Source organism: Leptopilina boulardi, unplaced genomic scaffold, assembly GCF_019393585.1.
Source record: "Leptopilina boulardi isolate dan_hultmark-lab unplaced genomic scaffold, ZJU_Lbou_2.1 LbouV2_396, whole genome shotgun sequence".
Classification (NCBI taxonomy): Eukaryota; Metazoa; Arthropoda; class Insecta; order Hymenoptera; family Figitidae; genus Leptopilina; species Leptopilina boulardi.
The window spans coordinates 539,943-684,121 of NW_026137969.1; the positions used below are offsets into that span (position 1 = coordinate 539,943).

The 144,179-nt window shown below is 25.2% G+C and overlaps 10 protein-coding genes and 4 non-coding genes across 24 annotated transcripts; 8 read left to right on the forward strand and 6 right to left on the reverse strand.

Annotated features, from left to right (window-relative positions):
• Positions 1 to 5,732: 5,732 nt before the first annotated feature.
• Positions 5,733 to 20,020, forward strand: LOC127288808 (thyrotropin-releasing hormone receptor-like). Of its 2 annotated transcripts, none has more exons than XM_051316469.1 (4): positions 5,733 to 7,005; positions 16,311 to 16,512; positions 16,798 to 16,903; positions 19,731 to 20,020. In XM_051316469.1, the coding sequence occupies exons 1-4, from the start codon at positions 6,160 to 6,162 to the stop codon at positions 19,960 to 19,962; spliced, it is 1,386 nt and encodes a 461-aa protein (XP_051172426.1). In that variant the 5' UTR covers positions 5,733 to 6,159; the 3' UTR covers positions 19,963 to 20,020. The 2 variants fall into 2 exon arrangements, with proteins under 2 accessions (XP_051172426.1, XP_051172427.1); XM_051316470.1 differs by having other exon boundaries at positions 16,311 to 16,504.
• LOC127288810 (uncharacterized) lies at positions 13,222 to 15,786 on the reverse strand. The gene is made up of 4 exons (XM_051316472.1): positions 15,517 to 15,786; positions 14,521 to 14,651; positions 14,209 to 14,414; positions 13,222 to 14,044 (listed from the first exon to the last, which is right to left on the reverse strand). The coding sequence occupies exons 2-4, from the start codon at positions 14,642 to 14,644 to the stop codon at positions 13,994 to 13,996; spliced, it is 381 nt and encodes a 126-aa protein (XP_051172429.1). The 5' UTR covers positions 14,645 to 14,651; positions 15,517 to 15,786; the 3' UTR covers positions 13,222 to 13,993.
• Positions 20,016 to 23,273, reverse strand: LOC127288809 (uncharacterized). The gene is made up of 4 exons (XM_051316471.1): positions 22,727 to 23,273; positions 21,993 to 22,433; positions 21,752 to 21,873; positions 20,016 to 20,349 (listed from the first exon to the last, which is right to left on the reverse strand). Exons 1-4 carry the CDS (start codon positions 22,817 to 22,819, stop codon positions 20,106 to 20,108), a joined length of 900 nt encoding a protein of 299 aa, XP_051172428.1. The 5' UTR covers positions 22,820 to 23,273; the 3' UTR covers positions 20,016 to 20,105.
• A 1,299-nt stretch (positions 23,274 to 24,572) lies between these two features.
• Positions 24,573 to 65,858, forward strand: LOC127288781 (MOB kinase activator-like 2). Of its 6 annotated transcripts, none has more exons than XM_051316422.1 (6): positions 24,573 to 25,286; positions 50,758 to 51,133; positions 56,150 to 56,404; positions 59,543 to 59,667; positions 60,237 to 60,464; positions 65,158 to 65,858. In XM_051316422.1, exons 2-6 carry the CDS (start codon positions 50,952 to 50,954, stop codon positions 65,226 to 65,228), a joined length of 861 nt encoding a protein of 286 aa, XP_051172379.1. In that variant the 5' UTR covers positions 24,573 to 25,286; positions 50,758 to 50,951; the 3' UTR covers positions 65,229 to 65,858. The 6 variants fall into 6 exon arrangements, with proteins under 6 accessions (XP_051172379.1, XP_051172380.1, XP_051172381.1 ...); XM_051316423.1 differs by lacking the exon at positions 24,573 to 25,286 and adding an exon at positions 34,860 to 34,981; XM_051316421.1 differs by lacking the exon at positions 24,573 to 25,286 and adding an exon at positions 41,010 to 41,362.
• Positions 59,144 to 59,215, forward strand: Trnae-cuc (transfer RNA glutamic acid (anticodon CUC)). Its single transcript has one exon. It is a non-coding gene; the product is annotated as a tRNA-Glu (tRNA).
• On the reverse strand, positions 61,358 to 61,578 carry LOC127288880 (small nucleolar RNA U3). The gene has a single exon (XR_007844100.1). It is a non-coding gene; the product is annotated as a small nucleolar RNA U3 (small nucleolar RNA).
• LOC127288881 (small nucleolar RNA U3) lies at positions 63,929 to 64,149 on the forward strand. The gene has a single exon (XR_007844101.1). It is a non-coding gene; the product is annotated as a small nucleolar RNA U3 (small nucleolar RNA).
• Positions 64,525 to 64,596, forward strand: Trnae-uuc (transfer RNA glutamic acid (anticodon UUC)). The gene has a single exon. It is a non-coding gene; the product is annotated as a tRNA-Glu (tRNA).
• A 1,233-nt stretch (positions 65,859 to 67,091) lies between the features above and the next one.
• LOC127288794 (uncharacterized) lies at positions 67,092 to 69,289 on the reverse strand. Its single transcript, XM_051316449.1, has 6 exons — positions 69,086 to 69,289; positions 68,845 to 68,959; positions 68,727 to 68,761; positions 68,157 to 68,275; positions 67,906 to 68,051; positions 67,092 to 67,780 (listed from the first exon to the last, which is right to left on the reverse strand). Exons 1-6 carry the CDS (start codon positions 69,207 to 69,209, stop codon positions 67,339 to 67,341), a joined length of 981 nt encoding a protein of 326 aa, XP_051172406.1. The 5' UTR covers positions 69,210 to 69,289; the 3' UTR covers positions 67,092 to 67,338.
• Positions 69,290 to 73,668: 4,379 nt separating this feature from the next.
• LOC127288812 (palmitoyltransferase Hip14) lies at positions 73,669 to 85,491 on the reverse strand. 2 transcript variants are annotated; one of them, XM_051316475.1, is made up of 11 exons: positions 85,218 to 85,491; positions 84,996 to 85,049; positions 80,729 to 80,873; positions 79,905 to 80,104; positions 79,366 to 79,575; positions 78,933 to 79,221; positions 78,288 to 78,488; positions 77,687 to 77,848; positions 77,079 to 77,235; positions 75,986 to 76,230; positions 73,669 to 75,603 (listed from the first exon to the last, which is right to left on the reverse strand). In XM_051316475.1, exons 3-11 carry the CDS (start codon positions 80,870 to 80,872, stop codon positions 75,370 to 75,372), a joined length of 1,842 nt encoding a protein of 613 aa, XP_051172432.1. In that variant the 5' UTR covers position 80,873; positions 84,996 to 85,049; positions 85,218 to 85,491; the 3' UTR covers positions 73,669 to 75,369. The 2 variants fall into 2 exon arrangements, with proteins under 2 accessions (XP_051172432.1, XP_051172433.1); XM_051316476.1 differs by having other exon boundaries at positions 78,933 to 79,212; positions 85,218 to 85,490.
• A 195-nt stretch (positions 85,492 to 85,686) lies between these two features.
• LOC127288824 (ataxin-7-like protein 3) lies at positions 85,687 to 89,542 on the forward strand. The gene is made up of 2 exons (XM_051316487.1): positions 85,687 to 86,072; positions 88,312 to 89,542. Exons 1-2 carry the CDS (start codon positions 85,856 to 85,858, stop codon positions 89,079 to 89,081), a joined length of 987 nt encoding a protein of 328 aa, XP_051172444.1. The 5' UTR covers positions 85,687 to 85,855; the 3' UTR covers positions 89,082 to 89,542.
• A 9,232-nt stretch (positions 89,543 to 98,774) lies between these two features.
• Positions 98,775 to 101,676, forward strand: LOC127288830 (uncharacterized; the record flags this gene model as incomplete). The annotated part of the gene is made up of 4 exons (XM_051316492.1): positions 98,775 to 98,992; positions 99,124 to 99,313; positions 100,563 to 101,117; positions 101,369 to 101,676. Coding segments are annotated over 4 exons (1,140 nt in total), but the record flags the coding sequence as incomplete, so codon positions are not given.
• Positions 101,677 to 106,724: 5,048 nt separating this feature from the next.
• LOC127288806 (zinc finger protein 846-like) lies at positions 106,725 to 114,013 on the reverse strand. 4 transcript variants are annotated; one of them, XM_051316466.1, is made up of 4 exons: positions 113,779 to 114,013; positions 112,739 to 112,872; positions 110,757 to 110,990; positions 106,725 to 108,824 (listed from the first exon to the last, which is right to left on the reverse strand). In XM_051316466.1, the coding sequence occupies exons 3-4, from the start codon at positions 110,988 to 110,990 to the stop codon at positions 108,039 to 108,041; spliced, it is 1,020 nt and encodes a 339-aa protein (XP_051172423.1). In that variant the 5' UTR covers positions 112,739 to 112,872; positions 113,779 to 114,013; the 3' UTR covers positions 106,725 to 108,038. The 4 variants fall into 4 exon arrangements, with proteins under 4 accessions (XP_051172423.1, XP_051172421.1, XP_051172420.1 ...); XM_051316464.1 differs by having other exon boundaries at positions 106,725 to 108,827; positions 113,784 to 114,008; XM_051316463.1 differs by having other exon boundaries at positions 106,725 to 108,827; positions 113,779 to 114,008.
• Positions 114,014 to 114,779: 766 nt separating this feature from the next.
• On the forward strand, positions 114,780 to 119,447 carry LOC127288823 (40S ribosomal protein S18). Its single transcript, XM_051316486.1, has 4 exons — positions 114,780 to 114,938; positions 115,728 to 115,913; positions 116,468 to 116,569; positions 119,227 to 119,447. Exons 1-4 carry the CDS (start codon positions 114,936 to 114,938, stop codon positions 119,392 to 119,394), a joined length of 459 nt encoding a protein of 152 aa, XP_051172443.1. The 5' UTR covers positions 114,780 to 114,935; the 3' UTR covers positions 119,395 to 119,447.
• The last annotated feature ends 24,732 nt before the right edge of the window (positions 119,448 to 144,179 follow it).

The following is a 144,179-nucleotide window of genomic DNA, read 5'->3' on the forward strand; positions in this document are numbered from 1 at the left end:
TTCGTAAAATTTCCTCATGTAGAAATTAAATTACAAAAATCCATTTGGAAATAAAAAAAAAATCTCAAATGTATATCGGTAATATGTTGATACAAAATTTTATTATAATAAGTGGAGACAACCTACTCTCGAAATATTTTTAAATTGATTTTATATAAAGATATTTGCTTTGAATATTATATAATTTGATGCGAAAGACATATGCATAGATGGAGATAATCGTTTACATAAAATGTAATTTCTCTTAAAGCCTTCTACGCATATATATTTTTTACTTGAATATGTACATATTTATATTGAAATTTCTTTAACCTCGCTACATTAAGAACATTAAATCTAAATAGAAAATTTTTAAATCAATTAAAATAAAAGTTCGTTTTTTCTTCAGTACATATAAAAAATATATAAAAAAAAAATTAGAAAAAAATTATATAAAATATAATGAACTTATAATCTAAGCCTGACGATTCAGAATAAATTTTATATTTATTTGTACAGAGGTTAGGTTACCGAAATTCACGTAATATTATTTACCAACTTTAATTTAAAGTTATTATTTTATTTATTTTAAAAAATAAATACTTGAGACAATAACTAGATAATCTTTCACAAACTGTTTAAACAAAATTATTATATAATCATAATTTAATAATAAGTATATTATTAAAATTAAGTGACAGTAGCCGCAACACAAGCATTATACCGCCACTAAGCAGGGTTGAGTCGCATATGACATAAAATAATAAACTTGACCAATCAGAAGATTTCTTTAGGTTGATTCCACAATAGGCAAAATCGTACCGTCCTGAAGACGATTTTCAAAACAAAAAGATTGGTGTCAATAGAAAAAACATACATCGTTTTGGCATATGAAAATCGTCTTCAAGACGATACAATTTTGCCTATTGTGGTACCAACCTTAACTTGTGCTAAGAAACTGCAATTCAAAATTCAAAATGTCGGATCCAATATGGCGGACGAAAAATTAAAAAAAAATCTCATCGATTTCACTTGAAACTTGTTACTCATGGGTTTTTGGGGTCTCTGATCACGAATTTAATGTTAGTTTTTCAAAATTCAAAATGGCGGATCCAACATGGCGCTCAAAATTTAAAAAATTGGTTAAATTTAATTAAAACTCGTTACTAGTGGTTTTTGGGTAAATTTAGAAATTATTTCTTACTATCAAAAAAAGAAAACAATTTTTAACTAAAATTCGTAGATTTTTTGTTTTTTTATAAATTTTTAATGCAATGAATTTTAATAATTTTCACTTCCGTATAAGAAAATAATAATTGTTTAAATATATTTAAACGATTATATTTCAAATTTCATTATAAATAATATAGAATTTTTTTTTGTACGTTAAATTTTTTTTTTGTGGAGTTACGATAAAGAAGCAAACTTTTCTATATACTCCTGCGCAATAAAAGGGGCGTTAAAGATAAATTAACAATTTCAAATATAGATCTCATAAGAGTGTCGAATTTCACGTGTTTAAAAAATAATGATAAAACAAATGACAATTATTTAACTATTTTTTTCAACAGTTAAAATATCATCTCATTTAAATTAAATTTAAGTGCGTTTACGGTTAGATTATATATAATATAGAGGGTACTTAAATTCTTTATATATTTCTCCACCATATATAGAATTTTTAAAAAAATTTCAAAAAAAAATTATCTAACCATTTAAATTTATCATTTTTTTATTATATCGCACTAATTACTTTTTATGTTTATTATTATGTTTATTCTATTTAATTTATAAAAGCATTTTAAATATCGAATCTAAAAATATTTAAAAATACTTAAAAATATTTAAAAATATTTAAAAATATTTAATTAAGTATTAAAATATTAATATTACCAAATTATTTTACTAAACCCTTTTTTTTGACGTCCAAAAAAATAAGGGGCGTCGCACAGACAAGATAAAATATTTGTTACCTATTTCATATTCAGATTATTTTATCTTGCATTTTTTTTTTTTTTTTATTTCATTTTCTTATATAAAAAAGAAAGCTTTAATCGTATTTCCAATTTCTAAAAATAAATTCTTCAATTATATGAGTCTTCATGTCAATATGATATTTCACGCTTTTTCATATTCTTTTTTGTATTGTACGTATATAACAAAAATGACTGAAAATAAATATTAATCAATTTTATTTTGAAGTTAATGACCAATTATTTTCTTAAAATAGATATAAAAGGATTGGCATCTAAAAAATATTATAACATTTTTAAAATTTTCTTAATCATATTATTTTATAAAAGAAAAAAGAAAAATTTAAATAATTATGTTAAATTTAAAAATATTTTTACATATATACATTATTGTAATGTATAAATTTAATATGATGGAAAATTATTATTTCTCATGAAAAGAAATCGATTAACCTATAAAAAGTCTATAAATGAATGTAATTATCATATTCTTTATTATTAGATAATTAAATTTGATAACATATATATAATAATCTTTGAGGACAATTTTCCTTCTCTAATTAGTTTTAATGTTACTTTTATACAAGAAATAAAATGAATATTCATATTTAGGATGAGTCATTATTACCCACACGTAACTATTGAATTTTTGATCCAAATTTTCATAATTAATACAATTTCTATTTGACAAAAATTTTATTATATTTATTATCCCATATGTATAATATAATTAGCTATAATTACTATAATTAGTAAAAAAATTATCATTAAAAACGATTTTAGTTTAATAAAATTTGTTATATTACAAAAAAATTATAGATATAAAAAAAACTCTTTCATTAAAAACAATTTTTGTTCGAACAAATTTTTTATTTAACGAAATTTCTAATTATTGGAATTTCTAAATGGAAAAAATTACCAATTCATCGAAATTGTGCGCATTGACCGAATTTTTATTTACTTAAACTTTGTAAGTTGACACGAATAATTAAATTATCGAACCTTTTTTTTTGTCCGAAATTGTAAATGTCCGAATAAATACTCGCTATTAGCATTTAAGCGCAAATTTCAAATTAAGCCAATCGCAATTTTTTAAAAATAATTTTTCATTGATTAAATTTAAAATTCCGGTAAACATAAAATTATTATTAGAAAAAAAATTACAGAAAAATTGTGATTGACTAAGTTTAAAATAGTTTAAATATACAACTATGCTTTCTAATAAATATAGGAAGAAATATATATAACTTTTCTCTGAAATTAAACTCTAATTACCATTTGTTTTAGTTTAGTCTAACTTTTGTATAATATAATCATTTCTCATCGCTTTCGCAAAAGTTTCTATAACAAACCAAATTAATTATCTTTGGTTGATGATATAAAACTTTTATTTTGAAAACTAATTAAATAACTTTCTTGTTTCTGCTGTATTTAAATTTATTAAATTAAAAAATTAGAAATTTAAATAATAAAAAAGAATTTAAATAAGTTACACTGTAAAAAAAATTTTGTGTCGATTTACACGCCGAATGTAAAATAATTTATTCAACAATGTTAATTTATTATGCTTTGTAAATTTATAACCTTAAACATTTTAATTTTACACTGCTGAACGTTGTGAATTCACACGGTTGTGTAATTTTACAATGTTGGACATTGGAAAGTATGGCCATACATATGTGGCCATACTTTCCAATGTCCAACATTGTAAAATTACACAACCGTGTGAATTCACAACGTTCAGCAGTGTAAAATTAAAATGTTTAAGGTTATAAATTTACAAAGCATAATAAATTAACATTGTTGAATAAGTTATTTTACATTCGGCGTGTAAATCGACACAAAATTTTTTTTACAGTGTAGGTTAGGTATATTTTTTTTAGGTTTGTTGGTATTTTAACCTCAAACCTAGTGGCCTCTTGACTTAGAAATGGATCTAATTTTGAGGTTATGTTACCCTATTATACTTATCGCCTAGTTATATCAATTTGAGGTTATGTTTTCAGGTTTGTTCGTATTTTGGCCCTGAAAAATTGACGGAGCTCATAAGTCAAGAGACCACTATAGGTTTGAAGTTAAAACATAACCTTAATATTAGGTCAATTTTTGGTTTAAAAGGGCGATAATAACAAAACTTAATCAAAAATTTAAGGTAGAATATTATAAGTTCTTAAATCAAGAGGACGCTGCGTAAACATAATCTCAAAATTAGGTTAAAATTCAAGACTTCTACTCTGAGTTTTAATCTAATTTTGAGGTTTTGTTATCTAATTTTAAAACCCAGCGTGTCCTCTTGACCTATATATCCTTAACATTTGACATTGAATTTTGAGGTTATGTTACCATTTTATACTTATCGTCTAGTTGTCAATTTGATATTATGTTATTTCAGGTTTGTTTATATATATTTTGGTTCTGAAAAATTGACAGTAGGTCAAGAGACCACTATAAGTAAGAGGTTAAAACATAACCTCAAAATTAGGCCAATTTTGGGTTTAAGAAAGCGATAATAAAAGAAAATTAACATTTTATAAGTTCTTAAATCATGAAGTAGGATAAGGAGAGGTAACGCCTGTAGCCAATCGCTAGAAAACTTGACACCATATAGGGGGGACCACAGTAGTACGACTTTCTATTTTCCTACTGTTGACAGCGCTTGCGGTGGGAAATATTTGAATTATATTTTATCACGTGACCTACCGCGAAAAGAGAAACATAACCTGAATGTTTCACATGGTGTTTTTGTTGTTAAAATTCAGTCGTTTGTTTTACACATGAAGTATTTCAGTAATGTGTTAGTGTTTTGAAAAATGAAGAGTTGTTTTATAAAGCATTGCGATTCGGGTTCGAAAACCCAAATAAAAAGAGATGGTTGTGTTCGAAGTTTTTTTAAACCTTCCATGGTAAGTAGAATGACATTGTTTATTATTTTTTTATTACTCATGATATTATTATGTAAATAATAAATAATGTTAATTATATTTCTTATTTCGATAGAAAATGTTAGCAACATGGTCAGAGGCTATTCGAAGATTTGACAAAACTATGAATGTAACTCATAAGCTGAATAATAAATTCCAGTGTCAATATTAAACTATTATTTGATTTTTAAAATATTTCTGACATTTTACAGTTAATGTATTTGCATAATACCTTCATATTTATTAACTTAACCTAACGTTGTAAACAGCTGACTTGCAGCCATGTTGCAGACGATAAATTTTAATTCTTCGCTTTCCCCAAAGGAGCGCTCGCGACATTAGGAAAAAAGAAAGCCTACTACTGTGGTCCGTCTATCTGAGGGCCAATGAATATACGCCGTTACCTCTCCTTATCCTACTTCATGTCTTAAATCAAGAGGACGCTGAGTTTTAGGTTAAAATCAGTAAACATAACCTCAAAAATTTAAGATTTCTGCTCTAAGTTTTAACCCAATTTTGAGGTTATGTTAAATTATAGTAATTATTGTAGCACGAAATATTACCTTTAATATATTAAAGTAATATTATACTTTAATATATATTATTATATTAAACTACGAATCTTACATATAATATTACGTCCTACATGGGTATATATATATACATACACATATATCTATATATTTATTTTAGTAACATAATATTATTAGAGATAATTGAGATTTAAAAGCATCCAGACCTATATGTTATCATTTAAGTAGAAATAGAGGGCTGATTATTAAATAGAGGAGGACACTATATTCAGGGCGCATGCGGAAATATTTTCCGGCAATCAGACCTGCAAAGATCTAACTCCTCTTGTTCAGTTTATTTTGTGCCGGTTCACTTTAAACAACTATAGTCAACTTTAAAAAAATAAAAAACAAAAACAAATGTTGACAACAACAAAAATTAATATATACAAATTAAAAATTTAATTTGTATCAAGAATTTTTAAATTCTCTCTATTTTTCTTGAAAAAGAAAAACATTGTCACTACTATTGAAAAATTTTTGTATATTTCAAAATTTTTCAAAATTATAAGGAATCAATTATGAAGATTTATTGCCAAAGCTAAAAAGCTTTTTAACACTTTTTTTCTACATTTTATAAAAGAAAAAGAAAAATCATGCTTTTTTGGAGGGAAAATATTTTATCAAATCTCTGTAAAAAATATCTAGAAAAAAAATTGACATAATAAAATTTTTATATGTATACAATTTACGAGAAAAAAAGAATCTCCAAAAATGGATTATTTATTTAACATATCATTAAAATATGAAAAATGTAAAGAATCAATAAATTTTGAACGACAACGAAGATCAGCAACATGGACAAATGCAAGTTATATACCGTGGAATGAAACTTATGATGCATTTGATTATGATGAGGAACCAGCGGAAATTTGTAATTTTCTTTATTTTATTTTAGATTTTGCACATCTTTATTATATACCATTTATTATTTTATTGGGTCTTATTGGTAATTTATTATCGTGTGCTGTATTTTTAAATACACATTTAAAAATGCGAAGTTCAAGTTATTATTTAGCAGCATTGGCAACAACTGATTTTATGTATTTAGTAACATTATTATTGGTGTGGTTAAATAGTACTGTTGGATGGCGAGTGTTTAATAAAGAGGGATGGTGCGAAAGTGCTGTTTATATTAGTTCAGTTTGTAGTTCATTAAGTGTTTGGTTAATAGTTGCATTTACAGTTGAAAGATTTATTGCCGTACAATATCCATTGCATAGACCACATATGTGTACAATTGCAAGGGCAAAGGCAATTGTATTTATTTTAGTTGTATTGGCATTGGCAAGTCATTCATATACATTAATAACGGCCGGTGTTGTTAAAGAACAAGATGGAACTGAAGTTTGTGAAATGAAAATTGAATATTTAAAAACAATGAGAATTGTTAGTATTATTGATAGTATTGCAAGTTTAATTGTACCATTGGTGATGATTATTATTATGAATACAATGATAACAAGGAATTTATTGAGATTTAGTAGAAAATTTAAACGTGATCCTGCAGCGAGTTGCAATAAATATCCAACATCGGAGATAAATTTAAATAATATTCAGGTAAGTTGAATTTAGAACGAAAATTTTCTTATTTTTTTTTTTATCATATTCTCATTTATTTTTATTTATTTATTTTTAAAAAAATAAGTCTGAAATAAGGGTATCAAGTACTACCTCCTAAAAAGTGAAGTGAAAAATATTTCTTTTGAAATTTATTTTTGTATCCTCTATTATAAAAAGAGATAATAGGTATTTTATTCTAAAATATACGTATACTTTCTATTCACTTCATGTGCTATAACTATTTCTTCTTTTATCTTTATCGTTTTTAATATATATATAGGATTTATAGATTACTTTTTCCTTCATCCCTCCTGCTATAATAGATTTTATTCTCTTTTTATTTCCTCATTGTTGCGAAGTATATATATATAACTTATTTCTATCTATTATTTCTCATTCCAAAATCTATCTCCCTTCTAATTATATAAAAATATTTATCTTTTGTACTTTTTCTTGTACTTCTTTCTATTTACTTATTTACTATATTCCACTTAAATATTCTACTTTCATTTTCATTTAACACTTTTTATTTCTTTATATATCTCTATTTCTAGTTTTATAAGTTTTTCTTTGTTTTTACATATCTATTTATATCTTCTTGTATCATTTTTAAAAAGTTTTTTTTTTAACTCTTTTCTTTCCTTTTTATCCCTATGTTATTCTTTTTATTCCTTTCTAACCCTTTTTGAATCTTTCCTAGCGGCCACACAAATTTATCTGGAGGGCTGAAATTTAGTACACATGTGTATTTTTGCGTGTAGATTACAGGAAAAATATAGCGAACTTGATTGGAATTGATTAACATAGCGTTGTCAAGGAAAAACCATGAATTTTTAAGATAAATGCCTAAAAATGACTATGTACTCCCCCTCCCCTAGCAGCCACATCTTTTGACATAGAGAGCTCAAATTTGGTACACTTATATACACAGAAAATGAAAAGGCATTAAAATAAGCTGCAACGCTTATTATTTTAATCCAATTTTGCTTATTTTAATACCAAAATAAATTAAAATAAGCAAAATTGAATTAAAATAATAAGCGTTGCAGCTTATTTTAATGCCTTTTAATTTTCTGTGGAAAAATAAAAAATGTCGAAAAAAAACGGTTTTATACCTCTAGCGCACACAATATTCAACCCGCAGACAGTTCATATTTGGTGTATAAAAGAATTTTTACGTGAAAAATATAGGGAAAAAAACCGGTCACGATTGGAGTTAATGATTAACTTTTTTTCAAATTTTTTCAAGAAAAAATGACAATTTTAGGGAAAAAATGTATTTTTTCACCAAAAACGAAGAAAATTTTATATATAAAGGAATTCAAACTTATATATTTTTACGTATAGATTACAAAAAAAAAAAAATATAGTGAGGATGATTGGAGTTGAATTTTCAGATGCTGTCAAGAAAAAACTTATAATTTTAGAAAAAATCATGAATTTTCTCCCAATAACGAAAAAAATTTTATCTAAAGGTCTTCAAATTTATTATTTTCACGTATATTTTTATGTGTAGATTATAGGAATAATTTAATAAACATGATACGAAGTGGAAAAAGGGGACTTTTTTCTTGAGTTTATTTCTTCAGTCGTTACAACTCTAAAATAAACCCACTTGGAAAGATTCCCCGGAAAGTGCCCCCTGGAGGTTCTATCAGAATTCCGCCGGAACTTCCAACGTAATTCCTTCGGAATTTCATCGAAGTTCCAATGAATTTCCGATGGGATTCCGACGGAATTCCGATTAATTTTTTCAAAATTTTTAGAGTTCTAATTCCGTTGGAATTCCGTCAGAATTCCGACGGAATTACGTTGGAAGTTCCGGCGGAATTCTGATAGAACCTCCAGGGGGCACTTTCCGGGGAATTTTTCCAAGTGGGAAAAAATCGGACAAGTGCGATTTACACTTGCACTGAAATTGAGGCTTCCGTACTCGAAGCGAACTTATTTGGTATAAAAACAAATGTTTAAAAAATATGTGTTGTATGTCAAATAAAATAAGTGATACAAAAAGGAACAATTTTGTAAAATTCAAGAAAATTGCTCCTTTTTGTATCACTTATTTTATTTGACATACACCGTACAATATAAAAATTAGGGTCCACCTTAAAAATTTAATAAAGATAATATTAATTCAGAACTACAATAGAATGAAAAGAAATAAGTAATTGTATCAACAATATTTTTAACTAAAACATAAAAAATATTGATAAAATGGTGCTATACATATATTACATCTTTTACTATAATATATATTTACTCTATTAAGTCGCAAATACTACGTAACATCTATTAACTGCTCAATTCACTGATAATAAATATATCATAAGCTACAATTTTTATAGTATATAAAATTGTTTATTCTTTTTTATTATTATTTATTTATTATTTACATTTAAATAAATACTTTATTATTTTCCAATGTTCGACGTTATATAATTCAAAAACAAAGGGAATTCCTTTACAGTTTTATATTCAACTCTTGTCTATGTACAAGAAAAAGATTACAATAGTATTAAAATATATTTTCCAAAAAATATATTAAATTTCTCGATTATAAAAAATTTACTAAAACACAAAAAAAATGTCTATTCAAAGCACAAGTATTTTTGTCATATTTTTCATCATTTTCTTGACAAAAATAATAAGCAGCGACAAATGTTCATATAATTTAAATCGTCACATAGAAAAAAATTTAAAACCGTATCAAGTGGTATTGTTAACAAATTCCAATTTTGATTCATTTGAAAAACATCTAATTGTCACAGTATTACGAAATTTACCCTATATTCAAATCGATATTGAAAAATTATCATCGCAAGATCTTATAAAATCAATGAAATCACCAACATTTGGTAATCCAAGGGAAACATCATTGTTCCTAATTATTAAATCTTTCAACAATGTTGATAATATTACAACATCCTTGAATTCAACTCTCAAATATTTAATCCAACTTTCACCCTCAAAAGTTCGTCCAAAAACATTACTAATTTCCCTCACTAATCATAAATCATCATTTGATGAATTTCTTCGTAAAATGTGGTTAAATAAATTTCTCGATTTTACAATTTTAGAAATAATAATAAAAAAAGATATTCTAAAAATGGAAAAAAATTTTCAAAAAATTCATTACTACAATCCTTTTACAAGCAGCTATTATCGAAAGAAATGTTCATTGACGACAAATTGGTTTCCAAATAAACTATTGAATCTTCATGGTTATTTAATAAAAAGTGGTTTACATTTAAAACCACCATTTAGTTTAGCGAAATATGATAAAATTGATGGTCACTTACTCAGTTGTAGTGGTGCAGATGTGGAAATGTTTTATACATTATCGAAGGCTATGAATTTTACCATAAATATTGATTCTAACGTAAATTCTGTAATTGGAATATTTGTGGGAAACAATTCAACTGGAATGTTAAAAAAATTGATAAATAACAATATTAATATTCTTATAACAACAAATATTAATTTTCGACCCGCTGCTGATGGTACATTGTATGAATATTCACGTGCCATTGAAATGGAATCAATTGTTGCCCTATTACCAATTATACAAGAAGATATTGAAAATGAATTTCTAAACCTGGAAGCATTGTACTATATATTTTTATTCACCATTTTTGTTATTACAATGTGGATGTTGATTGACAGTAAAAATAATCAATTTTGGAAACAAGAATACCTTGCAGCACTTCTATTGGGAGTGACAATTAGTCAACAACCCATTAAAATGGGACATCGATTATTTTTTCTCTATCTAATTGCAATTGGTTTCTTTTTCTCCAGTAGATTTTTAGCTGGTTTAACGGCAAATAAAGTTGAAAAATCACATGAGAAGAATATCACTACACTAATGGATTTAGCGCAATCTAATTTATCAACGATACTTAGTCCTAATTATTACAGATTACTTAATGATGATTCAAATGATGTACAATTGTTAAAAAAGAAAATGATTCCATCGGAATTTGCCGATACAAATTGTATTATTATGCTTGTTAAATATAAAAATGTTTCTTGTGTAATACTAAATGCATACGCAAGACAATTGGTGAAATTATTGAGAAATTCTGATGGACAGCCAATTAGTAAAATTCTTAAGCAAAATTTATTTAATGCAAGAAGAATAATTGTTTTGGAAAGAAGTACACCATATAAGCCAAGAATTGATGAATTTATTTATCGTTTCATTGAATCTGGTATTAGAATTAAATGGGAATTGAATATTTCAAATCATGAATCGATTATTAATTTTATTAAATATGATAAAAAACAAATGATACAAGTTGAAGATTTTGGTGCTGTGGCAAAATTAAAGACAATCTTTTTCTTTGTATTATTTCTTGGATATTTGGTATCGTTACTGTGTTTTGTTGGTGAATTATTAGTAAATAAAATTTTTTCTATATGGGTATAAATCCACGAAACTTTTAACTTTCAAGAAAAAAAAATTTCTTCTTTTAATTTGCAGGCACATTGATGTCACTTTGTATACACGTTTAAGTACATTTTAGCATTACAAATTCATATGCGTGATTCATTTTTAGCTCATGCCGTCAATGTTTAACTCTTTAAATTCTTTAACGTTAATAAATTACATATAAAATTGAAAAATTCAACTTTTTTTATTATTGATATCGGAGTGGTTTCCAAAGTATTTTCGTCCTCTGAACACGATTCTGGCAACCAAATTTGCTTAGCACATCAGGATTTTGAGAAAAGAGGGGGTAAAGACTCCAAAAATGTGTTTTCAGCATATTCTTAACTTAATAAAATTTATTTCACTCAAAATCCTTAAGCGGCGTTTTTGTTTTCAAATATATGTATGAAAATGTTTCGATCACGCCATAGATTGACCTGTTTAAAGCAAAAATGCAGTTGTGCCTTTCAAAAATGTATAAATTTAAATGAAATCACGATTTTTATTATCATCTTTATATTGTTGCCACAGGAATACAATTAGAGGCACATTATTGAAAAAGATCTTAAAATATTTGTATTTTCATCACCTTTTAAGAAATGCATTGAACTTTTATTTTTATCTAACGCCGTAATAGATATATTTTCATAAGAAGACGTTCAATTGAATTTTTTTAAAAAGTGCTATAACTCAATCAAACCTTCGTATTTTTAGTTTTAGTGGTGGCACACTAATGGGATAGTGAAAATTTTTTGACAAAATATGTCTGGTAGATATTTCCATATAGTAGCTGAAGTGATATTTTACACGCCGTAACAATAAAAACGTTAAGAATATAAACTTTTTCAAGAAATTCAAATGAAATTTAAGCATTTTTTCACTTTTTAACTTATAAAACTAATTGTCAAATAAATATTTTGTTCTAATACTGTACATAAATGTTCCTTTGTAATATAATTTAGCAAAAAAAAAAAAAAATGATACCCAAAGTTTTAATTAAAAATAATTCAGATTTTTAAGTGTTCGATTTGAGAATCACAAAAGTTAAAAGTTTCGTGGATTTGCTCATATATTATTCTACTTGTCTGTCAAATTTACTAAAATAAATATAATAGGGAGAATAATAAAAAGTTTTTTTGAGAAATCTTAGGAAAATATTTTCAAACTTTTTGTGTCTATTTAATATAGTGGTACAAGGATGGAATAAATTAAAGTATAAGTTTAATTAACTTATTCTTTCTGTGTCAAAGTCAATGAAATGTTGGTTTGGCATAGAACCTCTCATATATATATATATATATCTATATATATATTATATAATTTAAGATTTTAGAAAATAAAAAAAATGTTAATTGTATACTTTTAGATGTTTGTAACTTTTAGTAACATTTTTTTCCTATATAAATATAAAAGTAAATAATAATAAATATATATGTAAAATAAATACCTTACAAGAGACAAAAAATAAAAGTAGAATTTTGAAATATTTTTGAAAAGTATATACAGTAGAGAAATTTTATTAAATTATTATATATATATATTTACCAACAAAATACAATATAAAAATGAAAATACATAGTATATGTTTTTCAAAGAAATAGAATATTCTTGTTTATATAAAAATTGTAAGCAAACTTTTTTTCAAAATTGTTTTTTCTTTATTTCTGAATAATTTAATTTCTAGTTCAATTTATTAGAAATATTTTTTTTACATTTTATATATATTTTAAAATTAATTTTTATTCATTTATTTTATTTACACTTATTTTCAGATAAATCAAAATCATTTGTATAATATGCCTTCAGAAAATTTTACATATTTTACCGTTTTAACATTTTTTTGGAATTTTAACCCTAAAAAAGGGTTATTTTGCAATTTTAAGCAATTTTTTAAAATTTTTTGGATATAAAAAAATTACTCTTCTTTTGAAAAGTTACTCAAAAACAATTTTTTTTCAATTTTTTACCAATTTTTTAATGTTTTTTTTTTTTTGCTATTTATTGTTGTTTTGCAAATTTTTGGTTAGGAACCTATTGTACCTAATTTTAAATGTCATTTAATTGAATTCTTTTTAACATAAAAATTTTATCATTATTTCAAACCTAAACATCTTCTATACCCAGATAGGACATAAGCTTGCAGCAACCTTGCGTCAAGCTTGCCGCGCAATATTGCCAACCTTGCATGGCAAGTTTGTCGCAAGCTTCAAATGTCCCACCTAACCCAAACTTGCACGGTAAGCTTGCCGAAAGATTGCAGTGTAAGGTTACTGCAAGATTGCACAGTAATTTACTGCGCAGCCGTCAGTGCTTATGATTGCAAGTGCGCACAGTGCTCCTTTTCAATGCAAACTTCTCTGCTGATGGGGCAAGGTTATTTGTCAACCTTGCACCAACTTTGCGACAAGCTTACCGTGCAAGCTTACTGTGCAATCTTGCAGTAACCTTATACTGCAATCTTTCGGCAAGCTTACCATGCAAGCTTACGTGCTGTCTGGTTATATTATATTAAGTTAACAAATTTCCAATATAGCGACACCGACACCGAAACATTTATTTACACTTATTTTCATTTGTAATGGCTGTTTGCTCCGCAAGAGGCCACTAATGAAGAAGAAGAAAAAGTATTTTCAAATTAGTCGAATAACTTACTTACTTACTTAAGTAAAGCTTCCAATTTCTAAAGCGATCAGATAATAACTATCCAATTCAGTAAACTGACATTTCTCTACAATTTTTCGCTTTAGAATCTTATCGAAATGCCTTACCTTGCTAAAATATTTTTGCACAATTTTCAAAATTTTACATTTATTTTTTCCTGTATCAGAGAAAAAAGATAAATCAAATCTAGTATTTTGTGAATTTAACAGTGTAGGAGTGGTTTTCCGTGTTTGTTTGGCTGATTTAGTGATGTTGAATTTTGTATTCACTGTGTGACAATTGTGGATATTTCTAGATTTGTACTGTTTATTATCTAAAATAATTAAATAATAATAATAATAATAATAATAATAATAATAATAATAATAATAATTTAATTATTAAATTAAAATAATTTTTTAAATGTTTATTATCCCTACTCTCATTATTATTATTATTGGCAGCAACAGCAGATGCAAGTGTACGCTCTCCAATAATAGTAAGTGCATTCTCTGACAATGATTTATTGCAAATAATGCAATTGCCTCGCTGACACGCATCCATTTCTGATCTGTAAATAATGTCAGAATATTGTTAAAATTCAAACGAGAAATTCACAGAATTTTTTTTTTTTTGTTCTTGTTTAATCGACTAATTTTCTTAATTCAAAAATATTTACTTAAAATTCTCTTGGAAACTATAGCAGGCATGACATCTCTTAATATTTCCTTTTTATAATAAGTTATTTATTTCCATTAACTTTTTTTTTTGAATAATAATGAAATATCGCTTAAATCACATATGTGACAAATTGATTTATTTATTTATTTGAAAAATATACGGGCAAAGCCCATATTCGTACATATAGTACCAGTAATACACTCAGAGAAATGGTATATTTGTCTCCGAGCCTACTAACTCATTTATTTGTTGCAAATACATATATTTTATTTCATTGAAATAAAAAATTTATTTCTAACAAATAAAATTTTTATTTACGCCAAATAAATATTAGGCTCTGAGACAAATATACGTTTATTTAACTTAAATATATTTTATTTGGTTCAAATAAATCATTTCTCTGGGTAGTGTATACATTACATAATATTGTGTACATTAAATGGCTGCATTGTTATTATTGTCGTTGAAAATTAAGTCTCGCAATTCTTTAATGAAAGTTGTAAGTGAATTACCAAAAAAAAATCAATGTTATTCTTGAACTGATCTGCCTCACTACTCAGTTTGTAGGTCACTGATATTTTTTTAAACATTTTCAATAATTTCACAAACTGAATAAGTAGATAAAGTATAGAATGAGAAGGAATATAAAAAAATGGAAAATTTAATATATTTATATTTAAATTATTTTCCTTTTGGAATAGTCCATCTATTAAACAAAATTTAACAAAGCATATAAATGTAAAATATGTACTTACCAAATTAGATACTAGTAAATTTTTAACTACAAATGACAAGATCTTATAAGGAAATGTTAAAAGATGTATAATCTTATATACAAAGTTATGAATTAACGTCTGCCACACCGACAAATGCCACTGTAATTAAAATTATTATTTAATTACAGTGGCATTCCTAACGACTCTATCTATAATGACAATTTCTGTACAGTTTTATTTCCAGTCACTAAAAACTTTATATTTATATTCAATTTTTAATATTTCATTCTCAACGTAGGTTGTTTTAACTAAAAATGTTATCTTTTTTTTAATATTTGTCTTGTTTTCGGTAATCTCTATCTATTTATATAGCTGTATTCAGTAATATTAATGTATATTGTAACCTCTAAGTCTATTTCTTTGATACGGATTTTTATATTCTTATTCTAATCAAGTTTTTATTTATTCTCTTTCTATTTTCTATCTTTCTATAGCTCATTAAATTCCTTATTTCAAATTTCAATATCTTTCTATCCATTTATTTTTAAATTTCCCAAGTAGAAATGTGCCACTGGCATAGTACTGATCCAACACTGCCAGTCAGTATAACAGTACTGACTGCCGTACTGGGCCAGTAGTGGACCAACCCTGGCTGGTAACGCTGTCCAGTACTGATTTTATCTCGCTCACCAGTACTAACGTAGTGCTAGAATAATACATGATAATGAATAATAAAGAATTATTGATTTTTTTTATCGATTATGAATTTCCATTGAAAAAATTAACTTTGGTATGTTAAATAAAAAATGAAAAATAATAATCTGTTGTTTCAGACTGCCAGCAGTAGTCACGATGAAGCAAATGGTATTCCATTAAATACAGGTATTAGTGGAAGAAGACAACCCTCTCAACAATCATTCCACTCCTCAAAAAGCAGCCATTCACAACATTCCCGACATCAACCCTCAATTGTCGCCATTCCTTCAACGCCAAGAAGTCCATATCAAGTTTCTGAAGTTCTTGCAAGGTGTATTAGTAGGTTTTCTAATTTCATTCTCTCTCTCTACTATTTATTTTCTTAATAATATATATGATAATTTTTGATTGGTAGATTTTAAAATATTTAAAATATATATAACATATTTAAGACCAAATGAACCGAAAGAAATATGTATTAATTGACCCAGTCACTGGCACCTTAAGGCTAAATTTTGATTTCAAGAATTAAGGAGGAATGGTAGACGTTAATAAAAAAAACCTAAGAAGGGTGTCAATAACTGGGTCAATTACAATATAGATTAATATTCTTAACTTTTTCAGATGGAAACTCATCATCTCGAAATCCTGTATCGACAAGAAATCAACAAAGCATTACAAAAATGCTTCTACTTATAAGCACTGTTTTTATCTTATTAAACTTGCCAAGGTACTTTAAATATTTAGTAAATTTTACATACATTATAATATAATATATAGTTGTTAAAATTTTTTTTAAAAAATTGTTAAGAAACAAAAAATTTCAGAAGATTTATATTAAAACTATTTAATGCAAATTGTGATATAATTTAATAAGAACAATTTAGTTTAAGGACGTTTATCTACGGAAATGCAGATCTCTAAAAAAACCAAAAAACCTCCAAAAACTTCTACTAATTAACATTTAAATAATTAAAATAGGGGTCAGCCGGGGTAAATCCGAACGCTTTTAGTAAGTTTCAACAATAACATAAGTCGAGGGGGAATTTACTCAGGTAGTCAAGTGTACACTCTTCCTGTAATACTTGTGTAATAACGTGTAATACCGAGTAATAATGCGTTATTACGGTGCTGTAATAACGCAAAAAAATCTGTAATATCTCTGTAATAATGTGTAATACTCTGTAATAACGTGTAATAACTTAGTAATAAGAGTAATATGAGGTGTAATACCGGTAGTCAAGTGTACACGTTTTTAACTAGTAAATTCCCCCTCGACATAAGTTTTTTCTTTTAAAAGACAATACTTCCGGTATTCTGGTGCATGAAGTTGTTACTTTACTTCCATAGAACAATTTTATGGGGTAGCAAAAATTTCTGATAAATTACAATCGCAGGAAACTTAGCGTTCGTATTTACCTCGAAACTTTGCAACTTTCCTAAAATACCGGGGTAAATACGAACGCCAGTGTATTTTAGAAAAATCTTAGGGAAAATAAATTTAAAGTATTGCAATTGTTAAACTTATATAAAAACCCAGATAGCACAACTTTTTGCAGCAATTTTGCAGCAAATTTGCAATGCCAAATTATAAGTTTACAATGTAAATTTACTGCAAAACTGTGGCAAATAGCTATATGTCCTCGCTTTGCGAAGTTCGCATTACAAGTTTGCAGAAAAATTTCTTAGAAAAATTGCAGGAAAATTTTATGACAAATTTTAAGAAAACTTGTGGACATTTTTCGCCAAAAATTAAAAAATGTCATTGTTGTAAATATGATGATATTTTGTTACTGCAAACCTTTCCTAAAGGAAAGGCGACTAAAATCTATTGCGCAGCCCTAAGTGCCATAGAAAACTACTGCGCATGACATGAATTTGAGAAAATTATCAGCAAATTTTCTTCAAGTTTGCCATAAAAATTTTCTGCAAATTGTATGTAAAATTTTTCTGCAAACTTACAATGCAAACTTCGCAAAGCGTGGACATATAGCTATTTGCCACAGTTTTGCAGCAAATTTACATTGCAAACTAACAAATTTGGCATTGTAAACTTGCTGAAGAATTGCTGCAAATTGTTGTGCTATCTGAGAACTCAAAAAAAATACGACAATAAACCTATTATGTAATAATGCATCATATATATAAATACGAAAATCAAACAGGTTAAAAATTAAAATACATTACACAATTAAAACCTTTAATAACTTTATCAAATCATAACGGATTTTTGCAAAACTTGCTACAGAAAGTATTTTGGAGTGATTGAATGCAAATACAAAAATAAAAGTCAAATTTTTTAAATTCAAAATAGCGGACTTTCCTAAAACTTATTTTTAAAAATGATCAAAAATTCGTAATCAGCGACCCTGAAACCCCCCGAGTAACAATTTTCGAGCGAATCCAATGAATTTTTTAATCCTCGTCCGCCATATTGGATCGGCCATTTTGAATTTTGAAAAACTGACTTGAAATTGGTAATCAGCGACCCCAAAAACCTTAGAATACCAAATTTTATTAAGATCCTGAAAAACAAAAAAAGTGGAACACTCCTTCGAGAGAACAGAGAGTAAGTTTCTGCTTATTAATTACTAACGAGTATACATATAGAAAGAAAAACTTTTTTCTATGTACTTTTATAATGTTAAAATAGTAGTGTAATCATATAAAAACAATTTTTGAAAATACCGTTCGGATTTACCCCGGTTTTCCAATTTTCCGGGGTAAATACGAACGGTCTGATATTATTAATAAAATTTTACAGAAGGCAAAAATGAAAAATAGTTTCTGTTCTAGTATTCATAACAAACAATTATAAATAATAAAATGAATTTTTAGCTTCTTTTTCTTGAAATACGAGACAAAATACTGAAAGAGTGTCATCTTTGATTTTCAATCTTTTTTGCAATACTCGTTATCTTTGTTTATGCTCTTGCTAATTAACAAACGAAAAATGGGATAATACTTATAGAATCTCTTGAAGAGGATCTGAGGTAAAAATTCTCATATCGAACTTATTTTTAAAAATTTTAATTAAGCTGAAATAATTAGCGTTCGGATTTACCCCGGCTGACCCTAATATTATTAATTATACTATCTGAAAGAGGAAATATCAATTTTCAAGAAAAAAATTTTTAAATCTAAAAAATTGATTTATTTAAATACAGTGAAACCCACGTATATCGGACCCGCATAATTCGGATTCCCGCTTACATCGGATTTTTTTCCTGTCCCTTGAAATTCGATATACGTGGGTTTCACTGTACAGTTAAACTTTTTTTTTAAAAAAACTTTGATAAATTTCACTAATATTCTGAATGTCACTTTTAAAATTTATAGAATTTTTATTTTTTTTTAATATTAATCATTTCTAGTAGACGTCTTTTATTTTAATTTTTTTCAATATTTATTAAATTTTTAATTCTACTGAAGTCAAAATTATGTTTATTATTTTTTGCATGTAAAGATAAAGCTTTCCCTCAAGACAAAATCATTTAAATATATAATACCTTACTTTATAGTATATAATATAAAAATTGTAATTTTACTGTTTTCAGTTACGTCGTCCGTTTCTGCGTTTATTTTTTCGCCTTGGCAAGAAAGGATACACCAACATTGCTGTGGTGTTTGCAACAATTTTTCATGCTTTTGTACTACACTAATTTTAGTATAAATTTTTTACTCTACGCAATGTGTGGTATTACATTTCGACGTTGTCTTGAACAATTATTACGTAAAGTACTTAAAACTATTACAATAAATCATTGTAATGTACAACGTTACAGTTAACTATTATGTAATTATTACAATTTTTATGTAAGGGATAAAGTAAACAAAAAAAATATTATATCAGAATATTTATTATTTCAGTTCTTTTTTTAAAATAACTCGTAAAAATTATACTGTACAGTTTTTTTTATATTAAAATAATACTAAAATTCTTTTGATGTAGAAACAAGAAATTTTTTTTTTAAATTATTATTGCATCGTTGAATTTTTTTTATCTTTTCCCTAATTTTCTTCTTTAAAAGTGCTCTTTTTGTTTTTTCCATCATTTCCCTCTTTTTTTGTTTCAATTGTATTTTCTTAAATTTTTTACACTCCAAGCAAAATTTACTTTGAGGACCAAAAGTACCTTTCAATTTTGAAGAAACGTAACCAATACAATTTTTCGACCTACAAAAAAAAAATTTACAATTTTTTCAAATGTTAATAAATTTTTTTTTAAATAATTGAATTACAGAAGATTTTAAATTGAAATTAAAAGAGCGCATGATTATGTTCTAAAAATCATTAATTATAATTTTCATTTTATGGAATTTTATTTGTCATCATAATTTTTGAGCCGAATTTTTATTTTTTCGAATTAGTATATTTTGCAGAATTTTCATCAAACCGATTTTCTATATTACAGAATTTTTATATAACCGAAAATTCATTTCACAGAATTTTTATTTGTTCGAATTTTTATTTGCTCGAATTTTCATTCAACACATAAGGTGTTTTAAAGAGTTTTTATTGGATAGAATTTCATTGCATAGAATTTTAATTTTATTCCTTCAGATGAGTTTTCATTTGTTTGAATTTTTATTTGATATAATTTCCATAAAAACCGATTTTTCTGCAGAATTTTTACTTATCCGGAAAATTGTTTAACAGAATTTCTAATTGATAGAATTTTCATTTGTCCAAAATTTGCAAGTGGCCGAACAAACAATCGATTTTGGCGCAATTTTTAAAATCAACAAATCAAAAATTATCCATAAAATTTGTGATTGGTTGATTTTAAAAATCGCGCCAAAATCGATTGTTTGTTCGGTCATTTGCAATATCGGACAAATGAAAATTCTATCAATTAGAAATTCTGTTAAATGATTTTTCAGTTAAGTAAAAAAAGTTATATGGAAATTATATCACAGAATATTTCGAACAAATGAAAATTCATCTGAAAGAATAAAATGAAAATTCTATGCAATGAAATTCTAACCAATAAAAATTCTTTAAAATATGCCTATTATGTTAAATGAAAATTCGAACAAATAAAAATTCTGTGAAGTAAATTTTCGGTTATATAAAAATTCCGTAATACAGAAAATCGTTTTGATGAAAATTCTCGAAAAATTCTAATTCGAAAAAATAAAAATTCAGCTCAAAAATAATTATGACAAATGAAATTCCATAAAATGAAAATTTTAACTAATGATTTTTATAACATTTGAATTTTATTAAAAAATTTGTTGTGTAATTACATTTTAGAAAAAGCTAAATTTAATATTACACTGAAAAAAAATTTATTTGATTCAAATACTCGATTACTTGAGTATTATCAAATAAATATTTATTTAAACTAAATAAATTGTATTTGAACCAATAATTTTTGTATTTGAAACAAATACCATTTGATTGACTCAAATAATAATTATTTGATACAAATAAATATATTTATTTGATAATAGTCAGGAAATCGTGTATTTGAATCAAATAATTTTTTTTTCAGTGTAAAAAAATCGTATTTTATTTTGAAATTTTTTTTAAAAAATTCAAAAAATTTAGCTTCTTTGAAAATTTTTTTTTTTACCTTTCTGTGCTTTCAGTGTAACAAGGTAATAATGTCGACGTTAATTTAATCAATTTTGGAATTTCGTCAATGGTAGAAATTACTTGAGGCAAAATTTTTATCTCTATTTCGCCAATTGTTATCTAAAAAAACGATTTTATAAAATATCAATCGAGTGATTTTTAGTCATTATTTTTAAAAATCATGATTTTTAGTTAAATCTTCGTAACTTTAAAAAATACAAAAAAAAAGAACCCCTTACTTTTATTCTCAGATCCGGTAGTAACATTACTCGTTTCATACTGTATTTTTTATCATTACAAATTTCAATCCAAGCAATAAAATTTTCTGTACAATTATTAAATACAGACCATAATTTTGATGGTAAAGGAATAATGTCGAGATGATTTTTAATTATATCGTAGATATTGTTTTCACTATCATTAAATTTTAATAAAAAATCTTCCCAATCATTTTTAATTGGTTCACTTTTAATAATTGGAAAAATCACAGGCACAGCATCTTTTTTTAAAGCTGGTCTACCTCGTGGTATTTTATGAATTGTGCCATCTTTTAATTTTGTAACAAAATCCTTTTCAACATCCTCGGCGCGAAAATGTAATTCGCATATTTTTCTATTTTTTGTATATAATTTTGTTGTATGTGGTGCAATTGCATCGGACCAAATACGAAATATTTCGTCCTTTAAAAAAAAGATATATATATATATTTTTTATTAATTGTTCTTCGGAACTTAAATTTAAATTTTCAAATTTTGGTTTAAAATTATAATCAATTAATAATTTGGAAGGTTTTCTTAAGTTTCAGTTATTATTTTTTGAGGTTATAATAAACAGACTGAGATTATAACGGACGAGATTCAAAATTTGGACTATAAATGGTACGAAACATATCGTTTACATTTCTTTTTGGGACCCATTCTTCCAATAGGGTAAGTAAAAATACTTTTGTATCACAAAAAAAATGACAACATACCGTATTTGCTGAAAATAAACTTGGACAGATTTTTGATTTTATTTTCGTACGACGGCCAGAATCACAACCATTTATGCAACAAACTGCAGGCATTATTTTTTAATATAATAACACACTATTATATATTTAAAAAAACATGTATAGTATATAGTAAACAATATTTGAAAATAAATTGTCAACTGTTATCGCTATCTGACAATAATATACATCGTTCTATTAAACCACGTGCGTTCTAAAATTCTAGGTAAAATACAAATTGGAGACGGTAAGAAAGAAAATTGAGCTAAACTACCGAGTTCAGACTATTACGATTCGCGGGGATTTTTTTTTTTTTGCTTAGGAACTTTTGGGAAATCTGTATACAGATATCTTGGCTTCCGCATGTCAAGGTTATGTGAGGTTGGTAAAAAAAAGGAGAGGAAACAAAATAAGCTGTCGAAGTGCTACCAGACCACACCCACTAAAACCCGTCAACCCTTCTTGGGAGCCATTTATCTACCCTCGGAACTGTCGTGAAGACTTTTGCCTTCGTGACAATTCGCAGGGATTTATAACCACGTCTGTTTGTGACCAGCAATGTTTCTGTCCATCCTTCTCTAACTCATTTCTCAGGTTGGGTTGGCGATTAAGGCCAACGCACAATAGGTACGCGAACGTGAAATTCGTTCGCGAACGCCGTTCCGGAACGAATCGAACATAACCTCAATTAATGGAAAAATGCATTAAATAAGGTTATGTTCGATTCGTTCGCGAACGGCATTCGCGAACGAATTTCACGTTCGCGAAGCAGTTGTGCTTAAGCCTTTTTAATGACATGTTTCCATTTTCCTCGGGCCTGAACATAATATGTCATAAACTAATAAAATTATTATAGAAGTTTCACGACTTTTCAAAATACCGTCAAATCCCGTTATCAAAAGGACAGCATTTGGTTGGTTTCCATCATAATTCTCGCCAACTACCGCACTCTGCTCTAGTAAAAAAGTGACTTTATTGTTAAAATTAAAAGTTACTATAAAGTTACTAAATTTCCACTAGAGCAGAGTGCGGTAGTTGATGATAATTATGACAAATATGAAAAAAGGAATTTTTAGAATTTAAATTATAAATGAGAATAAGAGAGAAAGAAAATTTAAAAAATGGAGACGCTTGCTTTTGAACGAACGGTCAATACGTCGAACAGACAAAATGTCGAAAAGCCAATACGTTGAACAGGCAAAATGTCGAAAAGCAAATACGTCGAACTGATAAAATGTCGAAAATCCAATACATCGAACGGACAAAATATCGAAAAATTTTATTGAAGTAACTATAATTATACTTATTAAGTCAATAAAAATTTTCGACATTTTGTCAGTTCGACGTATTGGCTGTTCGAGGTTATGGCTTTTCGACATTTTGTCCATTCGACATATTGGCTTTTCGATATTTTGTCCGTTCGACGTCTTGGTTTTTGACATTTTGTCAGTTCAATGTATTGTCTTTTCGATGTTATGGGTTTTCGATATTTTGTCCACTCGACGTATTAAGAGTTCGGTGAAAAGCAAGCGTCTCAAAAAATGTTATTAACATAACCAATTCAATTTTCCCGCACTTTCGGTGATGTTAGCGCCACATGTTAATGAATTTTACTACTACAATTCTCTGCAACTTCTGCAGTGTATTACCAACCTAACCGACTGTCGATAAATTAGAATTCAAATCGCTACACTGACTAGTGTCACCCTCTGTAGTTAAATTGCAAATTCATTTATACAAAATATTAAATCTCCCTTATATAAGTATGTGTGTATGTATACATATACGTATGACATGATTCGTTTTGGAGTTTACATTTTCACTCGTCGTGTAACTGTAGTCGTATTGGACAAATTGGGAACTGGGAAAATTTCTAACCTAAGCTAACAGCTAAGTCAGCTGTTGTGTGTGCAAGAGACAGAGTGGAGCAGTGTCGTGACGACGAGGTTGCTCTTGTGCCTATGTCGTCGTCAGTCGTGTATTCGTTTTATGAAAATTACTCATTATTATTATCATTAATAATAAAAAGTGATAATAGAATATCGCGGATCGTTCGAGATCACGCGCGAGGTTTCACCTCCTGAGAAACCGTGCGCGCGACTTCAACGTTCCTCCGGGAGTCCAGTGGCAAGGACTCCCAACGGATACGAACGGCGAAGGTGCGCGACAAAGTCGATTCTTTTTTGTCGTCATCGTTGTCGTTGACGAATTATTATCACCAATAAAAAGGAATAGGTGACAAAATAGTATGTCGCGCCATGTTAAAAAATTTTCAATAATTGTCGAAAGTGAATATAAATAAAAACATTGTCGATTAATTAGTGTCGTGTGTGTGTTTGTGTGTGTGTGAATTTAATTTGCCTCGCAACAAAATTAGTATTAGGAATAAAATAAATAAATTAGAAAAAAAAATTTTTATTATTAAAAACCAGTGATATAAACGCGTCCTGTAACTCTAACCTGGCAAGTGATCTTTTTAAAAATCATCCAAGCTGGATAAACTACCCGAGTATCTCCGCGATACCGTGGACTGGTTTATGGGGTAAGTGTTTTTTTTCCTATTTTCTATTGTTCGCTCAAGTTTTAAAGTGTATTTTCAAATTTTGAAATAATTTTTTTTTTTTTGTTCTCGATCGTATATATGAAATTTTCGCGCGTTTTACGCGCGCGCTCCTTGCTCTTGTTTGCTGACTGCTTTTTAATAAATATACCATAAAGGAAGGGGGGATATTGCCAGTCACGGCGTAAATTAGGGCGCTTTATAAAATATTCAAAAAATTTATTTTTCACTTTTTAGTTATTATTGCTATTTTATTTATTGACTTTATTTTAAAAATTAATCTCAATTAATTATTTTAACGTATTCTTTTTAACTTTAAAAAAAATGATTTTCTTTTTTGTAATTTCTCCTAGTTTTTTATTTTCTTTTCTTACTAAATAGCAAAAAAAAATTTTGTCATTCTTACATCATCGTTTTTCATCTATTGTAAGTATTGGTATGAAACAAATTTTTTTTTCCTCTTGTAAATTGTTACGTAAGAAAGGTAAAATTTAATAAAAGACATAATCTTTCTCTTTAGAGGTTATATCATTTTTATTACTTTCTTTTTTCATTTTCATATAAACATTTATAATAGTGAAAAATAAATTTAAATCTGTCAAAAAAAAAAAAAAAATCTTTTCTAAAATCAATAATTTTTGTAATGAAACAATTTTATCCTTTACATTATTTTTTATAGATATGTTAATTTCGGAAGTTTTTATCATTCTATTTTTTTTTCTTTTTTTTTTTTTAATGGAGGATTTAAATTCAAAATGGAGGATTATTTAAAATGACGTAATTGAAGTTTAAAAATTTTAATTAGTAGTAGATGTAATTTGTAATTTTTCTCTTTGCAAAATTATTTAAAGTGCTTATAAATTTTTGAAAAAAAAAATCAAAATAAGATTTTGAATTTTACCGAATTTTGATATTCATATTAAATTATATATAGGTCAAGGGATGTTTTTTAAAAAAATTAAATAAAAAATGACCTTTTTATATTTATACCTATTATTTAAATTGCTTTAAAAAAAATATTTTTTATAAATTCAATTATTTTTAAATTAATTAGATATCTATACCTGTGCCTTTTTTATCAATTAAAAATTTTTTTAATCAATTATTTTATTATTTTTATGGCTTGTAAAAAAAAATTGAAAAAAAAATTCCAATATCGCAAATTTGACCGAGAAAACCACGAAAATGTTTTATATTCATTTTTTTCACTTTAACCGCAAAAAAAAAAATAATAAAATTTACAAATCATGGAATTTAACAGAAAAAAAATTATTGATTACGTATAGAATAACATCGGATTAAATATTTTAATAATTTTCAATTTTAAGTAATTAAATTTTTTGAAGTAAAAGAATTTTTTAAATAATTGACTTTAAAAAAAAAAATAACATATAAATAATGGGGGCATTCTACACCAAACGTTTCAGTAAAAAAATAAAATTTATTCGATTGACTTAAAATATTGGTAAATTTTTGTCCTATATAAGAGTGAAATATGCCTAAAATTTTAACTCATTTAAACAAAATTTTATAGAAATAGAAGGTGGTGGTTTGTCATAGTTGTATTTAAAAAAAATCTGTGCCACTTAAACCGCAGAAACTTCAATGGCTTCTTATTTCTATAGATTTTGTTTAAATGAGTTAAAATTTTAATTATTTTTCACTCTCGCATAAGACAAAAATTGACCAATGTTTTAACCCATATGACGCTGAAGTTACCAATGTTGATTTGACGAAACAACGAACGAATTTTTCGTTTTCAGATTAATTTAAAGGCCAAGAATTAACCCCTTGCGGCTACAGTATTTAATATAAAGAGCTGAAATTTGGTACATTCATGTATTTACACGTGTAGATTACAGGAAAAATATAGCGAGACCGATTTAATTTGATGGCTACGAGCTAGAAAGAAAAGAAATCGGGTTTTTTTTTTTTTTTTGAAAAAATTGCAAAAAATGACTTGGGGGTTTTTGGGGTCACTGCTTACGAATCCGATGTTAGTTTTCAAAAATTCAAAATGGCGGATTCAATATGGAGGACGATTTTTTGATAATATAATGCAATTCACTTGAAATTTGTAATCAGCGACCCTGAAAACCCCCGAGTAACAAATTTCAAGCGAATTGCATATATATTGTATTATCAAAAAGGCTTCCTCCATATTGAATCTGCCATTTTGAATTTTTGAAAACTAACATCGGATTCGTAATTAATGACCCCAAAAACCCCAAAGTCGCAAAATTTAAGCAAATTCAATGTCATTATGGCAGTTGGGGGCACACATTGATCAAAACTTTCACATTTTACTTTAGATTTGACGCCATATTGGGTCCGCTATCTTGAAATTTTTAATTTTACTTTACGTTTCTCGAAAGTATATCATTTTTATGCACCTTTAGTTGAGAATAGAATTTCATTCTCACACTGTTTCAGGGTAAAAAAAAATTGCCAAACTTGAAAAAATGAATTTTTTTTTGTCTTTTATGATAATAAAACCGCCATATTTAATTATGTCTTGAACAAAATTGATTTTTGACATCGGTATCGAAAAACAGCACACTTAAGATCTATACGCAAAAAGTATACCTCTGGTAAAAAATATTGACCGTTTTATTAATAATATCTTAGCTTGAAAGTGTATAAAAAATTTTCTGGTTTTTTGGCGTTAATGGAGTTAAGCCAATCGAATAAATTTTATTTTTTTTTTACTGAGATGATTAATAAATAGAATGACCCTTTTTTACTATTTTTTGAAAATTATTTTTCTACTTTATTTTAAAAATATTTCCATTTATTCTTCATAATTCTCATTTAAAGTATTTATTATTATTATTGGACATTAATTAATATTCTGATGATTTTTAATGCAATTTTCTTGGCGATGATGATCATGAATGGATGAAATGTCATGTGATTCACGGTTACTAAAATAGACGACAGGATTTCTTCGTTATGCGCCAAGAACCCAGACCGTGTCATTTGCCTATCTCTGATTCGGGACTTGCATCGTTTAAATTTTCTGATATTTTCACACTTGGAATAAGAGACAATTTGAAATTTCAAAAAATTTCGTTAAAAATGATGCGAATATGGTAAAAAAAAGTTTTAAAAAAAAGTTACATTACACTACAATTAGAGAGTGTTTGAAACATAAAGATAGGCACGACAAAACTTAATATCGATTATTATTTTTAAAATTTTCTAGTTTAAATTATGTAGGAATCGATTTTGTACAAATTTTGGATGTTTAACTTAAAATATTCAATTTTTATCGTTAGAATTTTCAATTAGATCAATATACATAATAATAATTATTTTTGAGCCGAATTTTTATTTGTTCGAATTAGTATTTTGCAAAATTTTCATCAAAACGATTTTCCATATTACAGACTATTTATATAACCGAAAATTCACTTCACAGAATTTTTATTTGCATAGAATTTTCATTTGTTCGAATTATTATTTGATATAATTTCCATATAACCGATTTTTCATACTAGAGAATTTTTACTTAACCAAAAAATCATTAAACAGAATTTCTAATTGATATAGAATTTTCATTTGTCGGAAATTGCAAATGGCCGAACAAACAATCGATTTTGGCGCGATTTTTAAAATCAATCAATCAAAATTTATCCATAAAATTGTGATTGGTTGATTTTAAAAATCGCACCGAAATCGATTGTTTGTTCGGCCATTTGCAATTTCGGACAAATGAAAATTCTCTATCAATTAGAAATTCTGTTAAATGATTTTTCGGTTAAGTAAAAATTCTGTAGTATAAAAAATCGGTTATATGGAAATTAGGTATATGAAATTCTATCCAATAAAATTTTTTTTAAAATGCCTATTATGTTAAATGAAAATTCGAGCAAATAAAAATAGGAACAAATAAAAATTCTGTGAAGTGAATTTTCGGTTATATAAAAATTCTGTAATAAACTCTCTAAATCTGAATTAGTAAAAATATTTACTAATTGAAATTAGTGACTTACTTTTTGCTTTAAAATTAGTTAAATTTTACTAATTGTTAGTAAAAGTTACTAATAATTAGTAAAATTTTACTAATGCAAAAAGCAAAAAGTAAGTCACTAATTCAAATTAGTAAATATTTTTACTAATTCAGATTTAGAGAGTAGAAAATCATTTTGATGGAAATTCTGCAAAATACTAATTCCAACAAATAAAAATTCGGCTCAAAAATAATTATGAAATTCCATAAAATGAAAATTCTAACTATTTATTTTTAGAACATATTCATGCGTCGTCCATAGGTTATGACATCCGAAATGTATATAAAATCCATTTCTATACTCTCTAAATCTGAATTAGTAAATAAGTTTACTAATTTGAATTAGTGACCTAATTTTTGCTTCTCAATTAGTAAAATTTTACTAATTATTAGTTACTTTTACTAAGAATTAGTAAAATTTAACTAATTCTAAAGCAAAAAGTGAGTCACTAATTTAAATTAGTAAACATTTTTACTGATTCAGATTTAGAGAGTATAATATATTATTTAAAAGACGATAAATTAATATTATTATTATTCTTGTTATTAATATTATTATGATTATTATTATTGTTTTTGTATTTTATTATTTTATTGGGAGAAAAAAACTTCTACCGAATTTACTACGTCGTAAAACGTATTAAATATGATTTTTTTTTATTTTCAAATGGATTTCTGTTTATTTGAAAAAATTGATCAAATTTTTTTTTCTTTTTTTGTAATCTTACAGTAACATTTTCCCATATATGTATGTGTATTTTTATGTGAAAATGTTTAATATCTCATTCGATCGCACTGTTATCTATATGTATCTCTTATCTATATCAGTAAACACCAAAAAGTGTGGTTTGATAATTACTACCAGCTCAGTATAGTGTTTGCTTTGCAACGTGATAACAACGAACTTATCTAATTTACCATTTTCATATTGAGGTAATTTTCTGTAATTGTGGATTGAATTTTTTTTTTTTTTTTTAAATCGTTTAGATCGAGAAAAAATAGGTTTTTCAATTTTGAAAAAAATAATTTTTTAACCCTTTTTTTAAATTAAATGTTTAATCATTTTTTGGAGAAAAAGTTTTGTTTGAACGAAATATACAATTTTTTTTTGGAATTGACACAATTTTTTGGTTATTAAAAATAAAATTTGATTTTATCTGTAAATAAACATTTGGTTTGTGTTAATAAATTTTTCGTTTGATTTATATTGTAATTGGTTATTTCAAACAAATTTTTTTTATAAAAACCAATGTTTTTGAATGATTTGCGCAGTTGAAATGTTTTGATTTTGCGATAACTATATATTTTTAGAGAAATATTAAATTTTTGAAAATTTCAAAAAGGTCGATTTTTAAAAAACTGGTATTGAAAATGTGTTTCAATTTATGTAATTTTTAATCAAATTTTTCAATAAAGGGTTTTTGGGGTCGATAACAAGGAAACAAATTAAAAATCAATTTTTGAAAAATCTCTTTTTCAAAATGGTAAAAAAAATATTGACTTTCCACATTTTTTTTTTTTTTTTTTTGAACGAACAATATCCAAAACCGTAATTTTTCGAGGTCGATTTATGAATCGAATTTTTATTTTCTGCATTTCTTGAGTGCTCCAAACTATGAAACAGAATTGGGAAAAAGAAAATCAAATTTTTATGTACCCTTTTATTTTTTTTCCTTCCCCTCTATACACCTGTTTCTGCAACAGAGAGGAACCATTAGATTTTTATGTGCACTTTTGTACTTTTGTTTTTTCTGATGAAATTTTCGTTATTCGAGAAATGTTTTAATAGACATATGCATATTTGTATATATCTATAGTTTAAAATTTATGGATTTCCCGATCCGAAAACGAATGTGTATATTCATGTGTCCCTTAGTTTCGACAGTTTTTCTTTTTTGATTTATGAAACTACAATTTCGTTAAACAAATCGACTATATGTTTTATTCGATTTTAGTATATAATATTATAAGTAAAACCAAATATTTAATATATTTTTTTTTGAACCACATCCATATAAATAGATTTTGAATATTACAAAAAATTTTTTTGCCTACTTCAGAACGAAATTCGAATCTGATCTCAGAATTGACCCAGCGCTAAAGTATTCGAGGTATTCTACCCTAAAGCTGCAAATTGACATTTTTTGACCATATTTGAGGTAATTTTACATCAAAAGTTAATATTTTCTAAAGAAAGGTCGTTACATCATCTGAAAGTACTATTCTTACCCTTTAAAATGTATTTTGAAACTTTAAAAAATCTTTATTTTGCTCTAAATTATCGTCATTTAATTTAGAGCCAATGAAATAAGGGTTAAAAAAATTTTAAAATGCATTTTACAGGGTAAGAATAGTATTGTCAAATGCTGTAACGGCCTTTTTAGAAAATATTAACTTTTGAACTTAAATGACCTCAAATATATTCAAAAAATGAGACTCATGATTATCCCATAAATAGAATTTTGATTAGAAAGAATTTTATTAGATATAACTATTTTTTAAACGAATTTTTATTGTACAGAATTCTCAAAAACGTTGGAATTTTTATTTGTTCAAAATTTCAAATGTCCAAACAAACAATCGATTTCGGACATTTGTAATTTCGGATAAATAAAAATTCGGCGTTTTAAGAATTCTATACAATAAAAAAATTCGTTAAAAAGAAGAGAATTTGTACACTGAAGAGAAATTCTCTCAGAAGTTCGATCAATAAAGGAAATAATAGTAGAAAATCAAAAAGCCTCTAGTAAAGTTCTAAAATTTTATTTTCCAAAAGTATTCGACATTCTCTCTGGCATATTATATATATACAGTGAGGAGAAAGAGATGCTGAGAGTAGAGGGATAAAAGATGATCTTGTAGAGTATAGGATTTGATTATACTGCACTGACTATGTAATAAAATTTACATAGGTACAACCAAACCTCAACTGAATACATACTAGAATTACCGAACATAACATTGATGTTTCTAAACCACACCAAACAAATGGATGTGGCATTGACAAAACAGAAGCTTTCAAATGAGGACCACATGTTTAAATTTAATGACACCAAAATCATAATTGTTATAAATCTCACAATAATTATATATAAATAATTATTGTGCGACGCATATAATTATTCTTTAAAAATTATTTGAATTTTTATTTTATAATTATTTTTTAGTTTTTTTATTTTTGAATTATCTTTTAACACAGAATTTCTAGGAATTTTTACTTAACAGAATTTTTAGGTGCCAAATTTTTTATTCGGCATAATTTTTATTTCACTGAAAAAAAATTCTGGTTAGGCTATATTTAACATTACTTTCTAGTTATGTTAACCAGAATTCTAGTTGAATTAACTAGAATTTTCGTTAAAATAACCAGAATTCTGGTTAACCTAACCAGAATCAAAATGTTAAATATACCCTAACCAGAATTCTGGTTATTCTAACTAGAATTTTTTTTCAGTGTTTATACAGAATTTTTCATTTACTCCACATTTTATTTAACTCATTTTCGAGCATTTTTTCGAGCTCAAATTAATTGAATGTTTATGAATATTTTTTTCAGTAGACCCGTTGGTGCAATTTACACATGCGCAGTAACGTTTTATGATAATTACACAAGCGCAGTCTATGACAGTTACACATGCGCAGTAGTTTTCTATGATAGTTACACATGCGCAGTAGTATTCTATGGTAGTTTCACATGCGCAGTAGTATTCTATGATAGTTACACTAATATAGATTCAAAATCCTTTTAAATATGAAGTTTCTGTATTACTTGAGTAGTTAAAAAAGTCGTAAAATCTTTATCCCATCTAATTAGCAGACAAAACAACCATGAATTATCATTATCAGAACCAGGAAATTGAATTTTGATTTCTATTTTGCCTGCGCAGTTTTAAAATATTGTTTATTTTACATGAGTTATAAGCCTTCATTCTGAGCTACAATTTTTTGAGCCGATAGCAGTAGATATGTGTAAAATTGCTGTATATACATAATAGTAAGTTGCTCCTAAGTATAGGAGCTACAACAAGTTATTTATTTTTTAAAAAGAAGTCAATAACAGCCAATCGTTTCGCTTCTGATGTTTCAGCGTTAGAGTATATATACACTTTGACCTCTAAGATGCGGGAAAAGATAGAAACTTGTTTGGTTTCTTAGCTGTGCCGTGTCAATAATTACATTAGTGGAAGGTGCGTTTTGCCGTTCCTCTGAGGGAAGCCCTTCTATATCTATTTATCTCGTTTATGTATATATATATGTATATGTATATAACATGTATGTATAGTGTAAACGAGGATACACACTGACGTAGTTTGTACTGTAAACGTTTGGAGAACGGGAATCAGTTTGTTCGTTGTTGTTGCTCCGCTGAGTGGTCACCTACGAACACGGGGCATTATACTTCTGCGTGACCACTTGTCACGCTCGGCTTCCTCTCTTCCATTTTCTCTCTCTCTCTCTTTCTTTCTCTTCTTTCTATATACATAGTTTCCTCATTTTCTTCATACACATACACAAATATTAGTTGATCTACAAAGACTCTGGTTGCTCCAAACTTTTTTTTTTAAATTTAATCCTGTTATTTGTTTTTATTCTTAATTTTTATATGAAAATTTTACTGTTTTTCGTTTTTATACTTAATTTTGACATTGAAAAATGTATTTTGAGATGTTTATCATCAAATAAGATTTCAATTCATATGCTTTAAGAGTGTTTGTTTTCTATATATATATACCATCGACAAGCATTTAACCGCGTATTGAATTTCCTCCCCTAGCCAACATGAAATGCCATTCATGAGGTAAATGTTAACATTGGGAAAACTTAAATATATCTTGAACCGTTTTTTTTTAACTTATTAAAAGCTTACTTTAAAAATTAACTCTCTGTAAAGTTACCTTCGGTCGGTAAGGTTGGAATCTGTTACGATATTTGATTTAATCGATAAGGTAGGGATCTGTTTTATCGACCATTAATTGTTATTAAAAACGGTAAATTATAAAAATTGTTTTTACTTATTTATTAATTAAGATATTTTTATAAAAAATGAATGTTTAATCAGTGTTAAATTAATGTTAAATCAATGTTAATTCAATGTTAATTTAGTTAAACTTTACCAAATTCAATTTTCTAAAATTATTAGCATTTTAGATGGATTGTACATAAAATTACATCAAAGTATAAATAGTAAAAATAAATTATTATATTTTACTTTTGTTAATAACAATTAAAGGCATATCCCTACCTTATCGGTTGAATCAAATTGTCTAAAAAGCTTCCTACCTTACCGACAATTCGTAAGTAGTATATTACTACAAAAGCAAAAGCAGTAGTTAAATAGTTTCTTTGAGGAAGTTAAAAAACTTTTATAGGTTATGTTAATAGGTTGACATTTTATATTCGTTTATTTTTTTTAATCTCACTTTTAATAATCGAAAATATTTTCATATATTATTTTTCATTTGAATTTAAATATAATATTTTTCAATTTTTTTTAGTGATTCAATTTTTTTGTTATTTTAAAATATTATTATTTTCTTTCTATTGGTTGCTGTGAGTCCTCCATCATGTTCGGTTTAGGTCTAGGAAGTAGAAAACTTCTAAAATATTCGCCAATTGATGCAGCACTTTCAATTGATGTCGAGGAGACTGTCACTTGTTTCTGCAGGTTAGTTTATAAATTACATTAAACAAAAAAAAATATATATATATATAAAATTTTTACAATTATTAATTCAATTGCATTTTAAAATATAAAGAAAAGTATAAATAATTTTCTGTTAATTTACATTTGTTATGAAATAACATAAATTTTTTACAACATTACAGTAATCATGATTATTAATATAATTAATTAAAAATATAAATTTATTTATCGTTTATTGTAAACATTTTAATTATTCAAACATATATATATATATATATATATAAATATATATATATTTCTCGTAAAGTAATGAATGGATTGAGTTAAAATTTTATGGAACCCATCCTCAACATATTTAAAAATTTTCTACAAAATTTTAACTTAATACATTCAGTATTTTAGGAGAAATCAATATTATCAAGTAATTAACCTACAAAAAATTCAATAATAAATTCAATAAAATGTCAGTTGATATTTTTCAAAATTTTGTTGTCTTTGACGCATCTCGTCTAAGGAATAGACTGACTTTGTTAAAATAGGGTTTTGGCTAGGACGAGACAAGTTTTCCTATTTTGAAAAAATTACAAACAAGTTTAGTGTTTCATTGTTGATTTAGAGCTTCCAAACTAAAAATCATATATCACTAAAGTATGTAATGAATCTTGATCACAGGGATCTAGTCAGGGCCTTATCAGTTTTCCTAGTTAAAAAAATGTAATCAAACGAAATTATTAGTTAATTTATTATTTTTTAATTTATGAAAAAAACTGCCAAGGCCCTAACTAGTTTTTTCCAAAGTGGTGCATTGATTGCAAAACAGCGTAGCAATCTTATAGGGTGCTGGTCAGTTTTCCCGATGAATGCCACATCAGTGGTAAGGTAAACCGTTTAAGATACTTAGAAGAACCGAAATGTAATTTGTTTTCAATTTATTTCATCTAGTGCAAAAATTCGACGATGTGACCTAAACTTAGGCGAAATAGGGAACTGACCGGGGCCAAATAGGGCGCTAATCGGGCCCCGCTTTTAACCGACGTGAAACGTCTGTCCCCAACTACCCGTGTAGAAATTGCACCTACCAGGGCCCTATTAGGGAATGAAACGCCACATCTGACCAGAAAATGTGGATTTCCTAATCAGGGCCACATCAGGCGCGGCGTTTCATTCCCTAATAAGGCAGCCTGATCCGGACCCGATCTGAGCCCTGGCAAAATTTCTACACGGGTAGGTTTAGTGTTTTTATTGTTGATTAATGGCTTCCTAACCTGAGCCCTGCCAGTGCCCGATTAAAATATCAGCATTTATATTCAAAATTTGAATAAAATTCGTTGGTTCTAGTTAAAAAAAATGTATAAATAAACTAAGTTTCAGTTAATTTATATAGAAAAACTGACAAGGCCCTGACTAGTTTTCTTCCAAAATAGGGGAATAAATCGTAATCCGGAAATTATTTTTTTTACTAAAAATATATAAATAACGTTAATAATGAGGGTTGAGGAACTAGTTTGTCTCAGAAAATGGAGCATAAATATAAGACATTGATTGAACGAAGGCGTATATGTACATTTTTATATATAAGGGAACATTAAAAGTTAATATATAAATGGTTGCCCTTAATGGCATTGTCTCTAAAACAAGTAAACAAAACGTCATCTTGGTCCAGAGAAAGAGAGAGAGAGAGTGAGAGAGACTACACCACATCCGCCAAAGTCGCGTCATTCAGGCACCTTCATGTATCGATCCAATCTCGTATAATCCTGCAGAGAGCAACATCAAGTGACGCCAACCTTCAGACTTTATTTTAATGACGTCTTTTTAATCTAGGCGATATTTTTAGATTTTCCGCATTTATTCACTTTTTTATCATCCCCCCCCACTCATTAATTTTGTACATATACATTAATGATTATTTATTATATATATTTATTTTTTTCGAATCATCATTTTCTTAATCTTTTATATATGAATAAAATTTTTCGAATTTTAAAAACTTGCACAGCTCTAATTATATAACATATGTTCACAAAAGTATATACATATTTTGAAAATATAAAATTTTATAATTTACAGAAATGAATATTAACTCTAATTAATGTAATATAAATTTTTAAACTCATTACATTTGCATATTCTATAAACATACAACTTGTAAGAGTTAAATTAAAATTTGAACCCTTGGGGGGGGGGATTGAACCCCAGACGCATGACCTACTCTTATTTTGTATTTAAGACTTATTAAACTAAGCGCATTAACGACTGCGACTGTCTCGAACCGACTTAAAAACTTATATTTGCGACCTCTTTTTAATAATATATATGAAGTGCAACTAAAAAACGGAATTTTTTTGTATAATTTATTAACTCTCTTAATCTGAATTTGTAAAAATTTTAACTAATTTAAATTAGTAAATTTAAAATAGAAATATTATTTTTAAAATAAGAATATTATTCTTATAAGAAATACATTGATATAAATAATATTCTTAAATAGGCATCCAAGAAGATATTCGTAAAAGAGTTTCGTTTTTTCGTTGTGGACACTAATTCAAATTAGTAAAAATTATTTATATATTTATTTCGATTTAGAGAGAAGAATCTTATTTAATCTTATTATTTGAAATTTAAAATAAATTTTCAAAATAAAATGTTATTGATTATTTATTTATTTAATATAGTAGAATTTAATCTAAAACTGAAAAACGCTTTTATACATAAAATAAAATAATCTATAATAAAGTTTTTATTCAAAATTGATTTTCTGAAAATAGATGCAGTCCATACGTATATGTATGATCGAAAAACGTTTTTTTACTTTATATTCGAAATTCTACAGTAATATTATATATTGTATCATATTGTATATTATATTATATATTATATTATATATATTATATATTATATATATATATATATATATATTATATGATTATTATATAGAATTTCAAGGAAACTAAATTACGTTATAATTATCATTTAAATTGTACCATAATTTATTTTTAATCTTTATTTTGATATCTGTTAATAAAATAAAACATAAAAACCGATATGCAATAAGTACAATATCTATCAATTTATTTTTTTCATTAAATTTTTTTTTTTTGCATATATATATATATATATATACAATATGCATTGGAACGTGACAAAAAATAAATAGCCATCCTGTTCCTGTTGAATATTTTTTCATTTATTTCAATATGCACTTCCAGTTATATTTGCAATCACTTTTGAAAATGAAAAAAAAACTATAACTGACCGTTCATGTCTATATATTTATTGTATATATGGAAAATAAATAACAAACATGAATTTTTAATTGTATTTACATTTAAATAATTAATTTTAAAAAAAATTACATTTTTAACATTTAAAAAATTATAATTCTTTTCTAAATAAATTCACTTCTAAATGTAAATTTATTTATTCTTTTTTTATTGAAATTTATTTAATTTTTTTAATTAATCTAACTATTATCAACTTTTAATTAGTCACGCCTCACTCTCCTCTAATTAAATTTTATCATATGAGCCAAATAACTTAACCAAAACTTTAAATTAATGTAATTTATTTGAAATAAAATTGTCAGTAATTTTGACAATATTTTTTTTATTGTATCTATTGTATTTTTTTTTTTAATATTAATTGACGATTTTTTTTCTGTTGCAGGTAATTATCAATTTTTCAAAATGCATGGAATTACTTATTCTAAAGTGTCATGGTGAAAACTGTTCAAATTTTCGTAGAGAGAAGTATTAATCATTATTTAATTTTTACTATAGTGGAAAAAAATTTTTCAAGTCATATATAAAATTTGTCCCTTTGATACAAAACTTCCCATATATATATATATATATATATATATATATATATATATCTTCCTATATTACAAAAAGATATCGCCGCCGCCTCTGTTTCAAGAATTCTTGACCTAGGAGGGGGGAGTCCCCCCTCCTAAATTTTGAGGTTATGTTCGTTTCAAGGCTCTGAATTTAGCCGCAAGTCCCCCTCCCTCCTCTCATTTCCCCTCCTCCGTCAAAAATGACCTAAATTTTGAGGTTATATTCGTTTCAAGACTGAATATAGCCGCAAGTCCCCTCCCCTCCCCCGCCAGAAATGACCTAAATTTTGAGGTCTGTATTTCCCGCCAAAAATAGGGGGGTTGGCGCGCGAATCGCGCAGGGGGGCGTAGCCCCTCTAGTATATATATATAATATATGGGGAATTTTATGTCAAGTGGATCAATTCAAAATCTAACCTAAAATATTTTAAAGTTAACCGCAATTTTTCCACTATATATAAGAATCATTTATTTCTTCAGTTCATTTTCTTTATGTCATCAGTGATTAAAAATTTGAATTTAGTGTGTGATTAACAAAATCTATATATAGATCGTGTTTACAAGGTTATTATTAAATTTAAATTTTTAATTTAAATTAAAACTTAAACCGTTTATTTTAAGACACATATGCGCAAAATAAAAAATATTTGAAATTTTGAAAAAAAAGGGGGTAAAGACACCCATAAAGTTTATTGGTGTCTTTAACCCAATTTTCTTTCAAAAATTTTTTTTTTTACCTTGCTCATATGGGTCTCAAAGTGTACGATTACACTGTTTTCGGAGTCATTTCCCATACTTTACTCAAAATCCTGACGTGATACGCAATTTTAAAACCCTTGATCGTGTTCAGCACACAAAAATACATTGGAAACCACTCTGATATCTCAAAAAAGTCTAATTTTTTAGATCTGTGTATTTGAATCAATAACCTGACAAAATTTTGCTTACTTCAGAACCAAGAAGCAGACTGTACTTTTTCGAAGTATTTTGACTTGATGAATCCAAATCTGATCTCCGAATTGACCTAGCACCAAAGGTTTTCGAAATATTCTAATCTAAATATGCAGAAAAGACATTTTTTAGCCATATTTGCGGTCTTGCAACATTAAGATATAATTATTTTTACAAAAAAAGGTCGTAAAAGCATCTGAAAGTGCTATTCTTACTCTTTAGAATGCACTTTAAAACTTTAAAAAAATCTTTATTTGTCTCCAAGTCATCGTCATTTGAATATTCTGAAATGTTTCGGGATGCATGATTATGTTCTAAAAATTATTAATTAAAATTTTCATTTTATGGAATTTCATTTATCATAATTATTTTTGAGCCAAATTAGTATTTTGCAGAATTTTCATCAAAACGATTTTCTATATTACACAATTTTTATATAACCGAAAATTCACTTTACAGAATTATTTTTATTTGTCAGAATATTTATACCGATTTTAGGTATCAAAATAGAACCAAATGACAATCTCGAACTTAGTACCTAAAGTCGGTATTAAACCTTTCTTTTTACACTGTAAATTTCATTAAATTCGGTATCAATTTGTCACTTCAAAAAAACAGTATTAATTTTGTCTTGTATTATATGTGTAGAATTTAAAAAAAATACTGTTTAAATAATATGTAGAATTTAAGATTACTGATATAGAATTTTAGAGTTTAAATCTGTAGTATATTTAAATCGGCACATTTAAATTTTTATTTGAAAAAAAGGAAGGAATTAAAATAAAATAAAATATATTTGGCAGAAGGAGCATTAGTTCTGCTTTATATATACATATATAACAGATAATAATGGAAGTAGAAGTAGGAAACTATTGATTGTCGCATAGGGTTTACATAGAGGTCGCGCCGATAGCCAAAGTCAGCTGACTCAAATATCTCTTGAGTGGTAACAGCTGATCACAGGGTCGAAGCGCATCAAGCAACAAAACCGCCGTCGTCGTCGTCGTCGCATTGCTGCCCTAGCAACCCTACCGATTCCCTTTAAACCCCTTTCACCCCTACCCCTTCTTTTTCTTCAAAAGGGGGTCAGAAGAGAGAGAGAGAGAGAGAGAGAGAGAGAGAGAGAAGAGGCGGGTGCAAAAACACGCTATCACTCTCTGCGATTGCCAATGGCGCGAGTTGCGCGAGGTCGAGGAATCTTATATAGATGAAAGAGAAGGTATATGTGTAGGCGCAATATATTGGCGCCGGCAAAACGTCACAGTCGCGTAGCAGCATTTCGCGTGCGAGCGTCTGTTTTTGTCGTCATTTTTTGTTTTCAAAAAAATAAAAAAAAAAAAATTATCCATGTCCCTAAAGACATGCGGAAGAGATCGCTTATTATGGCGGCTAATGTATTTCTAAGTCACCGCGATAAGTGCGGTTCGCCTCTAGCACCTTAAATTCTCTTTTTTCCTTTTTGAGTCTCAACAATTTTTGTTTGTTTGTTTGTTTGTTTTTTTTATTTACTTTTTTAAAAAACATTTTCGGTATTTCCAAATATTTTTGATTATATTCCTTTAAATATGGTCAGAAAGACAACGGACGACGATGTGCTTCTCGAGGCTCAATGAGTTAGCAATTTACTAAGCCAGATTTAACCTGTATTTTCCAACACTATTTGCTATTATACGCATATAGGCACTTGGCACTCACACAAACAGTTGGAACGAATTCTGGATCGATTATTCTACCCGTCCTTCCAACAACGACTTTTGTGTATCTCTTTTGCTTCTTTAGAATAAAGAAATATGTGTAATTTTCATAGAGCACAATTTTTTGGTTTCTTTTTCTTTTTTTTATTTAGTGGCTAGAATTTTCAGAGTCTTGAATATTTTGCTTTTCTTTGAGAAACATCTGATCATTAAAGAATGAAGCATCAACAATAATCTGTATAGAATTAGTTAATGCCTAACTAAATTTGTATTGCTTTTTTTTTGTTTTTTAGAAATATTTATATAGGAAAATAATCATACGGAATTTATCATGCTTTTTGAAATATCTAATCATTTGAAAATCATCAAAAATCAAATGTGACGCTCCACGAGAGAAGGGATCTATCTCCGAAATAATATTAGGCTTAGTTTTCATGTACGGTGCACGGAAAACTGAGCCTAATGTTATTTCGGGGATAGGTCCCTTCTCTCGTGGAGCGTCACAAATGTAATCCATAACGAAAATTGTTGTTGATATTTTAGAAACATAATCATAAACATATTTAGAAACAAATCATTCGTAATACACTAATCAAAAAAAAATACGTTTGCAGAAATATTGTTGATAATTAGAACCATTTAGAAACATCTAAATTCATCTGGAATTTAACAAATAAAATCTGTAGCATAAATAATGTTTCTACTGCTTTTTAGAACAGTTTATAGAAATATATTTAAGAATCTAAAATTCATCAAACAAAAGAATCTGTTGCATAAATATTGTTGCTGTATGTTTTTGAAAAACATAGGGTAACTGCACCAGTGGTGGATCATGCACCAGTGGTGGATCAACAGCGAGAAAAATGGTCATTTGTGTTTACACGTTTGTAAGTAAATGAACCGCAAGTGTCGGTAATTGTTAAGAAAGTTATACAGATCAATATTACAATTTAAAAAAATTTTTAAATTCATCGCGAAGAAAGCAGGACGACAATTACTAAAGTGGTGACAGAAAACAAGAGTTTTCCTTAACATGTAAGTTAAGAGTATATTTTGGAATAGAAAGCTTTGGAGCCATTTTAGGACAATTTTTAATTCTTTTCACAATAGGAGGCATTTCGTTTCATCCCCATAGAGCCCTGAGAACAATATTTACGTCTGTAAGTAGTGCGTGTCCATTGTTTTCGGGTGATCCACGACTGGAACCAAAAAAGTAACAAAATCTAGTGGTGGATCAGTCCTACTTTTCGCCTGTTGACGCATTGTTTTATTGAAAATTTTATGAGTTAAATTTTAGTTAACACTAATTCAAATGTTTATTAATTAATAACACCTGGGGGTCGATTACGTAACTTTACCACTTCCCACATCCCACATCTCACTTCCCACATTTTACATCCCACATCCCACATCTCACTTCCTACATTTTACATTCCACTTCTCAATTCCCACATCCCATTTCCCACATCTCACTTCCCATATTTCATATCTCACTTCCCATATTTCACATCTCACTTCTTACTTCCCATATTTCATATCCACTTCCCACTTCCCATATTTCACATACCACATCCCACATTCCACTTCCCATATTTCACATCTCACTTCTTACTTCCCATATTTCATATCCACTTCCCACTTCCCATATTTCACATACCACATCCCACATCCCACTTCCCATATTTCACATCTCACTTCTCACTTCCCATATTTCATATCCCACTTCCCATATTTCACATCTCACTTCCCATATTTCATATCCACTTCCCACTTCCCATATTTCACATACCACATCCCACTTCCCATATTTCACATTCCACATCTCACTTCCCACATTTCACATCCCACTTCTCACATTTCACTTTTCACACTTCACATCTCACATTGTACATTACACTTTTCTTATCACGGTTCCCACCTTTTATATCCCACTTCTCACATCTCTCCCATTTCCCACAAGATGTTGGATGTGGGAAGTGGTATGTAAAATGTGGGAAGTGAGAAGTGGGATGTAAAATGTGGGAAGTGAGATGTGGGAAATGGGATATAGGAATTGAGAAGTGGGATGTAAAATGTAGGAAGTGAGATGTGGGATGTAAAATGTGGGAAGTGGGATGTAAAATGTGGGAAGTGAGAAGTGGGATGTAAAATGTGGGAAATGGGATGTAGGAATTGAGAAGTGGGATGTAAAATGTAGGAAGTGAGATGTGGGATGTGGGATGTAAAATGTGGGAAGTGAGATGTGGGAAATGGGATATAGGAATTGAGAAGTGGGATGTAAAATGTAGGAAGTGAGATGTGGGATGTGGGATGTAAAATGTGGGAAGTGGGAAGTGAGATGTGGGAAGTGGGATGTAAAATGTGGGAAGTGAGAAGTGGGATGTTAAATGTGGAAAGTGAGATGTGGGAAATGGGATGTAGGAATTGAGAAGTGGGATGTAAAATGTAGGAAGTGAGATGTGGGATGTGGGATGTAAAATGTGGGAAGTGGGAAGTGAGATGTGGGAAGTGGGATGTAAAATGTGGGAAGTGGGATGTGGGAAAGTTACGTAATCGACCCCCTGATTTCAAATTGTTAAATTTTTGTTGAATTAAAATACCCAGAATTAATAAATGTTATTTATCATTGAAACTGAAGCTTTAAGAGTTTCTATTTATTTATTACCAAAAATTCTAATAAAAAGATGATTAATTAATATTTAGTCACATTATACCTATAGAAATGAAAGAGGAGGGGATATGGATAGGAAAGTGAATTTGAAAATCTGTCCGTAAAGCCTTATAAAAGTTGCAAAACGTCTCAGTCTCGTAATTTTAAAATGCAATGTTTTTTAGTATGATTTTTTAAGTGATCCACCACTGGAGCAATCTATAACCATGACTGGTGCAAACAGTGATCCAGAATAGGATCATTGACAAATTATCTTTGATGGAGCATTAGAGCAAACGTAGGTGTCAAAATTAAGTCTAACCTTGAAGGAAATGTCTATTGGAACTATCTGGTCCATAATACTATAAAGAATAACCTCGAATTTGTCTAAAAACAACCTATACAGAACTTCAAAGTCAAAATAAGAAAGTTAAGGGGCTTAACTGATCCACCACTGGTGCAGTTACCCTATTTATCATTATTTGGAATTCGTACCATAAATATTGCTGATAATATATTTTTTTAAACATGTATTAGAATCATAATCGTACAGCGAATTCATGAGAAAAAAAAATAATCTGTAACTTAAATATTTTTAAATTATGCTTTTAGAATCATTTAGAAATTTCTTATCATTAGAAATTCATTAAATGAAAAAATTTGTAGCATAAATTTTGTTGTTCGTGCACATTTAGAAACATTTAAAAACATCTAATCATCTGTAATTCATCAAAAATTAAATGAGATCCGTAACAAAAATTTGTTGTACTCATATTTTAAAAAACATTTTTATAGAAACTTAATCATACGAAATTCATCATAAACAGATTCCGTAGTATAATAATTATTGTTGCTTATTTTTTGTTTGTGTAAACATTTTTGTATAAAAACATTTTATCTGGTATTCACCAAACCAAAAAAAAAATCCGTAGCAGAAATTGTTGCTAATATTTTAGAAACAATCATTCATAATTTATTGTAATATAAGAATATTTATAACACGAATTGTGGCTGTAAATGGTATTATATTTTCTAAACAAATATTTGGTATTTTTATATTTATATTTATCCACAAATATATATAGGCTAACATATTATTTTAAAAATAAGTTTTTCGATTTTTTAAAATCATTATAAATTTTGTAATGTTTCAAGTCATATAATCCAAATTAAAATTCATATAATAAAATTTTATACTCTGTATATAAGGGAGTACTATAAATTTGCAAAACAAATTGTAGAAGATAAGCGTTCTAAATTAATTAAAATTTTATCATAGACTGATTAAAAAAACTATTTCTGTATTCAATTAATTTTTATTTACTTTTTTATTTATATAGTTTCCTTATAATGAAAAATTATATATACTAATGCCACCAACTGCCAACCCCATTATTTTCCACTATAATGATTCATTTTTTAAAGGCTTGCAAGTATTAAAATTATTAAAATTTTATCTAAATTTTGAGGTTATGTTCGTTTCTTGGTTAGGGGAATTTGAAGTTATATTTGTCGGACATAGCCTCAAACCCAACGATCCCTTGACCTATGTCCTTGAATTTTCTGGTTATGTTTGACCTATGACTTTGAATTTTGAGGTTATGTTTGAATTAAGGCCTTATTTATAAAATTGTGATTGGTTGATTTTAAAAATCGCGCCAAAATCGATTGTTTCTTTGGCCATTTGCAAATATTGGACAAATGAAAATTCTATCAATTAGAAATTCTGTTAAATGATTTTTTGGTTAAGTAAAAATTCTGCAGAAAAATCGGTTTTATGGAAATTATATCAAATAATAATTCGAACAAATGTAAAATTCATCTAAAAGAATAAAATGAAAATTCAATGCAATGAAATTCTATCCAATAAAAATTCTTTAAAATATGTTTATTATGTTAAATGAAAATTCGAGCATATAAAAATTCTGACAAAAATAAAAATTCGAATAAATAAAAATTCTGTGAAATGAATTTTCGGTTATATAAAAATTCTCTAATATAGAAAATTGTTTTTGATGAAAATTCTGCAAAATATTAATTCGAATAAATAAAAATTCGGCTCAAAAATAATAATTATGACAAATGAAATTTAAAAAAAAAGTCGCTCTTGAGTTTGTTTTGAAAAAGAAATGATATATTTAACAAATTATTTCGCGTGCAAAATGAACGATTAAATGCAGTATGCATTTCTTTAGAGACTCAGTAACGCTTTACACTTAATTCAATTATCTCCTAACATCTATCCTTTCAAAATTAATTGGTTGAGGTTGGTTGCCTGGGTTCTTTCGTCAAATTCCATATAATTATCAGGCAGGCTTTACCAACACTTCCTTAATTTCTCAATTTCACTTTTTCTCTTCTATTTAAATTTTTTGATAGTCGGCAATTTTTCTTTATAAATTTTTTTATTTTTTTTTTTATTATTTCTTCAAAACCTTACACGTCTTTTTTTTTAAGATATAATTGAGTAATTTTTTTTTGTAATTCCTACTGATCTAATGAAGATAATTTTTTTGTGAACAATATTTTATTAAATTTATTATTATTATTATCAAAATTATTTTTATTTTACTTAATTTTATTATTATTGTTATTATTTTATTTTTTTCTAAAGCAAATTTATAGGAGAGGAAAAATGCATTTAGACACTTTTGTGTAGAACTCAACCAAAAATAATAATTATTATTAGTATTATTATTATTTAATTAATTAATTGAAAGCAAAGCTTATTTTTTGCCTAAAATATGCTCAACTTTTTTTTTCTTTGTATAAATGAAGTCAATAGAAAAATTTTTTGTTTAAAATTTTTTATTAAAGATATTTTGCAAAAAAAATGTTTCTCACTTTAAAGAAAATTTGTATAGAGAAAATGATTTAAATATATAATTTATAATATATGTCAATATATTGTTTTTTAAATTATATTTAATGAAACATTTGAAATATATATTGCACCTGTCAAAGTCCTAAAATTCGTTTACGGAACACTATTCTGTTCCAAGGTCTGTTAATTTTACGGTTAGCAAAGGTCCCGTTACAATGTTTCAGAAAACTATGGCGAATTATGGTATATCTTGCAACGTATACATTATAATATTATACTTTTCTTATTGTATATATATATATATATATATATATATATCAGATATACGTGCAATTCAAATTCTTTTCTAAATTTAATCTTCGTATGTTAAATCACAAACATTATTTTATCCACATTATACACCTTGTCAGTAATGTAATTTCTATGATATATATAATATTTCTCTATATTATAAAAAAATTCCGCCGCTGTCTCCAGGATTATACTAACTATGTCAAAAACATATAGGTTAAAGGGAACATAACCTCAAAATTCAAGGTTCTAGGTTCCAGAATTCAAGGTCATACATCAAACATAACCTCAAAATTCTAGGGCATAGGCTTTCAAGATTCAAGGCCTTAGTTCAAACATAACCTCAAAATTCAAGATTCTAGGTTTCCAAAATTCAAGGTCATACATCAAACATAACCTCAAAATTCTAGGGCATACGTTTTGAGATTATGTTAACTTGTACTCCTTAATTCTTGAAGCTAATTTAATACATAAATTTTTAATTTATAACAATTTAATAATAATTTAATAACAAATTAACAAAAAAAAATATTTAAAGTCGACGATACGTTAATGACGTTAACAATTTTGAAATATTTATTTAAATGTAGCAAATAAAAAATGCAGCTTCTTCTATTATTATTATTATTATTATTATTATTATTATTATTATTATTATTATTATTATTATTATTATTATTATTATTATTATTATTACGGTTTTAAGTATATAAATATACGTAGTTTCAGTATTTTCTGAATTAGAAAATTAATTTATTTTTAAAAGCAAAATTTTATCACTAGAAATTTTTTTTTTTATTTAGATTTCGATCACATTTGTTATATTGATTCTTTAGTCTTAATTTTACCTTGACGTTCAAACATGGGTTGTGTCAATGTCGATAAAAAGAATTAATGATAATAATAACAATAATAAAAGTCAAACGTGAAAAACGAAGGCTAAGGACATTGTCTACACAATATTGTCGTCGAGAAAATTCGAGGTCTCTATATATAAGTGCTTTCTAAAATTTTTTTTTTCTTTACAAAAAAAAACTTTTCTAAATACGAATCCCCTTTTGGATAAGAATAAGAAAGAGTAATAATAAATTAACGTTGAAAATTTATTAATGTTTAAAAAATCAATTAATTAAAAGTCGAAAGAAATCGAAAGCTATTATATTATGACGGTTTCAGATATAAACTAAAGTGATATGCTAATTATATATATAAGAGTAACAAATCGACGATCATTGAACTTTTGGAATAAACAATATATAAGAAAAAAAATTACATAAATGAAAGAAAAATAATTTAGCGCTGTTAAAAAAATATTCTTTCTTTTTTTTAATACAAAATTTTGTTTAATTTTTAATGTAAAAAAAATTGAAATAAAATCGCAAAATAGGATCTATTTTATGAAAAATAATTTTAATAAAATAATCCAAATTACTGTTGTTGATTATTAATTTTTTATTGAACACTTTTAAAAGACACAATATTTGTTATAAAATTCGAAATCAGCGATCTCGAAAACCTTTATAAACATCTGTTATTTATTTATTTATTTTTTACTATTTGGATAAGTAAGATATTTTTTTTACATTTCGGCTGCTATTATGAATTTTTAATAACAGATTCATATTCAGGTATTCAAAAAATAACATAAGCTACCTCAGATTAAATTTTTGTGCAAAAATATTTGGAACGCATGATTATGTTCTAAAAATAATTGGTTAGAATTTTCATTTTATGGAATTTCATTTGTCATAATTATTTTTGAGCCGAATTTTTATTTCTTCGAATTAATATTTTGTCAGAATTTTCATCAAAACGATTTTCAATATCACATAATTTTTATATAATCGAAAATTCATTTCACAGAATTTTTATTTGCTCGAATTTTCATTTAACATAATAAGCATATTTTAAAGAATTTTTATTGGATTGAATTTCATTGCATAGAATTTTCATTTTATTCTTTCAGATGAATTTTACATTTGTTTGAATTATTATTTAATATAATTTCCATAAAACCGAATTTTCTGCAGAATTTTACTTAACCGAAAAACCATTTAACAGAATTTCTAATTGATATAAGAATTTTCATTTATCCGAAATTGCAAATGGTCGAACAAACAATCGATTTCAGCGTGATTTTTTTTAAATCAACTAATCACAATTTGATTAATTTTTGATTGGTTGATTTTAAAAATCCCTTTTTTTGTACTATATTTATGTGAAATTAATTTTCTCTTTGATTAAAATTTTCAACTAATTCTGAATTCAATTTATACAAAGAGATTAGTTTGAAAATTGTCTGTCCTAAACACAATTGGAAATGCGATTTGCATTAGTAATGCTATGTTGAAGATTCAATGGCTTTCTGTATTACGGATATTGATGTATCAAATAGATTTTAGTTAACGTATGACAGACACTATCAGTTGCTTGCATTAACAATATATAAACGGATTTGTTATCCTCCGTATACCTTCTTAGTTATTAGATCGTTGAATCAATTGTCTCTTGATGAAGCCCAGAAATAGCCTGAGGCAACCAAAATCCTTCTTGTAGATATATATCCTACATTGTCGACATATTGTAATATGTTCGGATGATGAAACATGTGAGATTATAAAAGAAATTTTATAGGGAAAGAATTTATCACTAAAACTTTTTTTTTTCTTGTTGAATCTTTTATTAAAATTCGCTGTTATTTATTTTAATAACGAGTGTGTAATTAATAATTTTTAAAGTATAATTAAAATTAATGGAGGAAACTAAAATCGTCATAAAAAAATCAGAATGTTGCATCAATTTTAATTAATTTTTTTCTATGCTGCTCGATTGGAAAAGTTTCTTCTTCCGGATACTTTAGATCCATCAGGAAAACATCAAAAATTAGCATCGAATTACAGAATAGAAAATGTGTAAAATTAGCATAGCGGTAAAAATTAAAATTGGTTATTAATAACCAATTGTTTTCAGAACTGATTCCGAAATGAAATTTTAGGAAATTCAGATTTGGAATAAAACAAACTGATCCTGTTCTGAAAAGAATTGAAGACACTAGATACAGATAGAAACTGATTGATTTGGAAACAACAATTTTGGAATTAGTTTAGCTAATGATAACCCAAATTATCGAATTGTAATGAAAATCTGTATCCGAAAATGGATTACATCAATTTCTTAATATGTATTTAAAATCTTCCATAATTACAAACGAGGTCATAGTTTGATACATCATCACTTACTCCATCTGCTTGCGCATTAATTAAATACAAATTTGATTGTAAGTTGGTTTTAATTGAATTCCTCTAACTTTCCAAAGCAGTTCATAAGAGCTATTAGGCAAAAGTAATTATATTTTCTACAATCAAATACCGAAATTAAATAATCTAATCATCCAGGGAAAGGGAAACATTTTTTTAAAAAAATCTAATTCTACAAATAGTTATCTGCATTTAAAGCTGCTTTTTATTTAATTTAAAGAATTTGCTTTTGTAATAATTTTTGTTTTCCATTGAATGGACTAACTCTAGTCTTTGAAATTTTGCACTGCAGGTTTGCCGTTGATTCCCTCACCTTCTATGCTTTTGATGATATTCTCTTTGGGACACTGCGACTATATTTCAAATTGTTTTGAAAAAACTAAAATTTTGCATGAATTACTGAAAAATGGATATTATGTCTCGCTAGAAGGAAGCATTACCTAATAAGCGATCACAACGGCGAGTATAACAAACGCGATATCTGGGATGCTTCGGTCCCCAGCACGTGGGGGCCTGGCAATCCTGGACACATCGTCTTCTTCTTCAACCAACTCGGCACCGTCAACACCCATTCATAACTCCACGTCCAGCTCCTCCAGCACAGCCTCGCGTCTATCACTACTCGACACCTGTCACAGGAAGATACGCTTCTTCGGCGAATTGGTCGCGTGAGTTTTCATTAAAAACACATTTTTTTTTTTTACTCAAATTAGACTTTTTTGAATGTCGCAAAAAAAAAACGATTTTTTTCTGTTCCTCATGAATGCTTATTTATCATCTGCTTTGGTCATTAAATAATTTACTGTCATTGTTGTTTTGCTTATGAGAAAAGGAGGCAATTTTTAATGCTGCTTTCGATAATTCTTGCAAAGTTAAGATTTTAGGAGTTTGTGACTTATTCGATGGGTTTTTGTTTCCTGGGCCGGATTACCTCATTGACTAATTTTTTGGCGAGAATGTTTTGGCTTTTTGCTCTAATGTTCGGAACCGAGTGTTTGCGAATCCTTGAGATTCGGAGGAGGAGGATTCATCCTAATGACTCCCAATGGGTTCTGCATTGGGAATCCGTTTTTGGCCCTGTCGACTTAATTCCAAATCCGAACGGAATTGATGTTTTGTGTACTGGAATCACTAATCGGACCGAAACTATGCTACTTAGAGGTAGAAGCAGAATACATCCGAACTTAAAAAAAACCAGTATTTTAAGGAATGCTAATAGAAAATTGGAAAGCTAAATTGGAGTATTTCGGATATCAATATTGGCCTTTGGGGTTTATAGAAAGGGGTCCATACAAATACAATTACAGGTTAAATTGGAAAATGCACTTTGGATATTAATACAATTGTACTGCCTTTGGGGTTCGTAGAAATTTATGAAACAGTGGATGGAAGGGAGGTTTAAATTTCCAAAAAAGAAAAATAGGTTACATAGTTTACTGATGATTCCAAAGGGTACTAGGAGCTAAATTATCACGTAGATCAACTCCAGGAGTCAAAGCAATGATTTTTAGAGAAATCAACACAACTACAGCAGCATTGGGTTTCATTTTAGTTGAGGAACCTCTACATATCTTGACCGTACAGATGATTATCTAAATCCCCAAAATTTAGTGGATCAGAATTTAGATTAGATTAGATTCAGAATTAAAACAGTGGTTCATTTCTTCATTGGTAGCTTTCTCAACTAACATCAGCACAAAATAGTTGCTGCTCCAGAATTTAAAGGATGAAAATCTAGATTAAGAATGAAAACCATGGTTCACTTCCTCATGGGTCGTGGCTTTCTTAATTATCATCAGCACAAAATAGGCGTTGCTCCAGAATTTAGTAGATAAGAATTTAGATTTAGAATTAAGACAGTGGTTCATTTCTTCATGGGTCGTGGCTTTCTCAATTATCATCAGCACAAAATATTTGCTGCTCCAGGATTTAGTGGATCAAAATTTAGATTCAGAAGCACAAAATAGTTAGATAAATTTCACTAAAGTGCAGAATTTGTGGATCGAATAAAGAATCGTCGGTTAACACCTTGTGCCACTGTTCAGCATTTCCTAGAATTAGACAAAATAGTTGGGGATCAAGCATTTGTTGAACCAAAATTAATAAGTTAATCAGTATAACGGGGATTCTGGTCCATTCTGGACTTCTGGAGAAGAACGAATCTCTCAGTAGTTTGACGTTTTTTAAGCTAATACAAGGGCAGGTACAACGGATTTTGATTTAGGTGACAACTTTCGTCTTTCGGAGACTTTGGATTATGCTTGGTTATTAGATTATAGAATTGTAGAATTTGCCACAACGGATTGATGACTAAAGAAATTTCTAACTATTTCCGAAACAATTGTTAAAGTAAGACATGGTAAACACCCAAATCCTTTTTGCTTGGGGTTTAGAGTTACAGATACTAAAATATATACTGACACTTTAGTATCTGTAGTTCTAAGACCCAAGCTTTGAAGACGTCTTTCCAAAAGACGTTGTAACCAAACATTTTTCAAAGTATTTTATTATCCTATAGGAAATATTTTCGTAGTAAAGAAATAATCAAGAGTTTTAGTTAAATATTTTAAAAAAAACTAATCAGGATGAAGAGGTTTAAATACTGTGGTAGTATACATAATAGAAAAAAACAAAAATTAATGCAACCAATTGGAATTTTAGATCAATAAGTATGGTTTTTACTTCTTTTATCATCAATTACGTAAGATTAGAGCAATTTTATTTATTTTTAGGAGAATCTGTAAATGCCATTAATGACAAAATGTAGAGGAATTTAAAATCAGATTGCACGCAAAATTATCTATACACTAGAACGTCAATCGAGAACACGTCAGTCGAGAACAGAGCAAGGGAACACTTGAAGGGAAGTGGGGAAGCGGGTAGAATTTAGGTTATGACTGACGTCAAAGTCGTACTTGTGATTTTTAAATTTAAGGTGGATTCAGTGCCCCACTAGTGAAAATCCCCTAGATAGAATTCACATTGTTGCGTAAGGCCCTTCATACGGCCCTGAGTGTTTTTATTTTCGAGCGATAAAAATCGCGTCAATCGAGAACAGCACTGCACATTCGTCTGTTCTCGATTGACGTTTTAGTGTATATTGTAATGGATGAGGATCCTAAATAAAGTTTTGCAGTCCACTATGTGAAAATCTGTCATAAAATACGTTAAGTTTATGGGCCATAAATCTGAGATCTCTTTCTAGAGATAGAATACGAATAAAACCTTATATATATATATAAACCACACAATTTATTATATGTATAAAAACACGATAAATCCCATGTCTCTGCCAAAGACATTGTCTATAGATAGCACACATACATTTAAAACTCCTTAACTTTTTAGTTTACATTACATTTCATTTTAAAGAGCGCAAATCGTTTTTAGTTTGCAAATTGAAAACTTAAAGTGGTTTTTTTTTAATTAATTTTTTACGTAAAATAAAAACCTGAAGAAAGATATATTTATGAATTTTCAGAAAATTTATCAGATTCGTTTAAAACTTGTCACCTTTGGATTTTTGGGGTCGCTGATTACGAATCTAATGTCAGTTTTTCAAAATTAAAAATGGCGGATCCAAAATGTCGGCCAAAAATTTAAAAATAGTTTGAGATTCTTTGAAAACTGTTACACGGGGGTTTTCAAGGTCGCTGATTGCGAATATGGGGTTAGTTTTTAAAAATTCAAAATGGCGGTTGAACGTTTAAAAATTGTTTCGATTTGGTTAAAACTTGTTACTCGGGGGTTTTCAGAGTCGCTAATTAAGAATTTGAGGTCAGTTTTTCAAAATTCAAAATGGCGGATTCAATATGGCAATAAAAAAATTAAAAATAGTTTGAAATGCTTTAAAACCTGTTACTCGGGGGTTTTCAAAATCGCTGATTACGAATCTGAGGTCAGTTTTTCAAAATTCAAAATGGCGGATCCAATATGGCAATAAAAGAAAAAATTAAAATTTGTTTAGATTAATCGCACAGTTTCATTATTCATTTAAATCACAAAAATATATTATTGTCTCTGTCTTAAATCATACTATTGTTATATATATATGTGTAAAAATATAACCACTCTAAGTGACATATTTATTAAAAAGCACTTTGTTAACCGTAGTTTTGAAAAAAAAAATTCTTTTTTATAATTAAAAAAAAATTATTGAAAATGAAGCTTTATTTATATTTATTATATATGCTTATCACGTGTCATTTCATTCAGCTTTACGCACACGCTTATTAGCGCCAAAAAAAATGCAATTAATAATTTTTTTTAATAATAAATAATTTATTTCATAAATAAATAAATATTAAAAAATCAATTTTATATTTAACAAAATACAAAAATTTTTAGAGAAAAAAAATTCCTTTTTTAAAAAAGTAAAATACTATAATGTATATTTACGAAACACACGGATCATCAACAAAGACTATTCTGCTCAAAAAAAAAACATCGAAAAATGTACAAAAAATGCGTAGCATTGCATGATTTGACACTGAGAGCAATCTTTAATTGCGGGTAATTAAAGAATTTTATTTATATTCTAACTTAGTATGGAAATTTTTTTTTTATTTATTTATTTAGAAACATAACGGGGCATAAATGTCTGAATATATATTGCAAAAGTTTAAAATAAAAAAATGAAGTATTGAAAATATTGGAAAAATGTTTAAAGTTGGAATTATTGATTATTATTGTTATTTTAAATTAATTTTTAATTTCTTTTTTTAAGTTTTTAATTAATCCACTCTATAGGGTTGACTATAATCGACGGTTAATAATTCAATAATTTTAATTTATTTTAAAATGTTATAAAAATTAATAATTAGCAACAGTGATTTAATACCAAAAATTAAGAAAAAAAACTTAACTTTTCAAATTACCCTCATTAAGAGAAATTTGAATGTTTTTTTTTTGTTTTATATTCAAATATTATGAAATTTCAATCTATTCACATAACCTCAAATTAAAAAGTTGTTTTTTAAAAACAAATAAACTAACAGTTAAACTTAATTTTTATCCAATTTTTAAAAGTTCAGTTGTATTATTATTTTATTATTATATTACTGTTACTATTATTATTATTATTATTATTATTATTATTATTATTATTATTATTATTATTATTATTATTATTATTATTATTAGGTATTATTATTATTATTTAACATTTTGTGACCTCAAAAACCCCCCTAAGAAACAAGTTTAAAGCAAATCTGAACATTTTTTAAATTTTCCAACCCCATATTGGGTCTGCCATTTTGAATTTTGAAAATATTGACCTCAAATTCGTAATCAGCGACCCCGAAAACCCCCAAGAAAGTAGTTTCAAGCAAATATACACGTTTTTCAAATTTTTTTAGCCGCCATATTGGATCCGCCATGTTGAATTTTTTAAAACTGACCTCAGATTAGTAATCACGTAGCTATTCCGTATAAACAAAAAAACCAACTGCAGCTTTCTTTTTTAAAATTATCCAATTTTTCTTATGAATTAATTTTTGTATTATTTATTATTGATGTACCAATTTTTAGTTTGAGGTTATGTCAAAGAGTTGAATCGCCTTAATATGAAAAAAAAATCATTAATAACTAAAATTGAATTATAGTTATGATTATAAAATAAAAACTGAACTAACATATATAAGGGAATAAAAGTATTCTTATATATTTTTATATTTTTTTTTTAGAAAAGCCAGACGAAAGGATAAGGATGCGGGAACTACTGAAGATCCAAAATTATATTTGGAAGAAGCCGTCCTTGAAAGGCAACTTCCGGAACTCGACTTAAAAGTACTGGTTGACCTGCCTCCAGGGATAGATTATAACGAATGGCTAGCCTCACACACATTAGCACTTTTCGATCACATCAACCTCATTTATGGCACTATATCCGAATTTTGCACCATGACCGGATGTCCTGACATGACGGGTCCTGGATTAAGGTATTTTTCTTATTTCAACAACATTTTTTTTTATTTATTTAATTTTTTATTATTTTTTTTTATACCAAAAGAATTTTAAGTCATATTAGAATTTGACAATTCTAAAAATGTCTAATACACCGAATTTTCATTTTGTCAGAATTTTTATTTTGCGAGACGCATGATTGTATTCTAAATATCATTACTTAGAATTTTTATTTTATGGAATTTCATTTGTCATAATTATTTTTGAGACGAATTTTTATTTCTTCGAATTAGTATTTTGCTGAATTTTAATCAAAAACGATTTTCTATATTACCTACAGAATTTTTATATAACCGAAAATTCACTTCACAGAATTTTTGTTTTTGTTTGAATTTTTATTTGTCAGAACCTTTATTTTCTCGAATTTTCATTTAACATAATAGGCATTTTAAACAAATTTTATTTGGTAGAATTTCATTCCATAGAATTTTCATTTTATTCTTTCAAATGAATTTTACATTTGTTCCAATTATTATTTGATTGAATTTCTATATAACCAATTTTTCATTCTACAGAATTTTTACTTAACCGAAAAATAATTTTAACAGAAAATCTAATTGATAGAATTTTCATTTGCCCGAAATTGCAAATCGGCGAAACAACAATCGATTTTAACGCGATTTTTAAAATCAACCAATCAAAATTTTATGGGTTAATTTTTGATTGGTTGATTTTAAAAATCGCGTCAAAATCGATTGTTGTTTCGGACATTTGTAATATCGGAAAAAAGAAAATTCTCTCAATTAGAAATTCTGTTAAATGATTTTTCGGTTAAGTAAAAATTTTGTAGTATGAAAAATCGGTTATATGGAAATTATATCAAATAATAATTCGAACAAATGAAAATTCTTCTGAAAGAATAAAATAAAAATTCTATGCATTAATTTATTTATTTATTTATTTATTTACATATATATACGGGCAATGCCCTTTCGTACAAGAGTACTAAAGTATATAAAAAAAAGAACATAAGAAAAATGACAGTGCGAAACAATGTTTTGTTATTTCTCAAGCAGTATCAAAAATTTCAGAGCGTAGCTTATATATATTATATATATATATATATATATATATATATATATATATATATATTATATATATTATATATATATTATATTCTATTTCTATTCTATTTTTGATAAAAATTTTTTAAAATGTCTATTATGTTAAATAAAAATTCGAGCATATAACAATTCTGACAAATAAAAATTTTCTGCTAAATAAAAATTCTATGAAGTAAATTTTTGGTTATATAAAAATTCTGTTAAATAGAAAATCGTTTTGATGAAAATTATGCAAAATACTAATACGAATAAATAAAAATTTAGCTTAAAAATAATTATAACAAATGAAATTCCATAAAATGAAAATTCTAACTAATGATAATAATCATAATCATACGTCCCTATTTTGCTTAAATTTTTGATAATTTTTTATTGTATTTAATAGAATTTTTAAAACGATAATTTTTTATTTGTCCGAATGTGTATTTTACATGAGAATTTTTTTATATTTTTTATTTTTTTATTTTATTTGATAGGAATTTTTAATTGAAAAAATATATCTTTAAATTTCATTTGAAAAAAATTAATTAAAAATTATTATTTTCAAATAATACCTACCTAATTGTTGAATATTTGGTTTCTATGTATTTTTTTAAGTTAGTGTTAATAATATTGTATAATTTTTATTCAATTTTTTAAAACAATTTTTTCATTTTGCTCTTTGAAAAATATTCTCTACAATATTGTGTTTGAAAATTTTTGTAAAATAATTTTATTTATTTTAAAAGACAACAAACAAAATTTTTTGTTTGTTTAATAACTTTTGAGCAAAAAATTATTTTGTTAACAAAATCCAACAAAACAAAATGTAATATTATACTTTTCAAAGAGCAGAATGAGCTTTTTTTGATTAAAAATTGCGAATAAAAATTCTAATTGTTTACTCTGTACAAAAAAAAGAAAAAGTTTAATAATTATTATTTATAAAAAAAATTTTAGTTTAAAATTATTTCTTTTTTTGAAAATTGTACAATTAAATCTTTCAAAATTTATGTTAAACACATTTTTAGCAATTTTTTTTTAATAAAATTTTATTTATTTATCTTAGATTTAAAATCTAGATTTAATCTTAAAGTTTTTTGTTTGAAAAAACAACAAACAAAAAAAAATAAGAAAACCAGAAAAAAAACTGAAAAAACAAAATTAAATAAAAAATAAAGAACCGAAAAAAACAAAGAAAAGTTTCCAAAAATTTAATAAAAAAAACAATTTTTTAATATTTAATTTAATTTATTATTTAATAAATAATAAATAATTAAATATTTAAAATAGTTTCATAAATTTAATATTTATGAATATTTAATAAAAATAAAATTTAGTATAATAATAATTTAAAAAGTAAAAAGAGAAACTAATTAAATTTATACTTATTAAAATAATTTTAAATAATATTATTAAATTTGTTTTTACAAAACTTTATAAATTCCATAATTTATAAATAAATAGAAAATAATTTTAAAAATCATTTTTTCATTAAAAATTTGCTTAATATTGCATTGTAGTGTCTGGAGATATTTTATAATTAAATATTTTTAGTCAAAATTTCATTTTTCTTGACAATTTTTCACTTAATAATTAATTTATTTTCTTTATATTGGCGTCTTTTTGTAATATTACCTTTTCAGTGGCATTAGAAATTTTCTTACTATATCCCATATTGTCTAGTGGTTAGGATACCTGGCTCTCACCCAGGAGGCCCGGGTTCGATTCCCGGTGTGGGAAATTTTTTTTTTTTTAATCTTGTTTTTTCAAATTTATTTATTATAAACAATGTAAATATTTATTTTTGTATTATTTATTTTTTTGTTATTATTTCTTTCTTTCATTTTTATTCATTTCATTTTATTCATTCATTCATTTTCATTTCATTATATTTATTTTTTTTAATAATTTAAAATTTTAATTTAAAAAATTTTTTTTCATTTTTATTTTATTTAAATTTTAATTAAAGATTTTCTATTTTCTAAATTCTACAAAATTTTTTTTTTTAATATTTTGTTTCTTAATTTTACTGGGATATTTTGGTAAAAAAAATTTTTTTCTTCACAGAACTTATTTATGGTTTGACGAGAAAGGGAAAAAGACTAGAGTGGCTGCGCCACAATACATTGACTATGTGATGACTTTTACCCAACGCACCGTCAGTGACGAAACAATATTTCCTACCAAATACGGTAAGTTCTATAATTATTATCACATTATTTTGTTATATAAAAAAAATACTTATTTATCTTATTTTTTAAAATTAAATTATACTTTTTTTTCTTGTCATTAAAAAATTTATTTAAAAATTTTACAATAGCTTAAAAATAATTGCATAATTATTTCTATTTGGAAATTTACTTCATGTTTTATGTCATTTTTCTCATTGAAAGAGATTATCTAATTATATTACACTTGTAAATATAATATTTTTATTTATTTATTTATTCGTAATTTATTTTTTCTATTTTTGAGGTAAAATTTGATATTTTTGTAATTTATTTATTTAATCAATTTTATTTTATTTATTTATTAAATAAATAATTTATTTATTTTTTTATTGTTATTATTATTTATTTTAATATTCTATTTAGATTTTGTGATAGTTTTTTATTTCTTTAAAAATTAGTAAAGCTGATTTTTTTATTATGAATTTTGTTTTCGACTGTTTCTTTTTTTGATTACAGTTAAAGAGAAATATTGTGTATACAAAATAAAAAAAAAATTTTTTAAATGTTAATTTTTCTATACTATTTTTTAGCGAATGAATTTCCCAGCTCGTTTGAGTCGATAGTACGTAAGATCCTGCGGCTACTTTATCACGTGATGGCACACATTTACCACTGCCACTTTCGAGAGGTGGCGTTACTTGGGCTACACGTACATCTCAATTGTGTTTTTGCCCATCTCACTCTCCTAAATCAACGCTTTAGCCTCATCGATCCGAAGGAAACGGAAATCCTCGGTGACTTAGAAGCTGCCCTTTTAGGTACGTTTCATCTGAAAAATATGGAAGCTACAAATTTATTTATTTATTTATTTTTTTTCAAAAACCAGTCATTATTACATTAATATTTCGACTAAAATCGTTACTGATTATTATTAAGAAAAAAAAATTATAAATACTTTATAGAAATAATTTTAAAAGAATCAAGATTAAGGAAAAATAATTTAATACCTAAAAAAAAATTTCTTTTTAAATAAATTTAAAAAAAAAAATTTTTCTCAAACTTTTCTCAAAGTTTTTAATATCTACAAAAAAATTTATTACATAGAGAAAATTGTAAAAAAAAAATGTTCCATGAGGTATAAAATAAAATATCAAAAAAATGATTAAAAAAATAGTAAAAATAATAATAAAAAAATAATACAAATAATAATAAAAAAAAAGATTAAAAATAATAATAAAATATTAAAACAGAATAAATAACATTAATAATAAAATAATAAAGAAAACAATAAAATATAAAAATAAAATATTAAAACTGTACAGTTAGATTAAAATTCTATTAAATGAAAACTCGATTACTCAAATATAAAATTTTGAAATATTAAAAATTTTCAAATAAAAATAAAAATTAATTTAAATTCAATTTTTTTGTAATTAACACTAAAATTTAAAATTCGATTTCAAACTCAAATCATTTATTAATAATATTTTAAAAAATCAAATATTAAAAACTTATTTTCACTTTTCAAAGTAAGTTTGTAAACATTTTGAAAATGTTCAATTATTCGTTTATTAAAAAAATTCGTTCATTTTCACCTCTAATAATATTTCTCGAACGTTAAAAATTATAAAATCATTCTTATAAGATAATTAAATTATTAAAGAATAAAATTCGGCAATTTTTTTTTTAATTTTTCTATAAATAATAAAAGACCACTCAGAACGCCCAAACTCCCATTACCTTCTGCACAAACTGCAGAAGACGAACGATCCTCGAGTACTAGAAAGATCGATGAAAAAATCGATCTCGCCAGCAGCCTCTCACGCTCAGAGAGAAGAGCTACTGCTCATCATCGTGGCTGCATCGACTCCACTTTTGGGTAGAGAGGACGTGAAGATATACTACAGAAATGATCCTGTGAAGTATGATCTTGTCTTTTCGTTGTTTCGCCACGACTACTTATACTATTCTCTCCGCATCTCGCTTGTGAGAGAGATTCAGACGTGCCTCCTGTTAAGCGCCACTCGAACTATCGTCACACACTTTACTTCCCCGCCCTTCAAATGTAACGAATTTATTCCCCTAATTTTCACATATTCTTTTTAAATAATTCTCGAATAAAATAAATTTTTTTTCAATTTTTATCCATATTATTTTTTAAAAATCAATTGGCTTTAAAATTTAATGATTTGCAAATTTTTTCAATTCTAAAGAAATATGTTTTATGTACTCAATAATTTTCATATTTTACTATTTTCTAAATTTCATTATTTTCCTTTTTATTGTTCGATTTTCTAAAAAAAAAAATCCAGTATTGCATTTTTAACAGGAAAATAGCAAAATTAATTAAATAAAATCATTCAAAATCGATTTTTTTAAATATTTCTTATTTAAAAAATTATATTTTGCAAAAAATTAAAAAAAAAATTAATATTTAAATTGTTAATTTATAATATGTATATAACTTTCGATACTGTCAAGATTTTTTTTCCAAATTAATCCAAAAATCGATAAATTCTCTTCATATAGAATTAGAGAAAATTATATTTAACCGAATTTACAATAGTAAACTGTAAATTTGATGTGGAATCATTAACGCAGTTGAATAATGAATAAAGAAGGAAATTTACATTACCACAAAAACCGAAAAGAGTTAAATTGAAATTGAATTTGTCTGATTTTCGTAACTAACACAATTATCATTTTAATTTTTTTATATTTTGTAACTATTAATAATATATTTTTTTATTTGTACCAAATTCTCTTTCATGAAATTTATTTCTTTTTTAATTTATTAAAAATATTTTTAAAAATATTCTTTTCCAAAAACGGAAGAAATAAATTTAAATATATTCAATTTTTTTTAAAGGTTTTTTCAATTTTCAAAAATGTTTTGCAATTTTGTGATGAAGAAATACTAATATTTTGTTTTTTTTAAATATTTTATTTTTGAAAAAAAATAAAAAATTTTTATAGAAAGAAGAAATTAATTTCAAGAAATTGAATTTTTTTTATGTTAAACTTTAATTTCAATCGGTAATAATAATAATTTTTAAAATTATTAAATAAAAACTATTTTTTGAATTTTTTAAAAAAAATTTTAAAACCTAATTTTTAATATTTTATGTTTATGGCAATAAAAGAAAAAATGTGGATTTTCAAATGTCATACATAATATTAAATTGAGGATAACTTTTGTCCCTTGAGTTATATATCTTTCTATCTCACAATAGAAGACAGATATCACGTCAACTTTTACGAAGTAAAGCTGTATTTGTTTTATTCAAGACGTTTCAAGTTGTATAAAAATTTTATACATTGGTAATAAAAAAAAAAAATCAATTTTTTCTAAAAATACATTCAGCTAGAAAACAATTTTATTGAATAAAAAAGATTTGTACATTACTATAACAAAGAAAAAAAAATTCTTGGATTTAAAGAAAAATTTTTTTTCGACTTGAACAAATTTTTATTAATTAAAAAAATATTTTAGATATTTTTAAAAATAATTAAATTATAAAATAATATTATAACAATTAAAATATTAATTTTTTTTTAATTTTCTGCCAAATTCAATGAAAATTTTTAATAAAATCTAAAATTAATGTCCATTTTTTAGTCAATGAAAAAAAAAATTATTAAAAAAAATTTAATATTATTGACAAATTTTGTGGATATTGAAAAAAGTATTATTCTGTTAAATTTCAATTATTTACCTTAAAATTTCAATTATGTTAGAAATTTCAAATCTTTTTTACATTTAATTATTGTTTGCTTAATTAATTATTTGATATTGAATTTATATAAAAATTTAATTTTTTTTTTGCAAAATATAATTTTTTAAATAAGAAATATTTTAAAAAATCGATTTTGAATGATTTTATTTAATTAGTTCTGCTATTTTCCTGTCAAAATTGCAATACTGGATTTTTTTTAGAAAATCGAACAATAAAAAGGAAAATAATTAAATATGAAAATTATTGACTACATAAAACATATTTCTTTAGAATTGAAAAAATTTGCAAATCATTAAATTTTAAAGCCAATTGATTTTTAAAAAATAATATGGATAAAAATTGAAAAAAAAATTATTTTATTCGAGAATTATTTAAAAAGAATATGTGAAAATTAGGGGAATAAATTCGTTACATTTGAAGGGCGGGGAAGTAAAGTGTGTGACGATAGTTCGAGTGGCGCTTAACAGGAGGCACGTCTGAATCTCTCTCACAAGCGAGATGCGGAGAGAATAGTATAAGTAGTCGTGGCGAAACAACGAAAAGACAAGATCATACTTCACAGGATCATTTCTGTAGTATATCTTCACGTCCTCTCTACCCAAAAGTGGAGTCGATGCAGCCACGATGATGAGCAGTAGCTCTTCTCTCTGAGCGTGAGAGGCTGCTGGCGAGATCGATTTTTTCATCGATCTTTCTAGTACTCGAGGATCGTTCGTCTTCTGCAGTTTGTGCAGAAGGTAATGGGAGTTTGGGCGTTCTGAGTGGTCTTTTATTATTTATGGAAAAATTAAAAAAAAAATTGCTGAATTTTGTTCTTTAATAATTTAATTATCTTATAAATGATTTTATAATTTTTTATATAATTTTTAACGTCCAAGAAATATTATAAGAGATGAAAATAAACGAATAATTTAACATTTACAAAATGTTTACAAACTGATTTTATAATTTTTGAATTATTTCTTTTGATATTTTCTTCAATTTTAGATCTTTAGAAAAATATCTAGATGTGTTAATAATTTTTTTTAGTGTATTTTAATTTTTTAAACAATTTTTTTTGTTGAAATAATTAATTTTTTTTTAAATTGACATCTTTTTAAAATGCTTCAATTTTATTGGCTAAAAAAATTCAACTCCCAAGTCCCATATGGTCTAGTGGCTAGGATACCTGGCTTTCACCCAGGAGGCTCGGGTTCGATTCCCGGTATGGGAAATTTTTTTTATTTTTTTTATAAATTTTATTTTTTATCTACTCTTTTATTTATTTTTTTTAATTTTTACTTGAATTTATTTTTTAAAAAAGTAGAATTAATTGATAATTTCATCATTTAAATTATAATTAACACTTTCCTAACTTATTTATTATTCTTTATTTATTTATTATTTATCTTTATTTTTTCATTATTATGTAGTGTTAATTTTTGAAGTTTTCGGAATAAATAATCATACTAAATTATATTATATAAGCCGCCGGAAAGTAAAAGGGCGCATAAAATTTGTACAGCCGGCCAACTCAAACGGCCGTACAAACTTTATGCGCCCTTTTACTTTCCGGCGGCTCATATATAATTAATAATATTAATAAACAATAAATTGAAAAATTTAACTCCCTTCCTATCTATGTGAATAACAAATAAAAAAAAAATTTCAAACTTTCTCGTTCAGAGGTGAACGAAACCGAAAATGTGTTAAATATATTAATATCAAACTAAACAAAAAAAATGAAAAGAAATTGATGAGAAAATAAAGTAAATTTTGTACTTGAAACTTTTAGGTGATTCATCATCAGCGCCTTCACAAACAACGGCCCTTCAGGAAACATCAACACCGGCCACGACCACCTAATAGATAATTCCAACACCATAGGTTGCAGTTCCTGAGACTAAGTGATGCTACTAGTAATGAATTTTTTTTCTTTTTTTTTTCATTTGTTCGAAATACAAAAAAGTAAAACTTTTGAAAAATTAAATTTACGCGCTTAATGCTTGGAGCGTGATCCTGTAAAAAAGAACGCGTGAATTATTATTGAAGAAAAAAAGAGATTGAAAGAGAGAGAGAGAGAGAAAAAAAAAATTTAGCAATATACCTGTAAATATAGCAAAGTGTGAACTTTACAATGTAATTAGGTTCCTTCGTTTGTTGTTTGTGAAATTGTACATAATTTATTAAATTTATTAAATGAAAGAGAAAGAGAGAGAGAGAGAGAGAGAGAGAAAAACAGGAAGATGAAAAAAGAGAGAAAGAAAAAGAAGCGAAAGAATAAATCAGAATGATTATTGTCAATAATGTTACTAAATGATTTTGTGAGAGTAGAAATAAAAAAGTATGCATGTTTTGTTGTGAATGATGTGAGAAAGAAAGAGTCAAATTTGTTCTGTATAAAAGAGAAAAAAATAATGAAATAATAATTATTAATATTGTAAAGTTAAAACTAAACCAAATATATACCTGGTTGTTAATAAAGACTAAAGGGAATTTGAAAGGAAAATTATTTACAAAAAGAAACTTCCGAAAAAAAATTTTTTCAAATATTCAATTTGTTGAAAGAGTCGATTTTTTTTTGTTCTAATAAAATTTAATTGGTTAATGAATATTTACTTTTACTTTAAATAACTAATGTTATTAGATATTAAATTCATTTTATTAATTCAGTAATGAGAATAATTCTATAAAAATATTATTGAGAAAATTTATTTCGAATATTTTAGAATCGAACTAAGACAAATTTTCAAAATTTTACTTAGGACAAATTTATAAAAAAAAATTCTTAAAATTCCATTTTTATAATTTTTTTAAGTCTGATTTAAGCAATTTATTTGAATTAAAAATTTTTGTCACAGTTTTTAGTTTTTATGATCAAAAAAAATTTCAGGCAATACTTAATCAAGTTTTACAGATATTAAAAAAAAAGTTTTTTCTTTTAAATTTTTTTTAATAATAATTTTGGAAGAGTTAAAGTTGAAATTTTTAGAAATAATTGAATTTCAATAGATTTTGTTAATTTTTAGACAATAATTAAATTTTACAGAACTAAAAATAATTTATCAAATAATTTTAACTTTTTTTAAAATGTAATTGAATTTTCGAATTATTTACAAATTAAGATTTTTGAAATTAATTGAACTTTAAGTGATTTTGAATTTTAAATTTTTGATAATTTCTATTCATAAAAAATTTATTAGAAATTGCAGACAAAAATACAATAATTTGAAAACATTTTAAGTGAATAATAGTTTTAGATAGTTGAATTTTTGAAAAATATTTTAAAAATCATTAAAAATAATTGTATTTTAGTTGAAATTATCAAATTTTAAAAAAATTTTAGATGGAGAATTTTAGAAATAATTAAATTTTAGAAGCTTTTAAATTGAAAAATTCGAAAACAATAGAATTTGAATTGAAATTTTTGAAAATAATTGAATTTAGTTGATATTTAAATTGAAAATTTTAAAAATAGTTGAATTTCAGTTGAAATTTTTGAAAATATTTGAATTTTATTTGATTTTGAATTGAAATTTTTGAAAATAATTGAATTTTAAAAGATTGTGTTAAATTTCAGACAATAATTATAATAAAATGAAATTTTTAGTGATTTATATTAATGAAGAATTAAATATAATTAAAATTAATTATAAATTACATACAAAAATTGAATTTCGAAAGTTTTTAATTGAAAAATGCTTTTAGATATGTAAATGAATTTTCGAATAATATTATAAAAATCGTTAAAAATTATTGAAATTTTTACAACTAATAATTAAATTTCAAGTGATTTTGAATTAAAATTTGTTGTTAATTTTGTTTCCTAATTTGTTTAAAAATTATAAACAATTATTAAATTAAATAATAATAATAATAATAATTTAAAATAAACACTTACAAATCTTGATTAGAAATTTTTTTTTCTAATTTGCATATAATAAATTCGTCAGTGAAATAAATTTTTTTCCAAAATTCACGTACAAGCAGTTATTTCAGTTTTGTCACCTTTCTCAACATTTTGATTTATTTCAACAATTCTAAATGCTCGTAAAAAATTGGCAGCCTCCCTCAAAAAAAATCCTATCGCTTCAGCAATTGGTTCGCACAAATCTTTTATTGACGTCGTTATATTGTAAAAAAATATCAAAAATGGCTGTATCAAGGCATTAAATAATATTGACAGCATTGGTTTAATAAAATAATCGGCAAACATTTGCAATATTCCCACTGTCAATGGCCGTATTGTACTGTGAAGAATAAAGCGTATAAATTGAAGGATAAATGCAGTAAAAAATGCACAACCAATGTGTGCAACTGCAAAAATTTCAGCCCAAAAACGTGTTGCTGCATTTTCCGTTTTGTCCGCACATTTTTCCGTTGCCAATATTGGTGGTGAATCTGTTGTTTGAAAATATCTGAAAATTAAAGAGGGAGGAAAAAAAAATTCAATAAACATAATTTAAATTGATTTTTAATTATTAAACACATAATGAAAAATTATTAGTAATAATTTGTTTAAATTATTCAAAAAAAAACATACGCTGAATTTCCATGATCAAAATAATAAATATCAATTTTTTCCGTTGGTTTTTGCACTGTTTGATGTATTTTATTTTCACTTGAATTTTCCACTTCTTGTGATTTCTTTTGTGGTATTCCTTCAGATAATTCACAAAACATATATGGCTACAAAATTAATATAAATAAATATTTGTTTATTTATTTATTTACAATAATAAACGGGTTTAAAAAAAAATTAAACTGTCCTTTAAATACTTTCAAAAAAAAAACCTTGGGATAATGTTGACAACGTTTCTTTTTCAATTTTACTTCATAAGTTTTATTTTTCTTTCTAAAATATCTTGATTTAGGCCATTTTAAATTGACTCGCTTACAAGCTGGCGAATTATCTTAAAAAATTCCCAAAATTTACATTTTCTTGTTAAATAATATTTTAAACAAAATAAAATCAAAAAAAAAATAATGCGCCACAATACTTTTTAATTTTAACAACAACAGAATATTTATTATTATTTTTTTTTGTCATTGCTGTAGTAATAGTTTGAAAGGAAAATTTTTTTTTACTTAATAATATATAATTTTTTTTTAATAATTTTATTTAAAATATTAATTATTTTAAAAATGAAAAAAATTGAAAATAATTTGTTTATATAATAAAAATAATAATAATAATAACAATAAATATACTTTGTTATACATTTTTAAGATTAATAATTGATTAAAAATTTATTTTTTCAGTATTAAATAATTTTGGACATAATTTTAACAAATTAGAAAAAAACTAAAATAGTAAATATTTTTTTAAGCTTAAAATAATTAAAAAAATGAAAATTAATATACCTGATTTATAATTTACTGGAATTCTGTTTCCAGCCCTTGAAAAATATATAAATTTGGAGGATTAAAAAATTTTTTTTCATTTATATACAAATATATAATAATAATAATAATTTCTTACGTTCCAAAAGTTTGACAAATACAAAATTTTTCCTCATTTTTCATGAGATTGGAAATTTCTGGTTGGCAGGAGGTGGAAATAAATTGATTTTCAGGAAATTGATTACAATCATTGTCTGCGAAAAATTGTTAAATTTATCACTCATTTTTCATAGAATGGAAAAATTAATTTTCTTTGTTATAAATTTTAAAAAAAATTTATTTAAAAATTAAAATTATTTTGTTTGTTTTTAATCTCTCACATTTTGATATTGGAATTTCATTTTTATTTTTAAAATTGTCACTTCCATTTTCCGAAATTGATGACACTGATAAATTAGAGGACACTGATGAATCCGTGCAAGGGCATTCCTTATCTTCGCCCATTAAATATTATTATATTTATATGTTTTGAATTGAAAAAATGAAACAGAAAAAACAACAAGAACACATAATTGAACTGTCAAAAAATTCTATACTCTGAATATAATCACTATAATAAAAATAAAGGACAAATTTAAAAAAATTTTTTTTTTCAATCGAGCAAAATTACCAAAATGAAAATTTTTTATTTCTATTTTATATAAAGAAAAGAAATTTTTTTCAACATTTTCTATTCCTATTTTTTAATTAAAAGAAAATGCTTTCAAAATAAAAAATTTTTTCTTTCTTTTCTTATTTAAAAAGTACAAAATTATTGACAATTGAAAAAAAAATTTTTAAATTAAAAAAAAATAATGAAAAATTCTCAAACTTCTCTAAATTGTTTATATTTATGTAAATAACAAATATTATAATAATAAAGTTCATAAGAATGAATTTCTTTCATAAATATTCATTCGATACAATTTATTTAGAATGAATTTTTCCCGCACACAAAAACACAACTTGCGAAGTTTTCCAAAAAAAAAAAAAAAAAAAAAAAAAAAGTAAATATGGAAATTTTCTTCGCTCTTTTTTTAAAAAAAGATTGACTCTTTTCAAACACACATACACACCCATACATACATACATACATACACACACGTTAAGCAAAAAATTTTTTTTTTGCTGTCGTGATTAACAAACGTTTTTTTCAAACTGCTCCTGTCATATAATAATAATTATAATTTATAAAGTTCAAATATATTTTGAACAACTTCGATTTGCCATATGAAACCCTGAAATAACAATTTAAAAATGTGTTTATTATTTTATATACGGAAATAATATAATAATAATAATTAATATTAATAATTTTTTACACTCGTTTATTGTTTTTATTTAGGTATTTTTTTTACATCGCCTTAAACGATAAATAATTTAAGGCCATGTAAAAAAACCTAAATAATTATAATTATTTATTTATTTATTGAAATTATTATAATAAATAATTATTGAATAATTAAAATTTTTATTGATAAACTTCTTTCAATAAATTGAAAATTATTTTTTCCCCAAATTGGAAAATTTGTCCATAAATAGAAAATAATTTTTTTAATATTGGAAAATTTTAAATAAAATAATTACTAATTTTAAATAATTTTAATAATTATAATAATTATTATTTTCTAATTATAATAATAATAATTTTTCTAATTGAAATTTTTTTTTATTTTTTGACAAAATTTGTTATTTCAAGGTTCCAGTTTATGTTTTTTCTTTTTATTTACTATAAGTAGAAGATCGTGTCTTTCACTCTCAAAAAGAAATTTTACAAGAAATAAGAATTTTTTTTCTCTTTTCTAGTTTTTTTTAATTACATTACACTAGAGTTCGGACTAGCGTCGTTTTTTTCAACGAATCGTCTTTTTTTTCGCTGTTTACAATTTTTTTTATTTTGAACGAAGCACTCGAAAAACGCTAGTCCGTATTTTCATTCTTATCACTTTTTTGAACATTTCTCAAATTGTGAGTCTTTTTTATTTTTTTTTCATTCGGAAGCCGATGACATAATATTTTAGGAACAACAGTCACAATATTGATATATTATTATTAATAATAATAATAATAAAAAAATGAATAAACAATATAAAACACACGCAAATAAAAATAATGATTATATATATATATATATATATATATATATATATATATATATATATATATATATATATGTACACAAAATAATAAAAATCGATGAATTATAAATTTTTATAGTTTAGAATTAATAAATTCTCACTAAATAAATATTTTAAATTAATAGAAATTTTATTTTATTTTTTTTAAGCATCCGACAATTTATTTCTTCCATTTTTTGAAATTTTTTTTTTTTGGTGAAATAAAAAATATTTCTCTATAGGAAAAAAATACAAAAAGCTTTTATTTAAAATAAATTATTTCTTTCGTTCTTGCACATTTTTTGTGAAATTAAATCTATTTCCGTAGGAAAAAAAAATATAAAAATTATTTTTAGCTTTTATTTAAAAAAAGAAAATGCAATTTTTTATATTAAAAAAAAAAATTTTAATTACAATTCTTGCGAAAAGCATTTTGTAAAAAATCAATCAACAATTTTTTTAATGTAAAAAAAATAAATTTTTACATTGGGAAAAATATTTTTGTAAAAAAAAATTTAATGAAACAATTTTTTTTTTGAAGAAAAAAAAATATCACTAGTAAAATTATAGTTATATTATAATAATTTCTTAAAACTTAAAAAATTAAATTGAAAATATAAAATAAATTTTGCAAAAAGGAAAAAAAAATTTCACACTCGAAATTGAGTAAAAAAAAAGAAAAAAAGAAGTAATAATTCAGTCATGAAATACTGTTCGTTGCAAAACTCGATGCTTTTTCTAAAAGTTTCTTCTTTTTTTTTCTCATATTTTCTTTTCATATTTCTACAATGCGAAGTCGAAATTCTCTTCGTTTAATAATTAATAATAATTTTAGCTGAAGAAATTTGTAAAATTACAACTTTAATTTTAACACAATTTTTTCAATTTTTTTTTTATTCAAATACGATTATTATCAATTAAATACAATTGATTTAATAATTGACATATAGATAGAAAAAATTTTAATATAAAACATTTTTGTACAAAAAACAAAAATTTTTTAATTATATCATCTTAATATTGATAATTTTTTTCTAGAGAGCATTGTCTACAATCTAATTTTTAGATTTTGACAAACAAAAAAAAAAAATTAATTAATAAAGATACATAATTATATTTATATATGTATATATTGTAAATATTATTTTTCTAGATTATTTTATATTCATGCGTCGAAAATATTTCTTAATTTTCTTCAAGGAATTTCATTTTGAAATTGTATGATAATATTGAAATTTTTTTTAAAAAATTAGAAAATTCCGACAACGCTACTATAATTATTTTTTTTTCTATACTTGAGCAGCGACTGTACAAAAAAAAAAGATATTTTCGCATGAATCAAAAAAAAAAAAAAATTAACAAAATTTTCTATTAATTTGAAAATCACTTATATCATACTACAAAATTGATGCTAATTTCATTTTTTCTACAATTTTTTTTTCGTCGATTTTTTAAAGCACCTTATATATATGAGAAAGCACGCTTTTCCTGACAAAACAATTTCCTATATAATTATAAATTTTATTTGTAAAATTTAGATTTAAATTTAAATTTTTTTAATTTTAAATTTAAATAATTTTTTTTTGTACCAAAGAATAAAGTGTTAAATATTTTTAAATTTTTACTTTTCGGTTACTTAGTTTAATTTCAATTTCTAAATTTTGGAATTTTTTTTCTCCTAATTTTAAGAAATATAATTAAAGTTCTGTCATAGTATAGAATTTTAATATATAATATTTAGAAATTCGAAATAAAAAGTAAATGTCCAAAAATTTGAACTAAATTAAAAAAATACGTACTTTTTTATATTCAAATTAGTTAATATTATTTAAAAATTGCAATAAAAGCAATTGGAGTTTAATATATCGTCGACTTTAACATTTTTGATTTGGTTTTTTTTAATTGAATTTTTTTTCATATAGTAGAAAAAGAAGACAAATTTTGAGTTCTAGTGAAAAATTATGAAAAAAAATGAATTTAAAGAAAGAAATTTTTTTCGTTTTGTTTTTAATATCGAGAATATAAAACTTTATGAAATTGTGTCGTCAGGTTTTTTTTCAATCGATATAACAATAAAAAGAGAGTTGAATATAGTTTTTTTTTGGAATGTATACAATTTTTTTATGGCACCACAATAATATATCAACGACCAACGCTATTTTTTTAACTTTTTGTTTTCTTAGTAAAAAATCTGCAAAAATATCGCAATAAGCCAAGTAACATTTTTTTTAGCGTGACAATTATTTTCATTATCATTATTATTTGTGACACTTATTGATTTTTTTTCTCCATCATTTTGCAGAATAAATTTTTTTCTGTTATTGCAATTTTTACGAAAACACACTGAAAAATATAGAGAAGTTTAACGATTATTATAATTATTATTATTTTCTTATTATCATCGAAAAATCGACTGTGTCAACGATTTCAATACAAAATACAAAGTTTTTTTTTCATTTCTTATCCTTGTCTTTCATTTCATTTTTTAAATTTCTTTCTTTCTTTATTATTTTTTGAACAACACACGAAGAATGTTGAAAGCACATTCTCAAGATTAATTATTATTATTAATATTATATTATTATTTTTAATTATACAAGTAAAGAATTGTTTTTAAAAAAATTTTAACTTCTAAATGACTTAGTAAAATGTTCTTTCTTCTTTCTTTTAATAATCTAGAGAGAAAGAGAGAGAAAGAGAAATTAAAAAGGATTATATATATTTATATATATATATATATATATATATATATATATATATATATATATATATATGTATAATCTCTGAACATTTTTCTCTTTCATTGAAAGAGTATATATATTTATAAAAACATTGAGAAATACAGAATTACATCATAGAGAGAAAAAATTAAAAATCAAAAACACTAATCTCAAGTAACTGTAAAATTTTTTTTTTCTTTTTTTTCGTTTTTTTTTTTGAAGTAATCGCCGTTAAGTTTTTCTTTCAAAATCAATTAATATATGTTTTTGAGTCTTTTTATTCCACGCGCGAGATTTTAAAGTGAAATTTTTTTGTTTTTTTTTCTTTTTCGAGATAAGTGAAAATTTTCCAGAAAAATCTGTAAATTGAAAGTCAAATTTAATATTTAAGAAAAGAGATTCATTTAGAAAATTGCTTTAAAAAAAGAAATTGTTGAAATTTAATTTTGGTACACACAAATATTCCCCCTGAAAAAAATATTTATATGTACAAAATTCGGATTTATTTATTTATTTTTTTTTAACACTAAAATCCGAATTTTTAAGTTAATCAAAATGATGTAAATCTAAAATTTATTAAGCAAAATTTTTCTTTTACTTAATTTTAGAAATTAATCGTATTTTTTTAAAAGATAGATTTTATAAATTTACTCTAATTTTTATTTTACTTAAATTTAATTGAAATACAAAAATTTTTATTATTAGCTACAATTAATACTATTTAAAAATGTTATTTCGCTAAATTATTTAGTCGATCAAAATTATTATTTAACCATAATTTGAATTCAATCACATTTTCATTTAGCCTAAGTAATATTTTCCAATTTTTGGAATTTTTGTTACATTTTGAATTTAATCAAAATTTTTTTTATAGACATTTTTTTTGGCTAAATATTGTACCAAAATTTTCCGTTCATTTAAATTTATTTAGTAAATTAAATTTAAATTAAATCAAATTTTCATTTAGCCAAAATTAATTCTATAAATTTGAATTTATATTCCCTTAATTTTTTTTCAGTTGATCGAAAATTTATTTAGCTAAATTTATATTTAATCACATTTGAATTAATCCCGAGTTAATTTATATATATATATACAAATTTTCATTTGGCTAAATTTTAATTATTTTAATTTTATTGAATCGAATTTTTATTTAGCAAAATTTTAATTACAAATTTTTCATTTCGACAAATTTTGTAATATTTGGCCGAAATTTTTGTTTGGAATAAATTTTAACCCGCATAAATTTATTGAACTAAATTTGAATTAAACCACATTCTCATTAAGCCAAATCAATGTATAAAATTACATTTTTATTTGGCTAAATTTTCCATTTTAATCAAATTAGCAAAATTCGAATAGCAAACGTTTAAATACAAATTGCCATTTAGCCGAATTTTTCAGCTAAATATTTAACCAAAAAAAATTTTTCCTATTTGATTAGAATTTTTTCTGAGGGAATATTGCGAGAAGATTAAAATTTTTTTTTTCGACATCAAAAATGCAAAAAAAAAAAAAATATATTAGAAAATCGTGGAAATTTTCACAAGTTTTCTTCTTTTTTTTGGAGAAGAAAAAAATTTCATAATTTTTTGTTTTTGTTATTGTTACTGGCAAAAGAGCAACAGATTGAATGATATGGTGCGTCGTTATTTCGGAATACTTAAACTAGTATACAATATTATTATTATTATTATAATACGATAATTTTTGGTAACAATTTCTCCGCTGTTGTTTTTGTTTTCTTTTTTTTTATTATTATTATACATTTTGGTTTTTTTTTAACTTTTAGACGTACTGAAAGTTGTCCTTATTGGTTAGCAGAGGTAATTTTTCAACGCTATTCAAATCGAAACTGTGTAGCCAATCGGAACTTGGCTTTGCTTCTAGGCCGCAGAAGCTACAATTGCAAAAATCTGCTGCATTTTGAAGGGCGCCACGATGAAATGGATTTCCCTTATCAAAATGACGATAACGGCCTACATTTATTCTCTCGTTCGTCGTCATGCCCAATATCATTATCTGATAATTTAATAATACATTTAAATTTACAAAATTTGTACCAAAAAAAACAAAAAATTGTAATTTTTATTTGTTTCTATTTTTTAAGGAGTAGGAATTTTTTTCTTTTTTAAATTCTAAAAAATTTAGAGTCGGAAAATAAAGTATTAAAAAAATATATATAAAAAAATAGAATTTCTTTTTTGAAAATTAAATTTTAATTTTTAATGACATTATGATGTTTTGATTGAACCCTCAGTTTATTTTTTCAAATCGAAAAAGCATTTTTTTTTTTTTTTTTTTTAATAATAAAAATTGAAAATGTTATATTAATTAAAGAACGAAAAAAAAAGAAATATTAAAATATTATTTATAAAAAAAATATATATTATAAATTACATACCTGATAACACTGGCAAGCTAAAAGTGTTCCAACCCAAAATGAATGAAGCGCTGTGTTTATCATAACCCACATGACCCAAGCGTCACATGTTGCGGCAGCGACTAAATAATTATCTGCCGTGTGACCATGCGTCAAATTGGTCCAACATTCAAATTGCCAGTATTGAAAACTCGCGGACAAAATCACAATGCAAAGTCCTAGTAGCGACGTCAGGAATCCCAAAAAATATTTATGATTGTGTGCACCTGATAAATTATTTTATTTCAATTAAACAGTATCAATATCAAAAACATTTTATTTTTTTTCAAAATTTTAAATAAGTACACAATTATCAATAGTTTATGAAACTGTGACGAATTTTTTTTTCCAAATTTTTTATTTGGCTAAGTTTTCTATTTAATTGAAGTTTTATTTAACAAAATGTTAATTTGGAAAAATTTCCTTTTAGCCGAATTTAAATATTAAAAATTTTGTATTTAGCAAAAGATTTTACTTAAAATTTTCCATTTCATTATTTTAATTTAGCTAAATTTAAATTCAACCAATTTTTCATTTAGCCGAATTTAAATATTTATTCGAATTTTTTTTTTGGCAAATATTTTAATTATTTTTTTTCACTTTATTAAATTTATTTAGCTAAATTTTAATTTAATCAAATGGAAAATTTTGCTAAATAAATGTACATTTTTTGGTTTTTTATTTGGCTAAATTTTCTATTTAATCGAATTTTTTATTAAAAGTTTTTATTTAGCCAAATGTTTCGTTTGGCTAAATATTTTACAAACAAAAATTCCAATTGTTAAAAATTTATTTAGGAAAAATTTGTATTTAACCAAATTTGAATTTAGCCAAATTACTCTTATATATTGGAAATTTTGTTTAGCTTAATTTTTGCATTTTATCAAATTTTAATTTGGAAAAATTAAAATTTTAAATTTTCATTTTTTAATTTTAATTAAGCCGAATTTTTTTTTGTTTAGTTAAATATTTAACCAAAAAAAATGTTCTAATTTTGGAAAAATTCCAATTTTTTTTTGACCAAGGGAGATTCTTTGAAATAAATAATTGTAAATAAATGAAAATTGTTTCTCACCAATACAATTATTGACCCAGGGACAATGATGATCATATCTTGCGACACAAATATCACATGTTGCACAATGTTTCGAGCGTATTGGTCTTCTGACTAAGCAGGTACTGCAGAACCATTGTGGTTCAAAACCTCCAGCTTCGGCTAATTCTATTATTGTCTTTAAAGCAAAATCACATTTTTTTTCGTTATTAATTTTCTTAAATTATGAATATGTTCTAAAAAGCATTAGTTAGAATTTTCATTTTATGGAATTTCATTTGTCATAATTATTTTTGAGCCGAATTTTTATTTGTCCGAATTAGTATTTTGCAGAATTTTCATCAAAACGAATTTCTATATTACAAAATTTTTATATAACCAAAAATTGACATCACAGAATTTTTATTTGTTCGATTTTTTTTGGTTAAGTAAAAATTTTGTATTTTTTGGTAAAGTAAAAATTTTGTAGTATGAAAATTAGATTATATGGAAATTATATCAAATAATAATTCGAACAAATAAAAAATTTGTCTCAAAAATAATTATGACAAATGAAATTCAATAAAATGAATATTTTAACTAATGATTTTTAGAATATTCATTAAATATAATTGTCATTCAATACTTACATTTAATTTATCTTCATGTGTGGCTGTAATTTTTCCCGGATCACCACGCCACGATTGTAAAAAGCAAATCCAAAGTGGTACCGAGCCACCAACAAGCATAAGCCACAAATACCACGCGGCATGTACTCCCAAACAAAATACCCAAGTTATGTAAATCCATATCTAGAATAATAATAATTATTATTATCTTCTTTTTTTTATATTTCTTTTTATTGTTAATCTTTTTATTTTGTATTTAGAAATGATGGAATTATTTTTTAAAAAAATTTATTTTAAAATAATAATAATAATAATAATAATAGAATTTATAAAAATAAATAAAATTTTTTTGGAGCATTCAAAAAAAATTTACAAACTTCAAAAGATAACGAAATTATTTCGTTGAAAAAATTTTTTATATTCAATTATATTATCTCAAAATAAAATATTTGTCAAATTTATTTCTTGATTAAATGTTTAATTAATTCTTGGCATAAACATTGTTTAGCTAATTTTAATAATAATAATAATAATAATAATAATAATAATAATAATAATAATAATACTTAATTTTAAATGTTTAAATTCAAGTTTAAAATTGAATATAAAAATTTGAAATTACCTTGGTTGCTAAATAAATCGACATTGGTAAAACGTCAAATAATCTTTCGTCAAAAACGAAATGATTGGCGGAATAAATTGCTAAATATATTGCAACAAATGCAACTAATTTTAAAAGATAATCAAGACTACTTTGAAAAATCATTCCGATAATATAGAAGAGAATGAAAGGCGTGCCCACCATGCAGTACCATCTCATTTTCTGAAAAACAAAAAAAAAATATTAATATCTATAATATATAAATTATAAATATAATAGGACGCATGAATTTTCAAAAAAATTAAAATTTTCATTTTAAAGAATTTTTTCAAAAATATTACCTATTATTTTTTAGTCGAAATTTTTTTTGAAATAATTCAATTTTAAAAAGTTTTAAAAAGAAAATTTTTTGAAAATGAAATTTCAAGTGATTTTGTGATAAAAATTTTTTTTGGAAAATTTGCTCATTTTTTTTTTAATTTTATAAAATTTTTAATTTAAAAAATAATTTAAAATACCTCATTATTAGGTTCAAATTGAATTGAATTTTTGGTGAAGAATTTCATTAAAATTATTGAAAATAAATTAATTTAGAATAAGAATTTTAGTTGAAAATATTTGAAATTTTAATTTTTTAATTTTAATAAAATAAAAATTATAAATTACCTTATCTCTACACCAAGTTCTAACACGACCTTGCTTCTCTTTAATTTCATGTGTTACTTTAGGTCCAAGCCAAGCAGCGCCAATATGAGGACCCAAAAGTGTCATAGGCGTTTCATTTTGAAAATTAGGAGTATCTAAAGATGCTCCATTATGAACTAATGTTAATATCGCTGTATTATTTTTTGCAATAATTGCCCAATGAAGAGCAGTGTTCCCATGTAAATTATCAGTAAGTGAATGTGACGCTCCTAATGTAAGAAGAAGACGTGTTGGATCCAGGCTGCAAAAGCTTTCTCATTGAATCAACAACAACTTTATCATCACATATTTCCTTAATGTTTTTTTTTATATATATATATATATAGATGAATCTAATTTTATTCAACGAAAAAAAAATGAAAATGAAATAAAAAAAATGAAATTTATAATTTACCTATTAATTTTATAAGCGCTCCACATTAATGGTGTCATTGCACTTCTATCTGGCATATTTGGATTTACTCCTTTTGCGACTAGATAAGCAACTATGGCGGTATGACCAAATTGTGCGGCCAAATGAATACATGATGAACCTTCACAATCTCTTAATGATGGATCAGCTCCGGCTCTCATTAATAAAACAACTGTTGCTAAATGGCCTTGCCTGTAATTTAAATTTAATCCTCTTTAAAGCAAAAACTAGTCAATTGAAACGAAAGAAAAAAAAAATAATAAAAATAATTTACCAGATTAGTGGGATTATTTGGGGTGAATGAATTTCTCATAAGAAACATTGAATAAAATTTTCATTTAAAAAAAATCAAAATTTAGTATTAATAGAATTAATTCTATTTCTATTTAATTAATAATTAATAGAATTAATTTTAATTCTAAGAAAAAAAAAATTTTTTTAAGTGAAAATTTTAGTTTTAATTATTTTTTATGGGAAATTCATAATCTCCGATTATTTTTAAAAATTAAATAAAGAACTACCTGGTAGCCCAATGTAGTGGGGTTGAAGCAAGTTCACCACCAATAACATCGACTGTTGCACCTTTGGCTATGAGGTATTTGACTATTTCTTTACGATTATTTATTGCAGCCCAATGTAATAATGTGACTGTTTCACAGTCAGGTTGATTTACATCGGCACCTGCTTCTACTAATTCTGTAACTCGTTCTAAAGCCCCGTACTGAAAAAAAATTGGTTTTTAAACAAAAATTCACTTTTTTTCAGTTTCTTTTTTTTTTGAATGCGAATAACTGTTCGAAATTCGAATTTCCAAAAGACAGAATTTTTAGAAATTCGAGAAATCAAAATATTAAATTGTTTAAAGTTCGAATTATCAAAAAAAATTGAATTTCTGAAATTTGGAATTACAAGAAGATTGAATTTTTAGAAATTCAAATTATTGAAAATTCGAATTATCAGAAAATTGAATTTTTTTTATTAGCAAAAAAAAAAACCGAATTTCTAAAAATTAGAATTAACAAAAGACCGAATTTTTAGAAATTCGAATTATTAAAAGTTCGAAATAACAAAAGATTGAATTTTCAAAAAGTTCGTTTTACCAAAAGATCGTCATCGAAAAAATTTCGTTCCTTTGATAATTCGAACATTTTGATAATTTGATTAAATAAAAATTCGATTTTTTCGTAATATGTATTTTTAGAAAGATCCTTTGCTAATTCGAACTTTTAATAATTCGAATTTTTAAAAATTCAATTTTTTTTTAATTCCAACTTTTTGAATTTCGAACATTTTAAAAATTTTGATAAAATTATATCGACAAGTGATAATTATTATTGTTTATTACCTGAGTAGCTCTGACAATATCGAAAGAACTGCAGTCTTGTGCCGTGGAGCGTGACGACTCCGGTTGACGATGATTATTACTCGTATCTTCAGTATCGCCATTGCCTTCTCCTTGGCACGCTATTTGCATTTGTAGGGCGTACATTCTGTTTTGAAAAAAATATTTTTTTTTTTATTTTTAAATCAATTTTTTTTATCATTTTTATTTTTTTGTATAAATAAATTTTTATTTTGAAAAAAAAAAATAATAATAAAATTCCGTTATTTTAACTTGAGAACTTTTCAAAAACTAATGTCGTTTCTTTTCCAAAAAATATAAAAAGTCAAAAATTTAAAAATTGTGATTTTTATTTTTGGAAAAATCTATTTGGATTTATAAATTTAAAATAATGATAATAATAATAATTTATTTTTAAAATAAGACAATTCTAAACAATTATAAAATGATGAAATTTATATTTTCTGAATTATTTTAGTGATTTTTTATTAAATTTTTCCAAATGTTAAAAATTAAAATAACCTTTTTTTTCCTTAAAATAATTCAACTTTTGTAGTTTGTATTAAAAAAAAATTCAAAATGAAAAACAAATTTAAAAATTGATCGAATTTCACTTTAAATTTATTACTCGACGGTTTTTGTGGTTTGCTTATTACTAATTCAGATCTAGGATCAACTTTAAACCGCAAAAAAGAGTCGCTTTACGTTATAAACAAAAGTCAATATTTTTTACTTTTTATCAATTTTATTTAGTTAAATATTTTATTATTATTATTTATTTATTTATTTAACATTTTATACGGGCTTACAAAAGAAAAACGCCTTTTTATTAAAACTAAATTAAATCTATTATTATTATTATTATAAATTCATTATTAATATTATTATTAAATATTGAATAAATTAATTAATTTAGGTAATTCTTTAAAAAAATTGAAATTAGTTTTTAGTTTTAAATCAAATAATTGAAATTAAATGTATAAAATTATTCAATCAAATATAAATAAAATTATCTGCAAAAATTGAAAATATTAATAAAAATAATGAAAAAGTAAACAAAAAAAGCAAATAATTGAATTTATCTTTAAAATTTTTAACAATTTCCACAACTTTTCATTATCAATGAATTATTGATGATTTAAATATTTAAATTTATTATTTATTTATTATTTTTAATATCAGTGAAATTTTTCAAAAACCTCTTTGACATCTTTGTCGAATCAATCTGGGAATAGTCCATATTATGCGATCCTCACTTTTCCTTTTTTTTTTTTTTATATAAACTATTTGAAATTGTGTAAAGAAGATTTGAAATTTTTGCTACTGAAAATTGCGTCGATTTATGGCAATTTTTTTTTTATTTATTTACAATTATTTTATACATTGTTCTACTAAAAAAAAAAAAAAAATAAATAAATAACAAAAAATGTTGAACTTTTAGAGCACTTCTATTGACTGCTAGAAAATATATGAACCTTTCAATAACAACCTGACTAAAAATTTTATTGTCTTTTTCATGTTCCAATTTACAGAATGACTCAAACTTTATAAAAACTCTGTTTATTCTAAAAATTGTGATTTCCAGTTTTTTTTAACACACTTGCGACCAAATTAAATAAATTGTTATCTGACATTTTTCTTTAATTTTTTTGAGGATAGGATTTTTTTTTTCTTTGATATTTTAGATATAACATCAATATCAATATTTATTTTATATAGATAGAAACTTTATTGCCTTTTAAAAATTCTTAAGTAATAATGGGTGGAATTTACTATCAAATAAAAAGAAAAAAATATAACAGAGATTACAGAAGGTTAAATTTTCGCAATTTTTTCTTTTTAATGTACCTATTTTTTCTATTTTTCGAATTTTCACATTTTTTAAATTATATTTATTTTTTTGTTTTTTTATTTTATTTTAATCTGACATGAAGTAAATAATATCATCATTTTAATTATTTTTTTTTAAGTTTTCAACTGAATAATAATGCTTTTTACATTTATTAAAAATTGTAATTATTTTCAAATTTTATTATTAGATTTTTTTTTTTTTTTTTTTTTTTATTTGCAAAAAAAACATAGCCCACAGTCAAAGACCATCAAAGGGCGCTACAATTGTACTTATAACTATTATAACAATTGTAAAACTAATACAAAACCTAAAAAATGTATTTATAATAACTATTAAGTGGAAAAAAGGTATATTTAGATAGAAAATCAAACTAAAAATGAAATATAAATAGATGAATCTGGTTATCGTGTATTTAAATTGAACCAATTCTTAGCGAAGGAGAACAAAGAAAACAAAATAAAAACAAGACAAAAAAAATAAAAAAATCGTAGAAAAGAAAGAAAATAGGAGTTGTTGCAAACTTTTCGTTTGAGAATCTATCTCATATCTATAATATATTTTAATACTGATCGTTTGAAAGAGGAGAGCGGCATGTTAAACAAATCAATTAGATAAAATCAATTAGATAAAAATTTCAAATAATCTTAATTTTTATTAGTCAAAACATTTATTCTATGAAATTTTAATCGTTTCTAATTTACAATTCACAAGCTTCGAATCAACTTTAAGGCGCAAAAAAAATTCATTTTAGTCAATATTTACATTAGAAAAAAATCGATTTTAAAAATTTTAATTAATAAATTTTCCCATTAATCATTGTTAAATAGATATTAAAAATAAATTTCAATAATTCATTAATAAGAATATAATTGCATATGAATTTAACGAGTAATTTTATTTAGATAATATTTCAAAATTGAATTGAAATAAATTTTCAATTTTTAAAATTTTATAAATTAGAAAAGAAATATGAAAATTATTTTTAAAAAAAAATTTGTCAAGTCTGATGTATATCAGGGTGTCTAACAACTGATAGAAAAAAAATTCCCTGACTTTTCCCTGACCTAAATTACACTAAAAAATTTTTATTTTTATCAAATAAAATTTATTTTGATACAATTAAATCATTTACCTGTCTATTATCCATTAATTTCATATATATTTGAACCCAATAAATAATTTTTCGTAAAAAATAAAATATTTAAGTGAAATAAATAAAGTAATTGGAGACGTATAAATATTTTCAACATTTAATTTAAAAGAATTTTTACGGCGTCAAATCAAAAATTATCAAATTTTTATTCAGTAAAATTATATGAAGCAGATTTTCTAGTACATTGAATTTTAAATTATTACAATTTTAATTTAACGGAATTTATGTCAAGAAAAATTGCATAAAGAACAATTTTTTTTAACAGAATTGTTATTTTAGTAAATTTCGATTTATCAAAATATTTACTTAACAGAATTGTCATTGAATAAATTCACAATTAACAGAATTTCTATTTAACAAAATTCTTAATTAACAAAGTTTTTATTAAAGAAAATTTCAATTCCAACTAATTCTTATTTTACAGAATTCTCTTTTAAGAAAAATTCTATTTAGTTCTTTTTTTTTGTCAATTTTTCTAGACATAAATTTTGTTAAATTGAAATTATATTAATTTAAAATTTTAAAAAAAGTATTAGAAAAAATGCTTTATAAGAGTTTTGCTAAATAGAAATTCTTTTAAATCGAATTTTAGTTAAATGTAAATTGAAAATTTTGCATAATATAAAATCCACTTTATTCAATTTTGCTAAATAGAAATTCGATAATTTAATATTTGACACCGTAAAATTTTTTATAAATTAAATATGGGTATTAGCATTAAATAATAAATTATTTCGAATTAATGAATAATTTACTTTATTTGAAGTTGAACCGATAAAATAAAATTGTATCAAATAATTTTTATTTATATTAAAAAACCAAATATTTTACTGAAATTTTGTGCTTTTAAATCAACTTTTTGAAAATTTGATACAAAAAATGACCAAAAAATTAATTTACAAGATTTTTTCTACATTTTTTACAATTTTAAAAATCTTGTGCAAAATTTTTTAGTTAACGAAAGTTTGAATTGTTTTTTTTATAAATACCTCTGATTTTTTTTTAATACTACGTTTATTTGTGTATTTTGATACGCTAATTACGAAAATCAATAAAAATCCCCAAAAATTTTGATTTTAATAGTGAAAAACCATTAAAAAAAATGATTTTAAGGTTATGTTTGATTTATTTTCAACGATTTTTATTGATCCTTATAAAATTATAAAACAAATAAATTAAAAAATAAATATTTCTCAACAATAAATTATTTCTATTTCACTAATAAGAAAATTTAAATACAATTTATTTTTTAAAAAAAAACTTACCTTAAAGATGATAAAAATCAGTCTAGCATTCAATCATTTTATCCTTCCAAATAACTGTATATGTGGAGTTTTGAAAAAAAAAATATTTCTTTGAAAAAAAAAATGTCACTGTGTATTATAATGACTCATTTGCTTAATTATTTGAAATGTCGATAATTCAATTTCATTAGAATTATTAAAATATAATAATGCTTTTTTAATAGGACAAAAGAAAAATTTTACCTTTTCCCTATTATAATTGATTTTGTCTATACTGGGAGATACTGTGAAAACTTTGCTTTTTCATTTTATGAACGGGAAAATTTTTCTCACGTCACTAAACTCTATTTTTACGTTAACATTGCAATTTTTATGCGTAAATTATAATATAATGACAATAATTGAATCTTAATGTGTATTCAATTTTAGTTTACGCGAACAGTTGATATACACACTTTTTAACGAGATTTCTATTGACCAAACTTCACATTTATAACACACGGAGTACAAATCCAAAAACCAATCAGCTGTTCCATGCTGTTTTATCAGCGGTGGTAACAGCCAAACAAGTTTGACCAGGGATGAATAGAAATTCAAGAGAAACCTTTAAAATGTAACCCTAACAAACTGTCACATTTCAGAGGTTTCTCTTTAAAAAAAAATTGGCTAAAATTTTTCTTTTATCTACCCATCTCTGGTTATTAAAGGGAAAGAAAAACAAATATTTATATATATATATATATAAAAATTCACATAAAAAAAATTTTGACATCTGTCAATCAAATTGAGAAAATTATTATAAAAATGTCATTGAAAAAATTAATGACAATATTGACTAAAGAAATGTTTTATTTTTAATGAAAATTTAAAAATAAAACAAAATGTCTGTCACTGAGGAGAAAATTGAAGAATTAAATAATAGATTTTCGGAATTTATTAGTAAAAAAGAAAATGTCGAATCAGTTACTGTTGATTTTTATGAAGATTTATTAGATGAAGTATTAATGGGCTTTGTTTTTGATGTTCATCGAACAATTAAAAGTGGCAGTTCCAATGTTGAGGAAGGCATTCCCGATGATGAGTCTTACGTCATTATAGGTTAGAATTAATTTATTTAACGCTAAAATTCATTTCTTTTCTATTTTATTTATACATTTTTGTTCTTATTTATTATTTAAATTTTTTTAAATTATATTTTTAAAAGATTTTTAAAAGAAAAATGATTTTTACGTTTTTTTTCGTATGTAATTTATATTTAACTTTTTAAAATTTGCAAATTTGTAATAATTTTATTTATTAGGAGAAAATTCATATTTTTTTAAGAATAAAATTTTTTAATTAATTTTATATAACAATTTATGTTTATATTTTTATTAGTTTCGTATTTAATTGAAACTTAAATAATTATTGTAATATTTTTTTTAATCCCATTTTATCAAAATTAAAAAATTTTTCATATTTAACCCCTTTTAACCCAAATTTTTTTCCTAAAATTAACCCATAATTTTCATTTTTAAAATTCAGCTATAAAAAAAATTTTTTTAAGAATTTAACAAATTTTAGATTTATAAAAAAATATGAACGTTACTTTTTTCTAAAAAAAAAATTTAACAATAATTAAATTTTACAGAACTAAAAATAATTTATCAAATAATTTTAGATAATTATTTTCAAAATTTTCAATTTAAAATCAACTAAAATTCAATTATTTACAAAAATTTCAATTCAAAATCAACTGCAATTCAATTATTTTCAAAATTTCAATTCAAAATCAACTAAAATTCAATTATTTTACAAAATTTCAAATCAAAATCAACTAAAATTCAATTAATTTCCAAAATTTTAATTCCACATCAATTGATATTCAAATATTTTTCAAAATTTCAATTCAAAATCAAATAAAATTCAATTATTTTCCAAAATTTCAATTGAGATTCAATTATTTTTAAAATTTATAAATTAAAATCAATTAATATTAAATTATTTTCCAAAATTTCAAATCAAAATCACTTGAAATTCAATTAATTTCAAAAATCAAAATTGTAAATCTTTGACAATTCAATTACTTTTAAAAAATGTTATCTAAAATTATTTTATAAATTATTTTTAGTGTAAAATTTAATTATTGCCTGAAATTTTTTTTGACTATCAAAACTAAAAACTGTGACAAAATTTTTAATTCGAATAAATTATTTAAATCAGACTTGAAAAAATTATAAAAATGGAACTTTAAGAATTTTTTTTAGAAATTTGTCCTACGTAAATAAAATTTTGAAAATTTCTCTTACAATTAGTTGTATTCTGAAATATTCAAAATAAATTTTCTTGATACTATTTTTATAACATTATTCTCATTACTGAATTAATAAAATGAATTTAATATCTAATAACATTAGTTATTTAAAGTAAAAGTTAATATTCATTAACCAATTAAATTTTGATAAAATAAAAATAATCCACTTTTTCGACATTTTTGGAATATAAATCGACTAAAACGACTTTTTTTGTGCCTTAAAGTCGATCCGAGGCCTTGATTTTTTAATTTAACATAATAATTTTTGATTATCCCATAAAAATAATTATTAATAATATTTTCATTTTAAAGAATTTTATTAGAAATAATTATTTTTTAAACAAATTTTCATTTTTCGAATTAGCATTTGACAGAATTTTCTTTTATAGGAATTTTTACTTAACAAAATTTTTACCTACCGAATTTTTACCAGAATTTTTATTTTCATTTAATTTACATGACTTTAATTTAAAACAGAATTCTCATTCAATAAAATTTTATGTGATTCGAACTAACAATCGACAGAAAGATTTTGGCGCAATTTTTAAAAATTGACCAATTCGAAATTATCTAAAAAAAAAATCGTAAATGGTCAGTTTTAAAAATTGCGCTGAAATTTTTTTAAATTTAATTCATCTCTAAATACAATTAATTTCTAATAAAATACTTTAAAATAAATATTCTAATTATAATATACAAATAAATATGAATTTTCGGTTATATAAAAATTTTGTAATATAGAAAATTAAAAATTCTACAAAATAATAATTCGGACAAATAAAATTCGACTCAATGAAAATTCTATCAGGGATTAAGATTTTTTCAAAAAATCAAAGAAAAAAAAATTAAATTTTATTTAAATTCTCGAATTAAGGACATGGATAGTAAATAAAATAAATGTATAATTAATTATTTATTTTCTTTTATTAAAACTATTTATTGTCGCCTTGTTTTTTGATTTTTTGTTTATTATTATTATTATTAAATTACAGAAAACAGTCTTGAAAATTTATTTTTATCTTTCTCTTTTTTTTGTTCCAATAGATTCACCGGGTTTGGACGTATTTGGTCAGCATCCAGTGAAAAAATCACAAGAATGCAATTGTCCAAATTGTGATCGTGGTGTTGCCGCATGTAGATTTGCGACACATCTTGAAAAATGTATGGGAATGGGTCGCAATAGTTCACGTATTGCATCACGTCGTATTGCAAATAATACAAAGGATTTAAGTAATTTCAGCGGTATTATAAGTGACGATGAGGACGATGTCGATTGGAGTATGAATAATGATAAACGTAAACGTAATAATAAAAAAGAACGTAATGGAATTAAAAAATATAAACAACAAAAAAGTGGACAAAGAAATGGCGATAGTAATAATGATGTTGTTTATACAAGTAATGAAAATTCACCATCAAATTATGAGAATATGTCAATTGAGGATAAAAAAACGTTATTAACACAAATTTGTGGTGTTATATCGGAGCATACAAAAAAATTATGTACAAGATCGGTGCGTTGTCCACAGCATACGGATGATCAACGACGTGAAATGAGAGCAAATTTAGATAATTCCACGGGACAAGATGGTATTAATGTTGATGTTGTTGAGACAAATGATGAGGAGAGTCAACATTCAAGGGAGAATTTTACACGATGGGATCAAGAGGGTTCGAGTCATTCGAGTCCTGCCGATTCAACATCAACAACAACATCATCGACAAATTCAGCTAAAAAAAGAGATACCAAATCTCGAGGCAAGGGAAAAACCTCGAAACGCGATCGTAATTCGCCATTTTCTCAGGGTGATTGAAAAAATATATTTCTATGTCAATAAAAATTGAAATTTTTAATTTCTACAAAAAAATCTCGATTTTACTGTCTTTGAATTGTAAATTTTACATTGTCAAAAAAAGGGATTAGAATTGATTTAAGGTAAATTTCATTTTAAGTAAATTTTTATTTTCTAATTAATTTTATTTTTTAAATTAATTTTGATAAATTATTCAATTGAACAAATCAAAGGAAATTAGGTAAAATAAATTTAATTTTCTATTTTCTATTCGATTTACGAGCGAGAAAATATTAACTTAAAAAGTCGTACACTGGACGAAGTTGAAATAATGTAAATTCAACTTAATACATTTTTTTTAAATATATTAATAAATTAATATATATTATGTTTTCGTTAATTTTTTAATTGTAAAAATAATTATCGCTATATACATATTATGAATATTATTAATTAAAATTTCAGAAATAAATAAAATATAAAATAAAAAAATACACAAGTTTTCAAAAATTTTATTTTTGAAAAATATATATTTATTTCCAAATAACCATTTTAATTTTCATTTGAAATGTTTTTTTTTAAATTTCTTTTCTAATTTTTGAAATTTTAATTTAATTTTTGAAATCGACGAAATATCGAAATATTTAAAAATCGCTAATTTTCGTAATTCGGTGTATATATTTTATTTTATTCTATAATTTAAATTAAATTTTAAAAAACCGAATAGTAAATTAATTTCTTTAAAAATTAATAAATACCTAGTTATTAATAATATTGATAATTTATTTATATTTCTAAGACTGATTTACACATTTATCAGATTATTGTAAAACTTTGCTGATTAATATTCCGGACAAATCCGGAATTAGCCCGAAAAAGTCCAGTTCACATTTTTAAGCTTTTATCAATCGGAATATTAGTTTTTCATAGACATAAATATACAAATTTCATTAATTTTTATCAATATTATTTTTATCACTTTTTTCCATTTCGAAAACAATTTTTATTTTATTTATTTATTTACACTTTTTTATTAAAAAATAAACTGGCTCCCTTTTCTTATTATTGATTATTTCGTCCATTTTAATGGTGAAAAATATACCTAATTAAAAAAAATTATTTTTAATAAAATTATTTTGAAAAAACATTTTGTTTTACATTTTTCTATAAGGATAAATATTGAAAGAATTTTTTTTTTTGTCCATTAAAAAAGAAACCATAGAATAACTTAATAAAAAAAAAATAATTCCATATTTTTTTTTTTTTGACTTCTTTGACGAATATTTAAAATATCACAAATTTCTATATTCTTATTTTTTTAATTTTCATTATTTTTGCATAAATTGTTGGTAATTTGGACAAATTAAATTTTTGTCCAAATGAACGTGTTGTTTAGCGCGTATTTTTAAAATTATCCAATCAGAAATTATCAAGTAAATAATTTTTTGTTGCAGAAAATTCCGTAAATACAATTAAAAGAAAAAATTACAATTATTCATTCAAAGGCTCTAATTATTATAATTATAATTATTGTCAATTTTAATAATATACACAAATAAAATTGTTTTTACTTAAATAAATATTTTATATTACATTGAAATATTTATAATTTATTTTTTAAAAATATTTAAATTTTCTTTCTGAAAAAAATTAATTAAAATATAAAAAATTTTAAAAAAACACATAAATAAGTATTTATTTAATAGTAATAATAGTTTTTTTTTATATTTTAATAATAGTAATTATTTTTTTTAGGTATAATCAATTTTGAAATAGAAATTTTTTTTTTCTGGAGAAAAATTTGATTTCCCGCTACTTAAAACAAAAAAAAAAAAAAGAAACATTGTGTAAAAAGCAGCACCGCATTAAGGGCGCTTGCTCCGACATCACTGGATGCCAATGAACTTTGACTCTCATATATTGCAAGACGTGGCAACATCGGACAGTATAACGCTGTTTACTTTTATCTAAGACATACACTGACGTATCTTTAAATTTCAGTTCACTGCGGACTTTGGTAACGTGAAGAGGGTGTTTTTTAATACACGTTTCGAGAGCGAGAGTTTTTCTTTGTTTGGTGTGCTCGTTGTATGGGTGAGTAAATCAATCAATTTTTTATTTTATATTATATATTTTGAAAACTCATCAATTTTTTACGACCAAAATTAATTTAAATCCTTAATATTATTATTATTCTAATTATTAATATTATAATTATTATTCTTATTTTTATTCTTATTGTATTTTTAAATAGAAAATAATAAAATTTATAGAAATTACTTTTTAAAAATAATTTATTAGATTATATTTTAATTTTTCTTCAATATGCATAATGATTAAAAAAAAATTAAAATTCGAAAAACATATTGTTGGATATTTTTTTTTTTTTTTTGAAGTAGGTATTTTCCCCAAGTTTACTAATTCCAGTAATGACAAAAGTGTTTTTTTTATCATTACAACATTATGAGCAACGTAAATAATTCTTTGAACAATGACTTTTATAAGGTTTATTAAAAATAAATTTTTGTTTTTATTATATTTTCTTCAAAATTCTTTTTTTTTTGTACATATATTTCTTTTCAATTGAATTTTTATTTTATTCATTCTTGATATATTTATATATATATGAATAAATAAAAAATGGACATTTTTGTTTTTTGTTTATTTTAAAAAAATTTAAATAAAAAATTTATTTTATTAATATAATTATATTTAAAATTTTAATACTTTAATATTTTTTTATTTATAATTGATTATTGTAAATTTAAAAATATTTTAATTTAACTAATTTTTAATATTTTTTTAAAATTATATTTTATATTTATTTAATATACAGAGATAGAAATTAAAAAAAAAAAAATAAATTAAATACTCCATAAAAACATTTTTTACACTTTATTTATACCAAAAATTGTTATTGTTAAATTTAAAAAAGATTTTCGGAGTAAAATTTTTTATTAATTAATAATTTTAAATATTTTGATTTATTATTATTATTTATTTATTTATATTACATAATTATTAAAATTATTTAAATATTTTTTTTAGTAAATCAGCTAAAAATTTAATAAGAAATCACATTTTAAATAAATGATAATTTATTATTATTTATTTAAAAAATATTTTTATTCCTTTTAAGACTTAGATATTCATTTTGACGCTTAAAAAAAATTATTATTATTATTATTATTTATCTAATCAAGAAATAAATAATTATTTACAGAAAAATAAGTAAAAACATATTTTATATTGAAAGAAAAATATATCTAAAATTAAATATTTACTAAACAAGGTTTTAAGAAATCAATAAAAATTCAGCATATGGTATACACGTTATAAATATTGAATTTTCTTTAAAAATTCCTAATTATTACGATATAAAAAAATAATTTAAAAATTATAAATAAAATAATAAAAGAAAATGTTAAAAATAATAATAATATTATTCTAACTCTAATATATTACAAATAATAATAATCGTCATTAATAACGTCACGCTCCGAAAAGAAGAGGGGAAGTATTTACTAAATAATGTATTTACTTTACGGTAACAATATGGGGGAGGGGAGTAGCGGTAAAAAATGTGGATAAAGTTCGTGACGTCATTTGTGAGTGTTATCAGAAAATAGGTAAAAAAAGAAAATATTTTTTTCAAAACTTCTTCATTTTGACGCTTTTTTTTAAAAAAAAAAAATTTTGTAATTTTAATTTAAGTTAATTAAATTTTTAATTTTGATTAAAATTAATTTTTATTTTTAAAGGCGTCAAAATGAATAAGTCTTGAAAAATTTAGTGTGCTCAAAAATATTTATCCTTGAATGCAAGGTTTTGTTCTTGAAATCATTATTGATTTGTTTGATGAAATAATTAAATGTACGTTAATTTGTATTTTCCCCGCGTTAATGACTTGGAACATGATATACTTATAATTAATCCATGCCAGTAAAAGGAAGGTCATCACAAGTCGGTGGAAATTCCTAAACATTGCCTCAAATACACGACCTTTCTATTTTTTATTTTTTACATCAATCGGCGCTTTACCTTTCTAATTTTTTTTTTTTTTTTTGCTCAATATTTATGTCCTAATATTGTTACATATTACGTCTTATAATTCCCTATACATATTCAAGTAAACATTTATTCATGGAGCATTCCACACTAAATGGATTTCTTTGAACTATTTATTTTTTCTTTTAGTGCTTTCAAGATTTAAAAAAAATTTTTTTTTTATAAATAGATTTAAGAGAGATTTTTTTGAAAAATTACGTTTTTTTTAAATATTCGGCCAACAATTGACCGAATTGGTCGTTTTAAAAAAATTTTTTTTTTAAACGTACGTTACTAATAATGGAATCTACTCATTTTCGAATTTTAATTTTCATGTTTATAATTATCCCTTATTTATTTTTAATACACAAATAACTATAAACATGAACATATTGAAAATTCGAAAATAATTACGTGATAAGCAGATTTACTTATTTTCGAATGAGTAAAAAAAAGATTTCCAAATATTTTTTTTATGAAAAGTACGTTTAAAAACAAAAAGGTAAAAAAACGTTCAATTCGGTCAATTGTTGGCCGAATATTGAGCATTTAAAAAAAGTCATTTTTCAAAAATCTCTTAAATCGTTTTATAAAAAAAAAAAAAATTTGAAATAAAATCTTGAAGATTGTTTCAAACAGGAATAAAAAAGAAAATAGTTTCAAGAAATTAGAAATGCAAAAGCAAAATTGTTGTTCAATTTGACGTGGAATGCTCCATTTATACAAATTACTTTTTCCTTTCATTTATGTATAGCCTGAAGAAATTAACATTTTTCAAGGTTCTTAGACTTATAATTTAATTGAATATTTTATAATTTTTTAAAATATTTTCGGTAAAATAGGTATAAATTATTTACAAAATTTGAAAAAAAAAATTTTCTTTTTTTCAAACTGAACATAACCTCAACTGTTTTTTGTTTGACCTAATTTTTTCTTTATTTCTACGAAATCGATTTTTTTTCGTTGGGGGATTTTTTTTCCTTTTGAAGAAGCCATTAATGTTTTCCTCGTAGTATTGAGTTTTGTCCATTATTGTAAATATAGACGTTAACGAACAATTTTTCCTACTTCCTTTCACTCGAAAAGTCGAATTTTTATTTACACAAATTGTTATTTGATAGAATTTTTAAATCATCGAATTTTCATTTGTCCGATATTGCAAATAAACGAAAAAACAACCGTTAAAAATATTTCGGCGCCAATTTTAAAATTGATCAATCACAATTTTCTTTATAATTTATAAGTGGGTTAAAAATTTTTGTCCATTATTTTTTTTTTCAGACATTTGCAATATTTTGGACAAATGGAAATTCGCTGTTTTAAGAATTTCGTCAAATATAAAAAATTTGTCCAAATGAAAATTCGGCAAATTAAAAATTCGAACAAATAAAAATTAAATGAATTGAAAAATTCTATGTGGCATTCAAAAATTTGAATCGCACTTAAAATTCTATTGAATATGAGAATTCGGCTAAATTAATATTCGGTTTAATAAAAAATGTTTTTAAATAAAAATTTGGTTAAAGAAAAATTTTGTAAAATAAAAATTCAGTCAAAAATTCGGCAAAAAAAAAATTTATTCATATAAAAATTCGTTTAAAATGAAATTCAGTAAAAAATGTTAATTCGAAAAATTGTAATCTAATAAAATTCTCTAAAATGAAAATTACAACCATTAATTTTTTTTAATGGGAAATTCATAAGCCCTCTTTGATATATTATTATTAATATTTATATTATTTTTTAATAATTCAATAATTTTTGATTAATTTTAAGTCGCAATAATATTACACAATGGGAACAATAATGTGAAGTATAATTTCAAAGGTCGAATATGCACAACCACGTGGCAATTAATATATATATATATATATATATATATATATATATATATATATATATATATATATATATATATATATATATATATATATATATATATATATATATATATATATGTATATATGTATATATGTATATATCGTTCGTAAATGATAACTGTATGCGTAGCTACGGTACATATATGATTTTATTCACTTTGTGACGTGATCGATAAATTCTCAAACATACGAACACCGAGATAGTAGTGACTTATAGACTATTTCTGAGTAGTGAATCATTGACCCATTCCACGAATTTCACTTGCGTGGATTTCAAGAATGAAAACAATAATTGTACGTTCAATTTACCGTTCATTTTTTTTTTCTTACCGTACATGTTTATATAATGAAAATTTCTTTAATAATAATATTTTAAAAACACAGTAGTAAATGTTATATAACTTTTTATATAAAAAATGTATTATATAAAAAATTTATTTTATATAATAAATTTAATTAATATTAAAAAATTTATTTTTTATATATCTTCTTAAATTCATTATATATAAAGTTTGAATTTGCATTTGACAGAAAATTTAATTAGATATAATTATGTTTTAGCTGAATTTTCATTTTTTCGAATTAGTAAATTCGACAGAATTTCTATTTATAGAAATTCTTAAGGCCAGATCCAAGTCGAGTCAGCTGTTCCTTTGAAGTTTCAATGGAACAGCTGACACGACTTGGACCTGGCCTTAATGTAGATGGCGCTGCCTCACTTGGACCTGGCCTTAAATTCAATATATTTAGCAGAATTTTTGCCATAGCAGATTCTCAAGGTCAACAATTTTCCATTTAATAGAATTTTTCTTTTGGCAAAATTTTTATTTAACTCAATTTTTATTTAGAAAAATATATTCTAATTTAATAACCGAAAGTTTTTATATGGCAGATAATTCTTATTCAATAGAATTTCAATTGGAGACGAATGCCAAAAGTAGCATTTCACCAAATTTTTTATACGATAAAATTATTAATTAGGCTAAATATTAATTAGGCCTAATAAAAATTAGGTCAGATAAAAAATTAAGGACAAATAAGAATTAGATTAAATAAAAATGAGGGAAAATACAAATTAGGTTGAATGAAAATTAGGACACATAGGAATTAGGCTATGCATAGAGTTTTTCGGCCAAATATGAATTAGGTAAAATAAAGAATAGTCTAAATAAGAATTAGGTTGAATAAAAATTAGGGCAAATAATTAGGTCCAATAAGATTTAGATTAAATGAAGATTAGGCTAAATATAAATTGGGTTCAATAAAAATTTTTGCTGATACAAATTTGGGTTATACTTAAGAATTAGGTATAAATAAGAATTTCCAAATAAAAAATTAAAAAACTAAAACATATGCGCAAAATATAAATTAATGGAGAATTTTCGATTTATGATTTATAATTGAAGGAAAAAATCTTATCAAAAAACATCTGTGTTTTGCTTTAGCAACCATGTTATTATCGCAATGTGAATTTTTTTTTATCAAAATAGATCAATAAAGTCATAAAAAATTGTAAATATTTTCTGGAAAAATTTCCACTCGACGCATTTAAAATAATATAATCAATTACTATATCATTAAATATATTTATAATGTTGTATATCTGTACGTAAAAATTTCTGATAAATTTATCTAATAAGTGATATTATAGCCTTCCGGTATTGAAAAGCTTTAAATTATCTCTCACAATCAATAAATAATTGTGCAATAATATTGGTTATTTAAAAAGAAAAAAAAACTTAAAAATTTTAATTAAAATATATGAATCATTTAGATATGTTGTGAATTTTTGATTTTCTTATCGTTTAATATGTATCAAAATATAAATATAATTTTTTTTTTTATATGAAATTCCATTTCAATTAATGTTATTGTAAATAATTATATAATCTATTGTCATAATCTTTCTCGGGGGATTTTTATCTTGATAAGAAGTAGGCGAGTAGATTTTTGATTTATAAAAACATGATTCTCGTCTTTTGAAGTCAAGGAAAGAGCGATAATAGAAATTGATAAATTAATTTTTCCCTTTGGATTAAAAAAAAAAAACAAGAAAACGAAGCTAATTCTAGTAGAATATTTTGCGTTGTATTTTTTAAATCTAGAAAAAAATCGCGATAAATTTTATTTTTTCAACTTGTGAATCGATTAAAATAAGGCGAGAATATTTGTTATAGATATTATTGGGAGAGATTTGAGTAGGATGATAATCCGAAGTATAGTTATACAGGTCAGATGAAAATTTTAAGAAGAATTTTCTAACCTAATTTAAGGAGGGAGATAGGTTTATAAAGAGATTGGGGATTTTTTTTCGCAAAATAGAAATATATCAAAAAATTTGAGGTTATATTTTGTACAAACATTAAATTAAATTCACAAATTTTTGCAAATGGTTTCATTAAAAATTGTATAAGATATTCAACAATGTTTATAACGATGTAACAGAAGACGATCGTAGCTAGTATTTTGTAAAATTTTCAAACAAATTAAACATTTGGATACAGTTTTTGTTCCAATTTTTTGACGCTCAAATGATAAATCGCTCTATGGAATTTCTCCTCCTTTTTTTTATTGTTTTTCAATTCACTCATTGTTTTTTATTCACTAATAAAAAAAAGTGGTTTGACAGTTAAAAAATATTAATGTGTTGAAATAGAAAAAAATAGGTTAATGGTGTTCCGCAATGGTTGTCTTTCAAAAATTGGCTCCTCGTAGGTGCATTTAATTTAAAAAGGATTTTTCTCTCAAGTCGGATAGAAACGGAAAAAATCGAAAAAATACCAGTTACATATCCTGAAATGTTGTACTTTCATTTACGCATAAGAAATTGAAAATTCATTACGATAAATGGTTAATGGTTGATTATTCCATTGTCCCCACTCGCCAAAATCACCATTCGCCATTTGTCATAATTCTCGTCAACTACCGCACCCTGCTCTAGTGAAAATTTAGTGACTTTATTAAAATTAAAAGTCACTAAATTTTCACTAAAGCAGGGTGCGGTAGTTGACGAGAATTATGACAAATGGCGAATGGTGATTTTGGCGAGTGGGGATTTTAGGCCAACGCACAATAGGTTCGCGAACGAGATGCATGAGATATAAAAGGATACGAATATATCTATGTTCTATTCTAACTCATGTTTCACGTTCGCCATTTTGGTATAGTTTCATACATCTTATACGTTTTTTTACGTATAGTACGTCAAAAACTCCGAGTTACGCGTAACTGCGCAACCCTGATGGGAACTTTGGTTAATGCCTGAGCAGAATAGAAACGCAACCGAAAGAATGAGTTAGAGAAGGATAGTCATATTGTTTGTCCTTCTCTAACTCATTATTCCGGTAGCGTCTGTAGTTACGATTCCGGTTACGTTTCTATTCTACATTGACCTTAAGGTCAGGTCCAAGTCGTGTCAGCTGTTTTATTGAAACTTCAAAGGAACAGCTGTCTCGACTTGGACCTGGCCTTAACGCTGACAAAAACCAACCACTCATAACTTTGTGAGGAATGAAGATTTTGTATTCAAAAAAAAGTTTTGAATTAATTTTGGTCAGATATTACAAATTTTTTTTTAAATTCCATCCACACTAGATTTATTCTTCTGACAATTGTATTTGACTTTCATCTCTGGATGAAGAATTATAAATGAAAAATGATTTATTTCACAGAGCGAGAGAAGAATAGACAATACGCAGAGATCCCTGTGGAGCCAATAAGCAGCTACAGGGATGAGAATGGCTATGTGCCAACGGTTGGAAGATGGGGAAGCGAATGGCCAAGTTGACTCACGACGACGGAAGTTTGCTATCAACCTTCTGGACAGGCCCGGGGGCCATGGATCAGAAACGTGCCTTTACCATTACCGGTATGGGCACACTATGAATCTCCAACGTTGAATGTCTCTACCATTGAACAATATGAGGAATTAGCAGGATGCGTTGAACTTGAAACTCAACGTTTGTTACGGGAAAATCGCTACGATACAGTGGACAATGTTTTAAGGTTGATAAAAATTTTATTTAAAATACAATTCTTTGGATAAATAATTATTCATTCCCTTTGTTTCATATTTTGAATTATTAAATTATCTGTTATTGAATTTTTTAAATCTATTATAATAATATATTTTGTAGATTCTACAAGTCTTTTAAAGAGAGTGGTGAAACTCTATTGGATCGTTTCTATCGTAAATATCAACCGGTTATCACTCATCAACATCACACATGTGTAGGCCTTGGTTTTGAATTGTTGTATCGATTGTGCAAATTAAACGAGAAGTTTCCTGGAATTGAAAATGGCCTCTATCTGGTATCGTGCGAAGAGGTAGGTTCTTTTCATTGATTTTTCCTAAATATGGAAGATAATGACAAAGAGGTGGAAGAAGTGAAAGAATTTTGTTATTTAAGATATTGGTTTTAATATCTTCCTTTACTCCGAATAATTTCTGATATTACGAACTGTCAGCCAATCAAAATGCAGTTTCTTACGGAAAACTATTAGAGTACGGTCACAATATCTCATGCATGTACTATGCATGGAAGGTTAGTTGCCATTGTCCCCACTCGTCATTTGTCATAATACTCGTCAACTATCGCACCCTGCTTTAGTAAAAATTTAGTGACTTTATTGTTAAAATTAAAAGTTACTATAAAGTCATTAAATTTTCACTAGAGCAGGGAGCGGTAGTTGACGAGAATTATGACAAATGGCGAGTGGGGACAATGGCAACCTACCGGATGCAGAAACATTTGGTCGTTCACACTTCAATGAAATACAATAAATGTTTAGTAACTTTGTAGTTACAACCGAAATTTTTGAAAAATTACAACAGTTACTAAACAGTCACTACATTTCATCAAAGTGTAAACGACCAAATGTTTCTGCATGCATGAGATAGTGGTTGCTTTCCATTGACCCCACTCGCCAATTATCATAATTCTCGTCAACTACCGCACTCTGCTCTAGTAAAAATTTAATAACTTTTGAAAAAGTTACTAAATTTTTACTAGAGCAGGGTGCGATAGTTGACAAGAATTATGATAAATGGTGAATGAGGACAATGGAAACCAACCACAATGTGACCGTACCCTTATTTCATGTTTCTCTTGTGAAAAATCAGGCGAGGAATTGGAATTCCTCACCTGTGAGAGTAATGGGAATAATGAAGAAGCTGTAGAATTTTTACATTCAGATTTTAAAACAATTTGGGACAATAACATTTGGAGGCAGATTGGTTTCCATTGTCCCCACTCGCCATTTGTCATAATTCTTGCCAACTACCACACCTTGCTCTAGTAAAAATGTAGTAACTTTTATTTTTAAGAATGAAGTCACTGAATTTTCACTAGAGCAAGGTGCGGTAGCTGACGAGAATTATGTTAAATGGCGAGTGGGGACAATGAAAACCAACCCAAATGCTGAAGAAAAATGAATGAAGGTGAAAGTGAAATTAATTCTGACTATTAGTGATCAAGGTTGAATGAAGTAGAAAAGATGGATGAATGAATTAGAAACAAAATGAAGAATATAATCTAAATTAGAAAAAATTGAATTGAAAAATTAATTTTCACAGACGATTGGAGATATCTCGGGATATGTGGGAGGTCCTCCAGCGGCTGACAGTGGCGAAAAGGAGCACGTTCTTGTGTGTTTAAAAATTTTGATAAATGGACGTCGTGGTGTTATGTTACTCGATCCAGGTTATCATATTGCTCGTGTTATCACTGTAATGGGGGATAAACTTTATCCACACACTGGCTGGTTTACACAATCTGATGAGCCTGAATGTAAAACGGAATATAATTACGTAATGTGCGCTGAGGATCCCTATTACGTCGAATGGCACGAGAAAAAAACACGCCCAAGTGCCTTAGAGCGTACTCAGGTAGCTCTTATTTACGTCGATAGACCATATCTTACTGCCATTGACGTCACCGAACGAAGAAACATAGTTTACAACTTAAGAAGTTTAATAGCTAGAGATAGCAAGGGTCACGTTGTGGCTGGATTTTATTTTAAAATTACATTAGACCCACCTGACGAGCAGAGTTTTACCGTTTTTTATCAAACCAACGAAGGAAAAAAAAGATTTAAATTACAGTTTAATAAATTTTACAATCGAACGAAGGTATCTATATCTAATCTTTTTGAAACAAAAAGGTTGGTTTCCATTGTCCCCACTCGCCATTTGTCATAATTCTCGCCAACTACCGTACCCTGCTCTAGTGAAAATTTAGTGACTATTAAAATTAAAAGTTACTAGAGCAGGGTGCGGTAGTTGACGAGAATTATAACAAATGGCAAGTGGGGATAATGGAAACCAACAATAATTAATAATTTGGTTTACCCCTCCGAATTAATTGAGATTTATTTTCTCAGACTGAAATGGGAGAGTCGGAGGATGTTTTACGCGAATGTGCACGGCAATTGGGTATGTCGCAAAAGGATTTGGAAGATGTTCTTGGTGCACTTGCGACTGTTATGCGAGACACTGCTTTTACTGCACAACTTTTGGCGATTAATTCAAGAATCAATACTTTGGCTGAAGACAATTAACAAACGACGAATCACCCCATGTGGTGTGACAAACAAAATTTTTACTATTTACTCAAATTATTATTTTTATTATTATTCTTTAGTATCATTGTATTCATTTTTTATTTACAAATATCTTAAATATGGGTTGATTGTTTCTCTTCTTTAGTAAAAACATATCCTTATTGGGTTCAAGTTATTCGTTATTTGTGCTAATTCTATAGGAAACATATATATAAATAAAAAAAATATTTTTTTGAAATCAGAGACATAACATATATATATATAGTTCTATGTAAAGCAGCGCTATAATTATTATTGATGACTATAAATTTACTATTCATACAATTTAAAAATTATAAATAAATTTCAAGCATACAAAAAAATATATTTTATTTTTACCTGATCTGATTGAATAATATTTTGTCTTAGCTGAATGGATTATATTTTTATATGAAAAGATATAGTCCGGGATTCAGAGACAGATTTTGGGATAAATTTCTTTCCGGTCGATAATTCGTGAAATAATTGGAGCAGTTGTGTCATGAAGCCTCATGATTGGTTTATTCCATTATCCCTACTCGCCATTTGTTAAAATTCTCGTCAACTACCGCACCCTGCTCTAGTGAAAGTTGGTTTCCATTGTCCCCACTCGCTATTTGTCATAATTCGCGTCAACTGCCGCACCCTGCTCTAGTAAAAATTTAATGACTTTATTGTTAAAATTAAAAGTTACTAAATTTTTACTGGAGTAGAGTGCGGTAGTTGACGAGAATTATGACAAATAGCGAGTGGGGACAATAGAAACCAACCTTTACTAACCGGTAGTTAGCAGAGAATTATGACAAATGGCGAGTGGGGACAATGGAAACTAACCTAAAAATTTAGTAACTTTATAGTAACTTTTACTTTTAACAATAAAATTACTAAATTTTTGCTAGAACAGAGTGCGGTAGAGAGAAAATCACCGAAAACATAATTTTTTTTACATGTTTGGACAAGGAAGTGAAAGAAAATGAACGGTAAAAAAATAACAATAAAACTCTTCTATCACAATATATTTTTATTACAATGTTGTTCAGGTAAGAAGACGTAAATTAAATGAAATTCTTAAGTAATTTATCTTATTAACAAGTATTTATATTATATCCTAAATCTTAATAAGTAATTAATTAGTTTCACATAAGAAACTTAAGAGATTTTTTTACATGTGCTTTATAATGTTCAGTTGTGTTTTTAAAAATTGATGATAATAAAGGAATAAAATGACTTTTTTAACAATAATAAATAATAATAATAAACACAACAATCAATCAACAGTTCAATTATCTCAATATATATTCAAGTATAAAAAAAATGAAGAGCAGTTACATATAGCAAATAACTAAAATAAAAATAAACAATAAATGCCGCCGAGTGATAATTAAAAATATTTATTAAAAAATAAACTGTTTTAATTTATTCGTGTTTATAATAAAGTGAAATAAAAAGTTTTTACGGCTAATGCAAAATTGGACTTAATTTTGCCTAATATTAAAAAATAAATTTTTGCTCTAAATTATACGATTGATGCTTGTGAATTACATTGTAAGCTACATTATTGTTGAATGAATTGTCCTTTTAATTTCATCTTTGAAGTTGAATAAAAAATTTTTTTTATTAAAATAAAAAATAAAATAGAGAAATAAAAATAAATAAAATTGAACAATTTTTCGAAACTATTTTCTTTTTCTATTATTGAAAGTGGAAAATACAGAAATCAAATTTTTTTTTTGAAATATATCGAATATTAAAATATTTCGTTGACTATATATCGATATATTGAACTCGAAGAAGAGACATAACCTCAATTTTCACTGCTTTTGCATTGTGGCGTGACTTCGGCGTCTGTATTGAATTTCTTATTTGAAAAATATTTAATAAATTCTTTGTTCTATTGTTGATAATATTGGTATTCAATTGTTTTAATATTACGATTTAAAAAATAGGTTCGACTTTCTCAACTCAAGAAGATTTACACTTTCAGAAGTAAAAATGATTAAAATACACTAACGTCGGAAATTGTGCGACCTCTACTTTTTCGATGACTATATAAAACGGTTTAAATCTTCAAAAATATTAAAACTAAAATTTTTCCCTTTTTATTTTATAAAAGCTAATAAAATTCTGAAAGAAATGAAATCTTGACAAAGAGAATATGTTAATTTTTCAATTAGATATCTAAGAAAAATCAATTTTCAATGCTTTTACTATTTTTTTTATTCCTCTGTAAAAAATTAATATTTTTCAACATTCTTGGGATCATTGGAATGGTATTTTGTTATACAATTCGAAATATGTGACGCGTCGCGAAGAAAAGTACCTTAAAAGCAAATGAATTATAGGTTATGTTTACGACAGTTTTTTTTCGTTTCTGCCACATCAAAATCAGTTTTTATTGATTATTTTAAATATAAAGAAAAGACTTAAACATCATTGGTTTGCATTAAAATTTAATCCGCTTTGTGTATTTTCACTTTAAAATTTCAAAATATAACCTATAATTTTTTGCTCCTAAGGTCTCTTTCTTCGCGACGCGTCACATATTTAAAACAATTCATGTTTAAATTTTTCCCTAGCGTATGCAAACCGTGAAAGTTGGCTAAAAAAAGTCAAAAAATTAAAATACATGTTTACAACAAAATATCATGTTTAAAAATCAAGTAAATAGAGCATTTTAAACTTTTTGACTTTTCTTGAGTCAACTTTCACGGTTTGCATAATTTGAATTTTATAACAAAATACCATTCCAATGAGCCCAAGAACATTTAAAAATATTAATTTTTGCCAGAGAAATAAAAAAAATAGTAAAAACATTGAAAATCGGGGTTTTTTTTAGATAGCTAATAGAAAAATTAACATATTCTCTTTGTCGAGGTGTTATTTGATTCAGAATTTTATTTGCTTTTAGAAAATAATAAGGAAAAAATTTTAGTTTTAATATTTTTGAATATTTAAACCGTTTTATAGTCATTGAAAAAGCAGAGATCGCAAAATTTACAACGGTAGTGTAAGTATTTATTTCAGGAAGGAACTAAAGTTACTAGTTCAGAACGATTATTAAACAACAGAGTTTATCGACATGAAATTTTTTTCATCATTTTAACCCAAAAAAAGTTTTAGCTGGTGTATTTCTTGCTAATAATCAATTATCCATAAAGAAAAACGCATTTTACCTTCTTGTTTTCGAGAAAAGGCTATTGAAAATTTTCCAAAATTATAGTTTTAAGGCTAGGTCCAAGTCGAGTCAGCTGTTCCTTTGAAGTTTCAATGGAACAGCTGACACGACTTGGACATGGCCTTAAGGAATTAATTATTTCATAAAATTACAAGAAGACTATTATCTTCTTGTATGAATTACAAACAGCTAAATCAAGCAACGTATGCAATTAAATCTTTGAAATCAATATAAAGATTGATTTTCCACTATATAAACCATACATTTTTTTGAAAAAAAATTCAGTTCTTATTTGGCGGTCACTTTCATTAGTTCTTATTCGGAAGACATTTCAATCAGTATTTTTTTATTATCAAGTCAGTAATTAATAAAGTTTTCAAGATAAACTCTCAAATTTTTGAGTATTTCAAATGAAAACTAAAATATAATTGAAAAGTCAATCAATTTTATAAAATTACAATAAGATTGTGATTCTCTTATATGGATATCAAACAAATAAATCAAGCAACGAATACGAATTTAATCTATGAAATCAATGAAAATTGTTAAAATTTTTCATAGGTTTGAAAAATAGTAAAAGTCAGCATCAACAACGTAAGAACTACCACCAGTTATAAATTTGGTAAGATGCTGTATTTCTTTGAAAAGAAATGCGAATAATTTTGTATCCAAAATTTTGTATTTGGAAACTAAATTCTGCATTAATGAAACAAGGAACATGAATTTGTATTAATATTGTTATTAATTATAGGGATCTGAAATCATAGAGAATTATGGGGAAACTGACCCCGTTGCGTCAGCCATCTTGATTTTTTATCTCTTTCTTCTATATATATTTTAAAAAGGATGAAACGAAAAATGGCTGACACAACGGGGTCGTCACCAGATGGCGTATCGCAGTATTTCAGATCCCAATACATTTACTGCTATATTAAAAATATATAAGAATTATATATTTTATAATTAATTATAATTATATATTCTTATAAATAATATAAGAATAATCAAGTAAATTAATTTCATAAAAATACAAGAAGACTGTGATCTTCTTGTATCAAATAGATATCAAATAGATAAATCAAGCAATGAATAACTTGCCACTAAATCTATGAAATCCTTGAAAATTACAGAAGATTTTCATATGAAATTATTGATTATTATTTATTTAATTATTTATTGTTTGTTTGTTTATTTATTAATTTTTAAAAAATTAAATCGCTTTTCTATATTAGAGAATTTTTACATAATCGAACATTATTTACTTCACTGAGAATTTCTATTCGAATTTTCATTTAACAACATTCAAACGAATTTTTATTCAGCAGAATTCACGCCCAAAAGTTAATTCGAAGAAATAAGTTTTGTTAATTTAAAATTCTATCAAATAGAAATTCTGTTAAATGAATTTTCGGTTTAAAAAAAGGACAATTTTTAAGAACATTTAAATATCCTAAAATCAAATTAAAAACCAAATGCAAAACGTGAGTGGAAGATTTAATTTTAATTTTCCGAAAGTGTTATCGGATATTTAGGCATTTAAAAATTTTGGTTCTCTTTTTGAGTTCTTTTTTCGAACTACAGATTTTGAATGAACTTAAATTCATGTATTTGATAAAATTTCCTAAAAAAAGAAATTGTTTAGAACGATTCATAATAGTTAAATGCGTTGTATAAATTCATTTAAACTCGAATTTACTATATTTCGAAAATCGTTTAAGTAAATAAAATATCGCATTTTTTACATAATATTTCAAAAACACTCAAAATATTAAGTATTCGTTTAACCTCATTTTATTCCTTTACTTATAAAGCCATGTTCAAGTTTTATGTAGCGAGTGAAACAATTTTTGTTTCTCAAAAATTCTTACACTTTTCTTAACTTTTACAATATATTTTAAATTATATACTTTAAATTATATATTTTTAAATCATATACTGAAAATCACAAATTTTTTTCAAAAATTATAACATTGCTTTCATAAAAGCAAAATCTCTCGCTCTCTCTCTATTTTTTATAAATATATTTATATTTAATCTTAAAAGAATAATACAAGGATAAATATTAATCCCTCTATCTATTTTTACAGTTCCCTTCGACTTGAACATGGCCTAATGAATGTTTACATTAATAAATATAAAAGAATATATTTAACAAAAAAAAACAAAATTTACTCTTGAATATAGTTGCAACAATTTTTTTTTTTATCGATAAACTTTTTTTTTATCATCTATATTTATAAAAGTTTACGAATATATATATATTTAATGAAAAGGGGAAATAAAACAGAAATGAAAATAAATTAATGTATGTATCAACTATTTATACATAAGAAGGAAAAGAAATCGTGTGATTTTGGATGTTAAAAGAAAATATTTTCAAAAAAGTTTTTTTCTATAATTAAGTTTCGAAAATAAGGTTAAAAGAATGGGTAAATATATCGATTTTTTATTTCGGCTCACGCGATAATCTTTTCATTCTTCTTTTTCTCTTTTTTTTTATTTCTATTGTTTTAAAAATATGTAAATGCACGAATAATCGTCAAATTACGAAGCTGAAGTTGGCAACATGTTATGATAAACGATTTTTAAAAAAATAATTTTTTAAAATGAAAAATTCTTTAATTTTTCGCCTGAAAAATATTTCTTGTAGTTTTCATTAATCAATAGATTATAAAAAAATATTTTTTAGGCAAAAAATTATAAAATTTTTCATTTTAAAAAATTTCTTTAAAAATCGTTTATCATAAACGTTGTGTACTTCAGCTTCGTTCAAATTGTGTAAAAGAAGGTAAAAAAAACACTTTTTTTTTTAATACAGCAGTTAGATTTGTTTACTATATTATTTAAAATAGTATTTCTATATTATTTAGGAAATCTGTATTTTTTAAATTAGAATTTTTTCTTAGTTAAAAATTTTGGGCGCAATGAATATTTCGTAAAAATTATTTTCATTTGTATATGAATTTCATTTGATAGAGTTTCTTTTAAGAATTTTCATTTTTTTCGAATTAGTTACACTTTCTTTGTAAACGAAATCTTATTTAATATAATTTTTTATTTTCGAAAATTCTCAAAAGAAACTCTTTCAAATGAAATTCATACAAATGAAAATGATTTTTACGGAATATATTTATGCGGTTCAAAAATTTTTTCAATGACGATAACAAATGCATTGACAAATTTTCCTTCACATGAAACTGAATTTAATTTACGTCTTCCTGTTTGAAGCATAGAAATAAAAAAGAAAGAAAGCTGTTTTTTTATCTGCAAAAAATCTCCATTTAAAGTACTAATTATCTAAATACTATTAATAGTGTCACATTGAATACCTCCCTCGGGTAGGGGTCTCAGGGAATCTTGATTCACTTCCTCTTGAACATCGGAATTTTTACCAATATCATCGCGTGGCAATAATCCCTCTTCGTTTTGATGTTTCTTCATGTGTGTCGTTAAATTGCCACTATGATAAAATTCCTTGCCACATAATTTACATTGAAATGGCTTAACTCCCGAATGTATACGTTCATGAATCGATAAATTACCACTGTGACGAAATTCTTTTGAACACACATTACATTTATAGGGTTTTATTCCCGAGTGCGTTCGCAAATGCGTCGATAAATTACCACTGTGACTAAACATTTTGCCACAAATTTGACATGCATATGGCTTTTCACCTGAATGTGTTCGCATATGAATTGCCAAATTGCCACTATGTGTAAAACACTTATCACATTGGGGACACTTATAGGGACGTTCACCATTATGTGTGCGCATGTGAATAAAAAGATTTGATTTATGTCCAAATTCCTTGAAACAAATTTCACAATGACACTTGGCTTTTTTTGAATTGGAATCAGTTGAGGAAGACGATTTATTTGTTGGACTAGTTGCTGTACGCTTTATCACTGATGAGGGCGATTGTGAGAGTTCAGAATTATTTGTGATTCCAATTGTATTCGATTCACTCACCACTGGTTGTGATTGTGGTGGTGGTGCTGATTGTTGTTGTTGTTGTTGTGATTCTGACTGGCTCATTGGGAATGGATGTAGATAATTCATCACCGCGAACTGAGATTGCGACTGCTGAAAAGTTTATTGGAAGATTTTTAGAATAATTATTATTTACATGCCTTGGATCGATTTTAAGGCAGAAAAAAGACGTTTTAGTCGATTTATATTCGAAAGAAAGTCGTTTGATTTATTTTAACAAAATTTAATTGGTTAATGAATATTTTACTTTAAATAACTAATGTTATTAAATAGTAAATTCATTTTAATAATTCTGTAATGAGAAAAATTCTATAAAAATATTATCAAGAAAATTTATTTCCAATATTTCAGAATCAAACTAATTGTAAGATAAATTTTCAAAATTTTATTTAAATAGGACAAATTTAGAAAAAAAATTCTTAAATTTCCATTTTTATAATTTTTTCAAGTCTAATTTAAGCAATTTATTCGAATTAAAAATTTTGTCATAGTTTTTCAGTTATGATGGTCAAAAAAAATTTCAGGTAATACTTAATCAAATTTTATAGATTTTCAAATAAAAAATTTTTTTTTAAATAATAATTTTAAAAGAATTAAAGTTGAAATTGTTTAGAAATAATTGAAGTTCAAAAGATTTTGTTAATTTTCAGACAATAATTAAATTTTACAGAACTAAAAATAATTTATCAAATAATTTTAGATTAACATTTTTTAAAAGTAATTGAATATTCAAAGATTTACAATTTTGATTTTTGAAATGAATTGAACTTCAAGTGATTTTTAATTTAAAATTTCTGATGATTTCAATAAAAAATTTTTTAGAAATTGGAAAAAAAATACAATAATTTGAAAACTTTTTAATTGAAAAATGGTTTCAGATAGTTAAATTTTCGGAGAATAATATAAAAATCATTAAAAATAATTGAATTTCCGTTGAAATTATTAAATTTCAAAAAATTTTAGAAATAATAATTAAATTTTAGAATCTTTTAAATTGAAAAATTCGAAAATAATTGAATTTGAATTTCAATTGATTTTAAATTAAAATTTTTGAAAATAATTGAATTTAGATGATATTTAAATTGAAAATTTTTAAAATAATTGAATTTTAGTTAAAATTTTTGAAATAATTGATTTTAAATTAAAATTTTTGAAATAGTTGAATTTTAGTTGAAATTTTTTAAATAATTGATTTTGAATTAAAATTTTTAAGAATAATTAAAATTCAAGTGATTTTAATTTTAAAATTTTTGGTAAATTTTTTGTTAAATTTCAAAAAATTTTAGATGGAAAATTTTAGAAACTTTTAAATTGAAATTTTTGAAAATAATTGAATATCAAATGATTCTGTTAAATTTCAGACAATAATTATAATAAAAGAAATTTTTATTGGGTAGAATTTCATTGAATAGAATTTTCATTTAGATGAATTTTCATTTGTTCGAATTATTTGATATAATATCCATATAACCGATTTTTCATACTACAGAAATTTTACTTAACCGATAAATCATTTAACAGAAAGAATTTGAATTTGAAAATAATTTATCAAATAATTTTAGATAACATTCTTTAAAAATTATTGAATTTTCAAAGATTTACAATTTAGATTTTTTTAATTATTTCTGTTGATGAAGAATTTATTAGAAATTACAGACAAAAATTGAATTGAAAAAGTTTTTTTAATTAAAAATGCTTTTAAATAATTAAATTTTTGAAGAATATTATAAACAAGGAGGGGGTCCTTTATGTTTATTTCATAAACATTATGCTTCCTCATTGTGTGAAGCAAAAAATTCATTTAATTATCACTAATATTATTTTTTTACAAAGCATTATTATTATTATTATAAGTGTAAAGAATATTAAAAATAATAAGATTAAAAATTTTAATTGTATTTTTATTAAAAAAATACAAAATTATTAAATTTTTATTTCAATTGTTTTTTGTTGGATTCACCATTTAAAAAGAATGAAAAAAAAAAAATTTCTTAATTTATTAAAATTGTAAAATTGACTTACATCATGTGGATGGATGTCTTGGCGAAAAGGAACGTCATGCTTTGATTGATTTCCTTCACAAAATTGAACACTTGGCATTTGTGTTTGACTCCAAAAATGGGGTAATTGTCGATATATGTACTCAACATCCTGACTAGTGAATGAAGAATATTCAAAGTTATTTTGCACGCTTGTACCATTTTGATTATCCTCTGGATTATTATATTCTTGCTTTATTTGCACCGAACCAAACATCTGTGAATTTCATTATACAATAAAGTTTCTTTTCTTTTTCCCTTTTTTAATCATATTACGTTATTGTCGTTATTTTCGAAAAATTTCTGATACATTGAAGAAAAATATTTCTTTAAAATATATTTTTTGGTAATTAGTTTATTAAAAAAAAAATAAAAATATCTGTATTATATGTATTTTATTATTTCTGTACTTTATTTATATTTTCTTGCCGTTTTACTTTTTCTTTTCAATGTAAAATAATTTTATAAAATTTTAAAAAAGAATATTTTTGGGAGGGATTTTGTATATATGAGGCAGTTCATATGAGAATATGGGGTCATGTCTCGGATTTTTTTCAAAATTCGGTAAATTGTAGTGATAGTGGTGCTAAATAAGTGTACAAATTTTTAATTTAAAATTTTTAATATTTTTCCAGATATTTACAATAACAAATTTGAGCAATATTTTTTTGCTTTATTTATAACATTTTTCCTATTAAAAATAGAGAAAAATGTTGTAAAATGTTTTTTACGCAGAAGATGTCATAATAAATCGATGGTTAAATTTTTGAGATGGCATTATTTTTTGTTTTCGAGATATTAATTAATTAACAAACAAAAGTTAATAAAAAATGAAATATTTTACGAACAAATAAAATTAGAGTAATTTTTAAAAACATCATTAGAATGATTATCAAAATCCGCATCCAACGAGCCCTCTATGAACTATTTCTAATAAACGGGTGTTAAATTAATAATAAAAACTATTTAAATAATTAATAAGATTTGAAGAAATGAAGATAAATCGTCAATTATTTTTTATTTAAATGATCATCTAATTCTGTGTCAAAAAAAGAATATTAAGTATTAACAAGAATCAAAAATTAATTATAACATGTTATTTAGAAAAAGATTGAAAAATAACATGCCGAGTAGATAGACAGCCTCCTCCAAATTGTGTCGTGGTGTGATGAAACATGGATTTTCAATAATCATCTGTTAATAATTTATATTTGTCAAAAATGTTATTTACACTGGTTTTATTTAACACAGAATTAGATGATCTTCCAAATAAAAAAAGAATTAAAGATTTATCTTCATTTCTTCAAATGTTATTAATTATTTAAATAATTTTTATTATTAATTATTTATTTAACACCCGTTTATCCAAAATAGTTCATATAGGGCTCGTTGGATGCGGATTTTAATAAGCATTCTTATAGTTTTTTAAAAATTACTCTAATTTTGATTTGTTTGTAAAATATTTCATTTTTTATTAACTTTTGTTAGTTAATTAATTAATATCTCGAAAACAAAAAATAATGCCATCTCAAAAATTTAACCATCGATTTATTATGACTTAAACAATATTCATGATTTTTTTCGCGCTTCCAAATGAGGGAGAACATGTTTAAAAATTAAAATTTTTTTCTAAAAATTTAAGGTCTTCTGCGTAAAAAACATTTACAACATTTTTCTCTATTTTTAATAGGAAAAATGTTATAAGTAAAGCAAAAAAATATTGCTCAAATTTGTTATTGTAAATATCTGGAAAAATATTAAAAATTTCAAATTCAAAATTTGTACACTTATTTAGCACCACTATCACTACAATTTACCGAATTTTGAGAAAAATCCGAGACATGACCCCGGTATTCTTATATAAAATGCCTCATATGTATTATTTTTTTAAAGATAAAATTGCATATTAATATCTACATTTAAAATACGAATTTCAATTAAATTTTGTTCGAATAAACTACTTACAGCTTGAGATGTTTAGTTATTTTCAAAGCATTCAACTATTGAAAGCAATCAACATTTCACAAATAAAATTAATTAGAAACATTGAGATTCAAATTGGAATTATTAAATTTTCCTTTGTTTGCAGAAAGATTTACCTGAAAACAAGAGAGAAAAATAATGACACACAAACTATTATAAAAATTAAATTTTAAAAATATTTTTCTAAATAAATTTTAAAATAATTTTGTTTTTTTTTGCGAAAAAAAAGTAAAAATTAGTTCCATTAAAAAAAATTTTAAATCAAATAAAATTTGTTTAATTAAAATAAAATAAGATTATTTAAAATATTTATATTAAAATTGTAATTAAATAAAAATTTAATTATATTTTTATTCTTAATTACAATTAAATAACAAATAAATCTTTTATTAAACATTTTTTTTATTTATTTAATACATTTTTTGGAAATAAGAAAAAAAATTTTTATAAAATAAATAAAAGAAACGAAAAGTTTATAAAAATTGTAAATATAAATTTTATTTTCGTAAAAAATGAACCTTTATTTTCGATTTTTTTGAAAATGAAGAATATATATACACACTTTCATAAATTCTCTTTGCCACGCCACGAAGTTCAAAGAACTCAACACCAAAGTAATTATATTATAAGAACAAAGAAAAGAAATATTAAATAATATTATAAAACAATAGTAAAATTAAACATTCTTTTTTGTTTCACAAATTTCAATAATTTTTTTCTTTGTTAAATATACATTTTGTATCACTTCTTGGAAAGCAATAAAATTTTATTACACCATAAAAAAAAATTGCAAATTTCTCATATTTCACATATATATGAAAACTAAAGAAATAATATTTAAGTTCACTTCTAAAATGTAGGTTAAAAATGTATGTAATTTTTAATCACAAATTATTTGATTAAAAGAATTTTTTTTTTTTAGTTACAAAAATATTCAACGATGCAAGCTGTTTGCATTTGATAAAGAAAGAGTGACAGAGAAGGAGATGTTTGAAAGCCATAAATTAAAAATGGAAACTCACATAACCTTAATCGTTGTGACTATATTTCATTTATTGTTTGGCAATAATATGAAAATTTACATTATTCACTTGTGGAATGTTAAAAATTATTAATGCTGATATTAAGTACATTTTTAAATTATAATAATTAAGATTTTTTAAACAACAAACTAGAATTTTATTTGGATAAACTACATTATTATATTCAGGTTATATATATCGGAGTATATACGGTATATATATAGATATATAACACGAAGTGCGTTGTATTTAGTCACTGATCAATGATTTTCTAGAACAACTAAAAGTACAGTTTTGAAAATAGGGGTAAGTTCGTGTAGTCTACGTAATAGTGCGTAATGGTACGTAACAGTAAAGGAGCAATCACATGAGTAATAGAGCATTTTTTTCTGTAAAAAAAAACTATTTTCTATTTTGTATAATGGACAAACTTCATTGTTTGTCCACAATCAGATTGTGAATAATGGAGCATTTACACCTACGGCAAAAAATTTTCTTCACTTTGCATTTTCCGAAATATACTTAAGGTGCTTTTATACCTCTTAATTTCGATCAGATGAACATTTTTTCTAGACCGTGAAAAAGCAAATCAGTGAATGTGATTGGCTCTACTAAAAAATAAGTGAAAATGGAATATTTGTAGAGCCAATCACATTCAGTGACATGCATTTTCACGGTCCAGAAAAAATGTTTATCTGATCGAAATTAGAGGTATAAAAGCACTTTTATTTTTATACTCTCCTTTTTTTATTGGGATCTGAAATACTGCTATACGCCATCTGGTGAGAGCCTTGTTGTGGTGGCCATGTTTTCATTCCGTGTTTCTCTAACATATACAAAAGAAAGAGATAAAAAACCAAGATGGTTGTCACAAGAAGGCTCAGGGGTGGGTCAGTTTCGCGTGATTTCTGATCCCAATACTACAATCGTTTTCATAATTATACGATTGATTTAACTTTATTGTGAAAGCAGCCTTAGAATTTTGTGTTTCACGTTTACATTTCAAACGTTCAACTAATGACGTCACACTAACGCAACCTAAATGAACACATTGCCATCCCTGATGTGTAATAATACTCTTTGTCAATTGTTTCCCATTGCTGGCGATATAGCTGTATGATATTTTTAGAATCTTTTTCTTCTGACACTTTGCCAAGATGGTGAGTTTTCGTTTATAATTTTATTGAAATCCAATTTAATCAGAAACATCGTTAGGAAAATAAATAAATTTTTACAATCAGTGCATAAAATTGAAGTGTCTTAATAATTTTTTTCTAAAAGTTGTGCTCATTCAATGAGGATTTTGTTTATTATAAATGTGTGATTAATTAATGCTTCCAAATCGTGCTTTGTGTTGACAGTTCTTTTTTAATTAAAATAAAATAAAGAAAAAGAAGGAGAGTAGATTAGAATATAAAAAACTAATATTTATTTTACAATAGAAAATTATTTAAGAAGTTAATATTACTATTTTTTCGTTTTATTTTTTTTGTCATTTTAAGGTTAAGTTAAGCGGTATATCTTTCAATATTTTTCAATTTTAATATATATTTTTTCCAATTATATTTTATAGACAATTTTTTTTTTTTTAACTTTTGTGTCATAATTATTGAATGTTTTGCAAAAAATTTTCGTTCTTTCAAATTTTAGGTTATGTTTGCTTATTTTGATTATTAAAAAATTGTCATTTTTAAAATTTCTTAATTTTTTTTTTCGTTTTGTTTTTTAATTTATTTGTTTTGTATTTAATAAATGCAACTTTATGTGTTACAAAGAAAAATAGGGAAATTTATTTTTAAATAACAAAATTTTTTAAAAAATTAAAATTATTGAATACGGTTAAAAGTGATAATTATTTCAAATGTGATGTTAAATTTAAAATTTTTTTTTGTTTCTAAATCAATTTAGTTTTTTTATTCTTTATTTTCTATTTTTATTTTTTTTTATAGTCGCTAGTAATCCCAGAGAAGTTCCAACATATTTTGCGTGTCATGGGCACGAACATTGACGGAAACAGAAAAGTTATGTTCGCAATGACCGCAATTAAGGGAGTTGGAAGGCGTTACGCAAATATTGTCCTCAAAAAAGCGGATATTGATTTGGACAAACGCGCCGGAGAATGTTCCGAAGAAGAGGTGAGATTCACTTTTATTCTATTATTATTGTTTTATAAATATTTATCACTGTATAATTAATGTTTACGAAAAAGAAAATAAACATCAAATTTCATAAAAAAAAAAAAAAAAATTACAAGTGGGAGAATTTGCTAAAAAGAATAAATTTATATAAGAAATTTTAAGCTTTAAATAAAAATATTTCTTACATGAAAATTTTGCTTTTAAAAACATTTATTTCACGATTTGTAAAATAAAAAAAAATAAATAAATAAATAAATTACTGCATTTTTTAAACATGAATCTTTTGCAAAGAAATTAATTTAATAATTTTAATTATTAAAATTCAATTAAATTAAAATTATTTTTAAATGAATGCAGTTGGGTAAAGAAAAATTTTTGGTTTCTTTAAATTCGATTGAACATAAATTTGTTTAGAAGAAAATTTTAGCTTTTAATTTTGAAATTCTGTTAAATAAAAATTTTCTTTAATAAAGTTGGTATAAGAATTATTTATTTTTATTTTAAATTATTATTATTATTGTTAATTTTATTTTTTGTTTAAATTTCTGCAGGTAGAAAAGATCGTGACTATTATGAGTAATCCCAGACAGTATAAAATTCCTGACTGGTTCCTCAACAGACAGAAAGACATCGTTGATGGAAAGTACTCACAGGTGAGTTTTTTTTTCTTTTTTTAGTCTAATCGTAATAAATATTTTTTGCCGTAATTTATACTATTGAATCTAGAGCTTCAGAAAACAATTTTTTATTTAAAAAATTTGAAACCTACAAAAATGATTAAATTTTATGGGGTAAATGTACTAATTACGACGCGATTCGAGTCAAAACACCTTTGAAATAGAAAAATTCATTTGTCATAATTATTTTTGAGCCGAATTTTTATTTCTTCGAATTAGTATTTTGCAGAATTTTCATCAAACCCATTTTCTTTTATTAGAAAATTTTTATATAACCGAAAATTCACTTCACAGAATTTTTATTTGTACGAATTTTTATTTGCTCAAATTTTCATTTGCTCAAATTTTCATTTAACATAATAGGAATTTTAAAGAATTTTTATTTGGTAGAATTTCATTGCATAGAATTTTCATTTTATTTTTTCAAATGAATTTTACATTTGTTCGAATTATTATTTGATTAAATTTCCATAAAACCGATTTTTCCGAATTTTTACTTAACCGAAAAATAATTTAACAGAATTTCTATAATTGATAGAATTTTCATTTGTCCGAAATTGCAAATGACCGAACAATCGATTTCGGCGCAATTTTTAAAATCAATCAATCAAAAATTAACCCATAAAATTGTGATTGGTTGATTTTAAAAATCGCCCCAAAATCGATTGTTGTTTCGGCCATTTGCAATATCGGACAAATAAAAATTGTATCAATTAGAAATTCTGTTAAATAATTTTTCGGTTAAGTAAAAATTCTGCAGAAAAATCGGTTTTATGGAAATTTAATCAAATAATAATTCGAACAAATGTAAATTCATTTGAAAGAATAAAATGAAAATTCTATGCAATGAAATTCTACCCAATAAAAATTCTTTAAGATATGCCTATTATGTTAAATGAAAATTCGAGAAAATAAAAATTCTGACAAATAAAAATTCCAACAAATAAAAATTCGAACAAAAAAAATTCTGTGAAGTGAATTTTTCGGTTATATAAAAATTCTGTAATATTGAAAATCGTTTTGATGAAAATTCTGCAAAATACTAATTCGAAGAAATGAAAATTTGGCTTAAAAATAATAATGACAAATGAAATTCCATAAAATGAAAATTTTAACAATTACGACGAGGGAAAAAATTTGATCTCAAAAAATTAAATTAATAATTTGTTTAAATGTGCATCTTTATTAGTAATTGTATAAAAAAAAGATTAAAATAATAATTTTTAAATTCATTTTGCAAGTTAAATTACATATAATAGTAATAATAATTATTTTTTAAGAACGCGCCGCAATTGATACACTTACCCTACATGATTAAAAAATGAAAAATTTTAATATAAAATATTAAAATAAATCATTTTTGCAGTTAAAAAATTTTTTTTTGTTTTTGCAGAGAACATTTATTATTAATAATATTTTAAATCAATGATTTTTAAAACAATGCTTTATGCGAACATTTTCTTTTTTGTTTTCAAATCACATGTATAAATGAAAATCAAGAAAAAAAATAGAAAATTCCAGGTGCCAGGGCCTTGGGTGTTAAATCGATTTAAAACCATGTAAAAAGAAAACAGTTTCTTTATTTTTCTCACAAACTATATTGATTGTATAAAAAAAAGTTGAAGTAAAAAATATTTTTTTTTCTGCATTAGTTTTCCGAACACTTTTTTTTAAAAGTAAATTCAAAAACCTTTTTTTTTTTTTTTAGCAAAATTTATCGGTACCTATTACGAAGCTGAAGTATGCAACGTTTATGATAAACGATTTTTAAAGAAATAATTTTTTAAAATGAAAAATTATATAATTTTTTGCCTAAAAAATATTTTTTTATAATTTGTTGATTAATGAAAACTACAAGAAATATTTTTTAGGTAAAAAATTATAGAATTTTCCATTTTTAAAAATTCTCTCTTTAAAAATCGTTTATCATAAACGTTGCGTACTTCAGGTTCGTTACCTATTTTGAATTTAATAAAAAAAAATTTTTTACCAAATTAAATGTTATCTTTATGCAATTAGAATATTTTCAATCACTTTTAAAGGAATATTATTTGTTTTCTTTGTTTTGAACATGGTCTTAAATTTAAAAATAACAATTTTTTCTGAAAGTCAGGGAATTTTTTCCGTCCTTACTTTTGATTATTCATAAATAATATTTTTAATTTTAATGTTCACAATATAGTTTCACAATTTTTTTAGTTATAAATTAATAGCGCCAACTTTAAATCGTATTTTCCATTTGCATTTTTTTTTTTTTTCAAGAAAATTCAATTTGTTTTAATAATAATTAGTTTTAAAAACATTTGTTTTATATTTATCATTTATGAATGTTACCATGAATAAAATTTAATTTCTTCTTTGAATAAAAATTAATTTTTTCCTTAAATAAAAACGTAAAATTAAGCAGTGCAGCTTTTGTAATCTATTATATCTATTCTAAAAACTGAAAAAAAATTTAGGTCTGGAAAATTGGAAAATGTTAGGGAAATTTTTTTCAGACTAGTTATTATTATTTTATTATTATTGTCAATATTTGATATTAAAAAATTATAAAATAAAATAAAAAATAATTAGAATTTGTTTTCCTAATGAAAAAAAAATATATTTAAATAAACAAAAATAATTTTCATCAGCTCACGAGTTCCAATTTGGATTCAAAACTTCGTGAAGATTTGGAACGTATGAAGAAAATCAGAGCCCACAGAGGTCTTCGTCATTATTGGGGTCTTCGTGTTCGTGGTCAACATACCAAAACCACCGGTAGACGTGGACGAACTGTTGGTGTCTCCAAAAAGAAGTAAATCAATTCTTTTTATCTATTTCTATGAATAAAATTATAAAAACAAAAAAATCATTTGAAAAGTCTTAAAAATTTTTTCCCTTTATCCTATAAAAAAATTTCCTTTTTTTTCAATTAAAAAAAACAAAATTTTCTTTCTCTTAAGGGTAGGTCCTAGTAAGGCAGCACCACCTATATCGAAACTAAAATTTTGGAAAATTATTTACAGTATTTACTTGAAAGCAAGACAATAAAAAACTTTTTCCTTTAGGAAAATTGATTATTGTCAAGAAATATACCAGCTAAAACTTTTTTTTGAGTTAAAATAATGAAAAAAAATTAATGACGATAAATTAAATATGAGCATATTATTTTTTTACGAAAACTTTTAAGATATTTTCTCGGAAATAACAAAAAAGAATGCAATTTTCATTTGGAGAATTAATAAATACTAAAAAATATACCAGCTGAGATTCACCAATCATGAAAATAACAAAAAAAAAGTATTGTTTTGTCTTGCTTTCAAGTAAATACTGTAAATAATTTTCCAAAATTTTAGTTTCGATATAGGTGGTGCTGCCTTACTAGGACCTATCCTTAAAATTTATTCTACTTAGGAATAAGGATATTGTAAAGATAGATTTGACTTTATATTCAAACTGAAGTTATTAAATAATTTTTATTCTTTAAATACATAATTACAATTACAATTTGCTTCAATTCTTTTTTTTTTTTTTTGTTTTAACTTAATGTCAGTTAACGTTTGTTACAATCCGCTTCACACTATCAATAAAACGAGTTTTTCGAGCATATGTGGTATAAATATTTTTATTTAACATTGAAACATATTTAGTAAGGTAATAATTTATTATTATCAAGGAATGAAAAGGTCTCAAAAATACTCTTACAATTCGTCCCTGTATCAACACACGAAAATTATGTTTGTTAGTAGAAGACAAAAGAAGACCGGTACATGATAACGAAAGAAAAAGTTTTTTTTATCGGTCTCTTGTCGGCAAGCTCCAAAGGCATTGTCATCTATTTTCAATAAAAATAAAAATTAGTTGGATTTGCTTGTAACTTGTTATTCGGGAGGTTTTTGAGGTCACTGATTACGAATTTGCCATCAGATTTCAAAAATTCAAAATGGCGGAAAAAATTTAAAAATTGATCGGATTTGCTTAAAACTCGTTTAAAAATGTGTTGTCAAATTCGTAATCAGCAACCTCAGAAACCCTCCAAGTAACAAGTTTTAAGCAAGGACAATTAATTTTTAATTTTGTCATCCGTTAAATTGGATTCTACATTTAAAATTTTAAAAATCTAATGTCAGATTCGTCATCAGTGACTTCAAAAACCCTTAAGTTACGTGTTTCAAGCAAATCCAATCAATTTTTAAATTTCTGTCCGCCATATTAAATCCGCCATTTTGAATTTTAAAAATCTGAATTCATATTTGTAATCAGCGATCCCAGAAACCTTGCACAAAGTTATGACTTTTTTTATAAGTAATATAGTTTAATTAACAATAACAATTTTTTAAAAGCATCAAAAATTTAAAATTTCAATTATCTCAAAAACCTGACGTGTAGTAAAAAAAACGGACTGTGGATTCGAATTCAGCGTTAAAATTTACTTTAGGTACAGATTTTCGTTGCTCGGGTCCAAAACCGTGTATTCCTGTGCAATTATTAACTGTCCCTTTTTATTGTGTTTTGACTATTCCATAAAGATTTTGAAAATTGTGTTTTAAATCAAAAATGTTTAATTAAATTAAAATTTATTTTTTTTTAATTTTAGTTAATTTATTGTAGTTGATTTAAATTACTTTTTTTTGGTGACAATTCTTGCAGCACTCTTTCATAAATCCCCCTCTGTACCGATTTATTATGAGTAGCAACGGCAATATAACTTTAAATTTGTTTTCTATTAATTAAAATTATTAATAAAGGTTAAATATTTCAAGGCTACTTGATAATTAGGCCAAGTAAACATAAGAAAAAATAAAGATTAAATTAAATAAAGTTTAGTTGACGTAAAACATTAACCATAAGATTTTTCGACAAGCTCACATGCTACTTGTTCAAATTAGGATTAATTCGACAATGAAAGCAAGAACGGAGAAAATATATCCGAGGATAGGAAAAAACAGCATTTGTCGTAACATTAAAATATACTGTGGTACTCTAGTCATGCAAGATTTGTCAATTTGAGTGAAAGCATTTTTCCGTGTTCTATAAAGTTCCATCCACTTATTCGAAATTCCAGAATCAATTAATCTCTGAATTATTTGATCAATGCGTTTTGCATAAGGCGAACCTGCTCCAAGCTGCGTTATTGCTGGACCAGACATAAATCCATCTTTGATAAATTTGATAAGTGGTCGTCCACATTTGTCTCTTTGATTTCGAACAATTTCTTTCACTTCTGAAATTTCAACAATACAAGTTAAATTTTTATGTTTCAATAATTGTTCCACGCATTCCTCATTTTTATTGTAGGTAATAGTAGATTTTTTCAGAATTTTTTGCAATATTACATCATCAACATTTTTATGAATATAGTGATGGTTCTTGTGAATTATAATCTGCAAATCTGAGTCAATAATCTCCTCCAAACTTTCGTATTTGAAAGATGATTTTGTTTTCAATTGAACGTCTGTTATCATTGTAAAAAAGTCCGAGGAGAACATGAGGCATACAATTAAATATATAGCGAATATTAATCTTTCCGCTATTTTCGTCGGCTCTTTTGGAACGACTGTTCCAAAGATTATTCGACAGAGATATTCAATTCTCCATTTTCCCAATTGAAATCCCAAGATTTTTGAAATAATCCAAATAGTGAGAGGTAAAATTATCAGTGATAATGCTTTTGTCAATTGCCACTTAATTTCCACGTAACCATCATCATCTTTTTTTTCAATAGGCACAACCATTGCAAATTGCAGTCTTCTAAAACCTTTACTGTATTCAATTATTTTCCCATTGCAAGATTTTATAGTTGTTTCGGGTCCTACTATTTGGATTTTATTGATAAAAACAGCAAGGTTAACTCCAGTTCTTTTTTTTATCGAACAACTTAAATCGCCCCAAATTGGAATTGATGATTTAACGAGTGAGAAATTCATTAATTTTTCCAATGTTTTCAATTTCTTTATTCCTAATCCATAATAGGAAATTTTTCCATATTGATCATTCAGTTCAAATATATCCGGTTTATTTTGTAATAAGCTTACAACTATTGGATAGCTGTATAGATTTTGAGTTTTGTCAGGAAACCAAATAGTTTTAGAGGATGCGGATTTTTTTGATATTATTCCCGAAAAAGGATTGTAACGAATAACTGTTTCTCTGAGATTTTTGGAACCGATTTTTGAATTCATTAAATTGATGGTTACAATAGTAACGTCCAGGAACTGTTTATCCCAGAGGATTTTGAAAAATTCTCTATGACTTGTTAGTTCCTTGGAAAGAAGAACCAAGCACTTTGGTCGACGATTTGCTTCTGAGAGTTGATTTAGAAAATCAAATTGAAAATCAATTTCAGGATTCGTGACAATAAATAGCGAAATCCTAGGATTGTAAATTCTGAAATCCAATTTTGTAGGCTTTTTCCTAGCAGATTTTTCAAAATTTATTCCTCGAACTGGAATGTTGTTTGTTAGCTTCGAAATTAGTTCGTTAATTGTTGGATCAGATGTGATTTCTTTATTGTCAATTAAAAAAATTACCTGATTAATGTTTAGATCGGATTTAACATTCTTGACAAAACTTTCTATCCATTTCGTATTTTCGCATCCGGTTTCCATAATGTTTAGGATTATTAATCCTACATTGATGAACAACTTTGTTAACATTTTTGTATTGATGAACTGGTATTGATAAAATTATTCCAATTGTTAGCTTTTTCAAACTGAATTATCTAATAACAAATCTACATTTTACGATTTCTAAGCAAAGCCAATTTTTTTAAACTTAATATCTAAACCTTGACACTAGACTGGAAATGCGCAATATGTTTTTCAAACTTCGGAGCTATTCAATTTCGAATATTTTTTTTTTTGAAAAAGTAAAGAATATTTACCATTGGTTCATCTTTAAATTATAATTTATAAAGTCAACTTCAACTTTCTAAATTAGAGTGAATAAAATGTCAACATATGAGTTTTTTAGACATCGAGTTGAGGATATGTTTGTTCGTAGTTCGAAAATCGTGTACATATTGCATGTTTGTCAGAAAATTATAAATTCTTTGTTTTGTGAAAAGAAAAAAATTATTGTGTAAATATATACTAAACATTTTTACAAAGTAAAAATCAATTCAATTCTACATATTAAATAATAGTAATTTAAAATTATTGATTGGCCTTGACATTTACCGTTATACACGATTTTCAACTTTATAAATAATAAAAGAAAGGATATTTCACTCGGTGAATTTTTTATTGAAACTTATTTTTTTCTTTAAATTACAATGCACTTCAATTCTTTAATTTAATTAATTTAATATCGGACTGATTAAGTGAAATATTAAATAATTTAGTTTACGTTGAAGTCCGTTTCGAGACTTCATCCATTATCTCGAAAACTTTAGATTGTTTGGTAAATTTGGATTTCTGACCTTGAATTTTTTAATGTATTCGACAAAGGTGTACTTTCTTGATCGTGGTTCCAGTTTTCCTTGGGTTACAGAACAGCAGTTATTTGTCAAAATTAAATTTTCGATGTTCAACTTTTACTATCCGATCAGCAGATGTCCCTCACGGGGAACCAATTCAGAATTAATTCGCCAATAAAAACAAGAATGGAGCAAATGTAACCAATGATGGGAAAGAACAACATTTGATATAACATTACGTTAGAAGTTGCTGCTTTGGTGTTGCAAGATTTACCAATTTGAGCAAAATCAATTTTCCGCGGTGTATAAGGTTTCATCCACTTAATTGGAATGCCGGAATCAATTAATCTCTGAATTAATTGATCAATGCGTTTCGCGTAAGGTGTACCTGCTCCAAGAATTGTGACACCTGGAGCGGAAAGAAATCCATTCAAAATGAATTTAGTAACTGGTAGTCCGCATTTATCTCTCTTATCGTGTAGAAGCGATAGCACTTCGGCAATGTCTACAATGCACGCTATATTTTTACTTTTCAATAATCGTTCTAGACAATCTTGTCCTGAAAATTCGATGATAGTGGATTTTTTGAGAATTTGTTTCATAATTACATCATCTACATCCTTATGTGAATAATAGTCGTAGGGAGCAATCATTACGTTCAAGTCTGAGTTAAGAACGTCTTCTAAATTTTCATATTTGAATAAGGATTTTGTTTCCAATTGAACATCGGTTATCATTGAGACAATGTCCGAGGAGAACATAAAGCATTCAATTAAATACACAGCGAAGATTAATCTTTCTGCTGTTCTCGTTGGCTCGTCTGGAACTGTGGATCCAAAAACAACTCGAATGAGATAATCGATTTTCCATTTTTCCGAGTGAAAGTTTAAGATTCTTGAAACAATCCAAATTAGAAGTGGAAGAAAGATAACTGCCAATGATTTGGTGACTTGCCACTGAACTTCCAAAGAATCATCAACTTTCTTGACGACAGGCACAATCATGCCATATTGTATTTTTCTTAAACCTTTACTAAACTCAGCAATTTTGCCATTGCAAAAACCAATATTTCCTTCGGCTCCTAATATCTGAATTTTGTTTTTAAAGAGAGCCAAGTGAACTCCTCCACTATCTATAATCGAACAGGTCAAATTTCCCCAAAATGATATTGATGATCTGACAAGTGAGAAATTCATTTCCTTTTCCAAAGCTCTCAGTTTATTTATTGCTACTCCATAATAGGAGACATTTCCAGATGGACGTCGCTGTACAAATACATCTGGTGACGATGGTAGTAAACTTGCAACCAGTGGGTACTTATACAGATTTTGAGTTTTGTCAGGAAACCAAATAGTTTTGGAAGATACGAATTCTTTGGATATTATTCCCGAGAAAGGATTGTAATGAATGATCTTTTCTCTGAGATTTTTGGAACCGATTTTTAAACCCATTGAATTGATGGTTACAATAGTAACATCCAAAAACTGTTTAGCCCAGATGATTTTGAAAAACTCTCCGTAACTTGTTAGTTCCTTGGAAAGAAGAACCAAGCATTTAGGTCGACGTTTCGCTTCGGATAGTTGATTTAGAAAATCAAATTGGAAATCAATTTCAGGATTCGTGATAATGAATAGCGAAATCCTAGGATTGTAAATCATAAAATCCAATTTTGTTAGCTTTTTCTTAGCAGTTTTTTCAAAATTTATCCTTCGAACTGGAATGTTGTTTGTTAGCTTCGAAATTAGTTCGTTAATTGTTGGATCAGATGTGATTTCTGTATTGTCAATTAAAAAGATTACCTGATGAATGTTCAGATCGGAATTAACATTTCTGACGAAACTGTCTATCCATTTCGTATTTCCGCTTCCTATTTCTATAATGTTTAGGATTATTAATCCTAAACTGATGAACAATTTTGTTAACATTTTTTTATATTAGTTGATCATCTAGTTACGATGAAATTATTCCAATGGTTAGGTTTCACAAACTGAATTATCTAATAACAAATCTACATTTTACAATTTCTAATAAGGAAAGACATTTTTTTAAACTTAATATCTGAACATTGACACTAGCCAATGGAAATACGCAATATGTTTTTCGAACGTTGGAGATAGTCAATTTCGAAAAGTCTTTTTTAAAAAGTAAAGAATATTCAGAATTGGTTTATCTTTAAATTATAATTTATAAAGTCAACTTCAACTTTCTAAAGTAGAGTGAGTAAAATTTCAAAAGTTTATGAGTTTTATAGACATCGAGTTGAGGATATGTTTGTTCGTAGTTCGAAAATCGTTTACAAATTGCATGTTTCTCAGAAAATTATAAACTGTCTGTTTTGAAAAAATAAAATAATAATTGAGAAAATTTATACTTAAAATTTTTGCAAAGTAAAACTCGAGGTAAAACTCAATTTGGTTCTATATATTAAATAATAGTAATTTTAAATTATTGATTTGCCTTGACATTTACAGCTATACACGATTTTCAAACTTTAATTTATAGAAACTAAAAAAAAAGATATTTCACTCTTTTAATTTTTTATTAAAACCCACTTTTTTCATTAAATACGTGAGAACAATTTTACAATTCCACTTTATTCTTTATTGTCAATTAAAAAATATATCTGATTAATGTTTAGATCGGATTTAACAGTTCTTGAGTTCGAAGATGTCCAAATCAGAGGAAGCAAAATTATCACTGTTCCCATTTGTTCTAAATCTCATTACCTTATATTTTACTGTTTATTTTTTAACAATGTCGTCCACATGGTAGGAAGCCCTCAATTTTGGCGCTATTCCGTTCTTTTAATATGTACTTCTTTGAATTTATTGTTGCCATATATTAACTCTTTGTTACTAATGTTAAAATTTTTGAATTGTAGTACTCTTAAAGAAATCCGAGTACTTGTGTTACTTCAATTGGTAATGGTAACCTCAATAGTACTTTAATTTTTCTTCAAGATCCAATTTACAATTAACTCGACTATGAAAGCAAGAGCAGAACAGATGTATCCGATCGTAGGCATTAGCAGTATTTGCCGTAACATTACGTTAGACATTAACGATTTGCGAATGCAATATTTTTCATTCTGAAAAAAATGATCTTTGCTCGTTCTGTATGATTCCATCCACTTAACCGGTATGCCGGAATCAATTAATCTCTGAGTCAATTCATCAAAGCGTTTCGCGTAAGGTGCACCTGATCCAAGAAACATGCCTGTTGGAGTCGATAAAAATTCATCTAAAATGTATTTAGTAACTGGTTCTCCGCATTCATCTCTTTCGTTTAGTAATAATGGTTCCGCTACGGCCATAGCAACAATGCATGCTACATTTTTATATTTTAATAATTTTTTCACACATTCCTCATCTGATGCCTCGTCACTAGATTTTTGTAGAATTTTTTGCAAAATTTCATTGTCAATTTCTTTATGCATGAAACATGTATAAGGATTACCCATAATTTTTAAGTCTGAGTTAAGAACCTCTTCTAAATTCTCATACTTAAAAGCGGATTCTATTTTCAATTGAACGTCCGTTATCATTGTGAAAATTTCTGTGGAAAAAAAGAAGCAACTTATTAAAAAAATAGCAAAGATTAATCTTTCTGCTGTTCTCGTTGGCTCTTTTGGAACAGTGGTTCCAAAGACTATTCTGAAAAGATAATCGATTTTCCATTTTTCCTCATGAAAGCTTAAGATTCTTGTAATAATCCAAATGAAAAAAGGCAAAATTATTACTGCAAATGCTTTTGTTGTGTGATAAAGAATTTCCACAGAATCCACATTTTTCTTGACAACTGGGACAATCATGCCAAATTGTAGTGTTTTTAAACCTCTACTAAATTGATGAGTACTTTTATTGCAATATCCAATTGCTCCTTCCGCTGCTAGTATCTGAATTTTGTTAGTAAGAAGAGCTAGAGCAAATCCTGATGCTTTTGACATTGAACAATTAATATTATGAGTGTTTTCGACTGATGATTTCACGATGGTAAAGTTCATTTCTGTTCCCAAAGTTATCAGTTTATCAATTGCTAAACCATAATGAGATACATTTTCAGACGGACTTCTACGTTCAAATATATACGGAGGATATTCTAATAAGCTTACGACCAATGGATAGCCGTATAGATTTTGAGTTTTGTCAGGAAACCAAATAGTTTTAGAAGATGCGAATTCTTTGGATATTATTCCCGAGAAAGGATTGTAATGAATGACCTTTTCTCTGAGATTTTTGGAAACGATTTTTGAACCCATTGAATTGATGGTTACAATAGTAACGTCCAGGAACTGTTTATCCCAGAGGATTTTGAAAAATTCTCTGTAACTTGTTAGTTCCTTGGAAAGAAGAATCAAGCACTTTGGTCGACGATTTGCTTCTGAGAGTTGATTTAGAAAATCAAATTGGAAATCAATTTCAGGATTCGTGACAATGAATAGCGATATTTTAGGATTGTAATTAATAAAATCCCATTTTGCCGGCTTGTTTTTATCAGATTTTTGTAAAATGATTTCTCTAACTGGAATGCTGTTCGTTAGTTTTGTAATTAGTTTGTGAAATCTTGAATCGGTTGTAATTATTTTATCGTTAATTAAAAAAATTACCTGACTAATGTGTTGATCGGTTTTGACGTTCCTGACTAAACCATCGATCCATTTAGTATTTTCTCCTCCTGCATTTATAATGTTGAGGATTATTAATCCTACACTAATGAGCAACTTCATTAAAATTTGCATTTTAGTTAAAGTTATAATTATAAGGATGCAATAATATTAAGTTAACAGATTTTATTTTTCAACGAGTACTTCTTTCTGCAACTAATTTCACTTTTTACTGATTTTAGAGAAAGGAAATTTTTTTTTATAATTCTAAAAACGCTTTTCTTAAAATTTGTTACTAAACGATTTCGAATATTTTTATTTCCTTTTGAAAAAATTATGAATCTTTAACACTGTTTTTTTTTTTAAATTTATTACTCAAAAAGGAACATTTAGCTGTTTTCTGAAGTTGAGTATGATAGAATGCCTTGTATACATTGAGAAAGTTTCAAGAATTGTTCGTGTGGATTGAAAATTTGTTGAAAATCGAGTTCAAGTTGCGCATTTGATAAAAAATTATAACTCTCCGTTTGGTGAAAAGGAAAAAAAAATTTTCGAAGGTGCAAAAAAAATTTGCAAAAGCAATAATCAATTTGTACCTAGATATTAAATAATAGTAATTTTCAAATATTGATCAGCCTTGACATTTACTAGCATTCACGATTTTTGAAACCTTGGTTTACAATAAAATATAACTTTGAAAAAATCAAATGTTTTTGAATATAAAATTAATAATTTTCTTATAAGCCCGTACATTGTGAATAAATAATTAAATAAATAAATAAATTTGAAAAAAATGAAAATTTCTGAAAAAATTGTTTAAAATTTGAAATATTATGATAAAAAGGAATTTTGTTTTATCACCAGAATTGACCGTTGGTAATGGGACAATGAAATTTACATTACCAACAGATAATTAATCCATTGTTCCATGATAAGTTAGAAAACTATAAATTACCGACATAAGATAACATATAATATTTACTTGAATGAAACGTTTTTATTATCATAAAAAGTGATATTTAATTATTTTTCTTTTTTTTGGATAAAAAATATAGTTTTTCTTTTTGTATTTTTTTCGTATCCCTGTGCTTATGTAATTTTCTTACTGAGATGTACGCGATAGAAAATTGCAGTGTGTTCTTTTGTCAAGAGATGGAGACTGCTGTTCGATTAAAACTGTAATTTTTCTTTTTAATAATATTTTACAAATTGTTTTTAGAAATAAAATAAAATTAAAAATTTTCAAATTCTATTTAAATTATATAATCAATCGTTGAATTGAAATTTGATTTATATGCAAAAATCTATTTTTTCTAACAGTAAAGCGTTATTTACTTTTATATAATGGTAACGTAATATTTTTGTTCCGTAACGTTTTTTTTGGTAACAGTAACGCGTTACCTTTTTTAAATTTTTAATCCCAAGAAGCACGTAATATATCCTCAATATCAAGGTAATATTACACGTGAGATTCGTAATATAACGCTGTAATATTACAGTAATCTTACAGTGATCTTAAAATGTCCGCCTCAAGGTAATATTAACGGTAATATTACAGTAATATTACAGACTGATTTGAGTTATTCATAAAGCATAAAAAACGTAAATATATTATAAGTCAATTTGGCTTGTTGATAAAACTCTGGACTCGTGTGCTTTGAGTTCGGGGTTCGATTCCCTGGATGGGTAGATTTTTTTCGTAAAGAAATGTTCCCATAATATTACTGTAATATTTTCTTGTAATATTACCTTAATATTACGGTATAATATTACTGTAATATTACCTTAATATTAGCGCGTAATATTACAGTAACATTACCGGTAATATTACCTTGAGGCGGACATTTTAAAATCACAGTAAGATTACTGTAATATTACAACGTTATATTACGAATCTTACATGTAATATTACCTTGACATTGAGGTTATATTTCGTGCTTCTTGGGATGTTTTCTTTTACTTAGGTTTTAGTTTTATAAAATTATTAAAGTAAAATTATTTTCTAATTTTTACTAAAGTTTAGTAAAAATAACTACTAAAAATGAGTATAGAGGCCCTAACATAACCTCAAAGCTGAAAATTGGTTTTTCAGTGCAAATCTGAAAAGTGTATAACTAGATCTTTTAAGATAGTTTTTGAATTTTTTTTTTGGTATTGTTTGCGTTAAAAATCATTTTTCAGTTTTTGAGGTTATGTTAGGGCCTCCTTTAAAAGTTGTTTGAAATTAATTTTTATTCTTTTGTTTGCGTTAAAAATTAATTTTCAATTTTTGAGGTTATGTTAGGGCTTCAATTCTAAAAAGCACTAAAAAGACATCAATTTTAAAACGTTATTTTTATTTAAAAAAAAAATGTCAATTTCATCGCGGTATTCTCCAAAGAGTTAAGGTCCACTCAAAAAAGAAGACTTCATCTTCTGTACATTCTGCATTCATCATCAATGATGATCACTTCCGAAAAATCGATTAACTATACACAAAACGAAAAGCTGAGACTTAACGCACATGTAGGTCGCAATTATAACCTTCCATTGTGTGTGTACTATGAAAAATGTTGATGACAAATTTTCCAAAATTGGAAACGATCATTCTAAACCCTAAAATCCTTTATTATACCATTTATATACATAGGAAAAAAAAGTGCAAAATTTCAACATCCAAATAATTCGAATGGACATTTTCGATTAAGTCTTTGGAAACTGAAAAATGGATTGGTTTCAGCTAAGGACAGAGCGTAAAATTGATCTCGTTATTGAAGTTTTGGACACTCGTTTGCTGTCCAATATATAGAGTTAAGATTCTGAATTTTTCTAGAGTATATATATAACATTGGAACTCCTCGTCTTTTTCTTTTGAAATACCATTTCAAGCATTTAGTCACTCTTTTACTGGAAATGATAAATTGTGTGATATTCGCGAAGTGGGTGAATAAAAGCTGAGACATTGTCATGAATGTTGAAGCGATTAGTACTGGGTTTAAGGTTAGTTACGCATTTTATATAGCCCTTTTTGAGGGAATTCGTTCTTGTTACAAAAGCAAAGACCGCCATCGTCTTTACCTTTATAACCCTTTTTCAAAAAAATCATCCGTAACAAGATAAAGATGTTTCATTCTCTAAATATATATATACATAAAATTAACTCTCGTGCAGATGTCATGAAGTGTGAAAAAAAAGTTATAACACTTTTAACAAATATACTAGACTATATATATTATAATCTGAAAATGTATAGCACAAAACAAGATGAAAAGATTAAAATTTTAATAATTCGGGACGCATAAATAATAACCACCACGGATATAAGAGGGGATTTTTATGGCGCATCGAATTTCAAATTACTGAATTTCTATTTTACAGAATGTTATAAAGTGAACTTTAGATTGAACCGAATCCGGTATCTTTTGAAAATTAGGATTTCCCTAGAATTACCTTGGGATATTCGGTATACCTTTTGAAAATTAGAATTTCCCTAGAATTACCTTAGGATATCCGATATCTTTTGGAAATTAAAAAAATTATCCCTGGAATATCTGGGAATATTGCTGGAACATCCTATGGAAATCCTAAATTCCCTGAAATATATATAGAAAGAATCTCCCTCGAAATTCCGTTGTGGAATTCGAGTTTAATATCTGGCAATAGTGATAATAATCTAGTAGAAATTATTATTGATTTCGATAAATTAATATTAATATTAATTAATATTCTTAATCTCTAGGGATCACAATATAATAATAATCCGATCATAATTTCCCTCAGAATATTTATGAATTTCCAGAGGAATCGCAATTTCAATTAAAATTCTTTCGGAATTGAAATTCCATCGTGAATCCAAGGGAAATTATTATCAATATCTTTGGGGATTCCTCGCCGGGTAATTTCCCTTGAATTCCGAATTGAATATTTTGGAATTAATTTAATTTAAGAAACTTATTCAATTTAATTTATTTAGTTAATTCATTTAATTAAAGTAATTTCATTAATTTAATTAATTGTGATTATTTAATTAATTCCGAATGAAATATTTTTGGATTATAATTTCATTAAATTCGTTAAATTATATTATATTAATTAATATTTATCTTATGGAATTGAAATTCCACCGTGAATCCATTGGGAAATTATTATCACAATATGTGACAAATAAATTCCAGTGAATTTATCTAATTAGACTGTAAATATTTTCCATAATGAAATTATTGACATTCCATTGAATTCCCGATGTAATTCTAATTCCAACAGAATTTCCATAGGAATAACGATTATTTCTTCGAAAATCCATCGAAATTTCGGAGGAAATTCTCAGAGATTTCGATAATAATTTCCCTTGGATTCAAAATGGGATTTTGATTCCTATAATGAAAATTATATTCAGTAATTAATAAATTCAATTAAATGAATTCATTCAAATTATTATTTCAAATTGCAATTGTGTTATACAATTCAAATTACAGAATTTCTGTAACCGTAATTATTACAACACTATATTTTGTAACAAAAATTATTGTTCATTAATTATCATTGTGCCTTATGTTGCGGTTTCAGAAGTCAACGATTTTACAAAAACATATTATTTTCCAAACTGAATACAATAATTACTCAAAAAATACTGTCTGAATGGTTTTACAAGTAATATGACATCTCATCCCTTGTAGCAGATGACGTTCGTGGTTATAGGAATGAGCGTGCGCCTAAAATCGGTATAGCGTGCTGACAATATATAATATTCAAGTGCTAATGGATTTTTTCCACAAAATATAATTTCATAACAATTTATATTATATAATGCCTGATAATGAGATAATTGCCTATTTTTGTTAAGGTGTATAATTTACTCACCAAAAGTGGTTAAAATTTTCAACAATGAAACAATTTAAAATATAACATTCTTTGAGGAATTGTTGTATACAAATATAATTTGTATATCTAACGATCATTTGGAATGAACAAAATAATATAAAAATAGAAGAAGGAAATCCTTTTATTTACTTTTAAAGATAATCTAAAAATTATGACCTAGAAACAATTGATTTTGAACCACGTTTTTTGGACTTGGTTTCTTATTATAAATTCATCAATATAACAAAAAGGTAAAAATTTTCCATTTCCAAAATTCATTACTATCATTGATCAAGTTTCTCCTCTTTTTGGCATCGTTTTGAATATTTTCCATTTTTCTTTTCAATGTCATATCCGCTATTATATTATATATACGTAACCCGCATATAACAATATAAGAAAAGAAAGAAAAATATACATAAGAGAAAAGTCTTACATATAGAAAAATGGAAATTTGCGTGAAAACGAATGTTACTATTTTGCAAATCTTTCTAAAACCATTATGTATATGGAACGGGTTTTGAGAGCGCGTAAAAGGGAGGATTTATAAACACTATGGGAGGGCAAAATTCACGTCAGAACATTTATCTAGCCTGGAGTGGCATATTTCAACAGACTTTCACCCGCACACACATACATTGGAGTCACTCGCACAGTTTCGTCAATCAATAGGGATTCTCCTTTTCTTTCACAAAAGAAAGAATTCCCGTGGTTATTCTTATTGAAGACACGACCCGGTGTGTTCACGCGAATGTCTTGGTCCTCATCTCTCTCTCGACTTCTCTCTTTCTTTCTTTGCATGATTTATCATATGTCAGCAAATATATATCTATGGATTTCGCATCAATGATTAAATATGTTTTTTTTGTTCCCTATGGATTTAACTGTGTATTAGAGATTTTATTATGAATATAGTGAAATAGTTATAAATTATTAATTATTTTAATGTTAATAATAGGAATACATTTAACTTGGAAAGATTCTCCGCAAGGATTTCATGAAGATTTCGCTAATTTCCCTCGGATAAAAATTTGACGAAATTTCTATGCCGGCGGAATTCAAATTGGAATTACAATTTTTCAGGAAATCCAGGAAATCTAATGAAATTCCAGAGGAAATTAATATGAAATTTTTATGGTAGCTTTATGGTGAATATTTACAAATATTTACCTACGTAGATTTGGTGGAGATTACGGTAATAATTTTCGTTTGATTCCCAATGGAATTTATTCTTTAAATTCATCCAATCAAATTCAATAATTACCAAATTAGTCCAATTAATTGCAGATCAAATTTTCCTCGCAACACATATATCAACTATAATTCATATATACATTAAATTACTTCCTGGAATTAGAATCATTGCGGATAAAAAATATATATGACGCAAAAACATTTCCAGAAAAATAGCGAGAGAAATGTAAAAATGTCTTTTTTGTTGAATGAGGGAAATATCGAGAAATTTCAAGTAACCCCCATAACAAATCGATGCGTAACCCGATATGAGGAAGCGTGTAGCGTTACCGCGTGGTCGGATCACAATGGAATAGAAAAACCAAAGTGCAGAAACCAATTTGAATCGAACCGGTACTTCGTTGGGTGCCGTGTACACATATATATGTTATATAGTTCTGTCTTTTTTCCACTCTCTCTCTCTCTCTCTTTTTCTCTCATTCATTTTTTTGTCTGTTTCCCAGAGTGAAATCTCCAAAAAATTTCACTGATGAAAAAAAGTATAACGAGCGCAGTGCGCTGCTGACGTTGATTTCGTTTGACAGCTTCCGTGTGTAGTTTCTTTTAACAATTCGTTTTTTTTCTTTTTTATAAGAAAATTCCGCCCAAGAATCCATTATTTTGAGGCAAAAAAAACATTTGATTTTAAAAAGAAATCTACCTTGTGGGATTTCATGAATATGAGATTTTAATATACACCATTAAATTGTCGCGTAGGGATATCGTATCCAAATTTTTTTTTCCTTACATCGTTTCTTGTTGCAGTTGCAATTATTTTTTTTTAAAATTAAATTTTTAACGTTTTGTGTTGAAAAAAACTTGGAATCCATATATTTGGGTATATATGTATATGGAGAAACAAAAATCGGTTTAGAAATCTGTTGGCTAGAGAGATAGTTATCACGTTTCTTGGTTACTTTTTTTCGGCATTTTTCGTTATGTATATTTGAGAAAGTGGACAATAATGCGTGTCTCTGTTTGTTACAAACAGCTCCATTTCTCGTGAGAGATTAAAGGATTAAGGTGTAAAGAATATACGCCTCGATGGATGACAATAATGGAAGAACAATAGGAAGCCGGTAGCTGGGATTTTGGGACAATTCAAAGAATACCATGTTTTGCCAAACAACACATTTTTTTTGGGGGGGGAGAGAGAAAAAAAGGTTTATGAACCCGCAAAGTGCGTGAGTGTGTCCTCTCATCAGGAATTGAGAATCTTTTCTCAGGCAGCAAGTTGACCCCATATATATATATATATATATATATATATATATATATATATATATATATATGTAGTATGTATTAGTGGCGCTAGATGCAAGAGAAGGAAATATGACACGCTCCAGAATTAGATCAGTATTATATTAGGAGAGGGAGAGAGCTGTCCAAGTAAATAGGGATTGCACCACACTAATGCTTCTTACTGTCAACGGAATAATATTCGACAATATACACATGCAATTATTGCTGTTCTTTTTTTCCCCCGAACTTATACTGAGATGTGATCTCGTGAGATTTACCGCCTCTGAATGTACACGGTAGCATCACTGTATTTTTTGTTTGGCGCCTTATTATTCTTTTTCCTTCTGCCGAATACTGAACAAGTGTCAAATAAGTTATGCATTGAGGAAAATACTTTATTTCATTTATTTTACTATAGTAGAATTACAGTAACTGTTACAAAACACTTCTGCGCATGTGTAAGTATAATATAACGTTACTGCGCATGTGTAAATATCATAGAATTCTGCTGCGCATGTGTAAGTATGCCTAAAAACTATTGCGCATGTGTTACTATCATAGAACACTACTGCGCATGTGTAAATATCATAGAATACTACTGCGCATGAGTAACTGTCATAGAACACTACTGCGCATGTGTAACTATCATAGAACACTACTGCGTAATAACATTAAATTAATTAACAATTAATTTTAATTACACATACTAGAATTAAATAAACGTAATTCTTTCGTTAATAATTTTCCAAACAATTTATTTGTTAATTAACATTTCTTTGAACAATTTAATTTATTTAAAAATTAGTTACTGTATGTAAATTATTGTAAAGAAACTAACTTCTTATGATTAAAAATGTCCAAACAATGCATTTGTTAATTAAGATTTATTTAAACAATTATTTGACACGTACTGGAAATCCAATTTTAAAAAACTATAAAATTATTTAATATTTATTTATATAAATAATTTCAAAGGAACGAACTTTTTACGTTGACAAATGTAGAAACAATTTATTTGTTAATTAAAATTTGTTTAAACAATAATTAGATGGTTACTAGTAAATTACTTTTGTAAATTTTAAAAATTAGTTTTTTTATAAAAATAATTCATAAAGAACGAATTGTTTAAATTACCAAGTGTCAAAATACTGCATTAGTTAATTAAGATTTGTTTAAACAATTAATATATTGATTTAGGAAAATCATTTTTGCAAAAATTAAAATATTTGCTATCGTATACTCTTTGGTATTATCTGGATATGACAAATTTTATAATTTTGTAATATTAGTTTAATAATAACTATTAAATAATTGTTTAAACAAAATTAAATTAACAAATTCACTATTTTAACATTTGTTAAAAGAAAAGGTTCGTTTCTTCAATATTATATTATTTACATGTAATATTTAATTTTTTAATTTTGTAATAGTCAGTTACTACTACCCATCTTAATTATTGTTTAAACAAACTTTAATTAACAAATAAATTTTTCATGCACTAATTAGAGGAAAATATTTGTTTCTTCAATACAATTTACATACAATAATTAATTTTTAATATTTTAAAAAATAGTTTACCAGTATTTGTCTAATAATTGTTTAAACAAATGTTAATTAACAATTACACTGTTCTGACATTTACTAATGTAAAAAATACTTTTCTTTAGAAGAATTTCCTTATAATAAATTTTTAATTTTTAAAAATTAGTTTATTAGTAGCTGTCTTTTAATTGTTTAAACAAATTTTAATTAACAAATGCACAGGTTGAAGAGTTATTAACGCAACAAGTTTTTTTAAAATATGATTTACATAAAATAAGTAATTGTGAAATTTTGTTAAAATAGTTTACCAGTATCTATCAAATAATTGTTTAAACAAATGTTAATTAACAAATACACTGCTCTCACAGTTATTAGTGTAAAAATTTCGTTTCTTTAAAATTATTTTTACATAATTAAATTTTTAATTTTTTAAAATTGGTTTTACAGTATCTTTTTTCAAATGTTTAAACAAATCTTAATTAACAAATGCACAGTTCGGACAGTTATTAACATAATAATTTCGTTCCTTCAAAATTATTTGTATAAAAAAAGTAATTTTTTTAAAATGGTTTATCACTATGTATCCAATAATTGTTTAAATAAATGTTAATTAACAAATGCACCGTTCTAACAGTTATTAGTGTAAAAATTTCTATTCTTCATTATTATTTTCATGCAATAATTATTTTTTTAATTTTTAATTTTAAAATTGGTTTACCTGAATCTTTTTTTAAATTGTTTAAACAAATCTTAATTAACAAATTTACAGTTTAGACAGTTATTAACTTAACAATTTCGTTTCTTAAAAATTATTTGTATAAAATAAATAATTTTGTAATTTTCCAAAACTGATTTGCCATCAGTATCTATCTAATAATTGTTTAAACGAATGTTAATTAACAAATGCACTGTTCTAACTTGTATCTTTTTTTTGATTGTTTAAACAAATCTTAATTAACAAATGCACAATTTGGACAGTTATTAACGTAAAAATTTCGTTTCTTTAGAATTATTTGTATAAAATTAGTAATTTTGTAAAAATGTTTACCAGTACTTATCTTTTAATTGTTTAAACAAATGTTAACTAACAAATTCACTGTTCTAACTTTTATAGTGTAAAAAGTTCGTTTTTTCTGTTTTATTTTTATATAATTAAAATTTTTAATTTTTAAAAATTTATTTTGCCATTTTTTAATTGTTTAAACAAATTTTAATTAACAAATGCGCAGTTTGGACAGTTTTTAACATAACAATTTCGTTTCTTCAGAATTATTTGTATTAAATGGTAAATTTTTAAATTTTAGTACATAAATTAACCTTCTTTAACCAATTGTGAGAAAAATTTCCATAAAATATTTTTTTAATGTTTTAGAAAATACAAATAATTATGATACTTAAAATAAATTATTTAGATTATCTTAACATTTCAAATTATTATAATTTATTATTTATTAATAAAGAAAATGATTTCATTTTTCCTATACTGTCTAAAAATGTTAAAATTAATAGAAACTTTTTTTATTGTTATTATTTTAAATTATTAAAAATTAACTAGATTTCATAAAATTTTAACACCTTTGAGACAAAAAAAAATATTTTTTTTTCTAAAATAAAAGTGTTGAGGACTAAAGCATGCCTGTGGTAAAATATCGACGTCGGCTGACACTGAAAAAAAAGTAAAAAAAAAAAAAACAAAAAAATGACTGTATTGTTTCCGCAAAACACGCGTGTCGACAATCCGGAAATACCCTTCAACCGTTTTTATTTACGAAGTTCAGTTTTTTTTCATATTTTTAACTATTTTTTTTTCATCCCTTCTCCCCCCCTTTCTTCTCCATTCATATATATACTTATGGTTGACTTTTTTTTAAGAATAAAAAAAAGTAGGCTTTTCGACTAAGATTGAGAGTTATTATTCTTTTTTTTTTTTTTTTTTCATAAACGAAAACATTAAATGTCATAGAAATACTTGAACTTTGGGGATATATGTTCTAAAAATGTTAAGTTTATTTAAAAGGAAGATCATTAGACTATTTTATTTGATAATTAGGATTAGTGTACAAAGTTGTAGGAAACAATTATTATTATTATTATTATTATTATTATTATTATTATTATTATTATTATTATTGTTTAACTGGTATTTTAACAAAAAAGGATAATAATTTAGATATTTAAAAATTTTATTCAATTTTAAATATAATTAAATACCTAAATTTTAAAAAAAAGTTTAAATAAATTTTTTAATATTTCTAAATTTTCAAAAAAATGTTAAAATAAACTTTAAATATTTGTAAATTTAAATAAAAAATTTCTTCAATCATTAAATATCTATAAATTTTTCTAAAAAAAATATAAATTTTAAATATTGTTAAATTTAAATATATATATATAGACAGAATAAAATATTTTTCATTAAAAAATAGTAATAAAAAAATTTTTCGAAATTTGTTTCGACCTCCCAAGTACATATATAAACACAATTTGTACTTTTCCTCAGGGTTGGTCAGACAATTTTGTTATTTGTCGACATTTCGAAGAAGAAAGGTTATATATCCCACATGATTTTTCCTTATACTCTCTGTTTATACCCTTATGGCATTATTGACTATACCGGACATCCGCTACGATGTACCAAATATTACAAGTTTCAAGTCTACTGGAATTAAATTATGTCTCAAGTTACATTCACTTTATTTACATAGTATCACAAGGACCACACTTTGGTTCTTTTGTTATATGATACTTTATAAAACTAGAAACACATAATAAAAATACAAAAATTTATTTTAAATTACGAAAAAATTTAAAAAAAATAAATAATAATATACAAAAATAAGAATAAACAATATTTTGATTTGTGTTAAAAATTTTGAAATTAATTTAACACAAAGAGTGGAAGTAAAAAGAAACTCTCAATACAAGAGGAAAGTACTTACTGTTTTTTTTTGTACTTTTCATACGAAAAGGAAATATTCTTGTTCTAAGAGGAAAAAAATATTTTATACTTAAACTCAGTATATGTGACGTTCCATGAGGAAAGGGACCTTAGCTGCAAAAAAATGAAAATTGAGTTTTTGATATCAGTCGATAGATCTTGAGTTGCTCTTTCAGATACAAAAGTTAAAAATTGTACTTTTCTATTTAGTTTTTTTGTTATAAAGCATTAATCATGACCATGTTAATCGCGTTCCAGCACGGACTACAGAAACCATCCCCACCACTTCTACACTAGTATACTTGTCGTAAGCGTGAGCTGTAGGAACGATGTAGTAGTAAGGTGGTGGGGCTGATTTTCGATGGAGGGTCTCAACCAATCAGGGACGCTCTACTTTAAATACCTTTTCTGGAAAATGCGTCTATTGCAGCTAAGGTCCCTTTCCTCATGGAACGTCACATATATTATTCTTAAAATAAGAATATATATTTAAATTCAGTATATATTATTCTCAAAATAAGAATATATACTGAATTTAAAGATTAAATATTCTTAAATAGGCATCAAGAATATATTCTTAATTATTACAGTTTACGGTTTTTTCTGAGTAGAAACTTTAAATAGCTTCTAAAAAAAATCCTCTAGAAATAAGAATATTTGTCTTTAATAAAAAAATTATGATATATACAAATAAAAGAAAGCGATATTTTGACTTAGATTAAAAGTTTTAAATTAATTTAAAAAAGAATAGTAGAAATAAAAACGAACTCTCAATACAAGAGGAAATTACTCAATGTTTTTTTCTTGTATTTTTCATATATGAAAAGAAAATATTCTTGTTCCAAGAGGAAAAGGTAAAAAGATTATAAATAGGACTGTACCACGCAATAAAAAAATTATTCTCATTTTAAGAGGAAATTTTTAGTGATTAAATCGCTTCTAACAGTATATTCTTGAAATAAGAATATTTTCCTTTAAATTAGACTATTTTTTAATTAATAAAATAAAGATTTTACGCCATTTTTTTATTTGTAAATATAGAAGGATAATGGGAAACTGCCACGAGTAACCATTGGCGTATTAATGGCCCAATGATGGGAGCCAATGAAAAAACCATTGGCACCCAATAATGGACCATTATTGGTAAAGTCATGGGCTGTCCACGCCGATGCCAATGATTGGCAACCATCATTGGCAAATTATTGGCAACCAATAATTAGCCAATATTAAAAATTTTAATAATAATTTAAAAAATCAATAATTTAAAAAAAAATTTATATTTTTATTATTTTTTAATAGTTATTATTAATATTATTTTATTTTTAATAATTAAATTAAAATAAAAAAATGGTCATCAAAGTATTAGTGAAACTATTTCTTCCAAAAAAGAGTTTGTCTCAAATCCAATTAATAGGAGAGACATCGGGCAGAAAAAAATTTCGACGAGAAAAAAATTTTAGATCACTGCTTATATACCAATCAAGTGGCATCTCAACTGCGAGAAACAGTGATGTTCGCCCTCCCTTTGCGGCGTTGAGTGAACTAAAGTCCAGAGCTGAGCCATCAGCGCAGCGCGGGAACATTTAAAAAATTTGATTTTATTAGATATTTTATTTTATAATAATTAACGAATTATTAAGTATGACATTATGTTATTAATAATTATTAATGACATTAATTATTTATTAAGTTAATTATTTGTCATATTTAAAATAAAATAAAATATCTAATAAAATCAAATTTTTCAAATGTTCCCGCGCTGCGCTGATGGCTCAGCTCTGGACTTTAGTTCACTCAACGCCGCAAAGGGAGGGCGAACATCACTGTTTCTCGCAGTTGAGATGCCACTTGATTGGTATATAAGCAGTGATCTAAAATTTTTTTCTCGTCGAAATTTTTTTCTGCCCGATGTCTCTCCTATTAATTGGATTTGAGACAAACTCTTTTTTTGAAGAAATAGTTTCATTAATACTTTGATGACCATTTTTTTATTTTAATTTAATTATTAAAAATAAAATAATAATAATAATAACTATTAAAAAATAATAAAAATATAAATTTTTTTTTAAATTATTGATTTTTTAAATTATTATTAAAATTTTTAATATTGGCTAATTATTGGTTGCCAATAATTTGCCAATGATGGTTGCCAATCATTGGCATCGGCGTGGACAGCCCATGACTTTACCAATAATGGTCCATTATTGGGTGCCATTATTGGAATTATATTGGCATCCCTGGCTCCCATTATTGGGCCATTAATACGCCAATGGTATTTTTCCCATTGGGATATGTTTAATTATGTTCCTTTTAGATTATAAGAGTTTTTTTTGCGTGAACGGAACAATATTAACCTACTTTATCACCTCAATGCAAAAATATTTAATAGGAAACTAAATTTTTATTTTCTATTTTCAAATTATGTTCTAGAATTAGTTTAACGTTTTCCTCTTCGATTAAGAATATTCATTATTTTTAAGACAGAAAATTAAAACAGAAGCTACTTTCTATGATTAAAGAAGATAAATGAAATTAAAGAAATTTCATTTTGAGATAAAACTTCTTCTTTTTCTTCTAATAGACTCTTAAATCATATACTGTTAAAATAAGATTATATTCTATTTTTAAGAGGATAAGCGAAAAGATTGTTTTCCTCTACGGTTTAAAGATTCGAAGACAACAGAAACTAGTTTTTACATTACTTAATATTTGCAAGTCAACTATAATTGAGAAAAAAGAAGAAAAAAATATACGTTTTTGAGAGATTTCTTTTTGACATAATTTTTTTTTTAGATTAAAATATTCTACACTTTTAAGAGAAATATTATTGTTTTGAGATAAAAAAATTATTGTTTCGGACAGAAAATAATAATCTCATATTGAGAGGAAATTTTTATAAGCCCTAAGAATAACTAAGAATATAATTTAAAAGTTAGCATTATTTTTTTAGGTATTCCCTTTTTGATGAAAAGATTGTAAAATTATTATTTTAACATTTTCCTCTTCTATTAAGAGTTTTAATTTGAAATTAAAAAAAAAAAATTTAAAGGAATAAAAATTTGTAGATCATGCTTATAATGGGCACATTTTTTCACAATAATAATATTACACAAGATTTAATATATTTAAAGTTTCAAGTTTAGTATTTGTAAAAAGTGGGAAAAATACAAAACAAAAACTCAATTCTAGAGGAAATATTCCTTATTAAATATTTTGTTACAAAAAAGAATAGATTCATTATTATATTGAATATTTTTGTTTTATAAGATAGGATATAATAGGATTAGAAGGGATAAGATATAGGATAAAAAAGGACAATCAAAAGAGGAAATTTCTTCTCAATATGAGATTATGTTTCTTAGAATGCGAAATTTCACAAATTGAAAAGTAATTTTAGTCGTATTGATTTCTTATTTTATTTATTATTATTATTTATTATTATTATTATTATTTTTAGAAGACATTCTTATATTGCCATTTTACCCCTTAGAAGCGGGGTAATAATGATGGTTTCCACTTTTATTTGAAATATAAATTATAAACGCACATAAAATCTATTTTAACCAATTTGTAAAAGTGAATTCAAAGGCTTTTGCGAAGAATAAAAATAAATTTTATAAAATCCTATATATGTATATAGTTGTAATCCTTGACCTATAACCCACTATATATATAAATACGTTTTAGAAAATTGGAAAAGGAGAGTTGAATTTGGACAATGCCAAAGAGAGAGAGAGAATATATTGATGGAGTCCTTCCTTGTACACATTATACACGCACTGACCGACGA

Coding starts and splice junctions, on each gene's coding strand:
- LOC127288794 (XM_051316449.1), bottom strand. CDS start 69,209: ATGGGCGAAGATAAGGAATGCCCTTGCACGGATTCATCAGTGTCCTCT. Junction 68,960..69,085: donor TGAAATTCCAATATCAAAAT/GTGAGAGATTAA, acceptor AATTTTTCGCAG/ACAATGATTGTAATCAATTT. Junction 67,781..67,905: donor TTTGATCATGGAAATTCAGC/GTATGTTTTTTT, acceptor TTTAATTTTCAG/ATATTTTCAAACAACAGATT.
- LOC127288824 (XM_051316487.1), top strand. CDS start 85,856: ATGTCTGTCACTGAGGAGAAAATTGAAGAATTAAATAATAGATTTTCG. Junction 86,073..88,311: donor TGAGTCTTACGTCATTATAG/GTTAGAATTAAT, acceptor TTGTTCCAATAG/ATTCACCGGGTTTGGACGTA.
- LOC127288809 (XM_051316471.1), bottom strand. CDS start 22,819: ATGCCTGCAGTTTGTTGCATAAATGGTTGTGATTCTGGCCGTCGTACG. Junction 21,874..21,992: donor TACCGGATCTGAGAATAAAA/GTAAGGGGTTCT, acceptor TCGTTTTTTTAG/ATAACAATTGGCGAAATAGA. Junction 20,350..21,751: donor TACACTGAAAGCACAGAAAG/GTAAAAAAAAAA, acceptor TTTTTTTTGTAG/GTCGAAAAATTGTATTGGTT.
- LOC127288806 (XM_051316464.1), bottom strand. CDS start 110,990: ATGTTTGGTTCGGTGCAAATAAAGCAAGAATATAATAATCCAGAGGAT. Junction 108,828..110,756: donor AAGACATCCATCCACATGAT/GTAAGTCAATTT, acceptor TAAACTTTTCAG/CAGTCGCAATCTCAGTTCGC.
- LOC127288810 (XM_051316472.1), bottom strand. CDS start 14,644: ATGGATGCGTGTCAGCGAGGCAATTGCATTATTTGCAATAAATCATTG. Junction 14,415..14,520: donor CAATAATAATAATAATGAGA/GTAGGGATAATA, acceptor TAATTATTTTAG/ATAATAAACAGTACAAATCT. Junction 14,045..14,208: donor TGCAAAAATATTTTAGCAAG/GTAAGGCATTTC, acceptor CTTCTTCATTAG/TGGCCTCTTGCGGAGCAAAC.
- LOC127288823 (XM_051316486.1), top strand. Junction 115,914..116,467: donor GAGAATGTTCCGAAGAAGAG/GTGAGATTCACT, acceptor AAATTTCTGCAG/GTAGAAAAGATCGTGACTAT. Junction 116,570..119,226: donor TTGATGGAAAGTACTCACAG/GTGAGTTTTTTT, acceptor AATTTTCATCAG/CTCACGAGTTCCAATTTGGA.
- LOC127288781 (XM_051316422.1), top strand. CDS start 50,952: ATGCTTCGGTCCCCAGCACGTGGGGGCCTGGCAATCCTGGACACATCG. Junction 56,405..59,542: donor ATGACGGGTCCTGGATTAAG/GTATTTTTCTTA, acceptor TTTTCTTCACAG/AACTTATTTATGGTTTGACG. Junction 59,668..60,236: donor AATATTTCCTACCAAATACG/GTAAGTTCTATA, acceptor ACTATTTTTTAG/CGAATGAATTTCCCAGCTCG.
- LOC127288812 (XM_051316475.1), bottom strand. CDS start 80,872: ATGTACGCCCTACAAATGCAAATAGCGTGCCAAGGAGAAGGCAATGGC. Junction 77,236..77,686: donor CACATGAAGATAAATTAAAT/GTAAGTATTGAA, acceptor TTTGCTTTAAAG/ACAATAATAGAATTAGCCGA. Junction 76,231..77,078: donor CTGGGTCAATAATTGTATTG/GTGAGAAACAAT, acceptor ATAATTTATCAG/GTGCACACAATCATAAATAT.
- LOC127288808 (XM_051316469.1), top strand. CDS start 6,160: ATGGATTATTTATTTAACATATCATTAAAATATGAAAAATGTAAAGAA. Junction 16,513..16,797: donor AGTTCTTGCAAGGTGTATTA/GTAGGTTTTCTA, acceptor TAACTTTTTCAG/ATGGAAACTCATCATCTCGA. Junction 16,904..19,730: donor ATCTTATTAAACTTGCCAAG/GTACTTTAAATA, acceptor TACTGTTTTCAG/TTACGTCGTCCGTTTCTGCG.